We start from the raw sequence: 117,175 nt of genomic DNA on the forward strand, positions 1-117,175 counted from the left end.
CCAGCAGCTGGCTGCTGGCCATGCCTCCCTGGCTAGGCCCTTGTATTTCTTTTACCTGCCACAAGAAAACCTGCTCCTGTCTCCACATGTTTCTTTCCCCAGGTTCCCTTCATGCTTATGGTTTCCTGGTTTGTGTCTTCACTTGAAGCTTGGATTCTGGAGTGGCTGTAGAGCTGGCATAAGGAGCTGCCAAATTATAGTGTGAAGAAGAGAGCAGAAGCTGCCAAATTAGTGTGAAGGAGAGACTAGCCACTGCCAGTTAGCTGCTTCTGTCTCTTGGCTGCCCTGCCCAGCTCCATGTGGTATCTTTCAGCTGGAGCTCTGTGGTCAACACATGCCAGAGAAGCGGCACTGTGGGGATTCTGCAGATCCTGGCTGCATCCATGTCTTGCACCAGCAGCAAATGGAAAGACCTGTGCAGCAGTAGTTGGAAGAGCAGGAGCACTCCACCCTGCTGTGCCTTATTCTACAGTCTCACCCCTCTCTGGTCCCTTCAGAGGGGTGTGTTTGCTGTCCCCCTTTCCTCTCATGCCAATGTGAATTGAACTGCTGGGTAATAACAGGAGGAGGGGTGACACAGCAATGCACCCCTGCTCTCTCAGGGTACTCTCTATGAAGAAATTTGGATGTCAGAATGAGCTCTGTAACAGGGTTGGTTGAGGCTCATTGGGTGCCTGAGGTAGGTCAGTTACATGAAGCATGTTGCCTGTGGTTGTGCTGGCTCAGTGAGGCAGCCTGCATCTCTGCAGCACAGCTTTTGCAGGTTTGCTTTTTTGAGGTAACCAAGGAACTTGACAAATTAGCTGGGGCAGTTGTCTGCTTCTGAAGGCAGAAGAGCAGGGTCTCTTTCCTGCTCAGTCAACAGGACAGTGTCATGTCTTCAGCTGCAGTAATGCTTTTGCATTACTTTGATGGGGTGGCTTAGACAAGGACAAGCATCACATTTTGCTGACCCTGCTTTAACAGGTGTAATCTGCAGTGAGGTGGACATCTGTGGGCAACATCTGAACTTATTTTACCAAAGACCTTCCAATATATATATTGTTTAAAGAAAATTTTTACCGCTCTACTTCCAAACTGACTCCAAATTATTTCTCAGTAGATTTGCTCCTTGCCTTTCTTTTTTCTCTCGATCATTAAAGAGGAGGGGGGAGCGGGGGAGGGGTTCTCAGCTTTGACCCCCATCTGAGCTCTTAAATCCCAGTTAAGGCTCAAATCACCACAACTGCAGAGAGGGCTTCATACCAGTCTTAGGGCAGCAGGTCCCACAGGACATCTACAGGAAAACAGGTTGAGCACACATAGATGTGTGCTAAGTGCTTCACACAAGCTACAAGGTTTCCTTTTCTCATGGTCATCTCTCAGAGCCCATCAGCAAGGCTCTTCACCCACATGTGCCACCTGCCTGGTCAGTAAGCAGTTTACAAATCTGATTCAAGAACAAAGTGTCCCTATCTGTTAGATAGAGAACTGGTTATTAGTTTCTATATTGCATCTTTCTATCTGAGAATTAGATGCTTCCTAATTCTTTGTAGTTACAGAGATGATATAGGAGGGGGGAAAGAGTGCATCTCTATAGTGCAGTTGTAGTTTTCTTCCACATTAAAGAGAAGGGAGGAGGGGGCAGAATGTCATGTGATAAATTTGTCAGTGTGTATGTATCTGAGAGACAGAGTTATAAAGAAATAGCCTGCTAAATCTAAGGTCATGGCAAATCCTTTTCCTTATTTTCCACTATGTTGCCAGTAACTAGTTGTACAGTGACATCTTTTTTTTTTCTCTACCTAATGGAAAATTAATGCAGACAGAACCTGAATTTTCTTTACTTATTCAGTGTAGGCAGCATGCCTTTGTTTTCAGTAATCTACAGAGACTGTCTTCCCTGACTGCTCTTGTGAAAGTTCTGGTGTCAGCCTTTGATTGTGGGAAAGGAGGATAAAAATACACAGCTTGGCAGTGGCAGCTATAATCTTCTCCATTGTGGTCATCTGTGACTGAGACTTTGTAAAGCTACTCTCTTAAAAGAACAGATTCCTGGGCCTGGCAATTTAGGACACAGTTCTGAAAAACAGAGCCAAACCCATGGTGCAAGGAATGGAAAATGGCTAGACCAACTGACCACAATAATGGGCCAGAAACAGTAAGCAATTGGCAGTTTTTATTCAAGTCTTTCTCTTATTCTAGGCAAAATAAGGAAACATTGGCTCATTTGCAATTCTGCTAGAAGTCTTTTTGTGTTACATTTGAAAGGTGTTTTCCAAAGTCTTGCAAACAATTTGGGTACAAATAATTTGAGGATATTACTGTGAACTGAAGTTGCAGTTAGTGCTGTCATAGTTTTTAGGAAATCTCAACTAGAAGTCAGCACTCCATTTTTTCTAAGAGATCAAAGCTTTCTCTTCTTAGTGTGAGTTTTATTTATTCAGATAGTGAATATGCACTTAATAAAGGCACAATGTCAGGAAAGTGTTTTACTGTGAGCATAAACTGTAAACTGAATCATCTCAGCTGAAGGCTGCTGAACAGATAGTGACATTCTGGAACTGGCAAGCATGCCTGTGCCAAGCGTGTCTGTTCCTGCAGCAGAGTGGAGTTACTGCCTACCATTGCTCCCGCATATATTTCCAGTTGCTTGCCAAACCTCTTGATGGAAAGTGAGGGTTTGGGTACTGTTCTATTCTCTCTCTTTTGTAGCTTGCAACTCTGATGCTTGGTTGTGATTAAAGGCAGTTGAGGAACTGATCACATGGTTCCTAAAGGAGCTGTCAGAAGGAAAGAAGGAGAACAGAGCCCAAGGGACCAATACAAAGGGTCACAGCTGTAAGTGCAGGAAAGATCTAAGACTTTATGAGCAGCCTTGAGATTCTGGCCGTCTGGAAAGCTGCATGCTCAGAGAGCAAACATAGGTGCCTTGAAAACTATGAGCTTCAGCATTTGGTGTTTTTATTCATGTTTTATTCTTTGTATGAAGAGTGAAAAAGTTATCTTTATATCACCCATGAGAACAACCAGAGGAGCAGTAATTCTCCATGGTTAAGGAACCAGTTTGTTTAGTAAAATTTTTAAAACATACAAAAGAACTTCCCATTAGCAAGGATTCCCAAACCCTACGCTCCTTCTGAAAAGTAATAATAATTAAAAAATTAAGTCTATTACCCTTCAAAAAGTTTAAGTATATTAAAAAAAAACTGTACTGTGGAAGTCTCGATTCCATTCAGAAGAATTTAAGACGTGTTTGTCCATCGCTTCTTCCAGGAACTCTTTCATAAGTCAATCTCATTTTTTTGAACTCTGGTATTTCTGCAAATCCTGGATCTGGAAAATAAGTGGAAAGAAAATCTGCGTAGGATTAGCTACAAATACAACTCATATGCAGACTTAACTATGTGTTTCTCATGAGCAGTAACAGATTTTAGCTTTAAGCAGTATGCTCTATACAGAGTATCAACTACTGTAAAATTAAGTATGTACTGATTAACATTAACTACTACTACTTACTGCTACTGACCAGTTTTATACATATTGTCCTGTGATAATAGAGTAACTTAGACAAAATAAATACATCAACCTGCACTATGCCTAACCACAAAGTTTCAGTAAAGCTTTGAATGTTTATTTCTATTTCATAACTGTTTGGTAATTGTGAAAGAGAATTATTTTAACCAAAGACATGATCACAGTTCTAAGTTGCTTAAAAAATGCTACTTACATTCTTATGATTCAAGTACTTTTACAGCAAAAGACTTGTATTGCCAAAAAACATCAACACTTACCTAAAGATTTAATCTGTGGAAATACTGGCTAGGCATATTGGCATTAATTGTTTGTGGTTTAATAGAAGTTTGATCTAAAGCCTGAAGAAATCCTTGGAGGTTCCCAATGTGTCTTTTTAACTATTCTGTATACATTTCTTAAACTTAGGATTTCACATTTCTTAAAACTGGGGACTTCAGAAGGCTTTCACTGTATTAAGGTGGCTGTTATTTTCATTATCATGAATACCTATTTAGTGTACTTATTCCTCCCCTGGCAAGTGAATTATTAAAAAAGGCAAGGCAAAGCAAGGCACCTATTATGCCAAAATCTAAACAACAACAACAACAATAATATCAATAATTTATTTATATATAACAACAACAACAATAATAATAAAATCACTTTTCCTCTTTTGGAATTCAGATTTAAGTATAACTTTGCCCTACAGGGCAAGAGTATTATAGGGAGCTTATTACAGATCACAGGATGTTAGGGGTTTGAAGGGACCTCTGGAGATCTTCAATTCCAGCCCCGCTATCTAAGGCAGGTTGCACATGAATGCATCCAGATGGGTCCTGAAAATCTCCAGAGAAGGAAACTCCACAACCTCTCTCGGGAGCCAGTTACAGTGCTCTGTGACCCTTACAGAAAATAAGTTCTTCCTCATGTTGAGGTGGAACTTCCTGTGCTGTAGGTTACATCCATTGCCCCTTGTCAACCAGTCACAGAGCGCAGCATTTTCAGAATGCTGTAAAATGTGGTACAAGAAGAATCTGCCTTGATCTCCACTGAAACTGTTGTGTGTAGAATTTTACACTAACAATGCCAGTTACAGGTTACTGGAGGCTGGAGGTTAGGAAGAAGTTCTACACAGAGAGAGTGATTGCCCATTGGAATGGGCTGCCCAGGGAGGTGGTGGAGTCACCATCATTGGAGGTGTTCAGGAGAAGATTTGATAGGGTGCTTGGTTGCATGGTTTAGTTGATTAGGTGGTGTTGGATGATAGGTTGGACACGATGATCTTGAAGGTCTCTTCCAACCTGGTTTATTCTATTCTATTCTATTCTATTCTATTCTATTCTATTCTATTCTATTCTATTCTATTCTATTCTATTCTATTCTATTCTATTCTATTCTATTCTATTCTATTCTACTCTACTCTACTCTACTCTACTCTACTCTACTCTACTCTACTCTACTGAAATACTGTTAACTACCCAGCAGTACTCCAGGTCTGAATTTTAATCCCAAAGGAAAGACAACAGATCTGTTCAGAGTTTCTGTATGAACATTTTCATTTATATATACCGAAAAGTAAAAGCAGTTCACCATATCCAATTAACTTTTCCTCTCTTTACTTCCGTAACTGCTTTAAGCAGGCCAGGAAACATAATTACATTAATGTGTTTCATGAATGTTCTAATTGGTGAAAACATTATAATGCTGACCTTCCTGTACCATCAAGAGACTTAATGGCAGGCAGCCAGAGAGCAAATATAAATTAAATTATCTGTACTAGGAGTTAGGCACTTCATTTAGGAAGCTTAGCCTTGGATGTTTAAAGAATGCAGCAGCTCACCTTGAGGGAAGCAGCAGAGTTTAAAAACTACTACAACATACAATATAGCAGTACTTAGTATGACAGGGACCAATGGCATTTTCTTACTTTCAAGACTCAATGGATACATGTTATGGCTTATCAAAAAAGGTCTCAAGCTAATTACATCTGAGAAAGTAAATTAGGGATGAAAAACCTACCAAAAAAAAAATAATCAGAAGAATGCGGGATCTGTATGAAACAAACCTAGGTAACTATCAGAGTGAAATTTCAACTCCATTAATAGCAACAATAAACCCCAGCTATTAGCAGTATCTAAATTTCAGTCTCTGAATTTGCTGAATCTACTTTTTGTCCTTTAGAAAACATACTCTCTAGTCTTCTCCCTTCTGTCCAAATCTATGTTTAAAAAATAATCTTTCCCATATCTTTAAAAATAACACTGGCATGTTTATTACTCACATTTCAGGAACTGTCAAAGAGAGAAGAGGCTGAAGCATACAATAGTGGAGAACTACCCTATCTAGTACTTTATCAAGGAAAATTAATGGCAGCAATACAAATATGGGTTTTTTTTAAGTATTTGTTATGCTCAAAACAGAAAATAAATATTTGGGAACCTTTTACCACAGAAGACATAATATGCAGGTAGGTTTTTTTACTAAAGGGAAAAATGGAACTAATAAGTTGGATTGGACAACTATTGGAACAAAAGTTGAGTTACAAACAATTCCAGCAGATTCTGCTTGCTTTGGACATACCTGTTTTATTTTTTAATTTTGTCCACAAGAATGGTGGACTTTGTTTTCTCTTTCCTTTAGATTTTCTATCTATTTGGTGAAAATTCAGACTTTGAAGCTCAGCTGAGTCAACAAAGAAATCAGAGAGAAAACCATCAGATGCAAATGAATCACACAGGCCTGCGGGTGAAGAGTCGTTCCATGGAGTCTGGTCAATTGGAATTTCTGGGCTCGTACATGTTGTCTCTCTAAATTCTTCTAGAAAACTCTTAGAGCTCTCTTGAGGTGCATAATCACTGAAAGTTGCAAAGAAGTCATCTCTTGCAATGTTTGTTGAAGGATGATCAGAGCTATAATGCAACGTAAAGGGCTGTCTTTGAACACAAGCAGAATTTGTAACATCTAGATGAGCAAAATCTTCACAGTCCTTAGGCACAATAGAGGGATTCTGCTTCCTCCTTGTAATTACTTCTGAAGAACATGACTTCTTTTGGAGATAGATTGGAATATCAGAGTAAAAAAAGTCCTGATGATGATTCAGTGGAGGAATTGTGGCTTCTGAATTTACATGTGATGTTCCTGGTGGGGAAAAATTGGAACCATTCTGTTTAGAGAATGAAATAAAAGTCTTATTGCTCTGTATTTTACAGAAACACAAGATGCTATTGGGCATTGTGATTTCAGTATGTCTCCTTGGAATAAATGACCTTTCCATGATTAGAAGACATCAGAGTCCCATGCATTCAGATTTTCACTTGCTCTCAAAGTTCCCTAGTAATTTGAGATATTACCTGTAAGGCTGTTTTGTGCCCTATCAAGCAGGTCTGAAGGCTGATGGTCTTGTTTAGGATCTGGATAGAATGTGTTGAAGTGATTCTGATTGTCAGGAGCTGACGCATCTTTCACTGCTGTTTCTGGCGGAGCAGCAGCATTTAAGCTGCATGAAGTAGTTATGTCACTAAAATGCTGAAACCAAACAAAAAGATATTTATGGAGTGTTTATAGTACCTGTCTACGTTGTCAAATAGGAAAAGTTAAACCAGTTGTTCAGATTCTAAGATGTATAATTTTTGTTTTGTTTTCTGAAAAGAAAGAAACATTGACTTAACCCCAACAAAAGGCGAGGCAGTTATTGTGCCACCAGTCTTAAATAAAAGTAAGTAATAGCCTGTCTCTTGAAACACAAGGTAACAAATCCTGCAACATACTTTATTCTCTTCCTAATCTTTATTCTATTTCTACAGTCCAGGACTTTTGGAAGTAGTGTCTGCAATCCATGCATCACAGTGGAAAGAACCTGATGAGATCTTTTTGTATTTTTCAGTCAGCAAGCATGGCTTTACACATATGCCATTATTACAATAACATGCACAAGCTAATAATCAGTGCTCATATACCTGTTCACTTTGCTGCTTCACCTTAATTGAATACTTCTGATGTGGAAGTTTGTCCTCTTGTTTTCCTGAGTGGTAGAAGCTGTGCATTTTTAATTTAATTATCTGACTATAATCAGTTAACAATTTCCTCTTGTCCCAGCTGAAACAGCAGGGGCACACAATTCTAACTGCAGAGCTGACACTTTAGTGAGTAGAAATCACCTTAACCTCTAGGGCTCTTTCAAATATACTGAGTTTTGAAGCGGTGAGTTTATTATTGTGGAAGGCAGGCAGGAATGTAGGGAAGGCAGAAAGGAAGAACAAAATTCCTGGAAATACTTAACTGGAAAACATTCCTTATATTAGGGAAACATGTAAACTTGTATGATAATATAATATGATGAATATTGAAGAGGAAGCTGATCAAAGGAGTATTTTTTTCAGTTAAGGAAATGTTTTATCATCTTCATCACACATAATGGCGCCTGGACATAATCTGCTCAGGACTAGCAGGATCAACATTTTAGATAACAAATGATATGCTAAAGCACTTTTTTTAAAAGCAAACATGCACATAGCATCAGATTAAAAACCCCTGTTTTGCAACAGTGGAAAAAAGATTGAGCTAATACAGAAATTAATTTTGGCCAACCTTCAAAACTTTCCTTGGAACCTCTGGCAAGAGTTCCTGAAGCTGATCAAAGCTTGCAAGAAACAACTTGTTCAGTGAAGATCCCTTCTTTAGCATCAACTGAGCAACCAGTGGATTGATACATGGAAAAGTAAGCAGGCACTTCTCTGACTGGAGATAAAAACAGTTTTGTTAGGCTGATAACTGACAACTATGTAAACTTGATTTGAAAGCACATTATCAGGTTTACCATTTATTCTCTGTTTTGAAAAGAACTGCCTAAGTCAATATAAACTGACAAAGATGGGTTTGTTTTATAAAAGTAACATTTGTAAACAGCAACAGGCTAGGTGCCAAGAGCAAGAGTTGCCACTGGGGGCTTGAATGCTATAGACTGGGCAGTAAGTTGAGATCAGGAATACTACAAGAATGCCAGTTTTCAGTTACTGACTTTCATAAATGTCTGTGCTCAAGAGATGCCAGGATCTAACACCTTTAACAGTGGCAAACTATGATTCCTCTGGCTTTTGCCAGTATCCTTAATCTCTGGCTGGGAATCCTATAACCCAATATTCCACACTTGAAAGGCCACGCCAATACCTGCTTTAAAACTCTTCTTAATTTTGCAAAACCCAAAAAGGATCTTGGTTTTACAAGAGGTCAAAGCTTCCACATAAAACAAACAAATCCTTGCATTTAATTTGAAAACATCAACATACAACTTAAAGAACATAATGCATTTTACTTTGATTGATGGACCTGTCCCAGTATTTATTGTAAATATCCATCATCAACTACTGCATGACAAATTAAACAAATTTCTGCTGTCTTGGATTAAAGCAAGTCTGTCAGCAACACCACTAATTTCAGCAATAGATCAGCACTGATGAATCTTGACTTCCAGCCCAAGTGAGCCACTCCATGTTTATCTTTCACATTTTGGATAAATCTTTAAACTTAGTGTCTAGAACTCTAGAACTGCACACATTGCCTGGTGGGTGTGGAAGAAAAACAGGGAAAGCTGAAATTGCACCTAACAGTGCTGGCAAGGATGATGGAAATGTTACACTTATATATGCATATACATATGCCTATATATAAAACTATGTGTGTGTGTACATGTGTGTACACACACACACACACACACACACACACACACACATATATATGTAAAGCCTAGAACCTTAAAAGTCTGAGAAACAGGAAGAAAGCAGAGTAATTTAATGGGAAGATTAGCAAACCTCAGATGGCAGGACAGAAATCCAGGATTTGTCCAACCACTCCTGAGGACTGATATTAGATGCTATCAAAATATTATCAGCAATCTGACGAATTACCAGTGCTGTCTCTTCAGTTCCTGGTGTAAGAACCACCTAAAAGTCATACACAGTATTTTGGATTAAAACTTGTACAAAGGAATGTCTTAATTTGCTACAGAAGTTAAATGGGAGAACTTAAAGATGACCCTGTGCACAACAGCTGTTGATGAGTAACTGAATCTGATCCATCCTTATCATGCAGAGGAACTCCAACCTCTGACGACCAGCCTGGCTGCAAATTGCACTCCTTGTCTATGCAGATTCTAGGCAGGTGATATTTATGCTATAGATCTTTTATGTATGATCAAGTTAATGGGGGCAATAGAAGCTCTTACTAAAACAGTGAGATGCCTAATATAGTTTAAGAAAATGTGCAACAATTTGAAGGCCTAAGTAATTTCCACACAAACTACACTGCTGAATACATGGAAAAAAAAAATAAAGCTTGTCCTCACTTTAGTCTTCATTTAACCAGATAAATTTGAACCAAATTTTCATATGCCAGTAAGTTAAAAATTGCTTAAAAAGATGTTGCTGTATGCAAAAGAAATGTTGCAGACATCAGTTTGGTAAGATGAATAAACCCTTTGCCCCATTTTCAAATGTTGGTTGTTCTAGATACTGCATTTTCTGGTTTGTAATTATTTAGGATGACTCCAGAGAAGGAGACTCCAAAACCTTTCTAGGCAGCCTCTTCTAATCCTCTACCACCCTCAAAATAAAGTTGTTCTTCCTCATGTATAGATGGAATTTCCTATTATTGAGTTTGTGCCCATTACCTCTTGTCCTGTTACTGGGCATCACTGAAAAAAAGATTGGACCCATCCACCTGATAGGCATCCTTTAAGTATTTATAAGCATTGTTAAGATCCCTTCCCAGTCTTCTCTTCCCTAGACTAAAAAGCCATCAGTCCCTCAGCCTTTCTTCATAAGACAGATGATAAAAAAGTTAATTTATGTTAACACATAAAAAAAAAAAACAACATTATGACCTTTTCTTTTCTTCTACTGTAGTAACATAATATTAATCTGAAACCTCAAATTAAGACACAAGTGGGATTAAATAATGTAATAATTTATAAAGTTTTTTTTTATATATATATATACACACACACACATATATAATATATATAAAATGATTATACATAAGAGGTACAATTTTATTTCTTGACTCTTAAGTCATAAAAACACTTCAGTGGGACAGTGGCAAATCCTATTCCTCCCTGATGCTCCCCCATAGGCACTTCCCTAAGTGGATGTAAACCTATATTACCTTCCTCTTGGTCGTTCCTAACCCTGCTAATGCAACGGCATTATTAGTAGAGGAGGCCCAGAAAGCAACTTCTTCTTGCTCTTTGGACCTGATTTGATGTGTACTTTTCACTGACTTAGCAGCACTGAACTACGTTCCATTCTGTTATTTTAGTAATTTTGAGCTGCTTCATGTTCTTGATTCTTTAGAAGTATCATGCAGTGAAAATTTAAACAGAAAGGTTGTTACTAAAAAAATCTACCTTCACTTCAAAGTCTTCTGCCTTCTGTGTAAGTTCAATTAGAGTGGCATAAATTAAGACAAGGTTACGCAGAATATCTCCCTTGAGACTGTACCTGTAAAACAGTTTCATTGATCTGTTAATATCTAATATGCTCATATAATTTTAACACATTTGTTACATGTGTTAATAAATGTGTGTTTCATTTCCTGGAATTCAGAGTACCAGTACAGTTTGTGCATTAATATCTGTGACAGGAGAACTAGGATACAAGTGACTGAGCACTGAAGGATGCAACTGTGAGGAAGAAAGTGCAGTCAGCCCACAGCAAAGCAAAGCCTGGCCTGAAGCAAAAGGGCTGGATCAGGGTCAGGTCCCAGAGAAAGATCATACAGTGAGGAAAGTCAATGCATGGAGAATTTAGAGTTTGCTTATAAGAAAAAAATCTCACAGTAGGCAATAAAGGAAAGTATATGAACCGTTTGAACAAAAGCTGTGCTTCCCCAGTAAAAGGAGAACTACTGACAGATGGGAAGAACGCTTGAAGAATTTCTCCCTGTTGTGGATGATACATGTGAATTCATAATCATGAGTTTGTGAGGTTTAGTTTAGTTTTAACAGCTACAAAGAACAATTCCAGAGGTCAACACCCTTAGTCGTGTGAAATTTCTGGAGCTGCTGATTTGAGATGCACCTTACACTATCATTACCTGCCTCAAATCCTCTTATTTTGTATCTACTATTTCTTTATCTCTTGTATAAGACTAAAGAGATCAGAAGAGATAAATAACATCTTTGCTAGCTTTCTTGGAGGGTCTCCAGTGAGCACTGCTAATTCTGAGTAATACTGCACCGAGTCTTGCAGTAGGAGCACAACACTAAATAAAGTGGAAAGACCAAAGCAAACCAGAAAGACAAGCTTGTGATATTTATATTGTTCTAAGAGAAATGTGTTTCTACACAGAAATTCAAAGAACAAAGACAGTTAGCTTCTCCTAATAAGCAGCCTCCTCTAGTCCATGTCTGTTTTCAAATTACCAAGATAAAAGAATTTAATAACTTACTCTGAATTCAGTCTTTCTCTGGAAAAGAAAACAATCCAACAGCAGGTGTATTGGAGTGATAATACCATCAGTTTTGATATGACATTGTCACAGGATGTCTCATGATTTAGTTCTTCCATACTCTACCACAAAAATTATATAAAAAGTAAAAACTAAATAAATGTATTACCATGGATGTCATGTGTTTTTTAATGTGCATTGCTGTGTTATGCAGGATAATATAATATAAAATAATACAAGTATTAAAAGCACATCTGAGAGTCGGAAAAAAATAGGTTGCATTTCCAGTTTTTATTTTGGTTGAACTTTAAAGAGCTGACTCACCACTTCATTTCTTCTTTTTCCCTCCCATATAAAGGAACTAAGTTTTCAGGATGTTCTTTAGGTTTTTAAGAACTTTAATAATGCAAAATACTGCTGTAAACCTCTGAACTAACCTATACAGACCATATTATGCTTACAATAAATATATAAGGCACAACACTGCTAATTGCAGTAGCATTTGCAGTAGCATGTAGGAAGGTCTACCTGTGTTGTTTGTGCAATGCTAATTGATTACTTTATTCTTTGCTTACTTTCAGTTTATCTTTTACCTGTAAAGTCATCTGCCTTGTTACACACCAGAATTCATCATGCTGCTGTTTGTAAATTGTTAATTAAAGGTAGGACAAATTATTCTCTAGACTAATTCAGAACACTGTCTGAAATGGGAGGAATTAACATGCATGATGGTGAGACAATACAGTTGCAGACACATTAAATTGGTTATTAAAATTCAGATAACTCTGTTTTCAAATATATATCTTTTTACTGTATTTAATATAATGCAACCTCAGATCAAATCTTACACTTCTGTGAAGAAATGTAGGCACAAACACAAGAATATTTTAAACCAGTCAAACTGGCACAAGCAAAATTTTGGAGTTAATGAACTTGGAAATAATTTGTGAAACAATGTCTGAATTAAAGATGCCTACAACAAAGAGAAGATACGATGCAAGGAAGGCTGCAGATATGACCCAGAAGTGACCCAATTCATAACAGAATTTTGATATATGAATTTCATTTTATACCTGCAAAAAGATAGCAGTACATTCATCCACTGTCAGCACAACATATCGATTTGTACTTCCAAAGAGCCTTAAGGAGTAATTACTACTTCTTTCAATAAAGGTAATGCTGTATCTGCAGAAGTCAAATTATTTTAAAGGGCCTCAGTTAGGTAAAATAATAAGATTTTCTTGAAGAAAATAAATAACATTCATCCATTAATACAATTTTTGAAATGACAGTCTTCACATCTTCATCTTTCTCACATGCTCAAATTCAGTTTAGGACAGATTTTAAGAACACACATCAATATAGCAGTTACTACTAGATTAATCCAATTATGTTGCTGACTCCATTGAATATGGCCCTGATAGAACCTTTGAATTTACAAAATGAAGATGCAATACAGGAACTAACATAAATCAATAACATATACTTAGTTACTCCTTTTGAGTAATTAAATGTACATTAAATGTTTGTTTGGTTTTTTTTCCCTCCTCCTTTCAGGACTGTCCAGCCTTTGGAAAGCAAACTGAGTGAAAATTCCATGACTGACACTGGTATGGTTCACAAGTCCATGGGACTGGATGGGATCCATCCTAGGGTGCTGAGAGAGCTGGCAGATGAGCTGGCCAAGCCGCTCTCCATCATTTTCCTCCAGTCCTGGCTCACCGGTGAGGTCCCACATGAGTGGAAACTGGCCAGTGTGGTCCCCATCCACAAGAAGGGTCGGATGGAGGAACCTGGAAACTCCAGGCCAGTCAGCCTGACCTCAGTGCCAGGGAAAGTGATGGAGCAGATTATCCTGGAGGCAATAACTGCACACCTGAAGGATGGCCAAGGGCTCAGGTCCAGCCAACATGGATTTAGGAAGGGCAGGTCCTGCCTCTCCAACCTGATCTCCTATGATCAGGTGACCTGCCTGGTGGACATGGGGAGGCCTGTGGATGTAGTCTACCTGGACTTCAGCAAGGCCTTTGACACCGTCCCCCATAGCAAACTGCTGGCTAAGCTGTCAGCTCGTGGATTGGACAGCAACACTCTGTGCTGGGTGAGGAACTGGCTGGAGGGCCGAGCCCAGAGAGTGGTGGTGAATGGTGCCACATCCAGCTGGCAGCCAGTCACCAGTGGCGTCCCCCAGGGATCAGTGCTGGGCCCCATCCTCTTTAACATCTTCATCGATGATATGGATGAGGGGATTGAGTCAGTCATCAGCAAGTTTGCAGATGACATCAAGTTAGGAACAGATGTTGGTCAGTTAGAGGGTAGAAAGGCTCTGCAGAGGGACCTCGACCGACTGGACAAGTGGGCAGAGTCCAATGGGATGGCATTTAACAAGTCCAAGTGCCAGGTGCTGCACTTTGGCCATGGCAACCCCATGCAGAGCTGCAGGCTGGGGTCAGAGTGGCTGGAGAGCTGCCAAACAGAGAGGGACCTGGGGGTGCTGATTGACACCCGCCTAAACATGAGCCAGCAGTGCGCCCAGGTGGCCAAGAGGGCCAATGGCATCCTGGCCTGTATTAGGAACAGTGTGGCCAGCAGGAGCAGAGAGGTCATTGTGCCCCTGTACTCTGCATTGGTTAGGCCACACCTTGAGTCCTGTGTCCAGTTCTGGGCCCCTCAGTTTAAGAAGGACATCGAGACACTTGAGCGTGTCCAGAGAAGGGCAACAAGGCTGGTGAGAGGCCTTGAGCACAAGCCCTATGAGGAGAGGCTGAGGGAGCTGGGATTGTTTAGCCTGGAGAAGAGAAGGATCAGGGGTGACCTCATTGTCCTCTACAACTACCTGAAAGGTAGACGGGAGAGGATTGGTCTCTTCTCCCAGGCAACCAGCACCAGAACAAGGGGACACAGTCTCAAGCTGTGCCAGGGGAGGTTTAGACTCGAGGTGAGGAAAAAGTTCTTCACTGAGCAAGTCGTTTGTCATTGGAATGGGCTGCCCAGGGAGGTGGTGGAGTCGCCTTCCCTGGAGGTGTTCAAGAGGAGATTGGACGTGGCACTTGGTGCGGTGGTCTAGTCGTGAGGTCTGTCGAGACAGGTTGGACTTGATCCTTGAGGTCTCTTCCAACCTTAGTTATACTGTGATACTGTGATACTGTAAATTGTTCTGAGTGAACAAGCACTGCCAGCAGCACAGCCTCCTGGCACCAGCTGTGGTAGCAAAGGCTGGGTGAATGAACATCACATGCTTAGGGCTTTTGGGGAGTCTTGGCTGACTGAGAGGGGGAGTAGAGAAGAGGCAATTGTCACACCATTTGACCCCATCCCTAGGAAGCAAAAGAGACTTAAACCTGAATCTGCCAGCAGTAAGCCCTCCAGAAACTTGTACAGACAGTATATTCAGAAAACAAAAAAAGTAAACTACAAGCTTTTCTGAAACTACATAGCTATTTGGTCATCCATTTAATTAACTTATCAGTGAAAAAAGGAGCCAGTGAGCAAGTACCATGAAGCATTCCTGGCTCTTCCTGGCCAGGCTAAACAGAGAATTTGAACAAGTTGGAGTTTAAAAGTGCGTATTTAATTAAATGTTCAAATTTTAAATGTCAAACGAATTTTTTTTCCTTTTTAACTGTAATTAGACACAGCTCAAAAAATGGCTTAAAAACTGCCTGTTACACTATCGCTTGTGTTGTTTGTTTGTTTAGCACAGGTTCTGTAGTTTAAAAACACAAAATCACAAATCTTAACAAAGAATTAAATACAGAATCTTCCATGAACCAAGAAACACTAAAGCAAAAAAATGTTTTGGGGTAATGTAACAATTTTCAGGAAAAGTAAACAATTAAAAAAGTTGGTTTTGACCAAACTTGCCAGCTCATTATCAAAATAAACAAACTGGTCAATTCCTTTCCAGTTGACATCTGTGTGAATCTATAGAATTATGCTATCAACTTCAACAGAAATACTATCTTCTTATCTCCTAAAATGCCAATAGTTTCATTGTAGTAACATACCCGATAGCCAAGTAGATAGCTACAACATGATACAGTAGTACAAGATTCATGTCCTAGAAAACTGAAAATAATTAGTCATTAAGATATAAATAGGTCATTTTCACTCACTTGGATTCCAAAAGCTGAAGAATGTCTGGCATACTAATAAGACCTTCAGTTGTCAGAAATACATATGGAATCTGTACCTCCAGAAGACGGGAACTACAGTGATTTCCTAAAATATTTTGTATATGTAAGACAATAGTTTCATAAGTAAAAAAAAAGAAAGGTGCATTCAGGCATTTACATAAATAAATATATTTAAAATGCATTTTTTTAAATTTATCTGCATGAGTAAAACACTTCCATAACATTCCTTTATTTTTTTTTTCTTCCCAAATTAAACTCTTCTGAATCTGCCTGAAATTAAGCCTTAATTTATATTCCTTTAGATCTACAGCAACATTCCCTTAGGATGAGGAAGGGTGGATACAGTTTGCAGTACTGTAAACAACCTGTGAGCTTGGCACAAATATTTATCAACCAACATTTACTAATAAACCCTGGCCAAGACTAAGCTTACACGCCCTAAGAAAACCCCCTTCCTATCTTGCTGTATAGATAAAACCAAACTGTTTGCTTAGCTTTAGCCCTCACAACTTGCTACTCATCCTCTACCACAGGGACAAGAATGTAGTGTTTTAGGGAGGAGAAAATACTTTTTCTTTCATGTACAAAGCCAATTGTTAATTAGAGCTCTGGAGAACACTTACCCATTTGCATTGTTTCAGGGGTGGTGGTTTTAAAAGTCATGTAAGTAACTTTCAGATTTTTGCACAGGTTTTTCCAGCAGGAGTTTTCAGAATAATCATATTCCATCACTAATGAGAAGTGTGTCCAAGGGAAGTCAGCTCCAATTTGATGATTGTGTACAATAACACAGGAATAGCTACTAAGGCTTAAAAAACAATGAGATATTAACAAAAATTAAATTCATGTAGGATTACATAAACTCAGAACAATAACCTCAGAGCAAAATAAACACATTTTTATTCTGAAGAATTACCAGTCTGTTTAGGAAAAGTGTTGACCCTTCCTGAATTTAAAACTGTAATTTATTGAAAAAATAATTGCAAAAAATATGAAATTCCTCCCTTCCAATTGTCTGCCTGGAGCATTCATACTATCCTGCTATGTGATAGTTTGCCAATATTTCTTCTCTGCCCTTAACACCCCACTTTTTTTTTCTAAAACATATAAAACAGAAATGGTTTTCTACATATTCCTCTAAACAAGTTTTTTTCCAAAACATGCAAGACAAGATTAAAGATTAAAAACAATGGCAGGCTTTCTAAAAGCTCTTAGGAGACTTCATGACTAAGGAATTTCTGGATTGTGGCCCTCCCATCCCAGAATGTATCTCCTGTCCCAGAATGCAGCAGTAGATACACATTCTGAGATTTCTACTACACAGTGGAAAGTCCCATGGAAATGAACAAAAGTAACAAAACTTCCACTGGCGTTAGTCAGTGTTCTCCAAAAATCAAGACTGTTCTCCAAACCCAGCAGTGAAACTTACCTGCTTATGATATCTTTGCAACCTAAAAAGGTTCCTTTTTTCTCAGAATTCAAATCCACAACTTTGAAACCTGCACACATAGATTTAAAGCCTCAGTCAAACAAATGAGCCTCTGCGGGTATGAATCAATTCACATCAGCCAGCAGCAAATGTAGAACAACAGAGGATATTAAAAATTCATGTATTACATTGTTTGTCTTCATGAAGACCTAGACTATTTTAGTTTGTATTGCCCTGGTGGGTATAATGACTTAGAGACCTCTATTTTTGAACCCACGAAAGTAGTAATGTGAGCAACTCTCATGAACTCACAACACAATTACCTTGAAATGAAAAATTAATGGCTGGTGCAAAAGGAATCGCTGCTGCCCCTTTGCAATTTAAATTCCTCTACACTTTTGTACTTTCTGTAGCTAAAAAAGATGTATTTGTTTAACACGAATGTCTCTGTTCAGAAGTTTGGTTAGTGGGACTGACCTGCTTGCAACCAAGTCTTAAGATCTTAAAACAAATAAAATACTTTTCATTAAATATTATTATTAGCAAAAGCATTGTGAACAGGTCTCCTCCCTTTCAAAACACTCTAAAAGACAAACTTGCTTTTAAGCACACAGGAAATTTAACTTTATTTTTAAAGGCAAGAGAACAATGCAATACATGACACTGCTGATAAGGTTCAGGCAAGAAGGAGGTACAAAAATAGTTTTTTTTTAAAAGCAATATGAAAAGGAGTCAGTGGCTTGCTCTAAATCCAAGTACAGGCTCAAATAACCTTTCAGATAAACCTCTTTTTTTTCTTTCTCCCCATTTTCTGCTTGAATTTAACAGACTGCTACATCTTATGCTTATATATTTAGCAAACTAGTAAGCATGGTCAGGAACAGATGGCTAAGGGAAATCATGATCTGTACCTAACTACTCATCAGCAGTTGGACTAGATGACCTCTTAAGGTCCCTTCCAACCCAAGATATTCTGAGTCAGTGATTTAAGGTTTCATGCTAAGGACTTTCTAAATTCATCCTGATTTCTAAATTCATCCTGCACTTAATAAACTTGAAAGGAAGAAAACTTGTGAGCACTGGTCATCTAAAAGCAATGAGAGAAACTGACCAAGACAACACATGCAATTATAATTAGGCAGTGGGCTGTCCACACCTCCTTTGTGCTCTGTTAAACAACTCTGAGACTTGACAGATGAACTGTCATACCAGGCTCTTAATCAGGGGAAAATAAAATGACAGGGAAGAAGAAAAAAAAAAACACACACACACACACAAAAAAAAAAAAAGCTGATTGAAGATTCTGGAAATAGAAAACAGTGAGAATAATATACTGAAGTGTTCCTGATGAGGAGAGAAAGGAGAAACACCTGAAAAAGCATACAAACAGGAATGTAGGAAAGCACAAATTAAACAGCCACTTTTTCTTTTTCTTTTTTTCTTTTTTTCTTTTTAATTGTTTACCTCCTACTGTGGATAAAGTGTGATTGAGGGCAGCTTTTTCTCTCTCCGAGTCCATCCTTGTTATGATTAATATCTGGAAGAAAAAAAAGTAAAAGGAACTCTGGTGCTCTAAAAAAAATTGTTCTGCCCAGATCTTTCTATATATCATTTGCACAGAAAGCAAGAGACTGACTAAACAGGAGGCAAAAATGGAAACCTCAGAGTTCTCTAGAATGACAATCATAGAATCACAGAATCATAGACTATCTCAGGTGGAAGGGATCCATAAGAATCATTGAGTCTTACTGCTCCTCACACAACTACCTAAAACTAAACCATGTGACACTCTGGCAGGCTTGGTGCCATGACCACTTCCCTGGGGAGCCTGTTCCAGTGGCTGACCACCCTCTCACTGAAGAACCTTTTCCTAATGTCCAATCTGAAGTTCCCCTTGTGCAATTTCATTCTATTTCCTCACATCCTGTTACTGTTCACCAGAGACATATGAGCAGCTCCCCCTCCATTGCCCCTGTCAAGAAAGCCAGACTGCAATATGGTCACCCATCATCCTTCTCTTCTCAAAGGTGAACAAGTGAAGTGATCTCAGCTGTTCCATGTAAGTCTTGCCCTTTTTCAGATTCATAGTTACCCTTCCTTGGACACAGTGTAATAGCTGGATGGCCTTATATTGAGGTGTACAAAAGTGCACACAGGACCCATCAGTGCAGTGAGGAGTGGGACAGTCACCTCCCTTGACTAGCTAGGTGTGCTGTGTTTGGTGTACCTCAGTACATGGCTGGCCCTTCTCAACCTCAGTCACACTGATGACTGATATTCAACCTGCCTTCAAAGCAGACTCCTAGGTCTCTTTCTGCAGAGCTTGGGATTGCTTTCCAGCATCTTGCCCCCACTTGGTGTGTATAACTGGGATGACCCCATCCCAGGTGGAGAATTCAGCACTTGGTTTTGTTAAATCTCGTATGGTTGGCGATTTCCCAGCTCTTCCATCTATCCAGATCTCTCTGTAAGGCCTCTCTACCCTTGAGGGATCCCACAGTATCATCAGCAGACTCAATGGACATTCTAATCCTGTGTCCAGATTATTTATAAACACATTAAAGAGCACTGGTCCTAAAACTGAGCCCTAGGGAATCCCACTTGGTGGCTGGCCACCTGCCTGATGTAACCCCATTTACAATAACCCTCTATGCCCAAGCTGTCAGCCACCTGCTAAACCAATACACTGTCCTTGCTTTCAATGTTCACACACTTGCCTTTTCTGTCTAGATTCTAGAAGATCCCTGCTCATCCAAGCCAGGCTTCTGCCATGCTTGCTTGTTTCCAACATTTTGGAACTGCCGGCTCCTGCACATGGCTCTTAAAAAGTGACCAGCAGTTACGGACCTTAATGCCTTCAAAAGCAGATTCCTAGGAGATCTTGTTGACTAGCTCCTTCAGCAGTCCATAGTCTGCTTTCCCCATATCCAGGGTTAAAGTTTTGCTGGCAATTTGTGTCTTACCATCAATGATTTGCAACTCATGTGGATATGTGCATTATTACAAGAGTTGGAGAAACAATATTAGGTAAGGCATCAGTGGTGGAGTTCAGTCGTATGAGCAAAGCTGCTCCAGAAAGAACATTAAACTGGAATATTTGAATCAAAGTAAAAATTCTATTTAAAGTCACTATCCCACATTATTACTGTTGCACTAGACAGATTGTTACTGTCACATTAGAGGCATTATCCCTGTGGAGGCAAAACTTAACCTGAAGACATCTGGAACTCAGCCTGCAAGATGGTGATGTACCGGAGGGAGGTCTTAGATGTACTGCTGAAATAATTAGAAAGATTTTCCAGACCATAGATGGAGTATACTGAGGTGTTCCTGCCAGAGACTTGGTGTCTGGGAGACTCATTAAACATTGCTTAAGATGAAAACATTGAAAATTATTATAATCTACCAAACTGACATAGTTTTAGAAAGAATCACTAACAAAGATCTGTCCACTAGCCTTGTCCACTATTTCAACTGACACAAACTGAACCTTTCCTGAATAATTGGACTATGTAAAGAGGAAGATACACACACACAGGATTTACACTATAATTTCAGATAGGATGACCTCTGAACCTTTATGCCACTGTATAGATGCTTTTTCTGGCCCTAACAAGATAAGATTTTAAAGGAGGCATATGGCATTGCCTGACTCTTAAGACTTACAGGCACAAGATAATTATATATGTAAATATTAATAATGTATTAGATGAAACAAAGAGCAGATTTCAGTTTATTCTATTCCATTAGCAACTACTGTCTTACAAAGGAAATATCCCATTATAATCCTGCATCAATAACAATGGTTGCTAATAAAAGGATAACTAGGTTATAGAAATCCTAGAATCATAGAAAGCATTGGATTGGAAGGGACCTCTAGAGATGCTCTAGTCCAATTCCCCTGCAGTAAGCCGGGACATCCCCAAATAGATCAGGTTGCTCAAAGGCCCAGTGAGACTGACCTTGAGTGTCTTCAGCGATGGGGCATTCTGGTAGTTTTAGGCTGTGTCTCCAGAATTACTCCAGGACCACCATAGGAAAGAACTTCTTCTTAATGTCCAAACTAAATCTACCCTTCTCTAGTTCAAAAGCAGTGTACCTTGTCATATTACTACATGCCTTTGTAAGTAGTCCCTTCCCAGACTTGTTGCAGGTCCCCTTCAGGTATTGGAAGGCTGCTATAAGGTTTCCCTGGAGCCTTCTCTTCTCCAGGCTGAACAAACCCAGTTGTCTCAGCCTGTCTTTGCAGGAGGTGTACTCTAGCCATCCAATCATTTCTGTGGCCCTTTTCTGGACCCACTCCAGCAGGTCCATGTCTGCCTTGTGGTGAGGGCTCCACAGCTGGAGACAGTACTTCAGGTAGGTTTTCAGCAGAGAACAGAGGGGCAGAATCACACCTCTCTATCTGCTGGCTAAGCTGATTTTTGATGCATCTCAGAATGTGACTGGCCTTCTGGGCTGCAAGTGTGCATTCAGCAATGGCTCATGTCCAGCTGTTCATCCACCAGTACCCCCAAAGTCCTTTTCTGCAGGGCTGCTCTCTATCTCATCATCCCCCAGGCTGTATTGAAATTGAGGATTGTCTCTACCCATGTGCAGGACCTTTCATTTGGCTTTGTTGAAGTTCATGGGGGTCATCTGAGCCCACTTCTCCAGCCTGTCCAGGTTCCTATGGATGTCATCCTGTCCCACTGGCGTATCAACCGCACCATTCAGCTTGGTGTCATCTACAAACTTGCTGATAGAGTGCTCGATCCCACTGTCTATATCATTGATGAAGATATTAAATGGCACTGGGGCCTCTATGGACCCCTTAGGGACACCACTTGTCACCCTTCTCTAATTTTGACACTGAGCTGTTGACTGCTATCCTTTGGATGTAACCATCCAGTCAATTCCTTACCTGCCAGACCATTTACCCATCAAATCCATATATCTTTAACTTAGAAGGATTTTCTCAGATTATTAGGGAACAGTAAACAATCTTGTAATTGTGAATAAAAGCATATAGATTCCTACATTGCATGGGTGTGTGTACATGACCTTAAGTCAAGCAAGCAAGTAAAAACTCAGAAGAGTTATAGTTAAAAACAAAATAAATCATATCTACTTGGGTTAAGGGGAAAAAAAGGGCAAAATAGTCACTGGGCTGACATTAAGATGACCAAGTTGTCATATGCCTCCTAGTACAGCATAATCCTGAAGTATCACAAAGCAAAACGTGTTAATCTTGAGAAGAAGAAAAGTATGCTGAAATCAGCTTAGGAAGTCTGTTGCAAGACAATCAACAACACTTTGTTTTGGTTGCTTCATTTCCATTTTACATTCTAAAAGGGTGTACAATAATTTGCATCCCAGTAAATTTTAATCAAAAGATGTTCAGAGATCTTGCTGCAACTCTTAACAGAAACAAGTGAAGAGAGCTCCAGGAAGTGAAGAGTGGAAAGAAGTTTATATAAATGAAAGTAAACTTGAAGACTAGACTTTATTTTGGGATGAGTGCTTAGCAGCAGTCAGGACACTTAGACATGTATATGTTTTATGCTTTCTCTTTCATTATGTAATAAGTATTCTGTAAATAAAAAATAAATATTCTGCACTGCATGGTATTACCCAAAATACTAACATGTCCAGAAAAAGAGAAAGCCTTGGATAACAAAGCTGAGGAGGGACTTTTAGCCACTGCTTGCAGTGATAGGACAAGGGGTAATGGCTTTAAACTGGAAGAGGGTAGATTAAAACTGAATACTAGGAAGAAATTCTTTACAGTGAGGATGGTGACACACTGAAATAGGTTGCCCAGGGAAGCTGTGGATGCCCCCTCACTGGAGGTGTTCAAGGCCAGATTGGACGGGGCAACCTGATCTAGTGGGAGGTGTCTCTCCCCAAACCAGAGGTGTTGGAACTGGATGGTCTCTAAGGTCAATTCCAACCCAAATCATTCTATGGTTCTATGAACTTGGATCTCTTCCACAACCCTATTCTCCATGCCATAACTATCACTTATGGATATTTGCTTCTTATACAACTACCATTCCAGGAGACTGGCCTGACAGAGAGGTTAAACACAGGGCATCTATGTTTAGAACAACATTCCATGATGTGCGTGCTCTGAATGATGCTATACAAGTACACAATCTTGCCTTGTGCTATGATTCACTTTGCACTAGAAGACTGAGGCCTTCAAATAAAAGGTTACAATATAATTTTCAGTAGGTGATGTGTTACCATACACTTACCAGGGAAACAAACCCACCTGCAATAAGATGAAGCTCTGGCAATGTTAAAACTCATATGTATGTTATCTCATACATGCAACAAGGGGAGATTTGATCAAACAGAAACCTGCATTGCTCTTGACTAAGGTCTTGAACTTTATGTTACCCTTATTTAATAGAAACTGTGAGCTGGAAAGGTAATTATAAGACTTTCTTCCACAAATCAACCGTTGTTAAAAGACAGTTTTATAATTACATAGTTCGGAGCATTTTGTTTGCTTAGAGAAACTGTTTACATTGTTAACCTTAACACTGTGTTCTTCTCTGTAACTTTGTTTCCAATTTAATATCTGACACTGAAGCTCTGTTATTTTGGGACTTGTTTCATGCTTTTTCTGGCTGCTGCACTGTACAATCTTCAGCTGCTTCCAGATGTTATTCAAACAGGATTCCAAGATGGTTTTGTAGATATCCTTTGCTTTGGACAAATAACCTGTTAATAAAGCAAGAAAAGAATTAATTGCAGTGACAAAAGAATATTGCCAAGGTTCATGTTTACACATAAACTTAAAATGTATTTGAAGGTATCTTGCACAAAGAAGATGAACATTTAATGGCTCACCAGTATGCAAGGATTCTGTCACTAGTAATCTGGTTTGTAAGTGGTCTTTATCAGAACTGACATAGCTCCTGTAGTACCTCCTAGAGGAGATAGAGCTGGATGATTCCAGCTGGAATTACTGAACACTGCATTCTATAGCTGCAGACACCATCAGTAGTACTGTTACATTTGACTGGTATCTATGGTTTATACTAAATAACAACTTTGTTCACATCTCCACTGCCCAAAACTTTACTTGGCAAGTGTTTTCACCAGTCTTCATGTTATCACAACTATTTCTCAACTCTGCATTGATGCCTTTTGTATACAAACAGTGAACAATTCTGGGTTTATTTGGATGTGCATAAAGAAAAACTACATCTAAGATAACTATGTGATGAATGACACAGTACAGCACACCACCACACCAGTGAGGACTACAGGGCATATATAGTACCTGCCTCAGCGGTCTATGTTTACTTTCAGATCTTTTTCACTTGTGTAATTTCTTGTGCGAGGTGTTGCTGGGATCTGGAAGTCCATGTGCTGAGCAATTCTAAAAACACCTTCTAGGAGTGCATTTGCTATAATAGATCAAAGGAAGAAGAACTGCTCATCTGTCACCCTCCCATCCTCCTGTGTTGATTCTAGTAACTACAGAAAAGAATTCTGCTTAGGATTCTACTTATATACCCACCCTGTATTTTATTTCCTGTTCTTCTATTGCTAGAAACATTTCAGTGAATACAAAACCAATTCTTTGCCCCAGAGTTCAATTTATGGCAGATGTTTGCTATTTCACACCAATTTTAAGGGAACACCTTCCATCATGGGATAAGCCAGAGTGACTGAAGTCAGGTGCTCTGAACCTCCTTATCCTCTGTAAAGACAAAGGGAGTCTGACTCTTTCAGGGCATTCATAAAAGACGATGTCATTTTCATAAGAATCAATTCTGATAGATCTATCAGAATGTTCACACAACCATGGGAACCATGGCAAGTGTGGCATTACCATTTCAGGGTACAAGAAATTTTATATTCCAAATCAGAATGGAGTAAGACCAGAAAAGCTCAAAAAAAGCTTGTGTGCAGCCAGTGCTAAGAACTGGATTGTGACTTCAAACTCCCTGCTTGTGATACATCAGATAGTATTACAGGTTTTGCTTAAAGTGCCTTCAGTTTTAAGTATCCTCATTTTCAAGCAACCTAAGACTGCTTTTAAATGGGAAGTGTTCCACACTCAAAGGAGGTGGACCATAAACAACAAAAGGGCCTGTTGATTTTCCCCATGTTTTCTAGTTGACACACAGAGATTTGAAGAAAACTTGAGCTTGAGGAGAAAATTCTTTACTTTTGAGTGTGTCAGAGCACTGGAACAGAGAGGTTGTGGAGTTGCCTTCTGTGGAGGCTTTCAAAATCTACCTGGACACATTCCTATGAAACCTGATTTACGCAAACCTGTGTTAGCAGTGAGGTTGGACACAATGATCTCTGGAGGTCCCTTCCAACCTCTATCATTCTGTGATTCTATGACAAATTCTGAGATACAGGGCAACACACTTGTCCTGACTTAACAAAGCCTACTCTCAGAAGTCCTGCTCACATCCCACACAGATGTGAGGGAAAGTAACATCAAAAAAACACCCCTCTGGGTTGAGATAAAGAGCTTTACTGGAAATGATACAATATACGAGTATCTTAGCATAGTCACGGAAGTCAATATGAATGTTTTTTAGGCAAATCCATGTAACAGCATAAAGAGTGGTATACTAATTAGGAACTCAGCACATACACTGCCAAAACACAATCTGCAGTGGATTATTGCTAATGAAGGAACAGAAATGAGGAGGCAGGGGGAGTTGAATGTCATGTTGCAGCTGGAGGTATACCATTGGCAAAGGATCACAGTGTACAAACATGAAGAACTGCAGAACATACACAAACCATTGGATATCTGGGTAACATTCACTACTGAAAACAAACCAAGTGCTGTGTCCAAGCTGCATGTTAACAGAAGATCTCGAACTGTCACCAGCAGGTGCACCAGAGCAGCATGTCTGAACAGCATGATCTCCTTCTCATCTGTTTTACCTTTACAAAGAGAAGACAGATGTGTGGTCTGTATAAAATGCCAGACACTGTGCTATACATATGTAACCAATTAAGAAGATTCTGCTATCTCAGAATTCTCATTAAACACACTAACACAGATATCATCTTCTAAAGTTGGATCTGATGGTCCTCAGTTTATGATGTAGCATAACCTTTCCCATGTCATCTGACCCAGAGCAAGTGGCACACAGGGAACTGTTTTTGAAACGTGTGTTTAGGTCATGCTTGCTGTAGGGGATAACAATTCCCCTAGATGTACCATTAAATGCATACTGCCTCACTGATTTTAGGGAGGCAATCTTTAAATACATACAGAAACTGTTAAAATTTCCCTCTTTTGGTCTGTCATAGAAGCCCAGCTGTTCACACTATTATTTCCTTATTGGAGTGTGATCCTGGGCATCCTATTATGAGTGACCCTGCTTTAGCAGGGAGGTTGGACTAGGTGATCTCCAGAGATCCCTCCCAACCACTGCCATTCTGTGAATCTGTGCGTGTGTGTCACTAGTCAAATCACTGAATTTTCCAACAGCACTGTAGCACCATCTAACCTGTTTCCCAAACATCTCAGAACTCTTTCCAAGAAATCAGAATGGTAGATTAGCCTCTAAACAGTAAGTCATTTAAAAGCAGTGATAAATTCTAATGAAGCTTTTCACATAACATTTTCAACAAATTCTATACCATAAACCCACACTCTTTATGACAGGTAATTTGGACCCAGCTAGTCCTCTCACATACAGTAAGAAAAATCCTATTACCTTCCAGCAACAATCCACAAAGAGTCTTAACTCTTGGTATTACCTTCCCCACAGAAGGGAATACCCTGGGTTTCCTCCAGGGAAAACTGGAGGACATCTGCGTCTTCTTGGATCCACAGAGTAAATGAAACAGTTTATGGGCTACCTATTCTGTATTGTGTACTCACTTTGAGTAAATCTTCAAGGAACTTCTTTGGGCCCCTCAGTATAGGAAGGACATCGACACACTTGAACGTGTCCAGAGAAGGGCAACAAGGCTGGGGAGAGGCCTTGAGCACAAGCCCTATGAGGAGAGGCTGAGGGAGCTGGGATTGTTTAGCCTGGAGAAGAGGAGGCTCAGGGGAGACCTCATTGCTGTCTACAACTACCTGAAAGGTGGTTGTAGCCAGGAAGGGGTTGGTCTCTTCCCTCTAGCAACCAGCACCAGAACAAGAGGACACAGTCTCAAGCTGCACCAGGGGAAGTTTAGGCTCGAGGTGAGGAGAAAGTTCTTCATAGAGAGAGTTGTTCACCATTGGAATGGGCTGCCCAGAGAGGTGGTGGAGTCACCATCCCTAGAGGTGTTCAAGAGGGGATTGGACGTGACACTTGGTGCCGTGGTCTAGTCATGAGGTCCTGCATGACAGGTTGGACTTGATGATCTTTGAGGTCTTTTCCAACCTTGGTGATTCTGTAATACTGTGATACTGTGAACTGACTGAAAAGGAAGGAATTACTAATCTGAAGATGGAAGTTATTTTGGGGAATTTCACAGAGGTAGGTATGTAGTTCATTAGCTTAAAAAAAAAAAGAAATATGTGACTGCTGCAGAGTAAGTGGGCTTAATAATTAAACATATACTTCAAGATGCTAAAATTGACTGAGGAAGAATAAATGCTGTATCTGAAGAACTACATCCAGTTCTTGACACCACTCACCATAAAAACTCAGTGAAGACTAAAAGTCATTTAGAAACAAAGTAAGATAGCAAGAAACCACATTTTTAGGAGAAAGACTGAAGCATTAGGTGGTTTGATGCTGCAAGAAAAGAACATGGGACTAATAAAAGTCTAGCAGTTTGATACCGTCATAGCAAGTGATTACTATCTATGTTCATAATGAGAAAATGCACTGGCATAGTCTGGAGTGAGGTGGAATGAGTCTTGATATTGGGACACTAAAACATGGAAGGCAATAAAGAGTGAAGTTATCAGGGAGGTTAGGAATCTCCTACAATGTTAGACAAATATTACTTATGAATGTATTAGAAATGTTACTCTTCCTCTTTTCTATGTTTCTATGGACCTTCCAGTATGAAAACCCATATCTCCTTCTGCTTCCTTAGCTGGGGACAAAATTCTTGTACTTTTCTGTCTCTTCAGTGCAGGCAACAGTAGCTAAATCAGCCTGAGTTTTTTTGGTGTATTTTAAAGCAAGAATAAGTTTTTACTGGTTTCCTGGCACTGTAGTCCATGGACCTACCTATTTCATAAGTCAATTTTGTGTTCAACAGCAGTTATTTTTGTATAACAAGGGATAGTTAATTATTATCCATTCCTCAGAAAATGCTTGCCCTTAAAAAGAAGATCCAGTAGATGCCTTTGCCTCACCAGTATTTCAGCCACTAAACATTTCAACTGACTTCATTGCTGAAATTTTAGCAAAAGGCAATACACTGCACAGCTAATCTACAAGCACAGATGGCCCTGTAGTTTGAGTAAGCTCACCACTCAACTCAGCTCCTACATTAGGCTACCTTCCTATAGTGTAAACAACATTTGCAAGGACTTAAGTTTTCTCAAATTAATCTTGAACTAAAATGCAGATGCTCACATACCTTTTTCCTTGATCTTGAGAAGCAGCAGTAGTTATCTGCGTACTTTTCTCAGCAATGTTTTGCTTTCTGTGATTCACTGATACAGAGTTTCTCTCCCATGTTTGTAAATGTGGTGTTTGCTTTTTTGGAAGCTACCTCAAAGTCAAAGAATATTCCTGCTGACAATTCCATAGACCACTGGCTGTCATTCTGCAGACACCACTAACATTTTTGTTTGTTTGTTTGTTTTCCTAATTTTCATTGCTTTTATTTTGAATATAATACAATCAGCACAGAAGGCAGTAGATAGTTAGAGCTTGGCACATAACTTGTGACCTAGAATAAAAATTTGGCCAGTAGTAGATGGCTTCCTATGATGCCCTTGCAACTAGTTGTCAGCTGAGCAGTACAACTCAGAGAATAGCCCGAAATACCCAATAGCTTTCCAAAGTCCCTGCAAACACACTCTGTATTTTGCAGTGAGTCTTTCTCACTCTCTATCTGTAGCCAAAAATCTTTGTAAAGAGTCACTGATTTTGATGGCTTTCATTTTCATTAATTACTTGAATGTGTCCAGAGAAGGGCAACAAGGCTGGGGAGAGCCCTTGAGCACAAGCCCTATAAGGAGAGGATGAGGGAGCGGGGATTGTTTAGCCTGGAGAAGAGGAGACTCAGGGGTGACCTCATTGCTCTCTACAACTACCTGAAAGGTGGTTGTAGCCAGGAAGGGGTTGGTCTCTTCTCCCAGGCAACCAGCACCAGAACAAGGGGACACAGCCTCAAGCTGTGCCAGGGGAAGTTTAGGCTTGAGGTGAGGAGAAAGTTCTTCACCAAGAGTCATTAGTCATTGGAATGGGCTGCTCGGGGACGTGGTGGAGTCCCCATCCCTGGAGGTGTTCAAGAGGAGATTGGCCGTGGCACTTGGTGCCATGGTCTAGTCATGAAGTCTGTGGTGACAGGTTGGACTCGATGATCCTTGAGGTCTCTTCCAACCTTGGCAATACTGTGATATACTGTGATCTATTTTTTTTACAGGTTTTCACAGGCCATGTAGGAGAAAAATGAAGTCAGAGAGAAACCAAACTAAATTTTTTGTCCCTGACTTCTCACATAGGCTTAGCATTTTACATCATTCAAGTGTGACAAACAATAGCTACCGAATGGAAAGAAACAAGAAAAACACAGAGGCAGCTTTGCATTTCAAAACCTAGCATGGAAAAAACACACATTGTTTGATATAGAAGCAACATTTCTGAAGCACATCCAGGATATTTTAAAATTAAATCTAATTATAATATTCAGGTGAATAAAAGTGATGCTGAAGAACTAGAAGACATTATTTTGGAAATAAAAGAATAAATAAATTACTACAGCTTTACAAGACAAAGTGATGAAAGTTTTGTCGTTCATTTATCAAACATCTTGAACACCAATTAAATTTGTGTTAGTCTTAAAGAACAAATCAATGATTTTAAAAAAACCAATATACATACCTTCTTTAAAAAGATCACACACCACCTTCTCTTGCTGTTTTAAGAAAAACCTTGTGTTATCAAATTTAATGCTGTCAAAATGCCACTTTACAGAAGCAAGTACACCCAGATGTGTCAAATCTTTTAGAACAGGAGTGGCTGCTTCTTCCAAGAGGCAGTATGCTTGGCACTGGCTTTCTGCATAGCACAAAAATCAAAACACAGTAATCAGGTTTGATTTCAAATACTACTACCTGGTAAGAAAATTCAGAAGACCTAGCAAAACACAAACAATACTGACTTCTTCATAACCACTGTAACAGTAAGATGAGAACAGTTGCTTGCCAGGGAGCCTCCTAGGTGGCAGAATTATCCTTATCCTCAGAGCAGACAACCATGTTATTCCATGTATTTCACAAAATGATCAAACTCCATGATGGAAAGTTAGGACTTTCTACTCCTATGACTCCCACTAAGATTGTGCTACTACTCCATTATTCTATACCCTTCTTCTACTCTGTAATCTAAACTTAGTACCTTTACATCCACTTGTTACTATAACTTCAACTCAAACAGCCTTTCTGCTTCCCTGGTATTTAATTTTCAATGTCTTTGTCTAGCAAGGCCAATCTGTCAGTCTGTGATTTCATACTGACAGTTTCTATTATCTTATGGGTGAATGTTTCACAATTGTTTCCCAATTGCAACTGAGTTTCTTGCAATTAGCATCCATGACAGAGCTGTCCATTGCCAAATGAGCTGAACTGAAAGGGATGTCCTTCTCCTCAGGTAAGCAAGACTTTTCCATAACTGTTTTTGTCCATCGTAGCTCACCTGATTGCATCAAATTCTTAATTTTCAAAGATTTACTATTACTTGACTGCAGAATAGCTTGACTTTTTGTTCCTAGTTTCATTAAAGGTGTCTTGCTTCAAAATTTCTTATTAAAAATAATTACTAAGAAAAAAAAAGCTTATACATGCTACATGATTCCCACCTCAAATGGGAACAGATAAAAATACTGCTCTACTTTGACTGGTTCTGCAAAAAAGACTGCTGTTAAGCACATTGTTGGAGTGACTATATTTCCATGGAAAACCAATAGTGTTGGGCCCACAACCTTCTAGCACTAGCTGTGCTTCATTTGAAACTGTACAGTCTGTTGGATAAAAACTTTCAGGTTCTTCTCCACCATTTCTACTGCATGCCAAAATTGGTGGTGGTGCATGTCCTTTGATACAATGTCTTGAAAAGTACAGCAATAGCTCACATGGTAAGGCCCAGTAATGTATGAGGCAAATCCACAGTGGAATAGAATAGAATAGAATAGAATAGAATAGAATAGAATAGAATAGAATAGAATAGAATAGAATAGAATAGAATAGAATAGAATAGACCAGGTTGGAAGAGACCTTCAAGATCATCGTGTCCAGCCTATCATCCAGCACCACCTAATCAACTAAACCATGCAACCTAGCATTCTGTCAAGCCTCGCCCTGAACACCCCCAGCGATGACAACCCCACAACCTCCTTAGGCAGCCCATTCCAATGGGCAATCACTCTCTCTGTGCAAAACTTCCTCCTAACCTCCAGTCTAAACCTCCCTTGACGCAGCCTGAGACTGTGTCCTCTTGTTCTAGTATTGGTTGCTGGGAGAAGAGACCAACCTCTGCCTCACTACAACCCCCCTTCAGGTAGTTGTAGAGAGCAATACATTACTACAGTGTTAAAGACATTTCCCACCAAAGACAATGCCAGTCCTTTCTCCCTCAAATTCTCTTACTACTTTGTCAGAGAAAAAAAATGCAGAAGAATAATCTGAGGGTACTGATGGGCATTAGGAGATTTCATGTCTTCTGATGTAGAGCAGACATAGTTCAAAGTCTGTACTTTTTAGCTTGCATGCACTTGGCTTTATTCTTCAAATAGAATTCCACAAACTGAACTCACACCCATGTCAAAATAAACATCCATCTATTTGAAATGTTTTCAGTCACAAGGAGTAGAGACTAAGCCTAATAATTTACATATTTGTCTGAGTAACACTCTTGAAAATAAAATCATATTGCAAGGCTACATAAGGAAAAACATATCCAAAAAGGTATACCTGATGCTTGAATATCAATTATGACACTGTCCTCATTCTTTTGTTCTTTTTCCTCTGTTCTTGCAGTCTCACAAACAGAACTGTCCTCTTTGAGACAAGGCATATGCTTTTCTTCAGGCACTAAATCATTAAACCGCAAGTAAACACTCAGTTACAAATTTCACAAAACCACCTCAATGGGTAAGGAAACTATTCTACAAATAGCACTACACAAAACCCCACATTTTCTAATGAAGTAGTTTCTATGACATACATTTTCTTTTCATGAACTTTATTTTTGTCATGGTATGAAAAAAACATTGAGGCACACAGAGGGAGAAGCCTGACAGCCTTCACAACTCAAGAAGTCAGACATCATTTGGATTCCACTTATGGCAGAAAAACAGAACTGGGGAAAATTAAGGAGCTGTTACTATAGCTCTACAACAGAGCTCTGCATGAAAGCTCATATGCCTTCATATGGAGAAAAAACATGTATGAGAGGAAAGATGCTACTGACTATGCGGAGATCAAACTATGAAAAATATCTTAAGTGAGTGTGAGCAGAAAAAGTTGAACACTGTTAAGTGTCCCAGGAAGTACATGGAAGATGCAAATAACAGGATAAAATAAAATAAAATAGAATACCCACACAACTCCCCCCCAAAAAACCCCCAACCAAACAACAAACACCAAGACTTACAAAATTTTAAAAATTAATTATTTAAAATAACATTTTCTTATGTCTTATAGCTATTTTTTTTTGCAATTTGTTAGTATTTCTCTGTCTCCTTCCCTTCTTCCTTAGAAGTACTGATGCATGAGCTACAGCTTCCACCCACAAAACTTTTGGCAGCTCCACATCTTTATTTCTGAGAGGGGTTCTGGCTGGATAGGAATCTCCTATCTGATGATTTTTTGTTTGTTTGTTTTTGTTTGCTTGTTTTAGTTAAGAATGTCAGTCTCCGCAGAAAACAGATCACAGAGAGACAGACAGAAAAGAAAGAAAGAAAAAGTTCTAGTTAAGCTAAAGGGACCTTGCTGATTTTGAAATGCTATATAGTGTTCAAAATTGGGTTAATGAGCTCTTTCACTGCTTCCCTCCTTCCCCTTTTACTACTTTCCTCATGTGTTTTCTGAACTAAACATTATACAACAATATCTTCTACAAATAAGCCAAACAACAACGATAATAGAGAAAGAGCCCTACAAGCAGTGCTGGTGTTTTTTATTCTCAAGTTTAAATTAGAATGGCCCTTATTAAAATCTTGATATTACTAGAAAAAATATACACTAATTTCTGGATCAGTGCATTTGTGCACTTATGCATTTTAACAGGTTATCTAAGAGAACAGACATAATTGATCTGCAACACTGAGGTCTACCTGGAAGCATGTTCTAAACTGCATTCAAGTTGCTTAAACTTCCACAACTCAATTAATAGAAGTAGCACATCCTGCCTTTCAATACGTCTGAAGGTTTTTGTATGGATGTGCAGTTCTAGGCAGAGTTCACTAGATGGTAGCATAAAACTTCAAGCTCTACTTTTAAAATTGGGGTGGTTGCTCTCTGAGGACATGGAAGTGGTCTATGTATGCCAACTACTGTCAATAACAGAGTAATTTTTACCAAGAAATAGAGAAATAATTTCCTCCACACAAACTGCACAAGGTTGCAGTTATGTATCTCGTTTCTGTTCTATAGGCATCATTGCTGAAAGCTTTTATGTAACAATTTTCAATTATTTATTTATTTATTTATTTTTTAATGCTGGGACATATAACCGAAACACAGGTAAAAGTTGTGCTCAAAATTCTCCCACACAAGTCCAAAAAAATTAAGCAAATATTCTTTATGAATATAACTTTATCCTGAAAAGTTAACCTGGGAATATGGCAGTTTCTTCTCATATTTTGCATTATAAATTTTCTTTTTCAAAACAAGTAATTTCTTCTACTTTGCCCTCTCTGCTAATTTGCATTTCTGCAATGATGAACACAGCCTGAGATTCTTTCATAAGCTTTGCCATCATCAAGAAGAGGGCTACCAACAACTTTCTGTTTTCTTAAGACCTATTCTCGCTATTGGATGGGGTTTGCAATAAGGTAACTGGCTCAAATGGTTCTTTTCAGACAAGAACTTTTTCATAGTCTAGGCTATTAGTTCTACAAAAGTAAGGGTATCAAGAATTACTATTTGATAACTACAATTAATTTGATAACTATCAAACTATTGATAGCTACTATTTCACCAAAGAGGCCAGAACATTTAGTTCAGAATATATGGACAGAAGAGGTCTTCTCCAGTAAGTACCATTCGGAGTTGCTTTGCCAGAATAAGAATGAACTCATATTTATTTTATTAAAACCCACTTCCACCACAGAAAACCCCACTCCAAACCCAAACCACTTTGCCTGAGCAAAACAAACAAACAAAACCCCCTAAGACACCTAAATAAAAGAAGAAAAAGGTAAGATCCTTCACTGAAAATTCAGCTACATTAAAGGTAATTAAAATACTACCATTGACACTAAAGGCCTCCCTTCACCCCACAGAATCTGCTACCACAAACTACTGTATGTATACAAGCATGTCTTGTAACTGGTGTAAGAGATCAGAATTAAGCCTGGAAAAATGGCAGAACAAATTGGTTTGCATACCTTTTTCAGAACAATCCACATAGCTTTCCTCCTTTCTTGGGGTGAGTTTATGTGTGGATCTCAACATGATGAAGTTGCTCAGGTCAGAGTCATCTTTGTTCCATTTTGTAGCAAGTTCAAAGGATGCAGGCTTTACAGCTACCTTTACAACTTTACAGCTATCTTCTTTAGAAGATAGATCTTTACAGCTGCCTGATTCAGACAATTTGGGGGGTTTGTTTTCTTGGTTTAAGAAATAAATTTCTTCTTCTACTTTATTCTTTTTTATGCTTCCTCCACTAAGCTCTTCATCAGAGGAATCTGCACTGTGCATTTTAGCAGATGATGCAGTGCTTGCGTTCAGGGCAAAGTGCTGCCACTGCGCCTGCTGTGATGTGCAAGGATCAGTCAGTTTACCTGACTGATGTGTCTCAACAGAAAGCACCTCCTGGTTTTTCACAGAATTCTTCTCCTCAAGACATCCTAAAAATAAGTAAATAAATAGTAATTTGAAAAATATTCTATTCTGTCTCCTAGAAGGAGTTGACTACTTTTGACAGTTGCAGAGAAAGCATTTTTTTGTTGTTTTGTCTTTGGTTTGTGTTTTGTGATTTTATTGTTGCTGTGTTTTGTTGGTTGTTTTTTTTTTCTTCTTTTTGACTATTCAGGACCACTTTTAAAAAGTTATTCTTACTTGTCCTAAGTAAAAAAATTACAGTCTCATTCAGAGAAGTTTTCACCACCTGCATGGTGCTTATTGGTGTTAGATTTCTAGGAAGTGGGATGCAAAGCATTTCATTAGGAAGTTTATAAGATTGACAAATTATTATTTTTAAGAGGAAAAACAAAAAAGTGAAGCATGCAGTTAGCTCCCTCTGAAAATGTGCTTCACTAGAGCTGCAATTTTTTGCATTGCTGATGCACATCCATGTGAAACGCAGTAGCTAAACACTTTAAGATATGTAAAAAGTAGTTCAGTGGAAATGTTCTTGCTTGAGTGGTGCCTTTTTTTTTCACAATATGTCATCTGACTGCCAATCCTTGAAGTTCTACAACCACAAAAGGTGCCTTGCAGTCAGGCCATAGTTATCTAATAAAATCTAAGCAACTTTTTACAGTTTCTGTGAAAGTTTGACTGTAATATGCATAATAGTCCATGAGAAAGAAAGTTCAAATTTGAAACTATAGCCAATATAAAAACATCCTCAGAACAGTATTACAAACCAAAGCATTTTCACAGTAACACACTCTCCCCACAGACCTTCTGCAGACAGGACTATATGAACATCTGCTTTGTTAAAATATCCCAGTGCAAAATTATAACTTGTTAAGAAGTTCTCTTGTATGAAATTCTTTTGTTACAAAATAGTGTGGCTGATGGAGTCTACTTTTTATCTACACATTAATAGGAAAGATAACTGTGTAGAGAAACACTTTTGTTCCTACAATTTGTCCTATGTTTGTGAAAGTACACCTTAATTACAATAGGCTTCATACTGCTATAAAACATCTTGTTCTTGAGCATAAACCATCTTCCATTTCTCTCCTTGAAGGCATGTAACTGTTACTCTGTGACACTTTGTTAAAGTACATACCTTTGCCTTTGCAACACTTCTGTGTACAGGCAAAGGCAGGGGCCAAAACCACACAAACCCACAAAAACAACAAAACAAACAAGCCCCCCCCAAGCAAAAAACCCAACCAACAACTTACTTTCTAACTGATCTGATGCAACTCGCGTGAATGTTTCTACCTCTGTAGGAAGTAAACTTCTGGTGTTATTGGCATCTGTATTTAATTGTTCCAAAGTTTCTGTGGAGATTGGATTAAAACCCAAATGAAGCCACCAGCCCTCCTCTAATGAGCTATGCATTGGTGCTTCTATCTCAACTCCTAGCATCTTCTTCACCTCTGTAAGTGAATGATGCTGATATGCAAGTTTAACAGTCTTATGCTCTACAAAAAACAGAAATCAATATATTCTATTAATAATCTAGAAAGATGAAAACAGAATGCAATTTTGGAAAAGAATGCTCTCAAGCACAAATGGCCTACTACATATATAATATATCCATTCTTTATACCTTGATTTTTAACTTTGTGTCCACCAATAGACTTCAGAGCAAAGCAGTTATTCTTACCAAAGCAAGTGTCTTTTTATTTTACTGAGGGCAAGTAAGGGGGAGCTGTTTAAATTTGTCTCAGATCTAATATTGTGCAGCTGCATTACTAGAGTAGCAAATGATCTTGTTCATTATTTGTGGGTTTAATCACCACATTTGCAAAGAGTTAACAAAATCCTTTCCTGAAAAAATAAAGAACTTAAATAGTAATAAGCTTATCAAACATTATGTTTGAACTATAAATGAATGTACAAATTAATTGGACTACATAACTAGTCAATACACATAACTTAATCCTGAGACTTGTAGAATGAAGAGAAGAGAAATGAAATGAAATGAAATGAAACTAAATAAATAACACTATTCTGGCGCTGTCAGAAATAATCTGTGGTTTATTTTGGCTTTGTATATTTTGATTCCTAACAGGAACTCTGCTCTTGTCATGTTGTTATTTTCCATTGATAGAATTTTTCTATTGATTGATACAGATTTTGAAACATTACTGAAGGAAAAATAGCATACAGAATAAAGTCAAACAGATTACCAACTTTCAAATACCACAGTTACTGAGTCATTGAGCCAAACATTTTCAGGTCATTCAAACTATCTCCACATGACATACAAACTTCTGTGCTGCCATAGTGTAACTTTTAATATGTACTAAAAGAATCAGGTAATTCAGACTTCACAGGGTTACATTAATTAGATAAACTTCAACAGCTCAAAAGACATGCTCTGTATTTAACATTACTTTCTTGTATTTTCTCCAAGTACATCAAGATCCTCAACATGAATAAAAAATTGATCATCCATTAGGAATCCTTACCGACAAGCAAAAGAGAGTTCACACTATCCCGATACTTCTCTGACTGCCATACTAAATATTCTAGGTGTTCCCTAGAGGGCTCTGTAATCAAAATACTAAGAACATAAAACAAAACTTGGAGGTAGGAAGTTTAATAGCAGTATCTATTAAGTTTTGATTTATAGAAATCTATCATTTAAAGATCTACTTTATCTCTAAATTTTCCTTTAATTAATTAATTGAAATGTTGTCTTTTCCCTCACACAGCACCTTGGTGAACAGGAAGCAGTGACAGGCACCATCAAGACTAGTTAAAGGTAAATTGGCACCAAAGAGGAATTCTGCTGAGACAGTGATTTCCTCATGGAAAGAAAATTTAAATTCTTGGTGCATATGCCAGAAAGATAGTGAGGCAAAAAAAAATCAGTCTCATAAGCAATATGAGAAGCAATCCTGATCCTATGTCATCATGAAGAGTTAAATTTCATTGTTGAGGGATATCCCTAAAACACAGATGATACATTCTTCCTATAGCTCTTCTGAAGATTTCTGCTCAACATACAGAGATAAATATATGCATATACACACATACATGCTTGCTGTTTACATAACTATTTACTGCTGCCTATCCCAGACAGGGAGATTGGATTTTCAGGCTGTTAAGTCTCTCAGGCAAAAGAGGGTCATTTCCTCTTTCAGGCTGCCCTGAACAGACACAGATATGGATCACGTACTCTGTTCACTCTTTCGTGCAAAACACAAAACACATGCAGCTGTCTCAAAGAACATAACTACCAATCACAAATACACCAAAGTTATTTTTGCACTAATTTTGAGGATTTAGAAGTTAAAGGATTTATGACAGGATTTATTACTACAAAGTATTAATACCTGTTACCAGAAAGAGAAAGAGGTTCTTCTTGAAGTCCTGTGCACAGAAAATTAACCCATGATCTTTGTTGTCTGCGTGGAGGAGTTAATGGTACTTCCATTTCATCTTTCAGGTATGGAACACGTTTAGCTAGAAATTACATAAAGCCCCCCAAAAGAAAAATAAAAAAGTCTGATTCACAAAGCTACTTGTGAACAAAACACACATACTTAGGAATTTTCCTCTAGTGATGTTTTGGATTAAAATACAAAATAATGTCATGGCACAATTCACTGTTTAAGTATTAACCCCCCAGTGCTTCAGGTTCTGTTTCCAGATAGTTTGGGGATAACAATGTGTAAATTGTATCCCTTTATTCATTCTTCAGTGTAGTTCTGGCTACATATTCTTCCCATGTAAGACTTATTTTGTAATTAAATCACCTTAGCTGAGGTTTTGATATTAAGCATTTATCTCTGATAGCCTTCTTAGATAGTTCCCACATAAACAAAGTTAATTAGATGGAACAGAGTCTTCAGACAATATTGTGTTGGCTGTAGCAGTCAAATGAATGGACTCAGAAGCTTCAGAAACAGACAAGTCAGGATTGTAAAAACAAAACTATTCTTTGAAGCAGGGTATTTTAAAGCAGTGTATAAACAAACCTGGCATGTCAGAAGTCCCCTGCAAATATTTTTAACATCTTTTCTTTTTTTTTTTACTTTTTTTATTCCCAGTCATACTAAATATAGCCATTGCATTTATTATTGTGGGGTTTTTGTTATTAAGGAATTTGCAACCTCATTGATTTTTGTGTCATTCCATGAAAACTGTATGCGTCTCTCTGACATTTTTCTAATAATATATTTTGTTAAGCTTGACCAAAAAGTAAAGGTCACAAAACCCTCCACAGTTCCTCCATGTCCTGTGAAAACTAACAGCCAGAAAATTGTAACTAAGTGGTTCCATAAGGAAAAACACTTGTGACAAATTGCTCATTCTAACGGGCAGTAAGCAGCTGCAATCGCCACACACAGAGTGTTCGGCCAATTGGCACAAAAGAGGCTATGAATCTGTCACTTGTCCAGATGCTTACAGCTGCTCCATGTTCAACTTAACAAGCAGGTTGCAGGGCAGGAAAGGCGGCAAGGAAAAAGGACAGTGTTATAGAGACAGAGAATGTACTATCCATATTGTGAGGGGGAAAGGGAAAAGGTAAGAAATAAAAGTGGTTACAAAAGAAAGAAGCAGCCTTCCAATTAGGGTAATTTCTTTCTCATTTACTCAGAACAACAACAAAATATGCTCAGTGCACTTCTGCTGTGAACTTCAGCTCACAAACTGTTACATTTTTTTTGGTGTATGGTGAGAACCAATTCAGAACTTTCAGCAGGACCATAATTGATGTCAGGACAACAAAAACTCCTGGCATATCTAAAAAGAGCACTTACCTCTCTTTGAGCAATACTGTACATATTCGTTCTTGTATAGTTATTTTTGCCTTTAGGCTGGAATTTTTTTTGACCAGCTATTTTAGTTAAACTGTCTAAACTCAGGGTGTTGTTCCCCTTCACTGAAGCATTAATGACCAAGTGAATACTTTTATCCCTCAACCCCTTTATCAATAAATAACCTCTACAGCTGTAAGAAGAGGATGAAGAACAACTAAATATTTACAGAAAATGCCCTTTTAAAAAAATGGGATTTTGAATTACTGCAAACATATTTCACTTCTGGTAACTCACAAACAGTGATATTAATTAGAAGGAAAGGCCTGTAGGAGAAACTATGCTGAAATCTGACACCCAATATGGGAACATCCATTAGCAAATACTGTCTTAGCAGTGCACATTCAAGTCTCTATCCTACAAATCTGAATCTATAGAAAACAACAATAACAATAAAACAAAACAAAACAAAACCAAAACAAACACCACCACCACCCCTAAAAAAAACCCCAACCAACCTAAAATGACAAACAAAAACACCAACCCCAGACATGAAATCTCTCTGTACCCCAGTGAATTTCCCCTGATTCAATGTCAGAGCTGAGACAGCAACCTGGCAATTAAGACTAATGCTGTCACTTCCTTTTAAAACTACTCAAGGTGGTTTGGCTACCCATCTACTCCAGAAGAATGGACAATGTTCTAAATAAGATCACAGTCAGCTTGTTATTACTGTATACAGGAGAGGGTCTCAAACCTCAGATCTACTGCACTTAAGCTCCTCCTGCTTATCATAAGCTTTAGAAGTAAAGAGCAGTCAAAGGTTGCACTAGATTCAGATTATAGTTAATCAAGCTAGGGAATAATCTCCAGATGGACACCAAGTTTTAACTTTGTCTTGGTGGAAGAACATATGGTATGCTTGCCTTGAGCTTTTACATCACACACTGAGCTAACATAATTCAGCCCTCCTACCAAAAGCCCACTGCAATACAGTACCAGGAGTGTGATGCTGTAAGCCTGAAAAGGACAACCCTCCGTTCAGTTTAAGTTATGTCAAAACTAAGAGAAGAAGAGAGCTCTTGGTTAGATTTCTCAAGGATTTTAGTAGCTCCTGGATGGAAAACTATCAAGTGAACCTGCACTGGGGGATAATACATTTGGATAAGAGGTGCATGTTTATTCAAGTATTGTCACTGCCCAGGTCATATCCATATGTAAATGTCACTCTCTGCAGGCTTTTCTGAGTGAAATTAAAGGTGAAGAATGTTACTAGCACAGCCATTTTTCAGCCTCTCTTGCCAGCCAACATTAAGCTCTGAAAGTGTGGGGTTGGCATGAATATCCACTATTTTCAAAGAGGTTACACTTCTAACCTGAAGAAACTTTAACTGAAGTTGGGTTGCTAGTCTGGAGTCAGACACCAGAACTGCCAGGCATTGGTATGCTGTGTAACCAGCATGACTAACTGAGTTTTTAAACTATTAAAGTTGGGTCTCTATAAAGGCTTTCCTGATGCCAGCATAGAGGAAGCCAGGATTCAACACACACATTAGCAAATATTCAACACCTTCAGTTCATGTCTGTGAAAAACAGCTCTGGTTACTACATCACTTTGCTTCACAATCACACAGCATTAGTGAAACATTTGCAACTCAAAATGTCTGCACAGGAGTTTTGAACTTCTAGAAGTTATAAACTCAAGCCATACCCCTGGATTGTCCTCCATCACCCTCTTCTGAAAGCATTCATCTAAGAATTTAACAAACTGTGCTCTTTGACTCCACAATTTTAATCACTCTGCCTTAACTTTCCCCTACCCTCTCTGGGCAGAATCACATAATGATTTGGGCTAGAAGGGACCTTAAAGATCATCTCATTCCAACCACCCTGTCATGGGCCAGAACACTTTTCCACTAAACCAGGCTGCTGACCTTGAACACTTGCAGAGAGGGAGAAGTCTCTCTGAGCAACCTGTTCCAGTATGTCACCAATGAAGAACTTATTCCTTACATCCAATCTGTTAGATAAAAAGCAAATCTAAAACCCTGATAAATCACAAAAGATATAGACACTATGTGCAGTGAAGAGCAATGTGAAGGAACTGTAAAGATGGTTTTGTTTAGCTTTTAAAACTCTAGAAAAGAGTATGGCACTTCTACTTGTTTACAGTGCAGATACAAAATAGCAGACTGCAAAAAGAAAATGTTCCCTTCTTATACTTATATGTTGCATTTACTCCCAAGAGCAGAACAAGGAGACAATCACTGGAAGAATTTATTTTAAATATTACCACTTGATTTATGTAGCTCTTCCTACCTGACTCACAGAACTCTGACATACTTCTGCTGTCACTGGGGGAAATCTCTTGTGGCTTGGGAAAGTATTTGGAAATTTCTGTTTTATGTGTGATTTCTACTTTGAGATCTGAAAACAGATTTTAAAAAAAATGCCAGAAATGAACCTTTTATTCTCTATTCCTGTAAATCTCTTTCTTTAAACCTTCTTATTGAATCTTCATAATACATTGTTACGAACAATTACAGTTATGCTTAGTAACCCCAAATGCCATAGCTGATTAGACCAATGGAGCAGTGCTCAAGTCTCATCCCTTAGAAATGCCAGAGAAAACATGCAATGTGCTATCAGAACTATTCAAAGTCTTTATGACTGCAGTGATGTGACTTCTGGAACAGTCAGTCAGCCTAAATGCCATTTACCAGGAGTTTGTGGGTATAGATTCTCTTACCACTAAGAAAGACTACAACAGAACAAAAAGGAATAATAGGTTGACATCTACATGCAAAATCCTGAAACCTCTGCTGTGGAAGTTGAGTCACTCAGCTTTGAGCATATCCTGTAAGATGTGTTGCAGCAAATGTATCAGTGGAACACATATGAAACTGTCTTAGTCAAAATATGAACTGAAAAGTTTTTTTCCTATCTCAGTAGAGACTGAATTGCTCCAAAAGGCCTGCTCTATCAGGGAGATCTCTATCAGCATTCACCCTCTACACTCAAAAGAAGAATCTTGCTTCTTTGAGCTGCTTCCTGTCCACCAAGTGGTTTTCCTCACATTTGCCAAAACCAATGCAAACTGTTTCTTTTAATCAAAATTTTAAAAAAATCTCAGGCACTGTCTTTCACTTGTAGCTACAGAAAATACTGTCACAGGTACCACTTCAATGGCAAAAACTACCATTAAAGTTATATAAAAGCATTTAATAAGTTTTATTAAAGTTCTTTGAAGGAATTACTGCTGTTATTTAGAATCTTCCTGCCACCTATGGAAATCTTTATCAGAAATCTGCTTTTGTGTTTATAATTACAATGTGATACAAGCATTTTTTATAGAATGGCTGTACTGTGTATAGTCCTCTTAAGGATGTCTCTGAAACTAAGTTCAAATACAGGCAAGGACACTGAGATTCTTGAATGTGTCCAGAGAAGGGCAACGAGGCTGGGGAGAGGCCTCGAGCACAAGCCTTATGAGGAGAGGCTGAGGGAGCTGGGGCTGTTTAGCCTGGAGAAGAGGAGGCTCAGGGGAGACCTTCTTGCTGTCTACAACTACCTGAAGGGAGGTTGTAGCCAGGAGGGGATTGGTCTCTTCTCCCAGGCAATCAGCACCAGAACAAGAGGACACAGTCGCAAGCTGCACTAGGGGAAGTTTAGGCTCGAGGTGAGGAGAAAGTTCTTCACAGAGGGAGTTGTTCACCATTGGAATGTGCTGCCCAGGGAGGTGGTGGAGTCACCATCCCTGGAGGTGTTCAAGAGGGGACTGGACATGGCACTTGGTGCCATGGTTTAGTAGTCATGAGGTCTTGTATGACAGGTTGGACTTGATGATCTTTGAGGTCTTTTCCAACCTTATTGATTCTATGATTCTAAGAAAACATAATACTAAATTATTGTATCTGTGGCAGACTGGATATTGTGAGTCACAGCTCATGTTTCCAAGATTATAACACTGCCATGTATTGAATAAAATGGCTAATACTTCCCACAGAATAGAATAGAGTAGAATAGACCAGGTTGGAAGAGACCTTCAAGATCATCGTTTCCAGCCTATCATCCAACACCACCTAATCAACTAAACCATGCAACCAAGCACACTACCAAGCCTCCTCCTTTACACCTACAGTGATGGTGACTCCACCACCTCCTCAGGCAGCCCATTCCAATGGTCAATCACTCTCTCTGTGTAGAACTTCTTCCTGACATCCAGCCTAAACTTCCCCTGGTGCAGCTTGAGACTGCTGCAGACTCTTGTTCTGGCGCTACTTGAAGAGACATTTCTTATACTCAGAAAGTTGGGTATAACACAGTTCATATTCTCATATAGAAAAGTTTGCATTTGATAGGTTGTGATGTAATGCATAATTGAACTGAATATTAAAAGAGTTAAGAGTGTGTTAAATGTGTGCAAATGAAAGGAAAGCGAGGTTGAGCATTTAAGAAAACTAACCCTCACCTTCTTTGATCACCTCTTTGCACACATCTTCATCAGCCATAGTTTCTGGAGCTAAATTTAACAACTCTTCCAGTTCGAAGTATGATGGAATCTTAACAGAATCGGATCTGCTATTGCCAGGTTTGCAGCATTCTAACTCAAAAGGTAACATAAAATACTGAAAAATATTAATCACAACAGAATGGTTAAGTGAATTTCCTTTGATGTTAATGAACCCCCTTAGCCTTTTCCATATCTTGAATTAGCTTAGTTCTAAACAGCTCTTAAAAAACAAGCTGTATGACATTTACACAGCATGCACAAAGCTTTGCTCAATACAGAAAAAAACCCCTAGTATTACAGCATTTCAAACCAAGTCATTGGATTTCAAGGAGCAGATTTGAATTTACAGTTCCAATCAAATAAAATCCTTATTTATTTAATTGAAATTTTGTTTTATAGCATTTTGAAAAATGGAGCAAAAAATACATTTGACTTCTTTGAAGCAAAGAAGCCAAGCTGGCCCCCCTAATCCCTAATATATTTAGTAAGAAACAACAGGATGATACCTCTTCATCTTTTATAGATATTGTACAGAACTTCTCTTTAATCTCCTGCAATTCAGTCTTATTCTCTTCCATTTCCGTTCCATTTTGAAAAGTCAAGCATTCCCTTGAAAAAAACATAGAGTAAAGCAAGTGACCTCGCTGTATTATTTCACATCTGTGACCTTTCAGACCATTCTCAGCAGTAGCTTAAACAGCCATACAGGCAGCACAACTTATTTATTCTAAATCTAAAACTCTAAACCTAAATCTAAAACTTATTTATTTCTAAATCTATGCTTTTCTAAGAAAGCAATTCCAAGGGAAGTTGCACCAATCAGAGTAATTAACTGAAATTACAATACAGTGTAATTAATTTCAATTAGAATAGTATTTATATATATATGTATTTATATAGAGCAGAGTAGAATCACTTAACATTGGGACCTAACTTTAAAAAGTTATTAAAATTGTTCATCATCTCAACACACAGTCCCACAGTGGAAAAATCCTTTCTGCAAGAGATGCAGACCTGATTTTCTTCTAATGTTGAGTTTTAATGCCATAAACAAAACCTCTGAAACCTACAGTGTTGACATGATTTCTCTTTTGTCATCTTTCATTTCTATTTTCAGGAATGATTCAGCACCAATAAAGGCTCTCTATTAATTAAAGTGAAAACTGAAAGTATGCTCTCTGATTTAACTGACAAACTATTAAAATGCTAAAGAGCATTACAGGTTAGTATTATATAAAATGCTAAGTAGTCTCAGGAGCTATTACTTGCCACGTAGAACAAGGATACAAGCAGAACGGAGCTGAAGATCTTTCAAGCAGAAACAAAAATCTTTCAGTGTGGCCCTTGTGGCCATTACAGGCACTAAGTTTTTGTAATGACTTATTAGGGGGATAGCTTCCTCATCAGTCCTTGTTACCACTTTTTTCCTAGAAGAGTATTTTAGACTGAATAATATAAATTGTTCCACACCTAGTCTTGGGATGCTCGCTGGATTTTATCTTAAGTCTGTCTAATTGTATCTCTTTGTCTAAATGCATTTCCCTGCATGCCTCATTAGGAGATTTGGACTCCCACTGTATGAAGGCTGGTGGCTTTGCTAGTCAACTGCAGACTGGCAGGTGAGACCTGTTTATGAAAAGCACTTTTTTCTCCTGTGACTGGAATTTCTGAAAGTTATTGCAGAATTTGGATCATGTTCTCCTCACTGGAAATTTACAGTACTCACATGTGCACACAGACTGATGTCTAAGACTCACTGTGAGATTTGGGCTCATGTTTCACAAAAAAAAAAAAAAAAAAAAAGTAGTCAAACAACTCCACACCTCCCTGTTCTGTTACTATATAGGCAAAATTAAACCTTGCCTCGTGCCTTGTGAATCATGCAACCCTATCAAGTGCAGAGGGAGCTAGACAAGTCATCCAGATGAGGAGTATGCCAGCACAAAACTTAGCCAGACTTTACAAATGTATGTATACAGGTGAATATATTTATAAAATACTAGGCACACTTTGGATATAACTTGTACCAGTTTGATAAAAAAATGAGTCACTTTGAAGGAGGATCAGGCCCTTTAAATATGCACATTTTTTTGGTACTCCAAAACGGGAATCCTGATCCTGAGCACATTTCATACAGAATGTAAAATGACATTGTTTCATTTATCCTATCTTATAGAATCATAAAATTGTTCTGACTGGTCTTCTTATGTAATGCATGTAAATTTCATCCTACTAAAGTTGCTACCTATTGTAAATAAAAAACAGTTAAAAAATCATCATATGACAGATGTTAAAATGTTAATAGCAATGCACCAAAGTGTATTTATATTTAACATAAGAATTCAGAGATACCTTTCTTCTATTAAATTCTGTCCTCTAGAATCTAAAAGGGGATCTTTTACTAAAAAGATATGTAGTCTGCTCAGAAGTATAGATGAAGTAGGCAGTTTTTTATGAAACCTTTCAAGACTATCAATAAAAACAAATTCATCTTCCATATATAAATCTGCCAAAAATAAGAAAAAATATGTTAACAAACAATTTAGACACAGTAAGAATGACCAGAATGAAAACAAGTGTTGAGCAACTGCTGGAACACTGTAAATGTCAGCAACACAATAATTACTTTGTACTTCAAGTATTTTAGTATTTTAAGCTTTAAATGTAATAAAGTCTAGTCTTCCAATGGTCCACATGCAAAGTGTTGGTTTTCTTTTGCTTTTTCTTTTGTCTTACATAACACCTCTTAAAAAGAAAAGGTATTTTCTGTTCATGCCCTTGTTTGCATTGTAAAGATTGACAACAATGTATTTGAGGTAGATTTTGGCTGAGAAACTTAGTTCATTGCAATTTCTAACGTAGAAATGAGGCAGTCTCTCCATACACATCTAAATAGAAATGCATTCTCTGAATTGAAAGCAACAAAAACCACCATGAGGCAGAACTGATGCTGTAGTCACAACTCGGTTTGATGCAGCCCTTTGTATTTGCAACATACATGGAAGTCTCCTCATCCCATGTTCCCCTTTCAGTCCCTGCATGACTCCCTGTCTGCAATAACTTTCCATTCCTTTCTACTGGCTGGAAATGCAGACACCGATTATGTTCCCCACAAATTGTTTCATGCTGCTAATGTTAACAGATCCCCATAAAGAGAACCAGCAATTAAAAAAATAAATGCCTCATTATAAAATGCCTCTGTGTAATGAGACCAATCATTCAGGAGAGGCTGATAAAGCTTCTAGTAGCCTATAAAGCTTAAAGTACCTCCAGCAGGAAAACCTGGTATATATTCTGACACAATTTACAAAATCCCTGATCTACTCTTCCTTTTTTTCAGACAATAAGAAAAACAAAGTAGGAAGCATCCTACTACTCAGGCAAATAATTGTTGCAAAAATAGGTGCTAAAATAAACCAGAAAACAAAGACAGTATCTGTAATGTTAATGTGATCATGTTGTCCTCTAGTATCTCATTTAATTGTTGTTAATTCAAATAAAGCAGGATAACTCATAACATCCTAACACTAAATGCAGTCAAATGAGGCACAGCTTTGCCCTGGATTCACATTGGGTCTCTCAATTTAGCTACAGTTTTAACTATTTTTTTCAATTATATTAATTTGTAGTGTATCTTTTTATTGTAAGTGGCTGAAGTACTTAAAGTGTACAAGAAAAAAACGAGGGTGTTTTTTCACTGAATTTTACTATTCTAATGTGATTCAAATATTTTTGTCACATTTTTTCACAATTTTTACATTTCTTTGTTACCTTAAACATGCTTTAACCTCTTACTCTCCCACTAAGGAAAGCATGATTATGCAAGAATGCACTTATTCATTTAGTAGTAAAGTGCTCTCCTTGAAGCAGAACAGATATAATCACATACAATACTGACTTTCTGACACGAAAATCTTACAACTGGAGAAACAGGTGGAGTTTGAAATTCACAAGTGCCAGTGTTTCAAATCCATACAAAACTGAACTGAGTTTCCACTTTGAGATTTTAGGAAGTGCAGTTCCACTTTTTTTTGTGTTGTAATATGCTTTTTTTTCAGCACTGTAACTTGAACACAGTATCATCACTTTCTTTGACTCAGGAACTTCTGATCATTGAAGTACTTCAGGAAATAACTTGAATAGGCTTAAACATGTGCTTAAGTACTTTATCAATCAGGGTGCAAATACTTAGCTCATGTTTGAGTGTGGGTTTCACTGCCCGTGCTACCACATGCTAGGACAAAGTTAGTGCTTTACAGCGTAATGGTACACAGATAGTTGTCGTTCTACTTTGACCTCTTGCTCCTAACAGACAGCCTGTGCAAAACAGACAGGCTATTGACAGCATGCTAAACATTGTAATCTAATATCAGTCTAATGTAATTGGGAAGAAGACTAGAACTCTGCAGTTACTGACTGAACCAAATTAAGTTTTTAGCTTTTCTAGTCAATGTGCTTCACATTCACAGGTTTTAACTTTCTTACTGTTTAGTCCAGTAATCATTTACTAGCTACACTTTAAACCTGTGTGTAATCTACAACACTAAACTTCACAACCTTATTGTAAACTTTTCTTTGCCTTGAACAAGAACCTTTAAACATTGCAGCTCTTATTACATATTACATGCATTATTTCTTATAGTACTCCTCAAAAAGGTGAAATGACCAATGAAATTGATTTTGTTCTTTGAAAGGAAAAATAGGTCACACTACCAGAAATAAACATGAAACATTTTAATATGCACACAAGCTCACAGAAAAAAAAACTCCTGCAGTAACAAGCTATTTAGAATTAAAACATAATGTTCCTCTACTGGATCATTTCAAATCCTAGATCATGTTCTTCGGTATTTCCTCTTCTTTTACTATACAGGTCTGATAGTTGTGTCATATCACCTGCAACATTCCACCTCTAATAATTTTTTTTTTCTATCAGTACATTTCCACAATTTTACACTCTCTGTATGTATCTTCACACCTTTGGTGAAAGCCTGTTGGATTTGTGCTGTTAGCAAATGAGCTGGCATTAATTAGTCAACAGGCGTTTGTAAACATTTAATTCTTTAATGCAGTGTTAAAAAAAGGGCTGGCAGTATCATGTGGGTTAAACTGGAAGATAATTACTGACCAGACAATTCAATACACCAGTCACCAGAATAGTGAATAATTTAATGGTTTCCCACTAAAAAAAAACGTAATCCAGTCCCTTTTTGCTTGCCTATTTATGTTTGTTTAAACACATAATAATTTGTAACTTCAAAAGTATAAAATGTTTTATGGCATCTATTATTTTCTTTTGATTGTTTCTAAGAAAGTAATAGCTGAGACAGGGGAAAACATCTGAATTATTTTTATTGTCTTTGTAAGCACACAATGCAGAGAGCTTGATAAATTATTGAAACCCTCTGCAACATGCCACCTAACTTCAAAAAAAAAAAAAAAAGCCTAACTATTTAATCAGATTAATTACTATCACTGTCTTTCAACCACTAACTGCAATGCATTTGCATTGCTGATGCTCTGTTCCTGGTAAACTTCAATTTGCACAATATTGTATCAAACCCCACCCTCCCTCTTCTGTGCCATTGTGGAAAAAAGCCCTTAGTAAATTATTACATTACTGGAAAAGAACCTGATCGTTCAGAAAATAAATTGCAATACAGTTGAATTAACATTCTACTTTCCCAACATTCTACTTGCTGTGATCAGAATTCATTATATCTATTAGGGTCCTGCTAATAATAACACTTCAGAAACCACATAGGAACATTTTCCATTTGGAAATATTTTTCATCCCAGCAACAAAGCAGAAACTGCTTACTTTCTCCTCCCTGATATGGTAAAAGAGCAGGCCACAAGAATCTACTTTTATTGAGGCACAAAGGATCTACCAATTGTGATACTTTTGGTCACCTTCTGCCATGCACTTGATCATCCTGAAACTTTTTTTTGGCTTGCATTTGATCTTGAACTGTTAAGACAAGTCCTGCTTCTCCAGGGAATAAATCTCTTAAATGGTTACAACTTCTGCAATTGCAAAGGCTGTGATCATCCAAATGATCTAGGCAATGACCATGCATCATGCACAAAAAACTATGGAAGTTAGCGAGCTGACTCCAAAAATGTTAGAAAACAGTGATTCAAACACTTTACCTTGCCATTGTTCTTTAAATTCAGTGGCATAGTCAATCTTCAAATATTTGTCTTGAGTGGATCCTTCCTGAACAACATTCTTTGTAAGTGTAGAAATTTCTTCTCTGTCAGTCTGAGAGTAGGGGTTTGAACTTGAAACAAATTCTATTAATGTGTTGCTAGTACAGAGCTCTCCAGAGGGGACAAACTTCCTAAAGAGTGGAGAAAAACATCTTGATATTTAAGCTGTTGTAAAAGCACTGTCATAACTGAATTCTCAATAAATCAAGGGCACTCGAAAAGATACTCTGAAAACTTTGGTAATCACTCTGTTCACTACAGAAGATTGGCAATTACAAAGTTGCTATCACTGTTCACTAGATTTGTGGTCAAATTACATGTATGATTCTTCCTCAAGAAAAAGCCCTTTAAGTTTACCCCCAGTATTAAACTGAAGAAAAGGGTAACAGCTTGAAAAAAAAGCATAAAACCAATTATCTCACAACATTAATGACAAAAATTTGCTGCTGATTAAATCTGTAGTTGCATTTCAAAAATCATACAGAAATTGCAAGTACCTGCAATAGGGAGAAGACAGGATAAATGAAGGAACAAACCCACTTCATTCTCCTGTCACTTTTGATACTAATCTCTATGCTACCCAGCAACATGGACAGTGAAATTGAGTGCACCCTCACCAAGTGTGCAGGTGACACAAAGATTTATGGCTTGGCTGACATGCTGGAGATACAGTACATCATCCAGAGGGACATGGACAGGCTTCAGAGGTGGGCCCAATCCTCAACTGTTCATCCTCCTGATTTATTCCATTTTTTAACAATCCTTTTCATTACACAATCTGGCTTTGTACTAGCCATCTGGAGATAAGCCTCATAAACAAAGTCAGTACCTAAGTGCACCTCTGAATGTCAGTATAGACCTTCATATTTAGGCAACAACAGGGAGGAATATTACAGGTCTTTGAAAAAACAAACAAACCTGTTTTACAACCTTTTTGAGTACAGCCCCAAAGTTAATTCTGACATCACAAGTAGTATAGCTCAGAAACAGTAACTATGCAATATTGATAACAATTAATGTCCAAACATTAACATGGCCTAAGTCTTTGAAAATCCCTGAACCTTAGAACACTGTGCCAAATGACATGCTGGACAACTTCACTGACATCAGTGGGTTTCTCTATAGTTATCTGATAGGTCAACCCTAAGTGAGTTGCTGATTTGAGACTACATGGGCCAGGCTTTTCCACAGTCAATTCCTTAGTAATTATGGCTGTTCTGGGAAACAGTAAGTGTTTTAAATGATAGACTACTCTAAATATGGATACATATCTTCAAGCCACTTAGCTGTGCTTGCACAATGTTTTGAACACAGAAGGCACTACGTTACATTTAATGCATTTAGCTTCAATTAGATCTTCACAATAATCTTTGAAATATGGACAGATGAATCCTATCATCAAATAAGTATGGCAGTTAAGTACATGTAGAAAAGCTAGTAAGGGATTTTATTCAATTAAGTAATTTGGCAGTTTCTAGGAATTATAGATTAATTTCCTTATCTCCTTTCCTGCCAGGTGTACTCTCATGCCTGCCTAGGCAGTCTGTGCCTCCCCAGTCTTTTTTATTGCCACTCACTATTTTCCCCTTACTTGTCCTCTTTTTATTTCTCAGACTCTGCAAGGACTCCCTAGCATTTGAACCAGTTTACCTTAACATATCAGTTCACTTCCCTGACTGCTTTGATCAGTCCTTCACACTTGTAATCTTCACTGGTTTACATAAAACTTTTAACAAAAAAAAATCACAACCCCCCAAGCTGACAAGCTTGTGACAAAATATCATCTCTCCTAATTGGTTATCTGAAAAGCATTAAAAATATACACAAGGCCCTTATTTAGTAATAAAACCGTGCCTATTGTTAAAACAGAATGAAGAAATCTTCTGAGTCTTAGAATAGAATGCATTTAATCTTTTGATAAGCAATCCAAAGATACTGAACTCAATTATATTACATACCAGCACATCTGGGACATACTTTCATAATTGCTACTCTAAGTCTAGAATCCTTTAAATAGACAATTATATATATATATAAAATTATTTTTTAAACAACTTCAGGACTACAGCTCTCCTGTGAGCTATACCTGGCAGTGAAAATGGTATTCCAGGAAAAATGCTGACCATTTCTTTAAGTTACAACAGCAGAACATTTAGAACTTGTTTCTAACCAGGGCCCCATCCTCTTTAATATATTCATTAATGATCTGGATGAGGGGATTGAGTCAGTCATCAGCAAATTTGCAGATGACACCAAGTTGGGAGCAGATGTTGGTCTGTTAGAGGGAGGAAGGGCTCTGCAGAGGGACCTCGACTGACTGGACAGATGGGCAGAGTCCAACAGGATGGCATTCAACAAATCCAAGTGCCGGGTGCTGCACTTTGGCCACAGCAACCCGATGCAGAGCTACAGGCTGGGGTCAGAGTGGCTGGAGAGCAGCCAGGCAGAGAGAGACCTGGGGGTGCTGATTGACAGCTGCCTAAAAATGAGCCAGCAGTGTGCCCAGGTGGCCAAGAAGGCCAATGGCATCCTGGCATGCATCAAGAATAGTGTGGCCAGCAGGAGCAGGGAAGTCATTCTGCCCCTGTACTCAGCACTGGGTAGGCCATACTTTGAGTACTGTGTCCAGTTCTGGGCCCCTCAGTTTAAGAAGGACATTGAGACACTTGAACATGTCCAGAGAAGGGCAACAAGGCTGGGGAGAGGCCTTGAGCACAAGCCCTATGAGGAGAGGCTGAGGGAGCTGGGATTGTTTAGCCTGGAGAGAGGAGACTCAGGGGAGACCTTCTTGCTGTCTACAACTACCTGAAGGGAGGCTGTAGCCAGGAGGGGATTGGTCTCTTCTCTCAAGCAACCAGCACCAGAACAAGAGGACACTGTCTCAAGCTGTGCCAGGGGAAGTTTAGGCTTGAGGTGAGGAGAAAGTTCTTCACTGAGAGAGTCATTCACCATTGGAATGGGCTGCCCAGGGAGGTGGTGGAGTCACCATCCCTGGAGGTGTTCAAGAGGGGATTGGACGTGGCACTTGGTGCCATGGTCTAGTCATGAGGTCTGTGGTGACAGGTTGGACTTGATGATCTTTGATGTCTCTTCCAACCTTGGTGATTCTGTGATTCTGTGAAAAGATTGTAGTATCTTGCTTATTCCCTGTCACATCATTTTGATTATTAGAAAGAAATCAGTCAATTAGTGTTATCAAGGGCCCATATCAGGACCAGTGCTGTTCACTGCCTTCATCAATGATATAGACAGCAAGAGGGCACCCTCAGCAGACTTGTAGATGATACCAAACTGAGTAGTGTGGTTGATAAGACTGAAGGATGGGATGCCATCCAAGAGGGACCTGGACAGGCTGGAGAGGTGAGCTGAAGAGAATCTCACAAGGTTCAGTAAGGCAAAGTGAAGGGTCCTGCACCTAGGTCAGGGCACTCCTTTATATCAACACAGGCTGGGGAATGATGATATTGAGAGCAGCCCTGAAGAAAAGGACTTGGGGATACTGGCGGATGAGAAGTTGGACATGAGCCAACAATGTGCACTTGCAGCCCAGAAAGGCCATTACATCCTGGGCTGCATCAAAAGAAGCATGACCAGCAGATCAAGAGAGGTGATTCTGTCCCTTTTTTTCTGGTAAGACCTCACCCGGATGACTGTGTCCAGCTCTGGGGCCCTCAACACCGGAAGGACATGGACCTGATGGAGCAGGCGCAGAGGAGGAGGACAAAGATGACTGGAACACCTCTCCTACAAGGACAGGCTGAGAGAGGAGGGGGTGTTCAGCCTGGAGAAGAGACCTAATAGTGGCCACCTAATAGAAGGCCGGAGAGTGACTGTTTACAAATGCCTCTAGTGATTAGGACAAGGGGCAATGCTTTTAAACTAGAGAAGGCTAGATTTAGACTGGGTGTAAGGAACAAGTTCTTTACCACAAGGGTAGTGGAACAATGGAACAGATTGCCCAGGGACGTGGTTGAGGCCCCATCCCTGGAGCTATTTGAGGTCAGGCTCTATGGGCCTCTGGGTGACCTGTTCTAGTTGAGGATGTCCCTGCTGACTGCAGGGGGTTTGGACTGGATGACCTTTGGAGGTGACTTTCAACCCAAACCATTCTATGATCTATAAATTCACATGTCATTCTATTCACTCTCCAATAACAGCAAATCTACTGAAAAACATTTACTGTAGGCCAGGTTTTACAAATGCAAAATAAACAACCTAACTCAATATTGCTCATTCCTCTCTCTTTTGTGTGTGTGCCTTGCTTTGCAAATACATTGCAGTGAATTATGCTCCCTACCAGGAATACTTACAACAAACTTAATTATGTGTATTAATACTGCTCAGTCCGACTCATAGGGAAACCACTAACCTGAAATATCTGATTTACTTAGATTTGCTTTAGTTAGAATGCAAAATATTTGAATAACTTAAATCACAAACACAAATTTTTCCAATTTTCATCCTAACCCCTTCCTTATTTCTTAATCTTTACTCCTTCCATATTTCTTAATCTTTCTCCAATGATTTTTTTTTGTCACTGCTATACAGACTAAGTCCAGTAAATTTTAAAATACAGTAAGTGAAATAATCTTAATTTTTCTGTAACTAGATTCTAATAAATGCTCTGATTTCCTCAGATTTATCCAGATATGACAAACTTAAGTGCTAAAGCAACAGGGCGAAGTAAATGGTCTAATAAATGCCTTCATTCTTGGCATTTAATATTTCTTGAGGCGGCATCTAACTGACTCTTGAGCTGCTCACTAAACCACATTGTGTCTTTGTAACAACTTCTTTGGGAATTTCTTTTTGTTACTGTTATTAGTCTAGACAACATTGTGGGTGATGTTCTTTGCATGTGTTTTGCAGCATCCTCACAACATTTATCACTCTCAAGGTGCAAAGGTGATGATATTATACTGTAATAGTCTTGTTTATTTTTCCTGAAGATGCAGAATGCCATTTCAGTTTTAACTCAGTGCAGCTTTTGGCATAAAGCTAAAACTACAGTTTAAGATCAGTATAAAGCAGAATAATTTAAGATGCCATTCATTTTGTAATTACATTTTGTCACAAAATCTCCAAATCTATACAGTTTTCTCTTAAAATGCAGTGGTGTACTGGTTACATTGACTGGTGATGGACTGAATTAAAACCTGAAAATATAACCAAATACTTCCAGTTTACAGAATCACTGAATCACAAAATGGTTGAGGTTGGAAGAGACCTCTGAAGGGTATTTAGACCAACCCCAGATAAGCTATTAAAATGTAAATCTCCAAAGTACCATTTCCAGGTTTGTTTTAGCAACTTAAACAAGCAAGTAATTTTTTTTCCACTTTGATTTTGCTTTTTATATAGCACAATAAAACTTCTGCATCTGTGCAAGCCCATTATTTTTCCTTAATTTAATTTTTTTGTTTAATTTTCCTTTTTCTGTGTTCAGTAGTAAATATCAGCCCAATTTTCACATAATGTGCTTTCTTTGCAACTCAAAAGTTAAAGGAGAGTCATGGTCTCAGTTTCAAACTTCTAAAAGCATTCAGACATGCCTTCACTTAGTACCACAAACATGAGGATGCAAAGGAGGGCCTATACAGCTAAAAGTTAGCCGCTTCAGTGTCTGTTATTTATCTAAACCCTGGAGAGATGCAAAATGACACGAGAATGCCTGTTAGCCTGTAGAGTATGTTTTCCATCAAACAAGAAAGGACTGCAAGCAGCACAAGGAAACCTGCTCAAGTCATCTGTATAGCCTTAAAAACTATTTATCTCACTATTGTCTTTAGAAGGTAAAGGCTAGTACTGTGAATCCAAAAGGCAAACCCAGAATGTTTCCCAGGTATTTGGTAAGAGTTTTGTTGTTGTTGTTTGGAGTGGGGTTTTTTTTTGTTCAGGCTTTTTTTTTTCCCCCCACAAAAGAGAAATGGAAGTTGTATTAAAAATTCCTATCCAAACAATGTTTACAGTTAGAAAACAGGTCAGTGAAATGTTAGAAAACTTTTAACTGGACTTTGACCTTGTTTGAAAACAGACACTATATATGCCCTACTAGGTACTGAGGTTGGAAAAGCTGTGGTCATAAACATTTCCCCCCCAAATCCTTTGACTGAGTAATAAAAGTTGTTCAGTTCTATTATCTTCACTCTAGATCATATGGCTGTAGACCATTTAACAAAACCCCAGTTAAATGCAACTACACCATCTTAGATATTTCTAATATTGTGGGGGAAAAAAAACCCAGAAAATGAACCCATTAATATTTTCAAGTTTCCCATAAAAATGCTAATATTAAATCCATAATCTTGAGCAAAAAAGCCCTAGATACTCATGTTGTGTTTCAGTCCAAGACATCAAGCTCCTAGTTTTTCAAAGTATTTGGCATTTTTCCCTGTTAAAGCACTAGTACATGCCAAGCAACTTCTGTTATGAGTGCTCATTGAATTTGGGTCTGCCAGGAATTAGAAGCAGCACATTCAGTGGACAACTGCAGAGTTATGGGTTTAAATGACTTGTCCAAAATCACACAAAGTTTTGACAAAACCAAAACTGGATCAGTTCCCCAGGCAGCATTAACTTCCTTAACCAAGCTCCAAGAATCACACAATGCTAGGAAAATACCACCTGTCCAGTGGTTAACTAAAGATTAAGGAATTCTACAGTAGAACAACAAGAGAACACCTGTGCTGTAAATTCAGAGTAAAGATATTTATACATTTTTCCAGAAAACTTCCCAATTTGCACTTTTCCTTCTAGTTTTCTCCTGCAGTAACTGTGTTTTTGAAGAACTGTGCACTTCCTTTTTGTGAAGTGTCACATTTACAGGAAAAGCAGCTCTCCATTACCACAACAGAGGTCTAATTTTGCAGTCAGCCACATCATTCTTTGTACAGCCCTGATCTGCTCTGTGACCATGACCATCCCTGTACCACGAATGACCAGCGGAAAGCACAGTAAGTAGCACAGTACGTAGCAATGTGCTTGGTGCAATGGTTTAGTTGATTAGATGGTGTTGGATGACGGGTTGGACATGATGATCTCAGAGTTCTCTTCCAACCTGGTCTATTCCATTCCATTCCATTCCATTCCATTCCATTCCATTCCATTCCATTCCATTCCATTCCATTCCATTCCATTCCATTCTATTCTATTCTATTCTATTCTATTCCATTCCATTCCATTCCATTCCATTCCATTCCATTCCATCCTATCCTAATCCTATCCTATCCTATCCTATCCTATCCTATCCTATCCTATCCTATCCTAAGACTGTATCATAGTGAAATCACAGAATAATGACAGTGTAAGGAATGGGTAAGTTTGTGCTGGCACTTCCTGTACATGACTACATAATTCTCCAACTACAGGTTTTCTTCACAACCATTTTTTAAATGCAGATTTGAATACAATAGATTTTGTACTGGCTGTAAAAGCACAAATGTTCTTTTCCCATTTCACTTACACTGATAATTGTGAGCAGAAATAGACACAATTTACCAGCTTTGCAGAACCACAACTTTCTTTCATATCTTAGGTATGCTGTAAAGGCTGTGTTGCAAATCTACTTTTAAAACTAACTCTATTTTGATATAGTTTTACTTTATATAGATCATTTTAAAATAAATACATCTATCTTCAATTGCTATAAGGCAGTATAACTGTCTTTTACACTTTCCAATGATATATAAACATTCTTTTTCAAATAGCTTCATCTACAATTACAAGAGAAAACTACCTTAGACAGGGAGAGGGGGGAAATGTTCTCATGGCTTATTTTCATGTTCATGAAAAAATTTCAGAAACTCTCTCCAATATAATAAATAGATTACATGACCATTACAAACATGCAACTAAAAAGTAGAGAGCTCCATAAAAACACAACACTACTTCTAGAGAAAAAGCCATCTTTGAGCTATCTGCTGCAGTGTACAGCTCCAGTGCACTGTACACTTGCTACTGCCAGAAAAGATTCTTGTATTCTGTTATCATCATTGGCTTCTGCAGTGGTTTGAGCCTTAACTGGGAGTTAAGAGCTCAGATGGGGGCAAGGCTGAGAATCTCTCCCCTGCTCCCCCCTCCTCCCTCCCAACAGAGAGGGAAAAAAAAGGAAAGGGAAGGAGCAAATCCACCAAGCAATAATTTGGGGTCGGCCGGAAAGTAGAGAGGTAAAGAGTTTTCTTTAAACAATATAAATATATATATATAACAATAACAGGTAAGGTTCACAAGGGCAATGAACAAGGATGGATGGGAGGGGAAAAAAGCCAAGAATACAAAACCAGTCTCTCTCTCTGAAGAGCCATGGAGGCAGCAGGGAGAAGGATCAGGCCCAACCACGTGGCAGAAGAGCAGGAAGGCAGCTGCTGTAGCTCTTGCCCAGGAGAGGCAGGAGCCAGAAAGGAGACCTAATGACTGCAATGCCCTCCCTTTTATACCCTGGCTGGGCAGGGATGGGGGGAGTGGAACAGGCTCAGTTTCCCAGGGGTAAAACGCACTGCACTTGCAAGCCCTCCACCCTGTTTTCAGAGTGGGCATTAACCCACCACAGCTTCATTATTCACAAAGTACCTGAATGGTATCAAAGTAATCACATAGATTTTTAACTTAAGGTTACTGACTTTTCTAGAAAATCCTCCACAGATAAACTCTTCCTCCATTGATCCAATACTGAAATAGTGATCATGTTCTGCGCTGAAGTGACTGAGATAAAAAGAGAGAAAAAGAATCACACAGAAAATATGACTTTTTATGTATTGATTGGAGAGGATAGCCAAACTTTACACAGGACGTACAGAAGAAACAGTGCTTTTAGTTTCCCCTAGCAAAAATAAATGTAAATACACTAGAGAGGTGTAAATACTTTTATATATATGTTTACCACACTGTGGTTGGAAACCCTCAATTTTTTCCTGCATCTCAAAATCTCAGTATCATCTTTAAAATCTCTCCCAACCAATCAGGTTTACTATTTGACTTTTCTCTGGTCATTGTTTTTATTCCATAACCATGTGTCCAGACAGTAGACTTTCCAGAGATCTCTATAAACTAATCAAATATCTCCCTCATTTATTGTGTCTTACACAAATAAATATCCATTACCCATTTGTTTCTATCTAGGCAATTGTAACAGTTTTAGGCTGTGCCTTTAAGAAAGGTGAGGTACTGAAACACTCTTAGCTGCATGTTTTTGTGTAAAAAGGAAGACAAAGACAATTCTAAATGGATTTCATTGGTAGATCAGTGGGAATGCAACTTTAGGATTTTTAGTTTGTAGTTCGGTCTGTCTGTGCAGTCTGAGTCTGGACAGCTGCTGTTCTTCTTCTGGCAGTTTTCTGACCTCGGACTAATGAGATAAGAGACTAATTCTTTTTTTTTCTTCCCTTGACAACTGCTTTGATCTAACAAAATTTCCCTTAATATCCTTTCTCTCTCTAACCCCTTTTGGGAAAAAAGGAGGAAGGGGGAAAAGGGGTTTGGGGGAAACCCTCCTCTGTTGGGGTGGGGAGACTTCTATGTTACATTCTTTCCTGTATATTCTTGTATATACTGTAAATACTGTATATTGTGTATATATTCATCACATCTTATCCTGCTGGTAAAATACAGCTCTTTTCCATTTTGCTTCTCCGCCTGAGTTAGCTGTGGTTTGTGTGTGTATGGGAGAACTGAACGTCTCTCACTACCACAGCAATGAAGAGGTTCTACCTTCAAGAGAGGTATGAACTGACATAATGCTGCTTCCAGAAATATTTTTCTCTTTTTTTAACCAGATTTCTATTATGCACAGACACAACCTTTTCATTTAATCCACAGTAAAATCTAAATTAAAATTCAGGGATTACATAACCTACTTCTAGTCCACGGCTTCCTGTACTTATCATCAGCAAAGAGTCCGGTGAGATGATTCTTTCCATCGTGGTGTAAACAGGGAGGAAAGCAAAGTGAGAATCTCCGGATGGATAACTTCTGCCTTGAGATGCTCTGGACAAACAAACAAACAAAGCCATGTGTTAAAACTGTGAGTCAGGTTTTTTTCCCTTTTTTCTTTGTGCACTGCCTCTTCAGACAGTCCCACCATTTTACTTCCCTGCTCAAATATGGTATTTTAATTTTTTAAATTTTTTATTTTTTTTGCAAAACTGACACAATCCAAACTAAGCAAAGATTTTGACATTTCCCTGACTCGACATTTCACTTTTAATCTACACCTCTGCCTACGCAAAATTGAACATATGCTTAGCTACACAAACTTTGTGTGTATAATTACCATAGTATCATAGTATCAGTCAGGGTTGGAAGGGACCACAAGGATCATCTAGTTCCAACCCCCATGCCATGGGCAGGGACACCCCACATTAGATCAGGCTGGCCAGAGCCTCATCCAGCCTGGCCTGAAACACCTCCAGGGATGGCGCCCCAACCACCTCCCTGCACAACCCATTGCAGGGCTTCACCACTCTCATGGTGAAGAACTTCCTCCTCACGTTCAGCCTGAATCTCCCCACCTTCAGCTTCATTCCATTCCCCCTAGTCCTATCACTACCTGAGATCCTGAGAAGTCCCTCCCCAGCCTTCTTGTAGGCCCCCTTCAGATACTGGAAGGCCACAAGAAGGTCACCTTGGAGCCTTCTCTTCTCCAGACTGAACAGCCCCAACTCTTTCTATCTGTCCTCATAGGAGAGGTGCTCCAGCCCTCTGATCATCCTCGAGGCCCTTCTCTGGACACGTTCCAGCAGAATTCTTAGGAATTCTGTTTCATTGCAGTTGTTGTACTTCCCTTGCTGGAAAGACACATTGAAGTGATTGCAGGTGTTTTTAATAAAAAAATTAAGTACAATTTTTCCCAAGCTTCATTCCATTCCCCCTAGACCTATCACTACCTGATGAGTGCTTATCTTAATACTTGCATTGGTTCTTGGTACTGATGTGTATAAACTGGTCAGAAACAATTTAAAATCATTCCTACTAGTGCTGCTTTAGGTGCTCATAATATTCTAAAGCCTCTCAGCTTCCAAGTGCCATTATGAGCTAATAAAACAACACTTCATAAATCCTTTCATCTTCATTAAAAACAACAGGGAGGCATGGTAATAATAAACTGAATTTTAGAACATGGCAACTTCAATAACATCACTACAACCACCTTCATTAAGCTATCCAACAGTTCTTTTGTCACGAAACCTCCAATACATTACTAAAAATAGCACAGAATAAACAGTGAGTTCAAGAAGCAGGAAAAAAATATTCTTACAGAGGGGTTTGGATTTAACAAGTTTTATAGAGATCCTCAAAAATTCTGGGTTGAAAAAGGCATTTTGGAAAAGGCAACTAGCTAAAGAGGTGTTGGAGAACATATATGAGACTACAAACTTCTCTTTAGTTCTAAGTCCACCACTTGACTTCAGCTCTGCTTCTTCTGATCCTAGAAATGTATACCCATTTTAGCACATGCTCTCAAGCCAGTTATAGCCTGTTCTGTTAGACAGCTCAGATGACAAACTAGAAATAGGTCACTGACTTGAGTTGCTATCAGAGCACCCATGCCTTTGGTACACTTTTCAAACCCTCCTTTACAGGCAAAGAGAAAATGATAAAAACAAGCAAACAAACAAAACCCCCAACCCCACCCAAACAAACCACCACCACCAAATAAAAAACAACCAACAAACCCAAACCCAAACCCAAAAATAACCAAAACCTCCAACCAGCCCACCAACCAAAAAAGACAGAGGAACAAACATTGTTGTAGAATAGTTCCTGCACACCAAGGAAAAGGACATGGGCACCACGATTTGTAACATCAATCTCAGTTTACCTGCAAGTACTATTGCTAGACCACTTCCCAGGCTGCATTTGTCCAGCTATAGCCCTACTACATGTACTTGCACTCTCCCTGACATCATGTCTTGCTGCCTCTTTCTTCTGCTTACACACTAGAAACGTCCCTTGCAGGCAAAACACCACTCTTACACTCTTTTATTTGGCTCATAGATTTTCTTTGAAAAGGTAAGTAAGTGAAAACTCAATTAAGTAAGACAGTATGCCCCAGTGGCAAGCAGTATGTAACATCACACAGATGTAAACAGGAAGGAAAACAATACATGTTTTCCCTGCCTTAACTGATCAACATCTACAAAGCCACAATACTCAATGAAGGTGTGAAAAACCATCTGCTTTCAATGAATTTTAACTTGGACACACAAAAACTCTCCCCTGCCTGCAGTAGGAAATACAGTGCTGTGTATCACTCTCCTAGAATATTAAAGTAGCTAGAGAATTTGGTTCATTCTCCAAAAACATAATTGATGCTTATCAGCTTGGGAAAAACTGTACTTAATTTTTTTTATTAAAAACACCTGCAATCACTTCAGTGTGTCTCTCCAGCAAGGGCAGTACAACCCCCCGCAAGGAAACAGAATGCCTAACAAAGTAGTTAATGTTTTCTTCAGTTACTGCTGTATTTCTTTCAGAACATGAAGAGAAAGTATAAAACTATACCTCATATAAATAGTCTGTTGAATGATACTTTAATGCTGCAAACATCTTGTTTGTGATGGTTTTAGCTCTTCAGTTGCCTAGAATTTACAAAGAAGTTGGATTAGTTAAAAAATTCCTGTATCATGCAAAAATTTTGAAAGAGAAGACTGAAATTAAAGTTCAACAGGAACAACTTCCTAATTTTTGCTAGCACATACACCTTGGACCGAATTTTCTATAGAGAAAGATACCAAGAGCACTCAGTATTATTAATTTGGAAATATGTAATAGCTTAACTACAGATTATGGACACTTAATTTCTATCCTTTAGTTATGCCTCTTGCTGTTCATTTCACATAAAAATCCTTTCAAGCCATCAGACAAATAAAAGGAATAGAAACCATCTCCCCTAAGCAATAATTTTGAGAAATTAACTGATTAATTTTCATGTATTCTAAATTAGCTTTTAAAGATAGCAGTTCAGCTATCTAAGCTATTAATTTTTCACTGCCTCATGTATTTATGAGAGGACTTTTTTTTCTCTCCTTCAATTTTACTAGGGAAAAGGCGATTGTACAAGCTAGTTGAGAGCAAAAGGTCTTTATGGAACACCACATCTCTAAATCTGTTGACGCTTCTGCTGGGAAACAGGAGTGATATGACAGCAATACAAGGAGATATGGTGTGAATGCAAAACAGTTGCTCAAGTATGTAACACAAGAGGAGACTTGTTATTAATTAAAATTATCCATGAGCCAAGGCTAAAGTAAGATAATTCTGTACAAAAAATGTATGATGTAAATGAAATGTAACCAGAATGAACTACAGGGCCATAAGGGCAACTTGTGACATAGGTCTGTCTTCATGTACATCCTAGGAGGCACCAATAACATGATACTAACCTAGAACTGGCTAGGTAACAGCATTTAAAATGTACAGGTATGGATGTAACAGAACTGGGATCAGCAATGGCAAAGTAATTGGGGCATGGTTGCTTACTTGAGAGGAGTCTGGACAGACAAAACAAAGTTCAGGGCAGGTAAAAAGGCAGGTTCAGGAAAGGAAAAAGAGAATACGGTACAAAATCAGATGAAGAATGAAGTAGGGAGGAACACACTGATAGAAGGACTCTGGATAGTTACAGACAGTGGTGAAACAGACCAGTGGATCAAACATGCTGGGGATACCAAGGAAAAGCCTTTGTACAACCTGCTGGACCCTCCATCATGTCTGTGTCCAACAGAATTGGTGTGGGAGAGTGGAGCATTTGTAAGAAGGGATAGATTTGTGCTTTTATATCCAGTGCAGGAGTACAGGGAACAAGAACTGCAGCTTACTAGTTTTGATGTGTATCCCTTACTAATATTTCTTTACAGCATTATAACCATGCACTCATATAAATACTAAGCAACGGAGTCGCAGTTATTCCTTGCAGTGATATAATTGGGAATTAACACAGCTAATAGTAATGAACTGCTCTTGAGGCACTGCTAGTTTCTTAAACACCAAAAACCTCCTGAAAACATCTGATACCGATGAAAACATCAGTAAACACCAAAACCACCTGAAGTTCCAAGTTTCCAGTTCAAAATGGAAAGAGGGGCACTTAGAAAAACTGGGGTGGAAGAATACAAGGAAATCCAAGTCTGCTTAAATTCTTGAAGTCTTCTCAGGAGAAATAATAAAATTGAAAGACATGAGTGATTTCATTCTCAAAGAACTCCAGAGAATACCACTTTAAGTTAGTGAAACATCCAGAAAGGAGCCTTAAGGCTCACGGGGTCCAACCTTTCTCAGCAAAACCGTGGTCTGAGACAAGCTGGCCCAGCACTGTTTGACTGAAACAAACTTTCTGCCAGTATCAAATGCCTTTAATTCTGCAGTTTTCAGCATCAGCTGCCACAGTGAAGCTAAGTGGTTACGTATGATGGAAATGGAAAGCAGCAAAGACCCGACCAAGCTGGAACTCGCCACCAGAACAAACCTGGCTCAGAGCGCCGGGCAGCCAGCACCACGCACAGCCGCCATTCCCTCAGGTCTACGGCGTGGCCCCACCCCGCCCTCCGACTGCGCGGGAAGCGGAACCCGTGCCTCTGATTGGCTGCCGCCCCTCCTGCCTTTTCTGCCTCCAGCCGCCCTCAGCCGCGGCCGCGGGTGGGTGGTTGAGCGGTGAGACTGCCCCGGAGGCGCTCCGGGGTCATGTTACCTGAGGGGAAAGGCTATGTAGTCGTAGTTGCCACATGGCAGTCCGTGAAAGTCCCTTGAAACTGGCCCGGCGACGTTGTACTGTTCTAAAATACTGCGGCCTTTCCAAGTAGCACCGCCTAAAGTAGGAAGCACATCGCTCCTACTCATCATTAAAATGAAAAATTCCCAAGAGGAGTGGATAGAATAAGTTGCAGCAGAGCTGAAAGCATGTTTAATGCAATGAATGCAATTAAGTAAATTTAATCTGTCTACCTGTCGCAGGTATCTGTAGTATGGGAGAGGAAGCTACAGAGATGTGGCTAGACTTTAAACTCGTGCCTGAGATGCTTCTGCTTCGTATGCCCAGCTTATGGAATGCCAGTTTCTACAAACAGCTGTCAGCTTTGGGACAGATGGTGCTTCTCCCCCATCCCTCCTTTTTAATTGTCAGCCTAAGTTGCTCTCACTACCCTGGGGCTGCTGTCCAACAAATGGTGTTTCTCAGCAGGCAGTTTACAATCGTATTTCTGTTGTGGTGCAGGCTCTGACTAATTCCTGGACTGGCAGAAATGTAGAGAGTAGATGTGAGAATGGTTCCTCTTTCCACCACGCTCCCTCCCCTCGCAGTCTTTACACACATCCTAGCCGCAACCAGGCTCCAGGTGCTGTTCTGCTTTTATAGGAATGGCATCTTCTTAGTGCTTGGCACCACAAAGCCATTGTACTGCATGTCCTTAGTGCATATCCACAGAGGGGTGTCAGAAGTGCAGAAATCTTCATTATGCTGCAGCAGGTGTATTCAGCCTTGTGCTACAATACTCTTTTATTTCCTTTGTATTTAATATGAATTTGTTTGGCTGCAGAGGCTTTTGATGAAGTAGCCTTCTGAGCCTTGCAGATAGCTGCTTAGGGGCTAGAATAAGCTGCCTTAGTTCTGTTAGGTGGAAATGACAACTTCGACTTACATTTTGTACAAAGTTTGTTATATAAGAAAAAAGATGAATTTTAATTGATGTCTAGCATATGTCCTTACATTACAAATCTGAACTATTTCTTTCAAATTTAAATTCTACATAAACCAAGACTACAGGTACAGGGTATGGGGAATAATACAGGAAAATAGAAGTTAAGACCCTTCCACTGCACCACCATGATTTGTGAATGCCATTTCTTAGCATACTTTTTTGCAGTCATTCATACACCTACCTAGCCAGAGTTAAAGGTAACTGTGTGTGAAAAGCTATTCATGGGATAAAGATGACTCTTAAGGCACCTCTCTGACTATGATGAAGATTTTTTAAAGAAAGAAATTAATGTTGTCTTGCTTCTGCTGCTCAATCGTGTACCTGAAATAATCTGTTACTGGTATGAAGCATGTATATTTAGCTGATAGTGACTAACTTTCAAACTGAAATAGCCTGAAATAGGGAGCATTTTTCTCTCACAGCTCTTTAGCTCAGCACACAGAAGCAGTCCTACCTAGCTAAGTGTCTGATGGCTCCTCAGTGATCTGGTTTTGTATTTGACTTCTCTGTAAAGACAACATAAATGCAAAGCCATAACAAATCCTTGGGCTTCTCAGTAAGAAGATATTTGCAACAGCAGCTAACCCTGAGTCCTGATCTCAGCAAGGCTGCCTTCATCAGTGAAAGGTCTTCCCAACTACAAGCAAAAGCTTGTCAATGTACATGCTGAAGCAGCACTCTTGAAGCCAATGGGATTTTTCTTAACATTCCCAATGGAAGGAGTTTTGGTTTATTTTCTATCACTTATTAAATCTATGTTTCTGCCTCTACTGCAAGATATTTATCTTAGAAGAGTAACACTTTGGTGTTCTGAAATCTGCCACTTGTGTTTGTGGCTTTTTGCCCTTGTTTCAGCAGTTGCCTGGATGGTGTCCACTGCTGGCTGGCCTGTTTCACTGATGCCACATATGCTAGGTTCTGACAGTTGGAAGATTATGATGAAATGACTGTTTAAGTTATGAGCCTTGGAGTTAACTGTCAGTCATAGATTAGGGCAGCATCAAATAAAGGTGAGCTCTTTTCTGTCCCAGTGACTTATTTTTGCAACACTGAGCTTTACAAGTTTCAGTCACAGTGGTCCTGCTATTTAATGCATGATTTTGAGGAAGATTTATGGTTGATATATCCAACAGAAAATGCAAATAAATAAACAAACAAATAAATAAATCTCCATGACATATCTTACATGTGCACTAGAAGTTTGCAATACACCTATAAGTACCAAGTGGTGAATCAGTCTAGACATTGTTATCCAAACATCTTTCATTAGAAGTGCTAAGATGCATATTACATCATCTGATGCAGTCACTGTAGCACAAAAATATCTCTGTCTATCCAGAACAATGCAATCTCTTAATACCTGTGACCTTTGGAGGTTGATCAGGAATTGCTTTTCAAGAGCCTTCAGCACCTCTGAAGATTGACTAATGTACTTCCTGGACATGTCACTTCATAGGCATGCTGTCTTTCCATAACTTGTTATCAGGATGACAGTTCTTTGCTCCTGATGGTACTTTGTTCATTCCCAGGGCTTACTATCTGATCTACAGACCTACAGAGCTTGATAATGTTAGAGGACACATCATGGCATGGTAGCCGTATTTTCAAACAGATGCTTTGCTTTTCATTTTCCACTGAAGGCTTATTTGTTACTAAGTTAAAAGAAGAAGATAAAACAAGGAATGATCTATCCTACTCAGAATGCATACTGCACAGTCCATGTAAACCAGGCTGCTTTCTCCTGAGATCTGTTGTCACATGTCTGTCTGTTAGATTGCGTGTTTATGGTCTCTTCCTTCGAAGAATAGGGAGGAGAGGTGTGAAGAGTGCTGCTCGTACTATGTACTGGTTCATTTGTATTTTGAGTTAATATAAAATTATTCTTGTATTAATGAGGCTCATTCCATTTGATGTTATGGCTTAAAGAATGATCTGTTGTGACTAGAGAACCCATTGAAGTTCACAGAATCACAGAATGTTAGGGGTTGGAAGGGACCTCAAATGATCATCTAGTCAAACCCTCCTGCCAGAGCAGGATCACCTATACCAGATCACACAGGAATGCATTCAGGCAGGTTTTGAATATCTCCAGAGAAGGAGACTCCACAAGCCCCGTGGACAGCCTGTGCCAGTGTTCCATCACCCTCACAGTGAAAAATTTTCTCTTCATGTTTCCATGGAACTTTCTATGCCTCAGCTTCCACCCATTGCCCCTTGTCCTGTCACTGGGCATCACCAAGAAGAGTCTGACTCCATCCTCTTGGCACTCACCCTTTATGTATTTATAAACATTAATGAGGTCACCCCTTAGTCTCCTCTTCTCCAAGCTGAAGAGCCCCAGCTCCTTCAGTGTCTCCTCATAAGGAAGATGTTCCACTCTCTTAATCGTTTTTTGTGGCACTGCACTGGACTCTTTCAAGCAGTTCCCTGTCCTTATTGAACTGAGTAGCCCAGAACTAGACACAATATTCCAGATGCAGCCTCACCAGGGCAGAGTAGAGGGGGAGCAGAACCTCTCTCAACCTACTGACTACACCCTTTCTAATACACCCCAGAATGGCACTGCCCTTCTTGGCCACAAGAGCACATCGATGGCTCATGGTATCCTTCTGTCCACTAGGTCCTTTTCCCCTTCACTGTTCTCCCACAGGTCAGTCCCCGACCAATACTGATCCATGGGGTTGTTCTTTCCCAGGTGCAAGACTCTATCCTTGCCCTTGTTGAACTTCATTCAATTTCTCCTCGCCCAGCTCTCCAGCCAGTCTAAGTGTTGCTGAGTGGCAGCACAACCCCCTGGTGTCTCAGCCACTCCACCCAGTTTGGTGTCATCAGCAAACTTGCTGACAGGGCACTCTCTGGCCTCATCCAGGTTGTTGATGAACATATTGAATATGTCCCAATACTGACCCCTGAGAGACTCCACTAGATACAGGCCTCCAACCAGGCTCTGTCCCATTGAATACAACTCTTTGACTTCTTTCCTCCAACAAGTTCACAATCCACCTCACTACCTGATCATCCAGACCATGCTGCCTCAGTTTAGCTGCAATGATGCTGTGCAAGACAGTGTTAAATGCTTTACTGAAGTCAAGATACACCACATCCACTGCTCTACCATCATCTGTCCACCTAGTTATGTCCTCATAAAAGGCTATCGGGTTGGCCAAACATGACTTCTCCTTAGTAAAACCATGCTGACTGCTTCTAATGACCCTCTTTCCTTGATATGCCTAAGGACAGCACCAAGGATAAGTTGCTCATTACCTTTCTGGGGATGGAGGTGAGGCTGACCACTGGGTCCTGCTCCTTGCCTTTTTCAAAGACTGGAGTGATGTTTGCCTTCCTCTAGTCCCCCCACACCTCTCCTGTCCACCATGACTTACCAAAGATGGTGGAGAGTGGTCTAGTAATGACCTCCACCAGCTCCCAGTTGGTGGTCTTGCTTGTGCAAGGCAATAGTCTTATTTCCCTAGTGAAGAAGTGTAAGGCTCTAGAAAACCACCTTTATAACCTACTGTCTAAACAAAAAGAACAGTGATTTGTAGAATCACATCACTTATATATTATTATTGAATTGTGCTTCAGCCTGGAAACTGCAAAAGTTTAACTGGTAAACAGGAACTGTGGTGTCTTTGGGTTTTTACAGTTCCTGCCTCTCCAGTTACACCAGCTGTATGCTTTATCTCTAACACTGATGTCTCAGTATGAAAAATACGTTTTGATGAGATTATGTCTATCCCACAAGTAACCATACTCTGTTTTACCATTTATTGTGGTTTGTTTAATTGGCCTTTGGTTTACAACACTGCTCACACCTACAGAAATATTTCAGTGTTTACTTTTTAATATCAAGGTTAATCGTGTTGTACATTAGATCATTGGCTACCTTTTGTTGGAATATTTCAAGCAAAGTTGCCTAATTTCATCGTAACAGTGATAGTAACTTTTACATCAAAGTAAAATTCCTGCTTATCATTAAGAAGTCATGTCATACTGGTAAACAACTTCATGAAGGAGACAAAGTGAAAAAAAATCACTTTCAAGCAAGACAGCTGAAGAATGCAGAGGAAAGCAAACATATTAAAAGTACCTTGTAGTAAGTAAGTAACACTAGGCCACCTCAAGTGAGAACAAATGACAAATAATTTTGTTTTTAACTTGTGAGTCAGAGTAAAGAGAAAAGCAGTAAAAGTTTATACTCACTTTCAGAAAAAAAGGTAACTGGAAAATAAAATTGGTATGCCTAGGAATAATAAAATAAAACAACCAGGGCACTGGTTGTTGGTGAACTGGATGAACCAGAGCCCTTAAGCTAGTATCTTGTTAGAGTGCATGAGAAAATGAAGGAATTCGTGGTGATATTAATTCATCACCAACATTTGTAGAGAAATACAAGTGAAGCTAATCTTGCAGTGCTTGTAGAAGAGGCTTCGTGACATCTGCTGTGGGTGTAACTGTGCTCCACTAGGGGCTGTCATTGTCACACATCCACACAGACAAACACATTCCACCACAAAGAGCAAAGTCATAGGCAGAAAAGAATCGTAGGGACTCAGAGAGAAGGGCTCCAGGTATTCTCCAAGTATCTTCCACAGAAGGCATCTTCCCATCAGCCTAAAGAAATGGCTCCTCTGTCAGAATACTGGAAGTTCAAAATGGGAGTTTGCTTTATTAATAGCCACTGAAATGAAAGTCCAGTGCTTATGTGGATTTTTGATGCATTTCATTTGCTGTTTGCTTACAGAGATAAAACAAATGTAAATCTTTAATCTTAGAACTGAAGGGCAATTCTGATGTGTATGTTGTTGCCATAGAGATGCTGGTGTGAAATTGGAATTGGGTTTTGGATGCTTCCTGGGAACCTATGGGCCACTGGTTTGTCTTCAGATCTACGGAGCTGGTATGGCTATGGTTCTTTATGTGACAGCTTGCAAGGATACTATAAACATTAGAAAAGGAAGGCACTGAGTGGTAGTATACATATAGTCTTAGAAAAGCCTTAGCCTTAATTTACAGGGTTGTTTTCTCTTGGGACTCCATAGGCACTCAAAACAGGAGCATTCCTGCACTAAGTCTCAGTATCTCAGGTGTGTAATAGGAGCACTGACAACTAGAAATTCTGAGTGGGGTCTTAGCTTTTAGGTTTGTGGGATGTTTCTCACCATAGCACTCCTAATCATCTTGTCCAGAACTATGGACAATAGAGAAAAAAAATCAAACCAGCCATTTACAAGGGCCTATTACAATACTGCATTCTTTTTAAGTGCACAAGTTCAGTTCTGGAACCATAGAAATTTCCTTTTAATTTCTTGCTACCATCCCAAACTACTCATGATCACCCTGCAGACTTCAAAACTTTTTCTAGCTGGAGAGTCTGAGGAGGCAAGAAACTGCCACGTGAAATGCTTTGTATACAGGGCCAGTGTCTCAGTGCATGCTACTATGGGCAGTTAGCAGTCATATCAGTAGGACTAACAGCTGGTGGTGAGTTCCTGTTTTTTTATAGGCTTAACTGTACACTGAACAGTTAAGAACACTGAAAAGTTCTAGAACAATGAAGTGTTGATAGTTTCTTGGACATTGTAATCCAAAACAAATGCAGCTTTTGCATGGCCATGAGTTACTACATCAGAAAACACACTAAAAGGCATTTGAAATGCAATCAGGAACAACGATGTGTATATAGGGAAGAGTCCTAAAGAATAGGGCCTGCAAGATAAGATTTTTATGGCACTATGGTAAGCAGAACTCTGCAACTAAGTGTTTCAAGACTTTAGAGTAGCAACGGTGGCTCTAAGAAGAGTTCTTTTCTTCTAACTAGATAGAAGCATTGACATAGTGATCAAGATCAGAAGTTACCTGACCTCAGGAGATGTCCACGTCAAGTTGTTTGCTTTAGGACTGTGCTGATGTTATATCTGCTGCACTTTGATAACAGCTGGTGATGGTGAAAGGCAGCATTGTGGTCAGAAAGCCTCATAGGCACCAGTAATGACAGACTATTCCTCTTTCCTTCACCTTTCTCCCTTCATTAGGTGTTTCCACATCAGCCAAGTATTATCTGTTTATTCTCTGCTCAGATGCACTGAATATTGGTAACCACTGGCAGGAGTGTCTGACCACACTGGATGTAATAGTAGTTTAATCTAGGAAGCTGCATCTTGTATTTCAAAACATCTGTGAGTCTCTAGACTTTTTTACTCTAACTTTCTTCAGACCTTGGGTAGTCATCTCTTTGGTTATGTGTTCCACATCTTTTAGAACACAGAGGAGGCTTTGTTCTGGACTGACATTAAAGCACTGTAAAAGATTAACTACTGAAAAGCCACCCTGCATTTTTTTACTGAAGTGTGGTATCACATATCACTGAAACTGTAAAAATCATGGAGTAAAATATTTTCCAAATGGTGCTTCTTAGCAAATATCCATAAACACTAGTGTTTTCTCTCTATGTTGGTCCATAAAATCTAAGGACAAGGGTTTGATTTTCTTAAGGAAAATAAATTAACATATAGAACATAGATTGTATAGGTATTTCATACCAAGTATAGATTGATTTGAAGAAAAGGTCCGTGTCTTCTGATGTGTACATGACTGCTGGTAGCCACAAGATTTTATTAACACACAGTATCTGATGTCCTCTGGTGGACTGGCAATTTTGAGGATGTTTATTTGCTCATTAGCCAGAGATAAAACTGAGAGCATGTAGTGTGCTTTATTTTATCTCTTAAGTGCTGTCTTCCCACTTCTGATGCCAATTCTTATCACTGGCTCCAAGCCTGACCTTGAGTAAATTATTTCATCACTAAGTACTTTCATGATTGTGGATCAAAAGTGTTGTAATGATTGCAAAATATTAGTAAGTCAGGTTTCTGCTTTGAGACCTTCAAGGGTGTTTACCATTCTGTGCTGGAACTCTTCTCCTTCCTATCTCAGCTGCAGTGCATAAGGTCAGATATTTTATGCTGCAGAAACCAAGGATATTGCCTGTCTTTTTGCTGAAACATTACTGAATGTTAACTACTGGAGACATGGAAAAGAGAGAAAAGGTAGCTGGTGCAAATTTCTAGGGTTGTCAATATGGTAGGAACAGATTATACACAGAATCTGCCCCAACAGACTGTAATCATTCTGTACTTTATGTGGTGGAAGAAACAGCTTTGAAAGCAGTAGCAAAAATTTCATGTGGCAACAGTTGTGTGAAGGTTACGAGAGTGGAAGTCCTGATGTGACCACGTTTGAGGATCACCAGGATATTCTTCTGCAGTGAAATCACAATATTCCTTTTGTACCATTACCCATAGGCAGGAGAAGGTTGTGCAATTTGTCAGGTGTCCCCAGTACTACTGGATTGAGCTTGCAGTGACAAGCACCATTTGCTTCTGCTTCACAGGGATATTCTGGCAACATGATTCAGTCCTTGCTACATGTGTCATCCTACTTGACTTTTGTGCTGGGAGTGCCATCAATATGAGATTTAATTTCTACACAGTTGTGTTTCAAGAGTCTTTGTGACATAATCTTGTTTAGCCTCCTTTGGGTCTGTATGAGTAGCAGTGTCTAAACCCATTTCTTCTATGTACTTGGAGACATCTATACTTGTGAATTGAGTAGTGGGTACATTTTTCAGTTGATAGAAAGTTCAGCAGGACTTCAGTTAATATGCTCTGTCTCTGATACTTCCATGCTTCCTCTAATATTTCTAACTCCTGATCTGGGTCTGCTTAGTCCACAGTCACCCATATGAGAACCCTTTTCTACCAGAGAAAGTCTAAAAGCCATAAAGGAATAAGGTTAAAAATTAAATATGCTTTCCTTAACCTTGAGATCAGAAAGCTCCAAAGGCTGGACCCTGACAGCATACCAAGTAGTCCAAGTCTGACATCCATGTCTTGGCATCCATCCGTCTTCATGTGTCATGTTTCATTTCCCTGCAATACCATATGGCAACAGTAAATTATAAAATTAGTAAGTTATTTGAATGAGAAAGCTTCTTACAGTGCATGGTTTACAATGCACAGGTGTAAGAATGATAGAGTCATGCAAGAAGCGTGTTGCGTAAGACAGGTTACATTACACCTCCAGAGCATAGCTGCTTGTCTCATCAGCACTGTAGGGAGGGCAGGTGGATACTTACAAGGCTCTTTGCCACGTTTGTCTTCTGCAATGTTGAAATGTCACGCTCTTGGTGTCTCACAGGATCTGTCAGAAGTTCAAGACTGTCAGAATTTCCATGTAACCAAGATTGCATAGGTTATACCTTTTGTATGACTCTGGAAAATTAAGGAAAGGTTTTCATGATGTGTGTTGTCTGACCTAAGAAGAAGTTCAGCTGAAGTTTCAGTGCAGGCAGTTCTCTATATCATCTGCTGAAGACAGTGACAAGAGCAAAGAATTGGAAAGAACTCTTGAATAGTAAAAGCATACATTTCTATATGAAAAACAACCTTAGCAATGCTTAATTTGTTCTTTTTGTAAAGTAAGCATGGAGAAGTATAGGAAGCTGTCGTAGTTTGGGCTGGGTGCCCTCTGCTACAGGGGTGTTTCCTGTGTCCAGAAGTCCATCCCAGTGGGTGGACTCAGGAAATTAGGTATTTCTACCATAATCCCTTGCACCACTATAAATTTTGTGGTGGGGTCTGGCACTCCCTCTTTCCTTCCCTCTCCGAGACTTGGTAACTGGGGGAGAGATCTCCCGGCCATGGGCCTGATTGGGCCCAAGGCCACAGGGGGATGGGCAGTCTCAGGCCTGGCCAGCTGAGACTAGCCCAGCAGAGGGAGGGGGAAGAAGGAGCCCTGGGGGTTTTGCATGCACCCTCAGGTGGGGATGGGATCTTTCGTTGTCACTGCGCTTTGGGTTTTCTGTAACATTCACCGCTTTCTATTTAAACTTTCATCACTTTTGCAATCAGTTTGTCTGAGTCGTTATTTCTGCCTGTGGTGGGGAGGGGATCTGCCTCAACCCATTACAGAAGCCACCATGGAGAGCTGTTTCTGATGTGTTCACACCCCATATGAGTTTATCTAATGTGGATTAAAGGAGAAAGAACAGATCTTTGATACTTTGATTGAAAGGGAAAATAAAAAACTTCAGGCTGTATGTAGGCCCTGGTCCTCCAGTATTTAAAGGCTGTGGTGTTCTTTTAAGGAATAAGACCCTCTGCTGTGAAAGCTGAGAAGATCCCTTGGTTATTCGCTAATGCCAGACTTGGACAAGGAAGTCTCTTTGTCAGTATGTACCATGAACTGAAATTAATGTGGGAACCCACAGTTTCAAACAGTATTTTGTTATTTTTTACTTTCAGTTTAACTTAATTTGCATTATAATCAATCAATTAACTTCTACTTGAATTAAAAAAACAAACAAAAGTCTTGATTCTTTTGGGGTGGATTGATATACCTTTGAAATATGTATCATGCAAAATGCCTTTTGGGGTGTTCAACAATTTCCCAAGAGCTTCAAGGGTGAGCTTGAGGCAGCAAAGTAATCCCCTACACCTCGCCCCTTTTTTTTCTCTCTTTTTGTTTCTTTTGTTTTCTTTTTTTCCCTTTTTTTCCTTTCTTTTTTTCCTTCCCCCCCCACCCCAAGCAGACAGATGCAAAGAAGCAACTCACAGCTCTAAGGTTTATTTAAAAATTTGTGGCAGCTGTGTTGTCCCCAAGATTCAGACACTATCTGACACTATTACACTTTATATTAATTTGTGTATGTTGACACACATAAGTTTACTTTATATATTAACTTAATATCCAGTATTTGCATGCCCTCAAAGATTTTTGTTTGGTTGGCTGATTGGTTATTGTTTTTGTTGTTTTGGGTTTGGGTTTTGGTTTGGGGGTTTTGTGTATGTGTGTGTTGGTTTGGGGTTTTTAATTGAATCTACTTTCTTTTATATTATTTTCTATTTTTTAAATTATTTTCTATTTTATTTTTAGGTAAAACATACTTAAAGACCCAGTTTTGGCTAGGGAACACAGAGGGCTTTTTCTCCACTGGAAAAAAATCCAACCAGCAAATACTTTCTTCAGTATGACAGACATTTTCTGTGGATAGTTGCGTTGATGACTGCAGCTGATGTTAGAGACACTAAGAATCATAGAAGGCAAAGATAAAAATCAGCCTTAAAAATAAGTCAGCTGCTTCATTACTTGATCTTCAGATGGTATTTCATTGTCTTTTGTCCATTCTTTAATGAAGCATCCTATCACTGCAAGCCCTTGTAAAAAATCCCTTCCTGGCTTTCTTGTAGGCCCTCTTCAGATATTGGAAGGCTGCTCCGAGGTGTCTCTGGATCTTTCTTTGGGCTGAACAACCCTGGCTCTCACAGCTTGTCCTCACAGGGGATGTGCCCCAGGCCTCTGATCATATTTGTGGCCTTCTCTGGACCAGCTTCATCAGGTCCATATCCCTCTTATATTGGGGGCACCAGACCTGGACATAGGTGGGGGTCTCATGTGGATATGTGGAAGATCTGTAAATGAAATAAACATCCATATGCATGGTTATATACTCTGATAATCAGCCTAAACAAATGTGAAAATTATAAAGTCAGAAGGTCCTTGAATGTACCTCAGTTGTATATTTTGAATATTAATAGATACTCATCATCAAAGTATGCATTGTATATTTTATAATTTATTTGGGCTGGCAGAAACTGAACTTTTAAGAAGAGAATGGGAAACATGGTATTAGACTTTGTTTGCGAGAGGCTTGTATTAGGGCAGGACAGGCTTTTAAAGTGTTGTCTGGGCCTCTAAATTCAGTATCTGAAGGGGACCTACAGGAAGGCTGGGGAGGGACTATTTAAAAGGGCTTGTGGTGATAGGATGAGGGACAATGGTTTGAAACTGGAGCAGAGTAGATTTGGGTTGGTCATCAGAAGGAAGTTCTTCACAATGAGAGTGCTGAAATATTGCAACAGGTTGCCCAGAGATGTAATTGAGGCCTTATCCCTGGAGACATTCAATATCAGGCTCTATGTGGCCCTGGGTAGCCTGCAGTAGTTGGAGGTGTCCCTGCTGACTGAAGGGAGATTGGACAAGATGACCTTTGAGGGTCCCTTTCAACCCAATGCAATCAGTGAATCTGTGAAGTCTGTGAAGAAATTTGTCTTTATTTCCTAAAACTATCATCCTCACTGTGACTGACACTTGCTACGGTAGGAGATACCAGTGCAAACCAGGGCAAACCTCCTGGCCAGTATCATACACAGTGTGACAAAGCAGGACCATGGAAGTGACTGTCCCCCTGTACTCAGCACTGATGAGGCCACAACTTGAGTTCTGTGTCCAGTATTTAGGGCCTCACTACATGAAAGACATTGAGATTCTGGAGTGGGTCCAGAGAAAGGCAACAAAGCTGGTGAAGCAGCTGGAGAAGTCATACATGCAGCAGCTGAGGGAACTGGGGTTGTTTAGTCTGGAGAAGAGGAGGGGAAACCTTATTGCTGTCTACAACTACCTGAAAGAAGGTTGTAACAAGGCAGGTGTTGATCTCTCCTGCCTAGTAACAAGGGATAGGACAAGAGGAAATGGCCTCAAGTTGCACCAGGGGAGGTTTAGGCTGGATATTAGAAGAAATTTCTTCACTGAAAGGGCTATTATACAGGTTCCTCAGGGAGGTGATTCAATCTCCATCCCTGGATGTGTTTAGGAAATGCATATGCGTCATGCTGAGGGACATGGTTTAACACCAGACTTGGTAGAGTTAGATAATGGTTGGACTTGAAGATCTTAAAGGTCTTTTCTAACAGAAATAATTCTGTGATTCAATGACTACTATACTGCACTGGGCACATACACTTAGAGTGAGCCTTGTCTCTAAATGGGCTTACTAGCAGATCAGGTTTTTCTTAGTCAGGCTCAGTGTTACACTGAAGTATTTACACAATAGGAGCTGTTTGGAAGAGAGGAACATTTTTGATATTACAAAATGTTGCGTGGCTGATTATGCTCAGCAATTTATGCTGTACACTCACCTTTCACCTAATTTTCACATCAGCAGAACGGTCTTGAGAGCCTGTGTCTTGAGATGGCACTTTTACATGGCTGAGAAATTTATCACAATGCATGACAAAGACAAGCCAACTTGTGTTTTTATTTGTCTTTGCCTTGGCCTGCCAAAATCTACTCCCACTCAGTGCTTAGCTATGTGAAACTCCACCTCTGGTTTTATGACTAGTTCTTCATTATTTTATTATTGTCACTTAAGAGATAAAGGAAAGAATTAATCCTGGAGAGCCTGCAGTTTACTTTGGCTGTGATCTAGAAGGGTGACACTGTAGAATGGAATGGAAACAGGAGGGAGAATTACAAGTGAGAGACAATAGGCTCCTTGCTTACTAGTATACATATTTTAAGGATGTTGGTGTTTTTTAATAGCATATTGTTTGTGTGGATGCAGATTGTACGTCTCTAATTCATGCTGAATAGCACTGCTGTCTGTGAGCAGACCCACTGCAAACCTTTGCTTAGTAGTTAGTAGGATTTTTGGTAGTCTTGGGAATATTCCCAGTAGGGAGCTGTTTTGATATTGAAGATGCATTGTCTCAATCAGGAAAAGATTTGGTTTAGGCAAAGTGAGGGGCAAAACAGAGAAACAAAAGTAATCAGTGAATCTGAAATCCCTATCTGTGAAATCTCCATCTGTGATCTTAAAACATGCCTGATACATCTTTGAAAGAACAGTCCCCGCAAGAAATGACCAGAAAAGTCAGAATGCTACACAGAACACCACAGGAATGTGGACTCCAAGGATGAGGGGGCATTTGCTGACATTGCAGCCAAGCTAAAGCTCTAGCAACCAGAAATTAGGAACAAATACAGGCAAATACCTCCCAAAGACCTTTGTATCACAATAAATCCATAGGAATAATTCCAGCTGTGAATCCCCTTTCAGTACAGAGGATGGAAAGTCCTATAGGAAATTTTCGGGCTCAAGGATATCTTTTTAATTTTTATTTTTATGGAGGTCTTAAACTGTTTGCCTCTGTACTCAGAACTGGTTAGGCCACACCTTGAGTACTGTGTCCAGTTCTGGGCCCCTCAGTTTAGGAAAGATGTTGAGTTGATGGAACATGTCCAGAGAAGAGCAATAAAGCTGGTGAGGGGTTTGGAGCACCAGCCCTATGGGGAGAGGCTGAGGGAGCTGGGGTTGCTTAGCCTGGAGAAGAGGAGGCTCAGGGGAGACGTTATTGCTCTCTACAACTACCTGAAAGGAGGTTGTAGCCAGGTGGGGAGTGGTCTCTTCTCCCAGGCAACCAGCACCAGAACAGGAGGACATAGTCTCAAGCTGTGCCAGGGGAGGTTTAGGCTGGATGTAAGGAAGAAATTCTTCACAGAAAGAGTGATTGTCTATTGGAATGTGCTGCCCAAGGAGGTGGTAGAGTCACAATCACTGGAGGTGTTTAGGAAATGACTGGATGGGGTGCCTGGTGCCATGGTTTAGTTAATTAGATAGTGTAGATGATCTCAAAGGTCTTTTCCAACCTGGTTAATTCTATTCTATTCTATTCTATTCTATTCTATTCTATTCTATTCTATTCTATTCTATTCTATTCTATTCTATTCTATTCTATTCTATTCTATTCTACACAAAAGCATTCACCATGTCATTAAGGCTGGAAGTGAACTTGTGAGGACACTAGCCCAACCTCCTGCCCAAAACAAGCTCATTGACAAGATCAGACCAGGGTTTTGTCCTTCTGGGATTCCAGAACATGCAATGATAGGGATGGCACAATCTCTCTGGGAAACCTGCTCCACCCCCTCCAGAATTTATTCCTTATCTCCATCTTGAAACTCTTTAGTTTCTGTTGATGCCTATTAATTCTCACCCTCTTATCAGCATCACTGTGGAGAGTCTTTCCCTCTCCGCTCCATCCCCATTGGCGCTGAGATGCTGTTAGGTGCCTTTTTGTCATATTCAGGGCAGCATATGACTCATCCACCAGCCTCTGAGGCCAATCATCCAGCTGGTTGGATGAAGGCCTATCATACCAACTGGTATTGATGCATCTGGTTGTCTATCCACCCACACTTTAATAACCCAAGTCGCATACAGGAATATTGTGGAAATAGTGTTGTAAGCATTGCAAAAGTCAAGGTAAATGGCATCTATTACTCTATGCTCATCTACAGTTCCACTCATTTTATTGCTGAAGCCACCCAGCTGGTCACCCTAGATGTGCTGATTGTGTCTCCTTCCTGTGCCCAGAAAAGTTCTTCAAGAAAACTTGTTCCAGGTTTCCTTTCCTTCAGCTGCTAGGGACCTTTCAAAGGCCTAAGCAGGCTTGCAAGGACTTTAGCCATCAGTCTTCAGTGGAGCCCATTGGGTCTTACATGCTGAGTATTTACACTCTCAGGCTGGGATTTCAGACAGACATTAATGTGACTGTCAGGCAAATAGTCTCGTATATAAGTTTCTTCAGCTGAACAGATCTTACAGTGTAGCAGTATGAGGGATCTTATTTTGTATCAGGTCTCTTTCATGCAGAAGTGACAGTCATTATCTGACCCTCACTCACAAGTGGTCCACCACATGTTGACAGCATGGCTCCTTAGAACAGTGTATAAGAAGAGAAGTCCAAAGAGCAGTTTACAGAGCCTGTTGGCACATTGTGTTTCACCTGTGAGAGGAAGTCAGAAGCTATGTTGGGTATGTGTACTGTCAGCATGCCTGCAGAAGCTGCCTAAGTTCTGTCATGGGCTGTGCATATACATCATGACTGTGGCTGTGCACAGTACTTCCCTAGGTCCCTGATTTCAACAGACTGTAAACAGTGCCTGTAATGACAAAGGATTACTGAAATCACTGTGTAAAATAGATGACTGGATTTAGCCTTTTCTTCATTGAATTATTTCCTCCACTGCTCTAGAGGAGCAAGGAAGGGAAGAGGGCAGGACTCAACTTCCCTGCTAAGCATGGACCCCAAAGGCCATTTGTCTTGCTGTTGCAGCACATGCACTATGCAGCTTAAGATCTCTTTGGGGAAGATCACAGAATCATAGAATTGTAAGAGTTGGAAGGCACCTCAAGGATCATCTAATTCCAACACCCCTGCCATGGACAGGGACACCTCACACTACATCATCTTGCTCAGAACATCCAGCCTGGCCTTAAAAACCTCCAGGGCTGGGGCTTTTCTTCTACCACCTCCCTGGGCAACCTGTTCAAGTGTCTCACTACCCTTGTGGGTAAGAATTTCTTCCTAACATCCAATCTCCATCTACCCATTTCTATTTTTGCCCTATTCCCCCTAGTCCTATCACTACCTGACAACCTAAGAAGTCCCCAGCAGTTGACTCCACTCTGAAGAAACTCACTTTTAGATATTCAGGAATATTCAAGCCTGATTGATATGGAGCTACAGAATCATAGAATTGTAAAATTGTTTGAGGCCTTAAAGATCATCTAGTTTCAGTTGCCCTGCCACAGACAGGAATACCTTTCACCCTCATCCATCGTGGCCTTGAACACCTCCAGGAAGAGGGTAACCATGGCTTCCTAGGACAGCCTGTTCCAGTGTCTCACAATCCTTACTGTAAAGAATGTATTCCTAATCTCCAGCCTAAATCTGCCTTCCTCAAGCTTCAACCTATCCTTTCTCATGCTATCACTGCAAGCCCATGCAACAAGTCCCTTTCCTGTAGGCCCCCTTCAGATACCGGAAGGCCACAATAAGGTCTCCTCAGAGTCTTCTCTTCTCCAGACTGAATAGCCACAACTCTTTCAAACTGTCTTCATAGGAGAGGTGTTACAGCCCTCTGATCATCCTTGTGGCCCTTCTCTGGACACATTCCAGCACATCCGTATTCTTCCTGTAATAGAGGCTCCAGAACTGGACACAGTACTCCAGGTGGGGTCTCAGCAGAGTGGAGTAGAGGGGAAGAATCACCTCCCTCGACCTGCTGGCTATGCTTCTCTTGATGCAGCCCAGGATGTGATTTGCTTTCTGGGCTGCAATTGCACACTGCTGAGTCATGTTGAGCTTCTCATCCACCAGCACCCCCAAGTCCTCTTCTTCAGAACTGCTCTCAGGTGCTTGGAATTGCTCCGACCCAGATCCAGCACCCTGTCCTTGGTCTTATTGAACCTCATGAGGTTGTCATGAGCCCACCTCTCCAGCCTGCCAAGGTCCCTCTGGGTGGATCCCTTCCCTCCAGCATGTCAGCCACACCACACACCTTGGTGTCGTCAGCAAACTTGCTGAAGATGCTCTCAATGCAACTGTCCATGTCACCAACAAAGATGTTAACCAAGACTGGTCCCAGTGCTGATTCCTAAAGGACTCCACTTGTCCCTGGCCACCACTTGGACATGGACCCATTGACAGCCACCCTTTGGTGCGGCTTTATCCACTCAATGGTCCATCCATCAAACCCATACTGCACCAGCTTGGAGACCAAGATGTGTTGCAGAACAGTGTTGGAGGCTTTGCTCAGGTCCTGGTAAATGATGTCAGTTGCTCAACCTTCTTCTATTGATGTTGTGACCTTGTCATAGAAGATCACCAGGTTTGTCAGGTAGGATTTGCCCTTGGTGATTGTGCCCAATCACCTCTTCATTATTCTTCTGCCTCAGCAATGCCTCCAGGACAATCTGCTCCATGATCTTACTGGGCACAGAGGTGAGACTGACTGGCGTATAGTTCCCTGGGTCATTCCTCTTTCCCTTTTTGAAAATGGGGGTTATGTTTCCCTTTTTCCAGTCAGTGAGGACCTCCCCAGACTGCCAGGACTTTTGGAATATAATAAAGAGCAGTTTAGCAACCTCATCTGCCAGTTCCCTCAGCACCTGTGGGTGCATCCCATGAGGTCCCTTGGACTTGGACACTTTCAGGTTCTTCAGATGGACATGAGGCTCAACTTCACTCACAATGGGCAGTTCCCTCTTCCAGCCCCTGTTCCCTTATTCTGGGAGTGTGGCTGGAACCCGTGCCAGTGAAGACTGAGGTGAAGAAGTCATTGAGAACTTCAGCTTTCTCCATGTCTCTTGTTACCACTTCACCTGTTTCCTTTCTGAAGGGGCCAACATCTTCCCTAGGCTTCTTTTTACCATTAATATACCTATAGAAATTGTTAGTTGATGGGCTGGAAATTTCAGGGGGTGAAACTGTCTCACTGTTTTAACACCTGCAAAGACTGTCATCTCAGCTGCTGCTGCTAGTGAGCAGCGCACGGAAGGAGGCTCAGCGTGGCTGCCTGTGAGAAGACGCCTGCATACAGCTGCATGGAGCAGCTGTTTGCTACATGTTACTAAATCCTGGGAACATTTCAGAAATTGTGACAACCTTTATTTAGCCTTGTAGCACACAACTTTATTTCACTATGGTGAAGATTATTTCATAACTAATTAACAATTAACAAGACAACTTGTTAGGAATTCTAGGATTTTTCTTTCCTAGGAAATTTTGGATGACTACTACTACTATTATTATTAATAATAATAATAGTTATTAATAATAGTTATTAATAATAATAATAGTTATTGTTATGATTACTACTATTATTATTATACCATTTTCTTAGATATCATATATCTACATAGGGATCTGTGTCTGTTTTTCTATGCATTACATGATGAGCAAAATAATGTTCAAGGTTTTGTCGACTCCTAAACAACCAAAGAAAAAAAAATAAATGCACTCTACAGGATTTATTTCTGTTTTTTCCTGTGGGGTTCTCTCACTGAATGTCACAAATGTCTTTTGCAGCTCTAAGGCTGAGAAGGTGGGCTTTGTGCACAGAAGTTTAATGCCCCAAGAAAAAAAAAAAAGCCTTTCTCACAGGCTTGGAGGCCACCAAAGATGTAACCTGTTGTCCTCACAACAGATGAGATGAGATTTTAATGGATAATCCAATACCACCAACAATGGTGGCTTGCATGTGTACCAGTACAAGGCCTCTCTTCCTCTCTTCTCACCATGCAGTGAACCCACACTGACCTTGTAAGGGATTGCTTAGATGATGTATGCCCAGATGATTCAACAGAATCTCTTCCAGCTGTAAAAGAATTATAAACCAAACTGGTCATTCTGGTTAAACTTAAAAAAGTCTTTTCAGACTGTAAGTCTGCTGATAAGCTTGACAGATCTTTTCATCATCCAAGAATGCGTCTTGACATCACTCTTGCCCAGTGGTCTCGACTACCCAATCTCTTCTCCAGCTATGACTGTTGTGTAGCACATTAAATAAATGGCCAAAAAGAAAAATCCATGACACATGCAGATGAATATGTTCTCAGAAAAACAAAACTATTGTAAGTTCTTTGGCAGTGTATCTGCATGAACTTTAAAGAGCAACAAATCCTATGTGTATAATGAGTTCTTACAGAATAGAATAGAATAGAATAGAATAGAATAGAATAGAATAGAATAGAATAGAATAGAATAGAATAGAATAAGCCAGGTTGGAAGAGACCTTCAAGATCATCGTGTCCAATCTATCATCCAACACCACCTAATCAACTAAACCATGCAACCAAGCACCCCATCAAACCTCTTCCTAAACACCTCCAGTGATGGTGACTCCACCAGCTCCTTGGGCAGCCCATTCCAATGGCCAATCACTCTCTCTGTGTGGAATTTCTTCCTAACATCCAGTCTGAACCTCCCCTGGCACAGCTTGAGACTGTGTCCTCTTGTTCTGGTGCTGGTTGCCTGGGAGAAGAGACCACTCCCCACCTGGCTACAACCTCCCTTCAGGTAGTTGTAGAGAGCAATAACGTCTCCCCTGAGCCTCCTCTTCTCCAGGCTAAGCAACCCCAGCTCCCTCAGCCTCTCCCCATAGGGCTGGTGCTCCAAACCCCTCACCAGCTTTATTGCCCTTCTCTGGACATGTTCCATCAACTCATCTTTCCTAAACTGAGGGGCCCAGAACTGGACACAGGACTCAAGGTGTGGCCTAACCAGTGCAGTGTACAGGGCCAGAATGACTTCCCAGCTCCTGCTGGCCACACTGTTCCTGATACAGGCCAGGATGCCATTGGCCCTCTTGGCTGCCTGGGCACACTGCAGGCTCATGTTCAGCCTACCATTGACCAGTACTCCCAGGTCCCTCTCTGCCTGGCTGCTCTCCAGCCACTGTGACCCCAGCCTGTAGCACTGCACTGGGTTGCTGTGGCCAATGTGCAGAACCCGGCACTTGGATGTATTAAATCTCATACCCTGATAGCTTTCACTTGGGCCCTTAGGAAAGAGGTGAATGAGACAATACGAAGATTCACAGGAAAACACTTTTTATCAGCTGTATTTGAGACTGATAATGAAATAATAGTTTTAGAATGTTGTTTTTTCTTATGCTTTCTTTCCATGGCTCTATAGAATAGATACCAGTATAAAGAGAACAATAGTACTAGAAGATCCACTTGCCACAGTCAAAACTAATCAAGTTCAGGCTGGAAGTAAGGAACGAATTTTTTTAACAACAAAGTAAATTAATCACTGGAAATCGCATTTGCCCAGAGATCTACCCAAAAGGAGTGCAGAAATACTCAAGCAGAAAGTACAGGCTTGATGCAAAAATTGCTGAGTATGTTTCTCTGTACTTACAGGAATTCAGTTTCTGTCCTGTCTGTCCTCAGAAACTGTGCAATACACTTCTTCAGTATCACATCATTGCTTTTAAAGGCGTTTCCCCTCAGATGAAATGCTAGCAAACCCTTAACAAATTAAACCAAGACTTGCTGGTTTACTCATATCTAGGTTAATAGTGATACTTTCTGATATCTGAGATAGGGCACTGCTGTCATGACTGTGGAGGGTAAACCATGCACAACAGCTAGAACACACCGCAGGAGTCAAGTGGCTGAGGTGAGTCAGTCTAGGAAGCCAAACAAGGATAAAACTACTAATGTATTTGGCAGGGCTGGTTTTATGTTAGTTTAGCTCTGTGATCAGGCTGGTCAAACAAGCACCAGCTGTAGTGAAAGAAGAGCAGCAAGCACAGAAGAGGAGAGAGGGGAGCAGGGGAGCTGTAAACTTCAACTGCAGTTTTCAGCATCAGTTCAAAATAAGAGTAGTTCACTGGTACTACCCTAACCTTGTGAGTTGTTCCTTAAGCTGAAAAGGCCACTCGAATACACTTCCTCTTTTCTTCAGGCAAAGATGAGTAAGACCTGATGCTATTTTTGTTTGGTTTTATTATTTGTATTGTGCAGGTGGCCACATCCTACCTGGGTATTACCCCACACACATTGTTCAAGTTGCTCATAACAGTATAATGGCTGATGAGACCCACCCCTTAATTCTAGCAACGTGGAACATATGTAAAGCTTGTCAAATGACATGGCATTTAGACACTACAGTGATGGGGCAAAGTGTAAACACAGGAACAGATAGGAAGATCAGATTTGCTTCTGAAACTCACCTGTGTCTCAAATAAGCTCTCTCAGATAGTTTCTGAAGCTGCCAGCCAGCTGAATGGCATAGCTTAGAAGTGTGGGAGGGCAATGAGTGATGAGCAGCAGGGAAGGAGGAACAGAGAGGCAGGACCTTTGCAGGCAAGCTTCACCACTGGAGTGCATCTATTACTGAGTCATGCCCCTTCTTCTGTGATGAGAAAATAGCAGAAGATAATTAATTGTAGGACATTCTATCCAAGTATTAAAACTGTTTAAGTGATGCATCATGACATAGTACAATGTTTGAAATACTGCAGCTACACAAAGGCAGGCTTGATAGCTGTGCACTTGATAGCTTGATAACTTGATAGCTGTGCACTTTCCCAGTGCACAGGGTTGCCAGCTCATAATATCACCTAGTTTTCCTAATTTTTCATTATCCTACCAGATTTACTGTCTTGTTTTCCTGCACTAAAAAAAGACCAGGTCATCCACTGAGTATTTAGGAAAGTACGTATCTCACCTATTTTATTTCTTGGTTCAGAGTAAGGGACTACCCTTCCCCTTTTGCTATCTCTCAGTTTTGATGTTAATTCCCATAGTTGGCTTTCCATTTTTAGTATATATGAGCTCTGATTATTCTCTGTTGGAACAACTTTTGAATAAAACATCTTAGCTGTGTCTGTAAATGTGGAAGTCTGTAGTGTAAAGGGCTAACCATGCTACATGTATTTACTTCATACCTAGTAAAGAATTTAATCTTTCAGTGAAGACATTTTCATCACCATACAGGGCTATGTATTAGTGTTGTAAAGGTCTCTTCACACATAAGGGTTGATTTTTTAATGTATTCTTTTTTCTGCCTGGGAAAGGAATTGAGAGTCAGCTTTAAAAGACACTGACTTGGGTAAAAATATTAGCTAATGCAGACCTCATCTCTAAGACTTAATACACAGCTGCCTCCCTTTGAAGCTGTGGACTTAGTCCATTAGGGTTTAATCCTGGTGAGCATGGTGGCACAGCATAATCCTGAAAAAAAAAACCTTGGATTTATTTTTTGTTTTATTTTGGTTTTGTTTCTTTATTTGTTTGTGTTCATTGTTGTTGTTTTTTTGTTTTGAATTTTGGTGGTGGTGGTGGTTTTTAATTTACATGTAGTTAATTACTTCAATGAATATGTCTCAAAGCCCACAGAGTTGTACATGGCATGGTTGCCACAGTCCTGGTTGGAACCCCATGCTAAAAATACATCTCAGCCCTTCTCTTGATCTTTTTCCTTTTGATATGGCTTCCTTGAAACTAGTTCTCCTGTAACCAAAAGGCATAAACAAACCCAATATTGGTTTTCCATCTTAGCAGTGAGTGGTTAAAGAAACACTGACAATGCAAAGGGAGAGAGAGGAATGTGACTCTCACCATGTGTGTGCCTGCTTTATTGAAGAGAGGTTTAGCCACTGCATCCAGAGCTCTTGGATGATGAAGTGTATGTCTGCTTGAGATATAGTGAAATTTCAGTGCTCTATGGCATATCCACTACCAAACAGTTTTCTCTCAGCTTTACAGGAGGGCACTGCTGCTATGTGAAGAATTTGCAAACATGTCAAGAATCTCTGCTTGTTTTTTCCCTCTTGGGTGATGCCTGTGCCCAGTTATGCTAAGCCTTTTATTTTTGGTCATCAGGATCGATTGAGTTTTATTACAGGACAGTACCAGCAACTTTTACAGGGAAGTAAGTGGTTATATGAAGAAACATTGGATCAGCAAGGCTTTATGAATGTGCATGTAGGACTGGAGAAATTATTATTCAGAAAGGGTCTCTTCCAACCAAAACCATTCTGTGATTCTATGATATCTATTAATTAGTTTCAGGTAACATATAGTGGCGTTTGATTGCAATATTTCTATGATATAGAAATATTTCAGTAAACAAACAAAAAACCCCACTCCTGGACTTAGACGAGATGAGAGTTTGGGGCACATTTTCCAAGAGCAGTGTTATAGTACCTCAAATAAAATACAAAGAAAAATTATTACAGAACAGCTGTGATTTGGGAAACAGCTTCAGCTATACTATAAATAATGTAAGTGTACTTAATGTTCCTGAAAATAGTTTAAAAAATGAAGGCTTTCACAGACATCCTAGGGAAACACAAAATTAACACATATTTTGCTGGGGATGCTTAGAGGTGGAACACTGACAGAAAATGGTGACATGCATCATAGAATCAATAAGGCAGGAAAAGACCTTTAAAGTCATTGGTAACCCAACTACCACCACCACAAAATCATGTCCTGAAGCTCCACGTCTACATGCACACACATAAGGGAGATCAAGGACACAGAGATATTGGCATTTGAAATTCTGCATAGTCTTTTTTGTTTGTTTATGTTTTGTCAGAGTCTTTTATTATGGCTAGTTTTAAGATTAGATCCTAGCTAATGCCTTGCTCAGTAGCTTAGCTGTTTCTGCATAAGTGTTCTTTGACTGCTCTCCATGTGAAGATGAAAAAGATGTTAACAACCTGCTCTTCATCATTTTGGCTTACGTATGGAGAAGATCCCTTTTCCACTGGTCTTTCTTTGGCCTTTGAAGACCACTTCTCTTATGAACTATCCCAAGGCCTGAAAGGAACTGCAGAACATCAGTGGTAGAGGAAGGTGGTTCTTGTTCTTTGCAAATACACTGACAGTGTTAAAAAGTCCAAGGTCTTTCTTTCTGTTGGGGAAATAGCCTGTAGGCTGATGAAATATGATGACAGATTTGCCCAAAAAACTCTGCTTTGGGCCTTTTCATGAAGCCCCTGCTTGATCAGTGTCTTTAGTTATCAAAGTGGCTTGCAGAGATTTTTCACATGCAGTTCCAGCCTTGAGCTTTTCCTATTCTTGTTGCATTCTTGCTGCTTCTCTTCTCCCAGGCAACCCGCACCAGAACAAGAGGACACGGTTTCAAGCTGCATCAGGGAAGGTTTAGGCTGGATGTTAGGAAGAAATTTTTCATAGAGAGTGCTTGGCCATTGGAATGTGCTGCCCAGGGAGGTGGTGGAGTTGCTGTCACTGGAGGTGTTTAGGAAGAGGTTTGATGGGGTGCTTGGTGCCATAGTTTATTTGATTAGATGGTGTTGGATGATAGGTTGGACATGATGATCTCAAATGTTTCTTCCAACCTGGTCTGGTCTATTCTATTCTATTCTATTCTATTCTATTCTATTCTATTCTATTCTATTCTATTCTATTCTATTCTACTTGACTTTTTACCTAAAACCAGACACATCTCAAAAACACTTGAGTCAAATAGTAGTGTCTTCAAACAAAGAGCAAGAAAACACTTATTTTGGTTCACTAATAAAAGCCGAAGGAAGCTGACATACCCTGCTAAATTCTAGTCTTGCTTCTCTGAGTATATAATGTACACACAATTGTTTTTCAAGGTGGTGGTTGGAAAGTGAGCTTCAGAGTCATTTGCAGATAGGCTGTTCCGGCTAAGGAACCACACTGTGGACTCTCAGTCCACAGCAAATGCTCCATAATGTGTCTTCTATAGCCCAGATAAATTATCTGGCCTGTTTCCTGAACTATAAAAGACGCATCATTCCTGTATCTCAGTTAATATGCTGATTTGGCAGCATTAAATTCTCCTGGAACAATCCAGACAGTCCTGTGGTCAAAACTTCTTGCAGGACTCTGAGTGCCAGCAGGGATTGCCTCTGTCATCCAGAACAAAACAATCAGGAGCATGGTCCCAGGTTAGGGGATATGATTATTGCCCTTGCTTGGAACTCTACTGGTGTCTAGTTGTAGGCACAACAGTTACCAATAAATCAGTGTCCAGAGGAGGGCCATTGAGGTCATTCAAGGGGCTGGAGCACATGACACGCATAGAAACACTAAGGAGGTTAGGTTTGTTTAGGCTGTAGAGTAGAAAGCTAAGCAGGAGTCTAATTGAGTTTTAAGGATGGGCTATAGAGAAGCCTGAACTAGAGGTGCATAATGGAAAGACAAGACACAGGCATTATTCACTAATTACAGCAAGAGAAATTTTAGCTGAATATAAGCGGGGGTGGAGGGTGGGGGGCAGAAATTGCTATGAGTGTGGTCCAGCAATGGCCCAGGTGCTCAGAGAGTGGGGTTTCCATTCTTGGAGATACTCAGCAAGCACTCAGCACTTAGCAAGATACCAGGCAACCTCATCTATCTGCTTCTGCTTTGAGAAAGAGATGGATCCAAGATTTATATGGGTATTTTCTCATCTCAATTACTCTATGACCTGATTTTAAAACACCTGAGCTGGGTACTATGCAGAGTGATAAGGTGCTTGGGAGACACCAAGTGACACAGCAATCACATATAAAAAGACATGAATAGCTATACTACCCATAAGCTGAGTCTGATCTCTAGCAGAGAAGCAGGTTTTTTGTATAATTAGGATCAAATTATGAAGATCTGATTCTCTACTGTGTTGGTCAGATGTCAACCCAGGTAGGACAGGGAGGCAGTTATATATCCATAAGCATCTTCCACCCTGGATGAAGGAAGAAATAAAGGTGAGTAATGTTTAGTGCCTATCTTTGATTTCCCTATTTGAATTTTTTATTCACATTCTCATGGTTTTAGTTATGGCAGCAGGTGTAGATTGCCTAAGAGTAGGTAAAAGCATTTCAGTCTGCACGAAATTTGCTTTCTTAGCTTAAATCAGTTGCAAACATGTATTTTTATTTCTCTTCTTTGCATTAAAGAGCACTTGAAAGGCATAGTGGATATTAGCTCTTCAGTACAAGTATCTAATAAAAGAAATAGTCATATTGTTTAAACTAGCTTGAAATAGTGTATTTTATTTGTTTGATTGTTTTTCCGAACCTTTGCCCTTCAGCCAGCTTTAAAGTTTGGATTGGGGTACAGTAGATCCTGTTAAAAACAAATGTTTACCTAAAGGAGAGCACATGTGCAAAAGGTAAATTAGTTGGCTGAAGAAGGCTGTGGGAACAAGTTCAGGTTCAGCTTCGTTGTTCTCAGTCTATGTAGCTCTTTAGCCAATGCTACATTCCATCCGAGATCCGTTTTCATTGTAGGATCATGAATCACTCAAAAAATCCCAAAATACAGGAAGCTAAAGGATAAAACAAAACCCATATTTTTTTAAAGGCACTGTTGTCAGTAATTTTGTCTGTAAGCCAATATTCATAGCCCACCATCTTCCTTTCACCCTACAATGAAAAACAAAGAAAGCCTTTTAAAAATCCAGTTCTGTGAAGAAATGAGATTGAAGAAAATGAGTAATGAGATTCAAATACACGGGAAGGATTAAGATAAAAACCCTTTTCTGAGTGGAGGGTGAGAAAAAGGCTTCTTAATCAACTAGAAGAATGTGAACTTACAAGCATGAGAAACAAAGAAGAAAGATTCTGAATTCCTTAATTAGATGCAACCTATGAAGTTTGATTTGCTACTAGATATAAAGCCTGGCTTTTTTGTATCTGGAACACTGTTAAAATATTGTATTTTATCAGCTTGATTGAGATATCTCCATTCAAGTCAAGTCCTGTAGTTCTAATAATATTAATAGATTTTAGCAAGCCTTATCAGGCCTTTTGCCTAGAGCTGTAAGACCAGGAAACTGTATTTCCATGGTACAATGAAGTGTAACGAGATAAACTCAGTTAAAGAAGATGTAGGTGGATTTTTCAGGAAACACATTTCTTCATAATGACGTCTTTGAGACTGAGAGTTAAGCATACAAGAGGAAGAGTTGGAAATCCTTTTAATTGAGGTACTGCAAGCTGTGAAAAGCTTTTGGAAATATTTTATGTAGGAAACTGGCTTTGCCAGTAAGAAGACAGACCTGCAGCAGCTTTCCCAGAAACAGAAAGGGAGTTTTGCTATTAAAAACAGGAAATGTCCTTTCTTTACTCCTTCCCTGCAAATGCCTCCCTGAGATCGTGTGGTTAAATAGATGTATAGGAGATTGGGTAACAAGTGTGCAATCTGGGATCACACTACAGAAGTCAAATGGCTCAGTGCAGGCAACTGATAGCTAGCATGTCCTTACTTATCATCCTCATTTAGTTTTTCATCTGAGTGAAAGGATAAGTGGACTGAACAACTGTATCGGGCAACACCCCCACATAATTCAAAAGTGCAACAAACACAAGTCTTCTCTCAGTTACAGCAAGTGACCATAAATGCCAGCTTGACATCTCTCCAGTGGTGAGAAAAAGGCTGAGAGAGTTGAGCTTGTTCAGTCCAGAAAAGGGAAGGATCTGGGAAGACCTTATAGTAGCCTTCCAGTATCTGAATGGAGTCTACAACAAAGATAGGAAGGGGCCCTTGATCAGGAAGTGTAGTGATAGGATGAGGGGTAACAGTTCTTAAATGAAAGAGAATAAACTTGTAGATTAGGGGAAAAAAAGTGTTGCAGTGAAGGTGGTGACACATAGGCACAAATTGCTCAGAGAAGTAGTGAAGGCTCAAACACTGCACTGTTCAAGGCCAGGTTAGAAGGGGCTTTGAGCAACTTGATCTAGTGGAAGGCGTTGCTGCAGAGGGAATGGAACTAGATGATATTTAAAGTCCCTTCTCAACCCAAACCATTTTATGATTCCATGATTCTTTCAGTCCTTTGGGACAGCAAAGCTCATGTGTCGTTTGTTCAGATAATCAGTATCATATTGGCTTTAACATGCAGGAATTACATACACCTCATATGAGATCTGGAAAGCCAAAACTGGAGTTGTGGGCACCTGAGGCAGCTGGTTTAAGCTACCCTCAGATGGGTCTTCACTTCTTCACAATTATTGTTGACCCTGTGATACAGTTGTACCATTAGAATCAAACTTAAGGCCTCTTTGAAAACCAGCTTCTTTTATTTGGATTTGAATGACAAGTTAAGCAGCTGCTCTCAAATGACTTTAGAAAAATTCAATTTATAGTAATTTAACCTTGAAGTAACCTTGTGAGGAAAAGAAGTTGTCATTATTTCTGCTTCAGAGAAAAGGAAAAGGACCCCTACAAAGACACTATTGTAAGCGATTTGCTCAAAGCCCCACGGGAAACGTAATTTGGGAAATGATGAAAAAATACTCATGCTGTCTGTGATTTTGGATCTGAATAACAAAAGTGTCTTTTTTCCTCAGCATTCTCCAGGCAAACTGTAAGCATTGAGAAATGACATTTTTACTGTGGCTCAACTATAATTTTCCCCCTGGCCCCCTTGTTTTAAAAAGCATACTATTTTCTTTTGTGGCCCATGCTATTGAGGCTAATGTGCATTCAGAACTGAGTTGCTCTTTATGTAAAAAGAGGGAGAGACATAATTCAGAGATTATTGCTTCTAGTTCAGTGTTTCCCACAAGCTGGAAGTTGACTTAATTAATTTTTGTGTGTAGAAACAGTAGGTTAAATTTGGACACTGGGTCACTTAACAAAATCCAGTTTCTGTAACATGAGTTACTTGGTGGCTAGTTTGGAAAGCTGCATTTCTTTGGATGATTATGGTCAAAGCTTGCCAGGGAAGCCCAAACTGAGATCTTGTTAGATGGTTTAGAAAAGGAACACAGAAGTTTTCATTCATGTTCTTCATTAATAGCTAACAGCAAGTTAATTAATGTACAAGTAACTATTAAATTTTCACTGATATCGTGACGATAAGCAAGCAGTTTCCTTGGGACGCTCTATTAATAGATTTTAGCCACTTGGCTACAGATTCTCTAGCCCTACAACTGCTGAAAAAATATGTTTTGCTTTCAGATCTAGTGCAATGGAACACTGGTCCACAGTAAATATTAAAGCCTATCTTGATCACTGTCTTCTTACTTCCTTTCGTTTGAACATCAGGCGATATTAAAAAGTGAAGCATTATTTTTATCCACTGTTTTGTTTGAGATGGTTACAATTTTAAAGTAGATGTGATGATGTGATCTGCTTCTCTCTTCTGCATCAGGAGAGAAAGTCCTTATCTTATTATTTTTGCATGAAAGTCAAGGTTGAAGGTGATCCATCTTAAACCAACTGCAGAAAGAAGCTGGAGCTGCCTCATTGGTCTTTAGTAAACCCTTACTAGAAAGTTTTCAGCTCCTTCAAGCTTTGGATTAGCTATTACAGCTCTGTGTGGTTTATTTTTTCTTTTTTTTTTTTAAACTTCTTCCTGTTAATGTTAAACTAGCACTGTACCAACTACTGTTTTATATAGTATCCTGTACAGATAGACAAGGATAAATAACAGCTAAGCTCATGTGCAGAATGGTTTTCTAAAAGCATTTGGATAGTAACACAATGTAAAGATACAATTGACAAAGCTTTCTTGATTTCAATATAAGGTAGCTCTTTGTTCTAGTGAGATATTTCAGAAAATTGCCTTTTAAGGCTCATCAGTTTCGCTGTATCTGTTAGCTGAAATGTTTTTAGTCCTTTACTTTGTACATTTCAACGGAGAAGATTTTTCTTGCCCTTTATGTTGCATGCAGTAATTGTGGAGACGTGCCATAAATAAGCGCAACCTCAAGAATGTTCGAAAGAAGGAGGGTTTGTGCATTTCTCTTTTACCTGAACTGGCAATTTTCTTGTGGAAAGGGGAAAAAGCAAGAAAGGCACTGACTTCATTTAGATATATAGGTAGGTCTAAGCACAAAGGCAGTTTCACTGTTGTCCATGGAACTGGCTTTGTACTGAAGGGTTTCTTTGAACTGAAGCCTGTTTAATTGAGTTTCATCAGCAAAAGTACTTTCTGGTGGAACTGGCTTGTAGCATTATCATGCAAATGACACAGAAGGCTAAAACAGGATCCTAACTGTAAGATCACCAAGATGATTTGATGTAACAAATACATTACAATGACCAATAATGAACAATAATTACCAATGATAGCACTGAACTGTGATTTCTTCCCACATTTTTCACTGCTTTTATGCAACATCCTTCCCCTTAGCATGATGCTTTTATTTATCTTTAAAGAGATTTTTCCATAAATACACTATTTCACAAAACAGAGAAGCCTGAACATGTGAGCTACATGGAGGTCTGGTCAAAATTTCAAACTGAGGAGATTAAAATCTCTGAATGCAATTAGATTTCCATTTGTCTACTAAGAAAAACCCCCAAAATTTTTCATTTTTAAGCTAGATCATAATTTTAGTACCCTGACACATTACTTTATGAATATACAGATGTATTTCACTGCATGTCTTCATCTTTTAAAAAACAAAACAGAAGTAATCTGCAGCACAGTGCATTTGGGAGAATTCCAGCCCAAGTATGGGCTTTCTGCATTCTGAATTTTGTTCTGCTTCCTGCACACACACATCAGTGATTTTAATATCAGCACAGCTCATATAATCCTAAAGGTAGAATGGTGCCTGAACAGATCTCTTCCAATGGGTAAGTCTCATTCAACAGGATTTCCAAAGAACCTGGGTGAGAAACATGAAATGTCCAATGTATTTATATGTAATATTATTATTTGTATAATGTCTTAGGTGAAGACACTATTATACAATGAAGTATGATAGGTTCATGCTCCTGTCACATAGATGCAGCTTGGATTCCTAGGTAGAGAAGGGATGTTTGTCACCACATTCATTGAGCCCAAAATAAGCATACAGGATCTATATTTCTCTTATTTTTACATGCTGTTTTTTTCCTGTTCTTGATGCTTTTTTTCAGATCTAGCAAGTTGTTGGTCAAAATCTTGTATGCATTTATGCCCTACCAAGCTATGGCTGCATTCCAGGAAGCTTTTTGCTGCGCTTCTTACAATTAAGTATAAGATTGCCCCTTGCAATTACATATTTCCTGATTGATGTGTTCCCTGCTCAACAGGCTGTTATTTATTGTCTTTATATTGCCAGGGTGGATCAAAGGATGGAAGAAAACTACTGCAAAATAAGACAATCTGATAGTCTTTCAATGTGCAGATCTTACTGGGGAGATCTAGCCTGTAGGACAGCCGAGAGATTTCCCTAGTTTTCATGATAAGGCCTATCAGAAGCACAGCATTCGTATCATTTTAAAAGTAGTGTGCTTCATCTAGATAATGATCATCTGCCCAGCTATTCTCAGAGCATGTATCTGGGATTAACCAGAAGCACCACAGAACAGCACAGTGAATGACTCCTCCAATTAACAGTTCCTTCCAGTGAGAGTATCTTGTTTCTGGCATTGCATTGTGCAGAAAGCTGCTCCAGCAGAGCACTTCACTTGGGATCTCTTCACCGTCTCTTCTGTATTCTTTCCCATGTTGTGGTGGGAAGGCGACGTGAAAAAGTAGTTTTAAATGTTGTCAGTGCCCATGCACCTTCTACAACTTCTCTGCATGAAGCACTTATAGCAACATGCCTTGACATGGGAATTGTCATGGGAAACTCTGTGACCAGCTCTGGAACTTGGGCAAACTGAAAAATCTGCTGTCAGAGTCAGAAACATTTTAGACAGCTGTGTGCGCAGAACCAGAGGCCTCTGCCCTCTACTGCTGCATGTCCAATATTGGGAAATTATTAACTGCACTTGCAGACAGTATCATCTAGCTTTCATTGCCACGTCTCGTCTTTGCCAGTGATAGGAATTTTGGTCATAATATTTGCAACTTTTGGAGTCTCTAATGTGGAAAATCTCAGTCTGGATAAGAATCTACTAGTTTGTCCCATGTGAGAGAACTGAGAGGCTCTCCATGCTCTGCTTACAGCCTCAAGAAATGCAGTTCTGTTGACAGAGTGCTGGGTGACCATCAGCTGAAAGATTTGAAGGCCAGCAAGATTAAGTTAGATTGGATATCGGGAAAAATTTCCTTTTAGAAAGAGTGGCCAGGCATTGGAATAGGTTGCCCAGGGAGGTGATGGAGTCACCATCACTGGAGGTGTTCAAGAAATGTGTGGACATGGCTCTTTGGTGTGGTTTAATGGCTGTGGTGGTGTTAGGCCAAGGGTTGGACTAGATGATCTTAGAGGTTTTTCCTATCCAAAACAATTCTGTGATTCTCTGATTCTAAGAACGTTAGGGCCACCTCATTAGCAGTCTATGTGTAACAGAGAGTCAGAAAACCTCAGTTAGTAAACAACCATCCTTTTTAATTTCTGTTTGCACTTTTAGACCACTACCAGAGGTTAACATGGGTGACCAGAGTGTCATTGCCTGAGCCCCTGACACCCAGGGTAGCTGCATTCCTCAGAATAGGAAGAGAATGACACATCATTGGCTATCTGCTAAAACAAATGCCAGCATGATGTTGACCAAGCCAATCTCAATCAACCTCAGATGATCTCTTACTCTCAGAGGACAGAGAGGGATCACTCCAGCAGCATTAGACAGAGCATTTTTGTAAGCAAACAATGATGAAAGCAGTAGAGAGGAAAGATAACTTCTCTTGATTTCTAAATGTAAAAAGCTCTTCTCTACCCCCAGGAGTAGATTCAGTCTCCTGCTTGAATACCAGTATGTTTATAAAATGTATTTCACAGCACTTAGAGCTTTAATGAAACTTATTATTATATTTCAGATGAAAGGGAAGCCTCATGAAATTTCCCCAGGCTAAATTACTGTGAAAAGAATGACCTTTTGCTATAGCAGGTAGAAACAGAAATGACCCAAGATTGCTAAGATTTTTTTATTAATTCTCATTTACATCAATATCTTGAACTTTCTGGAGCAGAAGGGTGTTAAAACACAACTCAGAAAGTTAAAACCAGGACATCAAATAAGACAGATGCTTTTAGGGCTGAGGCACTGGCATGAGGACTCTGGGTCACACTCCAGCACTAACTTCTCATGTGACCTTGGGCAAGTCACAGAGAGTGATTAATCCCACCCAGCTATTGCTGAGGTAATGTCTAATTCAAACTGCCTGTGTAAATGACTTCTGAAGAGAGGGATTATTCATATGTATTTAAGTTGGGTTGCATGCCTTTCTGCAAACACGTGTCTCTGTTTGCTGCAGAAGAAATCCACTGGCTCTCGTAGAATAGATATTTAACTTGTGTGTGATCAGATGCAGGTGATATGAATCTGGGTCTTAAGTTAAACATATCATCTTTAAGATTTAGTTTAAACTAGGTTTAAGTCAGTTACATATAAAACTGTTTAAAACATAGTTGTTCCACTTTTCAGCTTGTCTTCTACAGCTTTGGAGATAGGACTACCCCTCAATATGGCACATGCAGTACCTTGCAAAACCAAGCTCCAGGAGGTTAAAGCACTATTGTCAGGTAAACAATATTGGGAGCTCTTTGTCTGACTCTTGTAAGGGGTGCTGTCTTTCTTGAAGTCTCAGGTTCTGTAGGTCTGTAGTAACTCTATGGTCTCAGCTTTTTCATCAGTCCAAAGCCAGTAGAGACCATTCTTTGCTAGTAGAGACCATTACAAGGTAAAGTATCTGAAAGAAAGAATCAAATTAAAAATAATTAGATCAGATCTTTCTCTCTTTTTATTTATTTGAGTTTTATTTATTTCTAATAGTCTAACACTTACATGCTCAGTTTATTGTCTGAAGAACACCTGAACAGATGTTTACAATTGCTTTTGCAGGGGGGCCCTCATGAAGAAAAGTGTGAAATGAGAACCTTTCTTGTATGCATACTTGTGGCACCACTGGTGCCCAGCTGCCCAGACAGCAAAGAGCTACATCCCAAGTTTAATTTATTGTTCTTTGTCACTTCTTGCTGTGTGGAGTATGTCACTATAAACATTTAGACCTTTAAAACAAGGGCTCTCTTTCCATCCTTTGTCAGTGCAACATCATTCATTGTAACACTCCTATCCATGCCTGGAGTTTCTGTGCATTACCCACAATGTAAATAGCAGCTAAGAAGAGCAGTAAGTGCTGTCTGTCTGCCTGCCTGTCTGCTTTCTTCCTGTGTGACAGCAGCTGACTTTTTTGGCGTGTGTTTGCGTCTGCAGTTGCTAAAGAACTGTGGAATCTCCCCTTCTTAAAAAGCACTCTATAAACTTCAGGTAAAATACCTTTCAGAATTTTGCCCAGTTTTTAGCACTTCATAGTTTGAGTTGTGAACAACGACAACTATCTTTGCACTGGATTAATCTGCAGATAAAAGTTTGAATGCTAGAGATCTTGCTCAAGGGGTAAGGGTTAAGAACACCATGCACTACATAGTCAGCTGATGCCACTGTGACAGTGAGGACACTTGAGCCCTGAAGCAGTTCATGACATAAGCTTACGAAAGGCATGCGTGATCAAGATACTACCAATCCCGTGGCCAAAGTCCTTAGGAACTTTTCTGTCAGAGGTGTTATGCACCAGACTTACTTGCACGTTACAGGAAATGGAAACCCAGCATCTTAGAACTTACATTGACAAGACAGGCACTGAGCCAGCCCCCATCTGGCTACCAGACAGCCCTGGTGCAGAATGGGAAGACAGGCAAACAGGAGACAGAACTGAAGGATCCTAAGCTTAAGTTTATTCATAGGACATAAATATGTCTATGAAGTCAAGACTTAATGCTGATATATGTTAAGCCCAAGTTCCTGTCAGAGTCAAAAAAATGAAATTACCATTGCTAAGATTGTTTATATTGAAACCCATAACTGGATAAATTTGGTTTTTCTAATGTTATGACAGAGTAATATAATGGCTGGAAAGAAGAGAAGTCACATTGCCCAGTCTCCATAGTACTTATTACACAATGAGCAAGGAAATAAGGACTTCAGAGTGGGTACTTCTTCACTGTTAGTTTCAAAAGCTTTTTGGGCAAAAGCAGCAATAAAATCTGAACAGCTCCATCTCACTAATGGGTGTTGCTATGGATATGGGAAAAAATGCTTGTTCCTAGAATTACAAGGACACACAGGATAATCGTGAGAAAACAGGCATCATAACAACCTTCCTTAAGTGGTCCCATGACACTAGACAAAAAATGTGTAAGTCTGTTTATAATTCTCATCCCAGAATTCAGCCTGCTCTCATTTGCTTGTCCTCTAACAATTTAGCATGGGTACTTCAAGCGTTAGCCCTTGCCTGATCATGACGCAACTGCTTCCCAGGTTGGTGCTCTCCTATAAGGCAGCTCTCCCATAAGATTTGCATTGTTTTCCCCAGTGTTTCCATGGGAACTTCTGACTCTGTTGCTGGTAACAGTGAAAGGAAAGATTCAGAAAAATTCAGCTAAGCCAGTTTAAAAGAGCAGCTGCAAGCTGGTCATGTAGCCTAGAAGAGACAGAACAAAGTAAGCTTTAGTAGGATGCGGGGTGGAAGAAAATATAATCTTTTAAAATTAAATATTTATACCACAAGAAAGAAGATCAATATTTTTAGCGTATTGATCCCATCAGTCCATATAGGGGAAAAATCAGTACATGACACACTTATGGCCAAATTATGGGTAAAACTGACTGGATAAAGTGTGAGCAATACAGACACTGCATGTGAAACCAAGAAGCAGCAATGCGTCCTCATTTTTGGGTGGATCATGGAGAAACTGTGCATGGCTACAGTACAGGTTTTCCCTTCCAATATGCTGTATTTCTTGGACTCTTGAGTGCCAGGGATGACACCCATGTGTATTACACTAGCCCCTGCTCCTTCATTATCAGTGCTAATGCTGAGCTTCCACACTAGGAGTACATTTTGGTCCAGAGGATATAAAAGCCACAGCAGGGATTCCTGAGGCTTGGATTGCTGGCACAACTTTCAATCCTACTAAAATTATTACCCAGTGAGGGAATGTTGCTTCTCAAGTACACAAAACAATATATCATGACTCGACAATAGACAGGGAAGCTTGGTTTGCTGGCAGGACTTTCAGTCCTACTGAAATTATTATCCAATGAGGGAATGTTGCTTCTCAACTACAGAAAGCAATATATCATGGCTTGACAAGGACAAATGTAACCTGAAGTGTATTCCATTAATTAAAATACATATATAAATGAACCAACAGGTGAATCCTTCTATTCAAATTAAAAAGGGGAAGTTGTTCTCAAACACAACTTGCTATTCTGTACAGTACATTTATTAAGACCACCCAGCTGTTTCCTGGAATTTCAATAAGCATTAATTGTAGTGATAAAATTGGAAACCACTATTCTTACTGGTGAGTTTGTGCTGGTAATATTTCTACCAGGATATATCCTACCAGGATTAAAGGAAATCAAGTTGGTACCTAGAGCACTAGTTTTCTAGCAGAAGCCAGCTGCTAAGTGTTGGCAATGATTTGATTTCTGCCTTCCTACAGAGCTTCAGCTTTGGCAGACTTAAAAAATACTTATATCTAGTGTCTCTTATGTTGCAGAAAGGAACATATCTGGCAAATGTAGTTTAATACTTTTGCAAGTTATACATGGTTAGGCACTTTAGCTTTGCTTTGCCACCAGATTGTAAGGCAAGATGTCATGTTTGCACCATACTCTGTTGCTGATTAAGATGCAGAGAGGAAATAAGCATGCAGAAGATCACAGCTTCCAGGATTTCCTCGTATCTTGGATGGTTGTGTCATGTAGATACAGGTGTCATAGATGTGACCTAAAGAATCTGCCTTAAACACTGTCTTTGTGAGAGGCTGGTGAGCAGTGAGAGGTGGCAAGTCATAGAATCATAGAATTGTTAGGGTTGGAAGGGACCTCAACTGTCATCCAGTTCCAACCCTCCCTGCCATGGGCATGGACACCTCACACTGCATCAGGCTGCTCAGAGCCACATCCAGCCTGGCCTTATAAACCTCCAGGAATGGGGCTTCTACCACTTCCCTGGACAACCTGTTCCAGTGTCTCACCACCCTCATGGTGAAGAATTTCTTCCTAACATCCAATCCGAATCTACCCATTTCTATTTTTGTTCCATTTCCCCTAGTCCTATCATTACCCTAAAAAGTCCCACACCAGCTTTCTTGTGGAGGTGGGGCAGTGCCCCTCCTGTGGCACTGCCCTGCTCCAGCCCAGGATAAAGAGCACATGGTATACAGCAGGGCAGTAAACTGACCCCTGAGACTCCCCACACCCATTTCAGGAACTTTCCAAGTGAGATAGTATGCATGCTGTGCAAACCCCACCTGAGAGGAGGATCCCAAGAGACAAGAGATTATAAAAATGGCAAAGCCAGGATGATCACACTGGTGACCCACCACCCTGGAAACTGGGTCAGAGACTGTGCTGTGTAACTCTGGAGCCTGGAGCGGTGACATCTCTCTTTCCTTTTCGTTATCTCTGTCCTCTCTTTTCCTTCCTTCCTCTCTTCTAATCTTCTCTGTTTCCTTGACAAGTTGAAGAACACCTCGCTTACTGAGTTGCCATTGCCATTTGTGTTTAATAAAGAGATCAGCCTCCTTCAACAGTAGCTGGATGCTGGACTCACCTTTGTCCCCAGGGGATCTCAAAACCTGGCATGGCTCTAAGTACAGGGTTTGAGGTCCAGATCATGTCAACAGGGAAGTAAAATATCTGTGAGAAGAGTGAAATTACTGTCATTACTCCAAGCTGATTTGCTCTGACCATGCTCCTACTCCTCAGTAAGCATCAGGTGGCTCAAGAAGTCCATCATCAAGGTAAACTGAAAGACAGAAGACAGGTTTACACTGAATGAAGATTACTGATAGAAGACTTTGCACTGATACTACGTACTTGCTTTCAAACTACTTTAATTTAAAGCTTGTGCTGAATGCTGCTTTTGAGTGCCCCTCTCTCAGAGAAGATGTTTGGTCTAAAGGGAGAGAGATGGACTCATAAGTGAAATTTAATCAAGTGCTAAGCTAATTGGCTAATATGAAAAAAAAGTAACTTAGAATGAGGTCAACAACCTCATTTACAGCTCTATAAAGCAGATTAATGCTTTTGAGATTTCTTTCCCTGGATGTGACTTCTCAAATTGCTCAAGAAACTGTAAATAAAAATAAGACCTTAATTGTCATATGGCCTTAAGCAATCTATTGAAGTTTGTATCACAATTATCCTTTCAGTGCAATGATGACAATTGTACCTCGTTGCCTCTTTGAAGAGCTGTGTAAATAAATTCTTGTCAGTTACAAACTTGCAGGCTGGCAAGGGATCATAGAATCATAGAATGGTTTGAGTTGGAAGGGACCTTAAAGGTCATCTTGTTCCAATCCCCCTCCCACGGGCAGGGACACCTTCCACTTCCAAGGCCCCATCCAACTTGGTCTTAAACACCTCCAGAGAGGGGACATCCACAATTTCCCTCAGCAACCTGTTCCAGTGTCTCACCACCCTCACTGTAAAGACTTTCTTCCTAATATCCAGTCTAAATCAATCGTTTTCCAGCTTAAAGCCATTTTAAACATTCAAAAAGAGAAGGGCATATCTTAACATCAGCCAAAAAAAGGTCACAGTTAAAACTTCTTTCCCCAGGTGCACTTTCCACCGTTTTCTCACCCAATATAGCAATCACTTCAGGACAAAATAAGCCAGGCAAATGGAAGTACTGCTAAGATATTCCTGTCAGAATTTCCAGTGAGGCCAGCACTGCAGCTATTGTCTGCTCACAGCTTGTCAGGATCACTATGGGAAATGCACACAGGGGTTGTTACACAAGTGAAGGGAGAGAAGGCGACTTATCTATTTACTGTTGCTTAACATGGGATTGGGCAGTAGCATTCTTCCCAGGCTTCCTTGAACACACCCTAGTACCTGCAAACACGTACATATGGAGCAGTTATGAGAAACTGTGGTCCATGCAGTTATGGTAACAAGCTGTAGCAGTATTTATAAGCTGCAGAGCTCCATAGATAGTATACACTTTGTAACAGGAAATGGGGCATGGTTGCTTCACCTGCACAATTAGCGAAGCAAGTTTCTGCATGTTCATACACCCTTATGCAAGCAGGAAAAGGATAGAAAGATCCTCTCATCACCTGGATTCATCAAAATGACATAGAGACATCATGGGCAAGATCACAGAATCACAGAATGCCTCCAGTTGGAAGAGACCTCAAAGATCATTCAGTCCAACCCTTGACCCAGCACTAAACCATGTCCCTAACCACCAGGTCCACACACTTATTAAACACCTCCAGGGATGGTGACCCCGCCACTGCCTTGGGCAGACCATTTCAGTGTTTGATAACCCTCCTGTGAAGAAATATTTCCTAATATCCAGCCTGAACTTCCCCTCAAGCAGTTTGAAACCATTTCTTTGGGTGCTGTTGCTTGACACCAGAGAGAAGAAGTGTTTTGTTTGTTTGTTTGTTTGTTTGTTTTTTATAGAATAGAATAGATCAGGTTGGAAGAGACCTTCAAGATCATCATGTCCAACCCATCATCCAACACCACCTAATCAACTAAACCATGCAACCAAGCACCCTATCAAGTCTCCTCTTGAACACCTCCAGTGATGGTGACTCCACCACCTCCTCAGGCAGCCCATTCCAATGGGCAATCACTTTCTCTGTGTAGAACTTCCTCCTAACCTCCAGCCTAAACCTCCCCTGGCACAGCCTGAGACTGTGTCCTCTTGTTCTGGTGCTGGTTGCCCCCTTCTTGCTCCAGACTCCCCTCAGATAGCTGTAGAGAGTGATGAGGTCTCCCCTCAGCCTGCTCCTCTCCAAACTGAACAACCCCAGTTCCCTTAGATGCTTCTGGTATGCCATGTGCTCCAGGTCCTTCACCATCCCCGTTGCCCTTCTCTGAACATGCTCCAGCACCTCAATGTGGCCCAGAACTGAACACAGTACTCCAGATGTGGCCTCACCAGTGCTGAGTTAGGAACTCAGTGCTGGGTTAGGAACTGGCTGGAGGGCCAAGGCCAGAGAGTGGTAGTGAAAGGTGCCACATCCCGCTGGCAGCCAGTCACCAGTGGTGTGCCCCAGGGATCAGTACTGGGCCCCATGCTCTTTAACATCTTTATTGATGATCTGGATGAGGGCATCGAGTCCATCATCAGTAAATTTGCTGATGACACCAAGCTGGGGGCAGGAGTTGATCATCTGGAGGGTAGAGAGGCTCTGCAGAGGGACCTGGACAGGCTGGGCAGATGGGCAGAGTCCAACGGCATGAGATTTAACACATCCAAGTGCCGGGTTCTGCACATTGGCCACAGCAACCCCATGCAGAGCTACAGGCTGGGGTCAGAGTGGCTGGAGAGCAGTCAGGCTGAGAGGGACCTGGGGGTGCTGGTCGACGGTAGACTGAACATGAGCCTGCAGTGTGCCCAGGCAGCTAAGAGGGCCAATGGCATCCTGGCCTGCATCAGGAACAGTGTGGCCAGCAGGAGCAGGGAGGTCATTCTGCCCCTGTACACTGCACTGGTTAGGCCACACCTCGAGTACTGTGTCCAGTTCTGGGCCCCTCAGTTTAGGAAGGAGGTTGACTTGCTGGAACGTGTCCAGAGAAGAGCAACAAAGTTGGTGAGGGGTTTGGAACATAAGCCCTACGAGGAGAGGCTGAGGGAGCTGGGGTTGCTTAGCCTGGAGAAGAGGAGACTCAGGGGTGACCTTATTACTCTCTACAACTACCTGAAGGGAGGTTGTAGACAGGCGGAGGTTGGTCTCTTCTCCCAGGCAAGCAGTACCAGAACAAGAGGACACAGTCTCAGGCTGCACCAGGGGAGGTTCAGGCTGGATGTTAGGAAAAAGTTCTATACAGAAAGAGTGATTGCACATTGGAATGGGCTGCCTGGGGAGGTGGTGGAGTCGCCATCACTGGAGGTTTTCAGGAGGAGACTTGATGGGGTGCTTGGTGCCGTGGGTTAGTTGTTTGGGTGGTGTTGGATTGGTTGATGGGTTGGACGCGATGATCTTGAAGGTCTCTTCCAACCCGGTTTATTCTATGTATTCTATTCTATGTATTCTATTCTATGAGTAGAGGGAGATGATCACCTCCCTGTTCCTGCTGGCCAAAAGTACTGCATTCTTAGAGTCAAATTCCTTGATAGCTCTACTGCCACATAAAAATGACAACATTGGTTGTTGGTATGAATCTTGATTTAAGGCACTTTCATCTGTGTGGAAATATACACTATTCTCCATCTGAGACTTCTTTTTGCATCCATAAAGTTTTTCACTTTCTAAAATGTTCCTCATGTTGAGGAGCTCTGGGAATGCTGTGCCTGTGTCAACTGTCAAAATCCAATATTGCCAAATAGATCTAGTGCAGTAGGGAGAAATTAAAATCTTTGTTGGGGCATCTTGTGTCAGTGTTTTACTCACATCCATCAGCCAAACTGCTGGCATTTCATTTTTCCCAGGCACTGAGTTAAACTGCTTGTGAATAGCATTTCTCCTGCTCTTTCTCCCCTCTGCCAGAGCCAAGGAATTTAATCTGCTTGGAATCAAAAATTCATGGTCTTACTGGCCATAAACTTCAGATTGAGGTGGTCAGGTTTTGCTTATGCATTACCAAATTTCACACCATTTGAATTCATGTCCTCTGACAGTTATGCAAATTAGCTTGGATTTTTCCCCCTAAGAGCTAAGGTTGCAAAATACATTGCATAAATATGATCACATTAATTTTAAGGAGGTTTTCCAGAAATCAACTATGTATACAGAAAAGAAAGGAAGTAGAGAGTTAGGGCTAAAATATCACCTACCATCTGGGGGTTGAGAGGGTAAGGATGGTGGGGGAGGGGAGGCTTAGCATTGAAAAAGAAAGGTCCTGGCATAAATGTGGAAAGCCTTCTTGAAGATATTTAAATTCATTACTCTAAATACACATAGACTGCATAACTTTAGGATTCAGGTTAATGTTTGTAATTGGGAAAAGCTTCTGTGGGATAACAATGACTGCAGTCTTGGTGACTGAAAACCAAATTTCTGCCCTAACAGAAAGGTTGGAAATTAAACCCTACTCCATTCTAAACTGGCTGAAAATCAGTATAGCATTTAATTTCTGTTGTGCAAACATGAGATTTTTTTTTTAGACCTTGCACAGTTAAAAAAGAGAAAATTAAACAAGCAAACAAACAAAACCCCCACTCCCCAAAAGACCCACAAAACCAAACCAAACCCCCCACATAAGTAGATACACACTGGAAGAAAAAGCAGAAACATGTTGAACCTTGGGGAAGGAGGAAGAGGTTTGTTTTCAGTCTTGTGTATCACTGACGGCATGTTGGCACTGTGTGCATTGTAATCACAGCCATTAGAGATATGCAAGTGCAAGCTACTGGTATTCTCAGTAAAGCTCTTAGCCAGTAATGGCTCCTAGTGCTGCTCTTCATTACTTATCAGCAGAAACAAGCAATTCTGTGGGCCAAACACCCATGCATTTTCTGTGCCAGCAGGCCACTCAATCATTTTAGTGAGAAATCTAGGTTTCGTAAGAGTGATCAATATGTCTTTGGTGAGCTGCACACACACTGCTTATTGCAAGCCAGACACACACACACAGAGAATTTTAAACTGACAATGTGCCCCAAACCCAAACAGCATGCAGCCATCTTGTTACATACTTTTCTGAACAACATTCTTACAACGTATTCTGGTGACTGTCAAGCTTTATGAAGGCCTGCACCTCCTTGACTTGATCCACTTTTCCTGTTGTCTACCTAAGCTGGGTCTGTAACAACTATTTTTTTTGGGTTTGTTTCTGGTTTGATTTTCTAGAAGTCATAACCTCCCCTCAAAAGGCAGCAAGGTTTCACACCTTGCTACCTTTTCGATTCATCTTCTTTTTTTTGGTACAGGATCCCCCATCTCTTCTCAGCTATGTGGGGTGAGATCTTTGCTGCAGATCTAAGGGAAGGATGGTAAAAAAAGTGCTTGAAAAATTTATATATCTAGCCAGAATAGGATTTCTTCCATACAGACACTTCAGAAGACAGATCCCTGAACCATGGACCTCCCCAGAAACCCAGCTCTGCAGCAGACCAAGGAAGCTGGGAGAAGCTGCATGTGCTGGGGAAGGTCTAAACAAAGTTGTCGGAACACACTACCAACTAGTCCTGCAGTTCTAAATACCTGGAGAGTTTACACTTACCATGTCCTTTTATCTCCCTGGCCCACACCAATGGCAAACAATCACAAACCCTGTATTCTAAGTATGACATATTTACTCAACTTTACTGTAATTTGTATCACTAAGGCTGGAGTGCCTTGGCCAGCTCTCTTTAAATATCAAGGGCCTGCAAAGAGAACTCAAATGGAAAGTAAGAGACATCAAGTTGGACTGCAATGGAAAAAATACTGAGTCATATATCAAAAATTAGCCAGTGCATGCTCTTGGCCATTGAACAGGAACAGAGCACAAAGTAGTTGGACTGCTGGGAATTTCAGCATCAAGGTACAGTGAGCAGCAAGAGCATGAGAACCTGTGTGCCACATCTGTGCATGCACATGTAAGGTTTTAAAAGTAAGTGTTTGCAATAAAATAGGAGATTAGGCAACAGTCACTGAGGTAGGTCTTGAGGTCCTCTAGGTAAAGTTACCTCTTTCAAAACTGCTTCTCATTCTGATCTCACTGCTCTAGGCATCTGCATCAAACATGTCAAAGAAACTATGCCAAGTCTCCCTTGCTGACTTTTGGAGTATTCAGTCTCTCCTTCCCTCTTATTTCAATCCCATTTCTTCCCAGTTCCCCATGAATAGGTCTATTTCAGCTGTGACATACAGGTGAGCTTATGAGGGGACAGACAGAGAAGCAAACTCAGAGCATCATGTCCCCTTGCATGTTAGATGGACACTTTCTTCTTAAAACCACATGTGAAATGATTGAGGTTCATGAAAAATGGGAATTAGGAGGAGTGCACAGGCAGTACTGCATACAAAAACAAACAAAGTTTTTGTGAAGCAATTACTTTGCTCAGCAACATTGCAGGTACTACAAGAAGGGAAGCCAAAAGTTGAATTCATAGACAGCAATCTATGTATGCCACAGGAAAAGATGTGTAGCATTTGCAATGTCAGTATCTCTTCTCATATTATCTCCTGCTCTTCCTTTAGCACTAAGTATCAACACCGTTCTGGAGTGGAAGTATCATTTCTTAAAATGCTGTTTCCTTTGTGGTTACAAAGAGAACACACAGTGCTTCTAAACCTCTACACATTAGATAGCTCTGGCGTTTCATGAGAATGGGAAAGCTGGCTGTCAGAGAGATTCCCACTCAGTAAAATGGGTCAATTAGAAACATAAGAGTAATGCAGCAAGCGCTGAGACTAAAGGAGGAAAGTGCTTGAGTTACCTTATGCACATTAGAAAAATTGCTGTAGTGTTTGGATACTAAACTGAAAAGTAGTCTTTGATATAATAGAAGAAAATTATTCATTATGTTCGTCTCTTAAAAACAAGGCTGACTTCATTGGAGCTGGCAGGTAGGAACCACACAATGTTAGCGAATTTATCAGTGAGCATGATGAGTGTATTGTCTCCTAATGAAATAATTCTGCAAAACACTTCGGAATCAGTAAGCACCTTAAGTCTGCTGCAACAAATATGTCATATTCCCCACAGCCTAAAACTGTTGTTTTCTTGTTTACAAAGCTCTGGGAAGCTGCTTAGCTGGTCAATGGATGCATCCACTAAAGCTGCATTTTCTTTCCAGGGGGAAACAAACAGAAGAACCCAGTTACTGTTCCTGTAAAAGAATCAAGAATCTAGAATATTTTGACTGAAAGTGGCTATGTGAACTGTAACATGATTAAGTCACACTGCACATTTGTAAATTGGAAATGATGGCCTTGAGATTTTCCTAGCCCTCAGAAAGGTGGATAAAAGCTAGAAGCAGTATATACAAGGAAGGCTGTTGGTGTTCATTGTGTCTAAGGAAATAATACCCTACTGAGCAAAGCTTCATTTCATATGTATGGGTAAAGTGGGGAAAAATTACTAACACAAATTAGTTCATCACAATCAGATCTGATTGAGGAGGACAGAATACAAGTTTGTTCTGCTTCAATCTTTGCACCAGAAGGTACACTGAGGTTTCTTTTAAACTTCAGATTTCTAGGAAAAATAATGACAATGTGGTAATGCCTTGGACATGCAACATGGATGTATTTTAATGTCAGGGTTGGTTTTGTCAAATGTTGGGCCAGGCTTTAGGCTGATATAGGAGCACCTCCCCTATGGGGACAAGCTACAACAGTTCAGGCTGTTCAGCCTGGAGAAAAGAAGGCTTCAGGGAGACCTTATAGTGGCCTTCCAGTATCTCAAGGGAGCCTACAAGAAAGGGACTTGTTGCATGGGCTTGCACTGATAGCATGAGAGAAGATAGGTTGAAGCTTGAGGAAGGCAGATTTAGGCTGGAGATTAGGAATACATTCTCTACAGTAAGGATTGTGAGACACTGGAACAGGCTGTCCTAGGAAGCCATGGTTACCCGCTTCCTGGAGGTGTTCAAGGCCACGATGGATGAGGGTGAAAGGTATCCCTGTCCATGGCAGGGCAACTGAAACTAGATGATCTTTAAGGCCTCAAACAATTTTACAATTCTATGATTCTGTAGCTCCATATCAATCAGGCTTGAATATTCCTCATCGTCTAAAAGTGAGTTTCTTCAGAGTGGAATCAACTTTGGAGACACCAGTTAACCAGTGTTCTAGATAACAACTGTTTCTGGCATGCTGCTTACTTTTTTAAGTTTAGTGATACTTGGTCATGGGCTACTCTATATTTAATGTATAATAGCATACATGAACATTTAGTAGCATTCTATCCACCCCTAAGACCAGGACCTAGTTAACTCTGTTGGTATATGTCCTTTAAATGAGAAAATATTAACAGATATGGTAAACCATAGCAGAATCATTTATTTTGCTTTTCCCAGATAATTGCTGTGAAAGTAGTATCAACTGGAATTAACATTCTTTACACAACTGACTTTGCCACAACTTTTTCACACTGCTTTACAGATTCAGAACAGGCAACAGATTCAGAAGAATAGCTGGGAGATCTCTTGCTGGAGCCTTGATACTAACACAGCTACAGCCTATCAATGTCTTAAAATGTAGACTGGTACCACTGTGACAACCTTGCCTGTAGAACATCAGTGGTCTATGCTCTTACCCCTTACTAATAAGTTTCCCTAAAGATGCCTGAGAAAGTTGCATTCAGTATAGTGTGCCTACTCCCCAGGAGTGTCTGGCACCTACTTCCTACTCCCGAGGGATGGAGAGAAGCACCGCAGTCCATCTATTCCAGTTTCTTGGGTCACACAGCACTATTTGTTTAGAGTAAATTTCTGTATGAGTATCTGAACCAGCCAGAGAACCCTGAGTTTTCTTCTTTGCCTTTTGGGAAAACCAGTTACTTCATGCCATGCATAGCTGTATTTCCCAATGGGACTTTGTTTACCAGCTCCACTCTCATGAATAGGTAACTGTGAAAAGCCTCAGTGGCGAATAAGTTCCTGTTGGAAATAGTCTGGAGTTTCTTTAGATGCCACACCTGTTCATATGATATATGCCTCTTAGGTGAGCCTACTGCTCTCTCATGGAATTGAGAAACAGTGTAAGTCACACCCCAGTGCAAAACAAGGTAATGCTCTACAGAGCACATAAACACACATGCAAGAAAATGAATGTCTTTAGATTGCCAAGCAACACTGTTCATTTAGCCACAGCTACTGTTTGCACTCAAACAAACACACACAAAATATTTCTTGTCTGTATTTAATTTTGTTTGAGATGGGGAAAGAAAGAAAAGGAAAAGGAAAGATTTCCAGGAGTGAGCACATAAAATCCTTTTGATTCACCTGTGATGGAGTCATCTGAGGACTGGTTTCTACTGGTTTCCAAAAATGCCCTGGTCCTTAAGGATGTGCCCCTTAGAAACAGAATATAGTATTTCCATGTCCAAGCCTACCATAATTACATGCCTGAAAAGAAACTTTAACTCTAATAAAACCAGAGCAAGTCACTGAGCAATGGGTGAAGAGATACAATCTTGTAATAGCCCCTTCTGGAGGATGTAGTAATTTGTAGACACTTGCTTCCTACTTATCAAAATTAACTGTCACACCTTACACTGACACCACAGGCTTGGAATATATGACACAATGCACCCATGACTCACAGAGACGTGTATGTGGAATGAATCTGTCCCCTGTATTTTAGGTAATCCACCCAGTTATGATTTATTGGTTAAGGATTAAACTTCTTGTCCTTAGGCAAAGGGCACAGCACCTGTGTCTCCTAGACACAGTGCCAATGGTTCCAGGACATCTTGAAGCTCACTCAAGGGAAGACCCATTCAAGAACAATTTTCTTCTACCACAGGGGTTTTGGCACAGGCAGACAAGAAGGACAAAATTAACTGCTAATCATGTGGCTTTCAGTTTCACACTCTGGGCTGTAGTCTCAAACTTAAAAGAGAGTGGGGTAAATAGCTCAGTCATCTGTTTGTTCACCTTTTACAGTGTATGAAGCAGATCATAAAGGAGGTGAAAATTTGATGAATCCTGCAGCTGTTCCCACTGTTTCTTCCTTCACATCCAGGTCAATAGCATCATTATCCACACAAGAGCAACAAGTTGCTTCTATTTCTTTTCCTGGCAAGACTCTTGGAAGTGTAAGCATGCCTGATGACAGACACTGATGATTGATATGGGCAGTCAATTCCAGGAGCAGTCAAGTATCTGTTCCATTTCAGGAGCATAATTTTGGACACCATTCTGCTATTCATCCATACCAAATCAAAGTAATTCCTATCTGTACATTTTTATGTAACAGTCCCTCTCTGGGTCAATGTCAACAACTGAACTGGAAGGAAACCTCATGAGTAAAAGTGGAAGTCACAGAATCACAGAATCATTAGGGTTGGAGGGGACCCCAAGGATCATCTAGTTCCAGCCCCTTCCCCCTCCACTCACACCCCCCCTCCCCCCCTGGACAGTGACACCCTCTGCTAGATCAGGTTGCCCAGAGCCACATCCAGCCTGGCCTTAAAAACATGCAGAGATGGGGCTTCCACCACCTCCCTGGGCAACCTGTTCCAGTGTCTCACCACCCTTATGGTGAAGAACTTCTTCCCAACATCTTATCTAAATCTCCCCTCCTCTAACTTGCATCCATTCCCTAATCCTGTCACTACTCAACACCCAAAAAGGTCTCTCACCAGCTTTCTTGTAGGCCCCCTTCAGATATTGGAAGGCCACAATTAAGGTCTCCTCAAAGCCTTCCCTTTTCCAGACTGAACAGTCACTATGTTAAAAGACTGTGATGCTACAGGCTGTGGTGATCCCACCTGTTCATCTTAGGGAAAGGAAAATGCATAAAGAGTTTTATAAAATCACTATTTAAAAGCAGGAGCCCTCAGTGCTGCCTCTTTTGTAATGCATCAAAGCTCAGCCTTCATTCTCACCTGCTGTGTGCTTAATTATAAGAATATTCCACAGCAAAGAAATTTAGAAGATCATTAAACTGCAGAGCTTTTGTAATGGGCTTAAATGGAAACTGAAACTTGTTAATTTCCCCTACGGCTTTCCCTGCTTTCTTAGGGAGTAACTCAGTGTCACACAGGATGTAACAACACAACTAAAGATGATCTTTCATTTGCAAAGAACCTAAAAACGCTATGGAAATGTTGAATATTTTTCAAAACAGAAACTCAGATGGCATCAGTTATCTGGAGAAACTGAAAACTCTGGTTTCAAACTGTGCCTGTCTAGACTCAATGTATATTAGTCTTCTGAGCCTCTTGACAGCTGCTTTGCTGAGAGAGTGGTAATTAAATAACCACAGCAGAAATACAAAGGACCACAAAGACATCACAGGAAACTTGGCAGCTCACGCATGTCAGGTCACCATGTTAGTTACTCCCTCTCATTGCTTCTAACTGGATGCTCATCCCTCTGCAAAGCCAGAGCTTGAAACTACTGTGGAAAATGAACATACCTCAGAAGAGATGATCCCTGTGATATGGGTGAGTGCGGTGAGGACATCTGAGGCGCTGATCTGAACCTCTCTGCATGACAGACTCCCCACTGCTCCAGCTAGTCTTGGTTCACCACACTCTGTGAACCTGCCAGCTGTGCAGAAGTAGCTACCCAGGTCATAATGACCTATTAGTGTGGTCCAGTTCAGCACGTAATTGTGAACATGGCTGTGCAACCGCAAGCCCACAGAAAAGGAATGGTTGTAGCCTTCTGGAAAAACAAAGAAACAAACAACAACTGAACAAAACCAAAACCAACCAGCCAAATAAAACACACACACACACACACAGAGACCCCCAACCAACACCCACTACCCCCTCCCCCAAAAAAACCCAAACCAACAAACCAACACAAAAAACCCCAACAAACCACAGCAGCAAAAAATCCCCCAAACCAAAATCAACCCCATCCCACTTTTTCTCTGTATGAAATGGCAGGTCTGGCCTATGCTACAAACACATTTTGCAACTGCAGAGCTTCTTAGGTACAGGGATTTGTTATGTGCAGCTCCTTTAACCAGCAGCTACAGAAATGCAGGCACTGCTTTTGCAGGATGTGTGCTTGTAACTGACATGGTTAGTAAGAGGTGCTCCTGAGAAAGAAGTTGGGAAGACTTGCTTGGGGTTGTCATGACATATATTTTGTGCGGCAGTTTTTATTGCATTCCTGTGAGTGGAGATCTATTTTTTGAGTGTGGTTTCACAAAATAAGGAAACTAAGATGCCAGAATGTGGCAAGATAGAAGAGCAGCAGTAGAAGCTAAGTGAACTCTGGAATAGTTTGATTGATTGAAACATCGTGTTAACAACTATTTAGAAACAAGTGTTTCTAAACCACTTAAGTAATAGCTCCTTACTTTTAAAAAAGCAGTCAGGGGAAGCCAGCTGAGTTTTCCTTTAACAATTTTAGCAGTGTATTTTTATCCTCAGGCTACAATGTCCTCAGCTTTTTCAGCACCCAGGTAGAGACTGGACAAGTCAAGCTGTCCCTTTCAATCATTGCTATGAATCTGTGATTGTCAGATGAGCACTACCACACGGGTAGAACAGATGTCTCAGGGAGTTTGAACTTCTCGTACATAACCTTCCCATCTCCAGTCTGCAGCTCCACTCAGATTCTGGGAGACAGCATGCAAATATTCACAGATACTGGGATGGAGAGCACAGCACTCCAGTATGGAGTGCTGTGATTCCTGAGTCCTTGGCAACTGTGCAGTGGTTGGGAAAGACAAATACAGCTCACATTTTCATGGTTGCTTGGGAAAGACATTCCTCAGGGATGCCTCTGACAAAGCTCATGGAGTATGCTGTAATTCCAGCCCTTGAGACATGAGTAGAAAACCCCATGAGATGTCTCGATGACTGTATTTAATTACAAGCGATATCTTGTAATCAATGTGTTAATTGTGGGCTTCACAAATTGCCAGACACTCTTCTTCAAGGTGGGGCTGAACCTGATTTCTAAGCCAGATATCCCCTAATACTGGGTGCTTTAATAAGTAAGGACCAAAACATCTTTATGATTTTACTCACTTGCTTGACCAAGGAGGTTTTGATCCCAGGCTCTCATGGTTGTAGTAGTGAGAAACAACTGGGGGCTTTTCCCAGCTACTCTACTTCTACTGTCCTAACTGTGGGATCATTAATCCAAATTGCAAAATCCAATTGACACACAGAATTGAGATACTTGTTTTATTCCAGTTCTGCACAGAAAAGGGTGCCAGGTGCTAACAGACAAAGCTAGCACTCCTTTCGGGAAATAAGCCAGGTCTCACACACAAAATTACAAAGAAGAAACAACTCCAGAAAAGTAAGTGACTAATTAGTCATTGTCACACCCAACTTTACACATGAAACCATAGATCTGCTGCTCTTATCTCCAGACGGCTGCTATCCTAGTTTGAGATTAGTGTGGGGCTGTCAAGGTTTGATGCCCTCACCTCGGCTCAGGTGAAACCTGGTATTTTTGAAACTGTTAACCCCTTCTTTCAGCAAAACTTCTACCAAACCCAGGAACCAGCTCCCGCCCTAGCCATCACTTCTGTACCATGTGTGTCCAGTGTTGGGGCCCTGGAGTATACCAGTTGCTTCGCTAGGAGTCCTTCTGGGTCGGTATCTGCAGACTCATCTAGTTATATTATTCCTATTTGTTAGTGTTCTTGGAGCATCAAATATTTGTTGATGGAAGTATTGAGCATTCATTTTAAACCTAGTGTCATATTCAGTCATGAA

The 117,175-nt window shown here is 40.0% G+C and overlaps 1 protein-coding gene across 1 annotated transcript; it reads right to left on the bottom strand.

Annotated features, from left to right (window-relative positions):
• Positions 1-3,214: 3,214 nt before the first annotated feature.
• Positions 3,215-63,703, bottom strand: SHOC1 (shortage in chiasmata 1). Its single transcript, XM_054178704.1, has 29 exons — positions 63,659-63,703; positions 61,012-61,141; positions 59,775-59,860; positions 58,542-58,584; positions 51,101-51,244; positions 47,300-47,453; positions 45,454-45,556; positions 44,906-45,062; positions 42,754-42,861; positions 39,007-39,136; positions 38,137-38,231; positions 36,901-37,143; positions 35,209-35,670; positions 32,570-32,689; positions 30,483-30,659; positions 26,305-26,412; positions 24,026-24,213; positions 18,967-19,039; positions 17,503-17,572; positions 16,697-16,881; positions 16,053-16,158; positions 13,011-13,122; positions 11,938-12,059; positions 10,895-10,988; positions 9,303-9,434; positions 8,083-8,232; positions 6,875-7,020; positions 6,076-6,638; positions 3,215-3,315 (listed from the first exon to the last, which is right to left on the bottom strand). The coding sequence occupies exons 1-29, from the start codon at positions 63,701-63,703 to the stop codon at positions 3,215-3,217; spliced, it is 4,347 nt and encodes a 1,448-aa protein (XP_054034679.1).
• Between the last annotated feature and the right edge of the window lie 53,472 nt (positions 63,704-117,175).

The sequence above is a fragment of the Dryobates pubescens genome, chromosome Z, assembly GCF_014839835.1.
Source record: "Dryobates pubescens isolate bDryPub1 chromosome Z, bDryPub1.pri, whole genome shotgun sequence".
NCBI lineage: Eukaryota > Metazoa > Chordata > Aves > Piciformes > Picidae > Dryobates > Dryobates pubescens.

Bases quoted from the DNA above. Each gene is read 5' to 3' on its own strand.
- SHOC1 (XM_054178704.1), bottom strand. From the start codon at position 63,703: ATGTTTGCAGCATTAAAGTATCATTCAACAGACTATTTATATGAG. The intron at 45,063-45,453 runs GTATCATCCTGT...AATATTTTTCAG, and splicing joins TATCTATAAAAGATGAAGAG to TATTTTATGTTACCTTTTGA. The intron at 17,573-18,966 runs GTAAACAATTAA...CTATGTGTGCAG, and splicing joins CACTTTATCCACAGTAGGAG to GTTTCAAAGTTGTGGATTTG.